Source organism: Eublepharis macularius, chromosome 18, assembly GCF_028583425.1.
Source record: "Eublepharis macularius isolate TG4126 chromosome 18, MPM_Emac_v1.0, whole genome shotgun sequence".
In the NCBI taxonomy this organism is placed as follows: Eukaryota; Metazoa; Chordata; class Lepidosauria; order Squamata; family Eublepharidae; genus Eublepharis; species Eublepharis macularius.
In genome coordinates this window covers 27,996,012-28,140,190 of record NC_072807.1, presented here as the reverse complement: position 1 = coordinate 28,140,190, position 144,179 = coordinate 27,996,012, and the positions used below count along the sequence as shown (strand labels likewise).

The 144,179-nt window shown below is 42.4% G+C and overlaps 5 protein-coding genes across 9 annotated transcripts; 4 read left to right on the top strand and 1 right to left on the bottom strand.

Moving 5' to 3' along the window:
* Nucleotides 1–21,167: 21,167 nt before the first annotated feature.
* SLC24A5 (solute carrier family 24 member 5) lies at nucleotides 21,168–29,045 on the top strand. The gene is made up of 8 exons (XM_055002508.1): nucleotides 21,168–21,249; nucleotides 23,089–23,172; nucleotides 23,278–23,381; nucleotides 24,353–24,453; nucleotides 25,773–26,050; nucleotides 26,499–26,705; nucleotides 27,850–27,951; nucleotides 28,723–29,045. The coding sequence occupies exons 1-8, from the start codon at nucleotides 21,183–21,185 to the stop codon at nucleotides 29,043–29,045; spliced, it is 1,266 nt and encodes a 421-aa protein (XP_054858483.1). The 5' UTR covers nucleotides 21,168–21,182.
* A 329-nt stretch (nucleotides 29,046–29,374) lies between these two features.
* On the bottom strand, nucleotides 29,375–54,287 carry MYEF2 (myelin expression factor 2). The gene is made up of 18 exons (XM_055002509.1): nucleotides 54,081–54,287; nucleotides 47,291–47,520; nucleotides 46,007–46,059; nucleotides 44,754–44,761; nucleotides 44,572–44,665; nucleotides 43,428–43,619; nucleotides 41,240–41,393; nucleotides 39,251–39,300; nucleotides 39,003–39,066; nucleotides 38,727–38,828; nucleotides 37,806–37,856; nucleotides 37,656–37,727; nucleotides 37,479–37,574; nucleotides 35,231–35,329; nucleotides 34,606–34,677; nucleotides 32,605–32,819; nucleotides 32,463–32,514; nucleotides 29,375–29,929 (listed from the first exon to the last, which is right to left on the bottom strand). Exons 1-18 carry the CDS (start codon nucleotides 54,263–54,265, stop codon nucleotides 29,766–29,768), a joined length of 1,953 nt encoding a protein of 650 aa, XP_054858484.1. The 5' UTR covers nucleotides 54,266–54,287; the 3' UTR covers nucleotides 29,375–29,765.
* Nucleotides 54,288–60,981: 6,694 nt separating this feature from the next.
* On the top strand, nucleotides 60,982–66,231 carry CTXN2 (cortexin 2). Of its 4 annotated transcripts, none has more exons than XM_055002155.1 (3): nucleotides 60,982–61,450; nucleotides 64,651–64,692; nucleotides 65,776–66,231. In XM_055002155.1, the coding sequence occupies exon 3, from the start codon at nucleotides 65,824–65,826 to the stop codon at nucleotides 66,067–66,069; it is 246 nt and encodes an 81-aa protein (XP_054858130.1). In that variant the 5' UTR covers nucleotides 60,982–61,450; nucleotides 64,651–64,692; nucleotides 65,776–65,823; the 3' UTR covers nucleotides 66,070–66,231. The 4 variants fall into 4 exon arrangements, with proteins under 4 accessions (XP_054858130.1, XP_054858132.1, XP_054858133.1 ...); XM_055002157.1 differs by lacking the exon at nucleotides 60,982–61,450 and adding an exon at nucleotides 61,473–61,642; XM_055002158.1 differs by lacking the exon at nucleotides 60,982–61,450 and adding an exon at nucleotides 61,698–61,837.
* Nucleotides 66,232–70,034: 3,803 nt separating this feature from the next.
* On the top strand, nucleotides 70,035–118,324 carry SLC12A1 (solute carrier family 12 member 1). Its single transcript, XM_055002397.1, has 27 exons — nucleotides 70,035–70,290; nucleotides 73,636–74,200; nucleotides 74,946–75,074; nucleotides 75,556–75,631; nucleotides 79,885–79,980; nucleotides 81,630–81,769; nucleotides 82,195–82,305; nucleotides 83,635–83,746; nucleotides 84,235–84,362; nucleotides 86,876–86,960; nucleotides 88,818–88,969; nucleotides 90,630–90,737; nucleotides 91,568–91,691; nucleotides 92,759–92,860; nucleotides 94,754–94,909; nucleotides 97,470–97,569; nucleotides 97,653–97,764; nucleotides 101,194–101,334; nucleotides 103,440–103,546; nucleotides 105,394–105,476; nucleotides 108,892–109,035; nucleotides 110,542–110,673; nucleotides 111,185–111,296; nucleotides 112,302–112,388; nucleotides 114,599–114,734; nucleotides 115,837–115,904; nucleotides 116,342–118,324. The coding sequence occupies exons 2-27, from the start codon at nucleotides 73,796–73,798 to the stop codon at nucleotides 116,475–116,477; spliced, it is 3,282 nt and encodes a 1,093-aa protein (XP_054858372.1). The 5' UTR covers nucleotides 70,035–70,290; nucleotides 73,636–73,795; the 3' UTR covers nucleotides 116,478–118,324.
* A 5,033-nt stretch (nucleotides 118,325–123,357) lies between these two features.
* DUT (deoxyuridine triphosphatase) lies at nucleotides 123,358–129,696 on the top strand. Of its 2 annotated transcripts, none has more exons than XM_055002782.1 (7): nucleotides 123,358–123,509; nucleotides 124,253–124,403; nucleotides 127,209–127,300; nucleotides 127,760–127,804; nucleotides 128,693–128,767; nucleotides 129,213–129,283; nucleotides 129,564–129,696. In XM_055002782.1, the coding sequence occupies exons 1-7, from the start codon at nucleotides 123,476–123,478 to the stop codon at nucleotides 129,618–129,620; spliced, it is 525 nt and encodes a 174-aa protein (XP_054858757.1). In that variant the 5' UTR covers nucleotides 123,358–123,475; the 3' UTR covers nucleotides 129,621–129,696. The 2 variants fall into 2 exon arrangements, with proteins under 2 accessions (XP_054858757.1, XP_054858756.1); XM_055002781.1 differs by having other exon boundaries at nucleotides 124,250–124,403.
* The last annotated feature ends 14,483 nt before the right edge of the window (nucleotides 129,697–144,179 follow it).

The following is a 144,179-nucleotide window of genomic DNA, read 5'->3' as shown; positions in this document are numbered from 1 at the left end:
TTGCCTGCCTCCATAACCCCTGTCTTCGTTGGAGGTCTCCCATCCAATTACTAACCATGGCTGACCCTGCTTAGCTTTAAGTGCCATTTATACACACACACAGTGTTAAAGTGAGTGAACCCAACTTACTATGTATGTTTGAAGTTCCACTTTTCATAAGCTAAGCACTAGGTATGAGAGGGGGTAGTATTTGTGTTAACTTGATCACTATATGAATGAAGTAGAAGGGTGGTCTTGCTATAGGAGAACCACCTGTTTTGCTAATTACATCCATTTTCTTTACTCCCCTCCAAAATGAAAAATGAAATCCTGCCCTCAAGTCATAGCTGACTTATGGCAAACTCTTGTGGGGTATTCATGGCAAGAGACTAACAGAGGTGGTTTCCGATTGCCTTGCAACCCTGGTCTTCGTTGGAGGTCTCCCATCCAATTACTAACCAAGGCTGACCCTACTTAGCTTCTGAGATCTGACAAGATCAGGCTCTCCTGGGCTAGAAGAAAATTCTTGAAATTGGATTGTAGGGGAGATTCTTACCCAGTCATTTTTAAAAAAACAAAGAAAATGCTCTTGAACTTACTGGAGAGGAAGAGTACTGTTAAAGAATTTTTTTTAATTAAGGAACCCCAACCCCCCACCCTCCCACCCCACACTGTTAATGGGCTATGTCATAAATCATGTGCATTCACTCACAGTCCCGGATATTTAACATTTAGGTTTAAAAACAGGGAACATAAATAGTATTGTTGGGGCAATATTTGTTGTTCCTTTTTAAAGGAAACATTTATCTAAAATACTTAAACAGGGCCATCTTACACAGAGTCACAGCCTTCTAAACCCAATGGATTTAGGATGTTTAGCATGGCACTGTAAATGTACAGATTGCTATACAATGAAAAAGTGATATATAAGCCTACCTTACACCAATTCAGACCTTTGGTCATCTATAGAAGCCCGCAATGTTAGCAGTCAGACCCCTCCCCCACAAAGAAAGGGCAGTTTATGGATATGGAATAAACTCCTTGCCCTAAGTCTCAGGGGCTGCCTGGCCCAAGGCAGAGCAGATGCCCACTGGCCTGGAGACTGTTACCAAGACGCGAGTTAGAGGAGGGTTGATTGGCTGTCGGCTCACAGGCTCCAGAGAGAAGCAGAGATAATGAGACTTCCTGAGAAAACTCCCTTCCTAATCCCACCAATGCCTTTCTCTACCTCCCCTCTCCCACTTACCTAATCAAAGCTATTCAGCACATCTGATAGCCTTCCCGTCCAATACTTACCAGGTCATCAAGCAATATTTTTAGCAACAGATCATCCCAGATAGTCATATCAAACCATCCCCAGGTTATTGTACTTCCTCTGAAAAGTCGTTAAGCTATTGTTTTTGGGAACAAGATGTCAACATTGCCCCAAGGATACATTTTGCCGTATAACTGGGCTCCCCAGCCATGTGCTCAGTGTGTGTGCACCTTGGTACATGTCCATGCACCCCCAATCCATTTGGTTTCTTCTCTCTGTGAAATGCCGGCCATTTTGCTGCTCCTCCGCAGACCTCCTCCTCTTTGAGTCTGGTAATTATTACCCTTCCCCCAAAACTGCTTTCCCCTTTCCTCACTGTTTTCTTAGTTAACCCTGTGTGTATGCTGTAAATGTTTTCTGTATGCCTGCCTCTTATTCCTCTGTTAATAAAGAAACCTTTTCAGTTGAACATCTGAGGGTTCTCTAAAGGAATAATCCCTGTAGACATAGGTGGAGAATACCAGTTACCTCCTCTTGCTGCCTCTTTAATGCTAATTCCCCCAATTAATTAAGGGGACCTCCTATTTGGGTAACAGCAAAACTAATTTGACCCAGAGACCATGCAAGAGATTGTTGGCATGACGGGTGAGGATTGTTTTACATTGCTACATCCACATCATTGAAAAATTATCGTTTCTGCTTTGCCACAGGCGATGAAATTAAGTATTTGTGGAAAGAGCTTTACAGGTCAATGTGGAATGAGCTTTACAGGTCAATGACGAATGGTGAGAAAAAGGAATAGTTTGGTTATGAGACAGGAGCACACAGCAAAGTACACCAAACCAAGCAAGAATTGTGCAGATGGAAAGGCGGGGGGAGAGAGATGATGGCCGATCTGAATAGGAGATGGATTGCTGTCATAAAGAGGAATTGCGATGAGAAAAGAATGAAACTCTGGGAGGCAGTAAAATTGGCTGGAGATATAAGAGAGCGGAAGACATTCATTCCACAGGAGCATCCTCCGTAGACAGATAAGATGAGAAGGAGGAGGAAAAACTACTCAAAAGCCACATTTTGTTTTAAAAAATGACACTTTCAAGCAGGCGTTCCCAAACTATCTGTGCAGGAAACAAATGTCGTTCTGGGAGATACCTTCCAGCTTCTTGTCATTTATGGTGCCTGATTCCTATTTGGCAAAAGGAAATTAAGAGAATAGGGGTACTTCAGCTCTGACGTGAAATGAAAGACCGCCAAGCCGAGACATCAAGTGTGTGACCTCCCCGCCCAGAAGCCAGGGCGCTCTGTCTATTAGTCTAAAAAAGGGCCACAGAGTATTCTAGGCAACTCCTGAACCGAGAGTTCCCAAGTAGCCTCAATGGAAACACCACAAAGAGAGCACTTGTGTCCTCTCAACACAACGTACAATTTATCATACCGCTTACAATTTCTGAATCTGTGCCCTGTACAGTTTCTTGGATCGCTTTCCTTATTCTGTTGACCTCAGGAAGCCCTGGGCTGTTTATTAAAATAATATGATTATAAATCCATCCACTGGGGTTTAAGATGGAAATCGAAACCTTGAGATAATTTGGCTAAAAGCTACAAGAGCACTCAGCCGGCTGTCAGAATTACAAGAGAACTCACACTCGACTAAAAAGCAGCTGCCGCCATAGAACAGATCTCACAAACACCGACGGCATTAGCTACGTGTGTTCGTAGTAATTTGACAGCCTAATTTCTTGGCTGCCCCAAGCCAGATAGAATTAAAAAGGGGCTATGCTAAAGAGAGGTCAGTACATGAGAGGAAACAGGATATGTATAATATGGGGAGATTTTTCCTAAGGAGGTAAAATATCTGTGTTACAGAGAGGTAGCAAAGGGTCTTCCCAAGGTAGGGACGTACAAGTGACGTCTTATTCAGAGTCCATTGGTGTCAATAGGGTTAGAAGGGTGTGATTCTGTATAAGATTGCTGTTTATGGGGAGGCAGTGTATGTTTGATACGTAGTTGCATAGATGGTTCTATCGAGGATGCAAGGAGATTAATAGCACCTCAATTGCCACAACCATAAAATTCCACTGCCATCAACACCATCTTCTTCACAATTTGTGCTGGTGATGAGGAGGGACAGCTGGCATCCCTCAAGTGTCCAGTAGCACCTTTAAGACTAACCAACTTTATTGTAGCATTAGCTTTCGAGAACCACAGCTCACTTCGACAGGTGCATCTGACGAAGAGAGCTGTGGTTCTCGAAAGCTTATGCTACAATAAAGTTGGTTAGTCTTTGTCATGATCTGGCTGTGCCAGGAAGGCCTAGCAAGGCCTCATAAGCCTGTTAGCAGTGGGAGTAGGCCTGCGTACAATTCCCAGGAGCCCCTGGGCCATTCTGGCGCCCTTTTGGCCAATCAGAACACAGGGGACTAGTACTATATAAGTCTGGGAGCAGAAAAGCCTGGGTTCTTTCTCCCAAGGAGCAGGCCAGAGGACGTTTCTGCTAGGGAGAGAGGCCTAGATAGGGACAGTGAGTTCAGTTGCACTAGGGCCTTTTGTTTATTTTGCTTTGACCCATCTATTGTTGCTAATGCACCTTGCTTGCTTGCTTGTTTGTTTGATTAACTGACCTCCTTGTTACTCTGCTGGGTCCTCACGCCTGTTTATTGGCCAAGCTACAAGGTCAGAAGGGTTGGGAGGGTATTCTGGGCCTTCCCAGGGGACCCTAAATCCCAGAGTGGTGGCAGCATAAGGTGTCTCACCCCACCTGAGGCATGACAGTCTTAAAGGTGCTACTGGACTCTACTATTTTGCAACTACAGACTAACATGGCTAACTCCTCCGCATCCATCCCTCAACTGGAACTCTCACTTGTCGATCCTTAGCAACCTTCCTCTGTTATTTTTAAAACCGCGTAAGAATTAGTATCTTTTTCAGGAGCTTCGCACCACAGCCCTGCTGGGATATTTTCCTCAACGTGCCAAGCCTGCTTTCTTTTCCCTCGCCAGTCTTTGCTACCCTCAAAACAGTTTGCTGGTAACCCTTCTCTCCACTAATCCACTTCCTCACGCACCATTTCCACTGTCACATTTTTCATTCCTGGATTTTATAGGCACTTCAAGTTTCCTCTTGATTCCCCTCACAAATCAAACTTTCAGAAATCAGAACTGGCACTTAGCTGGCTGCTACAAAGAGATTGCTAGGATCATGGAGTGAAGTTTGAAAACCTGTAGGCTTGTTATCTGTGTAATGTCTACACCTCTGACACCATAGAGGGGAGAAAAGGGCAAATGAAGGAAGCGACCCAGAATGCTAGAGGTATGCCAGGAGGAAAAATAGTCATCTATGAAGGAGCTAAAGAGAACACAAAGGTAAAGAAAAATCTGAGGAAGGAGAGAAAAGAGAAGAAACCAGACAGACAGGACACAGAGGAGAAACAAAGACTCTCTCTACACAATACTTTTGACACATGTTCTTCTCATATTGGGAGATGCACTGTTAGCCAGGAAGCATAGTTTTAAATGACAGAGCGATCTGGAGGGGATGGCTTCTCTCACAGCCCTCCACCGCCTCTGGTATCTCCCCTTCTGGAGCCTTTGAACTGCTGAGGCTTTGTTAATTCAAAGTTTTAAGCAGCGAGGGCAGCAGGGTAAAAGCTCCAGAAGGGGAGACAGTCTAGCACACCAGCGGCAGTGGAGGACTTTGAGAGAATCTGTCCCCTCTGGAGTGATCTCTGCCGGCTCTGTCTTTCAAAACTATGCTTTCCGGCTAACGTTGAGTCTCCCAACACTTGATGGACACACGCTCCAGCGTCTCATGTAGGTAGACTCCAAAACTGATAGGTCAAAAAGAACGTTGTCTCTGTTTAGTAAAATATTTATACCATGCTCAAAACAGCTTTGAATTCCAAATGAAAACCATATTAATTTAAACCCATTCAAATCCCATTAATCTTTCTCTCCATGACAACTCCGTAGCTTAGACCCCATTAAAAGCCCTAGCAAATGAAATGGTATTACAGCACCTCGGGTTGTCAAGAGCATGCCTGGAAACCCTGGAAGACTTTGGGGGATGGAGGATGGGGGGAAAGGACATAGTTGACATCACTTCTGGCTAAAACCCAGATGGAACATTATCGACGCTCTAGGATTTCACCCATCTCTGGTAAAACCATAGAAGTTGCCCTCCAGCGGCGTATCTGGATAATAAAGCTTCCCTAAAAGGACAGCATTAGAGCGTAGCTTGGGGGAACACGTCAGAAGAAAAGGCCATGTCTGAGGCGACGTCTGAGGCAATGATCCAGTGGTGCACTGAGGTAATTTTAGGCTCCAAAGTTAATGGTTTCATGGGCTCCCCCTTTAGATGGTAATGTAAACTTCACATGTGAAGCACAAAAAGGACATTTAACAAAGTTGATTGCTCATCTGAGTGCCAGAAGGGACCTGGGTGTTTTGTCAGGGAATTGTCTACAAAAAGCGGCCAAATGGTACCCCCACAGCACCTCCTAAAACCCTCTAAGGGTGCTCACCTCCCACCTCCACAGGGATTTCATGCCACAAGATGGTTACCCCCATTATTGTCTTGCGGGGTTTTTTGTCAGCCCTCTGAGCAGCTTTTACCCTCCTCAGCAAAACAAACACTACGGGAGGAAAGGGTTAAAGACCCTCTCTATCTTCATGCTGTTCTCCTGCATCATAAAGCAATCCTGGTGGCTGCATTTTCAACAGAAAGAAGATGTTTAAGATGAACACTGAAGAAACCTGAAAGCTGGTGGAGTCCCAAGGGAGCAGGCTGAACAGACTAGAATGTGCAAATTGCTGTTGGGATTTTCGCCACCAGACAGTACTCACTGCATTTAGCTAGACAGCAAAGGGAGAGGAGAGTTTCCACGCCTGGGAGGAGGTGTTTGGGGTGGCAACATACACACAAAGTTATCAGCACGCCGCCAAAGATGAAAATATAACTCGGACTCCTCCTCTCTTGGCACAGCAAGACCGAAGCCTTTCAGATCCCGTTTGAAAGATAGTCGCATCATTCAAGAATAAGGCAAAGAGTTATTGCTCAAAACACCCACAGCTTCACACTGGATAGCAACGACATCTATAAACCCTTTTTTAAAAAAAAAAAAAACAAGTCGCTCCTTTCTCTTCCATAAAAGTGGCAGTTCCCTGCATTTGATAGGTATTTTGTACGGGTTAAACTGCCACGAGTAAAAGAAACGAGAGGAAAATTTATTCTTCACGTTGCTGCAAGGTACGAACTCAGAAAACAGGAGGCAAGACTCTCTGAGCAGTCTTCCTGAGCAGAGTTAAACCTTTCCAAGGCCACTGGCTTAGGACCAAACTAAACGTTCCATTTAACTTGTGACTGCCACGGGTGGCTGCAACAAAACCGTGGTTGCAAATTCCCTGTGGGAACTCACTTCTGCAGCAATGCAGGGGGGGGTCTGATTTGCCCGGGTGGCCCATGCAGCTATTCAGTGCAATTTCAGGTCAGGAAAACAGCATGGTGAGGAAGACTGAAGCCCCTCCCACCCATCACTGCAGCCCCGATTCGAATTACGCTCCTGTGGCTTTGCAGAAGCAAATTCCCACAGGGAACCTGCAGCTCCTTTCCGACTGCAAGTTCTCGTAGCATTTTGGGATGCTGTCTCTATTAGCCTTGCGAAAACCTTCACGATATATAGCTCTGTAGAAAGCGAGCCACCTGGACGGAATCCAAGAGGAATTCTGAAGCCACACTGGCTGGTGAAAAACTGTTGGGAAACCCGGAGCACCGGTGTATACCAAATCAAAGGGCAGCTGCTCTTTTCGATGTTTAAAATCATGATACATTAGCAACAAATCTGGTTCTTGGCCAAGGCACAACCATGGTCTGTTGCCAATAACAACAAAAAAGGTTCCACCAGAGTCTTCCATCTGTCACTAAAATTAGCCACAGCTCCGGCTTTCTGCCATCGTCACTTCTGTGTCATAATTGTCTGGGTTGCAGCATCTACATCTCTCACTAGAAGAAGAAAATCATGCCGCCCACAACTGAGAGCGTGCCAACCCAAACAAACACATTAAAGCCTCAAATGCATGAAAGGGTTAACAAGGTGAGCAAATTAACTGAGGGGGGGACCCACAAAACAGGAGATTGGTCTTACGGTCATGGTTGCATTATGTGAACACAGCTATCTGGACAGCATCAGCTAGATCAAGGATCCACTGGTGAGAGCCAGTTTGGTGCAGTGGTTAAGAGTGGCTGGACTCTAATCTGGAGAACCAGGTTTGATTCCCCACTCCTCTGCTTGAAGCCAGCTGGGTGACCTTGGGTCAGTCACAGTTCTCGGAGCTCTCTCTCAGCCCTACGCACCTCACAGGGGGATTGTAGATAATAATAACACTTTGTAAACCGCTTTGAGTGGGCGTTAAGTTGTCCTGAAGGGCAGTATATAAATCAAATGTTGTTGTTGTTGTCAATCGCATTTTTATCAGGCCCCGTCTACAAGGGTCCTGACCTGGATAGCCCAGGCAAGCCCAATCTCATCAGATTTTGGAAGCTAAGCGGGGTCAGCCTCAGTTAGTAACTGGATGGGAGACCTCTAGTGATGAGCAATGGCAAAAACACATCTGTTAGTCTCTTGCCTCGAAAACCCCACCAAGGGTCATCATAAGTCAGTTATGACTTGACAGCCCTTTCTACCATCTTCAAGGAGCTCCGAGGTGTATTCATGGTTCCTCCCTCCATTTTGTCATTCCAAACCTTGTGAGTTAAATTGGGCCAGTCCCTTCTATTCAGCCTAATATTAGCCAGTGTCTGAGGGCCAAACTACAAGTGACACCTGACACTAGTTGGACACTTGTCAGCATCCCTCAAGTTTTGATGGGAAATGTAGGCGTCCTGGTCTTGCAGCTTGGCTCTCCAACAGCTGTCTAACGGACTTTTCAACTGTCGCTTGTCCAACATTCCGCCAGGCTGCCTACATTTCCCATCAAAACTTGAGGGAAGCTGACAAGTGTCCAACTAGTGTCAGGTGTTACTTGTAGCTTGGCCCTGAGTGAGGATTTGATCCCAGTTCTCCTAGGTCATAGCACAACACCACAACCACTACAACACTCTGTTACAAGGGATGGCCAATATCTTTAATGGATTGTGGGGGGAATGGCTTTATTCACTGAGAGTGCATTTTCTGCTGTGCTTGATCAACACACAAGGAAAGAGCAAAAGGTCACAAAGGAATGAAAGGGCGTGGCACACAGGCCTGCAAATTGTGCACACACACCCTGGCACTGGGTACTAAATCAAATAACAAAAAATGGAAGATTCTCAGTGAAATGGTTCTCTTTTGAAAGCTAGATCGGTAGTTGGAAATGCCATAATTCAAGGAGAAATTTGGGTGGAGAGAATTTCACAAGCGTCCCTTCCCCCTGGCGTTATGAGGTCATAGAATGAGGTGGCTGAAGGATGAAAGATCCCCTCAAGAGATAGACCAGTCCTTTCGCTTTCACAGAGTGGCCATGAAATGGCAATACAAAAACATGTCTAGGAAAGATACACACAGTCAGGTTGCCAACCTCCAGGGTCTTGCAACGAAGACTGTATAAATGTATTGATACAACAGTGAATAATGAATGGGTATTGAATATTGTATGAACTGCACAAATATTGGCAATTTATAATTACTGTATTGATTATATGAATGTTTACAATTGAAGTGGTTGTCGTTAGGTGGTCTTGAATTCCTTTGCTTGCTAACTTCCAGGTGGCAGCTGGAGATGTCCTGGAATGACAACTGTTCTCCAAGCCACAGAGACTCCAAGCCCCAGGAGAAAACTACTTTGGAGAGTGGACTGGATACCATTATACCCCGCTGAGGTCCCTCCTCTCCTAGGGTTGCCAGCTCTAGGCTGGGAAACTCCTGGAGATTTGGGAGTGAAGCTTTGGGAGGGCAGGATTTGGGGAGGGGAGTGGGGTTTAATGCCACAGAGTCCACCCTCCAAAGCTGCCATTTTCTCAAGGGGAACTGATCTCTTTAACCTGGAGAGCCATTCTAATTCTGGGAGATCTCCAGCCACTTCCTGGAAGATGGGAACCCTATCCTCTCCCCCAAATGCCTCCTTTTCCAGACTCCACCTCCAAAATCTCCTGGAATTTCTCAACTTGGAGTTTATAAGCCCTAACACGCAGACAGCGCTCTTATGAATGTCAAGGCGCTCAGGACACCTATAGCATTTAAGATGTGCAGTTGAGGGGTGAGAAACTGCAGTTCCTGAAACTCCCCTCCATACCAACGTTAGAGGTACAACCCCCTCCCCACGCCCATCATGCCACCCCCCCCCCCCTTTTCTGTTTGGTCACTTTCCGCATTGCATTTGGAGGAAGAAGGACAAGGCAGCTTCCAGGAAATCTACTGCCCTTCGGCTCCCCCTAGTGGCTGTGCCTCTGATTGACATTTCACAATATTAATCTTCAGGGACCTTTGGCACATCAAAAACACCCAGGCGCAAAACACTTGCGTCTTACTGTAACTTTGAATGTCTCCTGTCAGTCATTGCATTTCTCACCAAAGGGTGTGGAAAGGGCATTCTGCCTAAATAGGAGCACTGAAATGGGGGCATACTTTTCATGCTCTAGAATCTGTAGCCCTGTGCAATCTATAGATAGATAGATAGATAGATAGATAGATAGATAGATAGATAGATAGATAGATAGATAGATAGATAGATAGATAGATAGATAGATAGATAGATAGATAGGCCATTAAAGGTATTTGATTGATTGATTGATTGATTGATTGATTGATTGATTGATTGATTGATTGATTGATTGATTTGCTACTGAAAAATGTACTCCACTTGAAATCAAATTACGGAATTTGCTGCCAGCGGACGTAAGTTATGCCCCCCAGCATGAATAGTTTTAAAAGTGGATTAGACAGATTCATAGAGGATAGGTCCATCAACAGCTGCCAGCCATGCCCATCTAGAGGGAACCTCGACATCTAGAGGCAGCTAACCTCTGAATGCCTGCAACAAGAGACAACATCAGGGGAAGACCTCGGCCTCTATGCCCTATTCAGGGCAACCGGTTGATGACAGCGTCAAACAGGAGGCTGGATCAAATAGACCAGTAGAGTATCTCTTATGTTAACTGAAAAACAGACTCCATGGTGGATTCTGGGAAAGAACCCAGTGATGGTTCAGGATTCCAACCCACCCATCCCTCATGGCTTGAATTGAGTCAGGCACCCCTAAAGACTCCTCGAATGGAAGAGTCCAGGGCATACAAACTTGAGAATGTCTCACGTTCCTTTTCAATTTCAGAAATGCTCTGTCCCAGGTAAGAACTGCAGCATTCTTGCAGTAGTAGAGACTTTGCTGGGCTTGATTTTTTTTTTAAATGTTGCAAATGAACATTAGTTGTTCTTTCCTGCCCATATAATTCCCATGGGGGAAAAAAATCTGAAAACAGATGAATGAACCAGTCTTTTTACTAGCATGACTAACTCCACTGAGGGTTATACAGGAAATGAAATAATGCTAAGAGGTTTCACAAACGGGTTCTGGGCATGTAAAAACTGGAGTTAGTTTACAGCTGTATCCAAAAGGTCCCTTAAAACGGTGGCAAAGTTTTTATATTTTCTCTGCAAGAGAGGAAGGAAGTGGTCTTCACTTAATACAAGAATCTGTTTTGCCAGAATAACCCATCGCTCTTCATAACTGGGTCTCCCAGATCCAAGCCCAACGCATTAGATCTTCACCACTCTACCACTCTGGTATGTATATGGTTATTTGCTAATATGAAAAAAACATTCTGCACATCCTCAGAAACCCTAGTCTTTTGTTACTAGCTCATGCATTTTAGCAATCGCACCACCAAAAATGTATTCCAGGAGCAAGCCCTACAGTTTGCTACTGGCACAAGAAAACTGGCTTTCGTTTTAGGAAGAAAAAAAAAGGTCATGCAGCAACGACAGTAACAAAGAGGATGAGGGGAAGGTGTCTGTTCTGTTCGGGCCACTGATGTCACTACCTGTTTTCCTCCTGACAGCTTTCCACCTGTCCAAGAACACAGCCAGAGGGGACAGAATGTTTTAACTCCATGACTTGCTCTTAATAGAGTTTGGAGAGACTTGGATGAAAATGGTAATTCAGCTCTTTTTTTCCCCCTCCTCTTTTTTTTTTTGTTAAAGTCCTTTGTGAATTGATAAGGACCTGGCACCAACTGATAGCAATGATCTCATTTGCATAGAAATGGCCTCGCAGCTCCAGCAGACGGCAATAATTTCGCAGAACAGATTCCTGCTGAAAACGGAGACCCCGTTTTTCCTTGCCAGCAGAGAAGGAATAAAAGCTCCACCACAGTCTTAAGGCACCTGCCAGATACAGCAGGAAACCAAGTCCACTTTTTATATCCCTCCCCCACCCCCACCCCCTTGAAACGCATTTGTGAAACCAATCAGCCTTATTTCATTTCCCGCATGACCCTCCGTGGTAAAATGACTGGTAAAATGACTTTGTAAAAAGAATTGGCAAGATCAAGGCGAAGGATCCTCTTGTTTGCTTCTTCTGGAAATCACGTCAGAATATAATTGAGACACGCAGCGGGGATATGATCTTCTTAGCAGCCTCCACAACCATTATGGTGAGATTTAAGGGCTATTTGCCGAGCTAGGAGGCTTCAAACCTCTTTTCATGACATCCGTAAGTAAAGCAATTGTAGGGGGTTATTTGGAGCCATTGTTATTAGAGCCATGATTTGTCTTCAATATATTGTGTCTCCATTTCTTGAGCCAGCATGGTAGAATATGATCTGGGAGACCCAGATTCAAATCCCTACTCTGAATATGATCTGCGAGAGATCCAGGTTCAGATCTCTGCTCTGACTGCTCATGCCCCCGGCCTGCCACCCTGCTGCCCTGAGGGTGATAGTTCCATCCTTCGCTATCTGCAGTTTAGGGTCTTAGAGCCAAGCTACAAGTGACGCCTGACACAGGTTGGACACTTGTCAGCTTCCCTCAAGTTTTGATGAGAAATGTAGGCGTCCTGGTCTTACAGCTTGGGTCTCCATTTAACTGAAGTTTACAGAAACCCTCCCCCTCACACACACACACTCAGCGGAGGGGAAGGGGGGCGCCTGGTGAGAGTCTAATGCCTGCACTCCCCTCCTGACCGCATGTTCTCCCTCCCATAGACTGCCCCACTCTGTAAACTTTAATTAAATGGAGAGCCAAGCTGCAAGACCAGGAGGCCTACATTTCCCATCAAAACTTGAGGGAAGCTGACAAGTGTCCAACCTGTGTCAGGCATCACTTGTAGCTTGGCTCATAGTTCAGCCTCTTTTGTGAGTATTGATGCCAGTATTTATTGATTGTAAAATACATATAACTAAAAAGGCCTAGAGTGGCCTACACAAAGAGACCTTAAAAAAAACCTAACTCCTATTATTACTCATTACAGGTTTTTCCCCTATGATACTTCATTCTTTTCACATCAATCAGCTTGTGGTTTAATACATACATACACACATACATACACATACACGAACGCACACACACACACAGGGCTCATTTCAAGGGGGAACATGCAGGAACGCAGTTCCGGCAGTTCTCCAAAGAAGTCACATGTCAGGTGGCCCCGCCCACCTGACTTTCAGCCATTTTGGGCCCGTTTTGGCCGGGATCGGGGCTGAAACAGCCTGGATTGGATCGGTGCCAGGCAGAGGAACCCTCCCCTGTCCAGCACTGACCCGATCTGGGCCATTTCGGCCCCAAACCAGGCTCAAAAGAGCCCAAAATGGCCACGTTCGGTCATTTAGGGCCCCTTTTTGCCATTTTTGGCCCTGAATGGCCAGGATTGGGTCCAAAACAGCCAGGATAGGTGATGTCAGGGGGTGTGGCATATGCAAATCAGTCGTGCTAATGACACACTTCTGGTGATGGTGAGGGGTGTGGCATATGCTAATGAGTTATGCTAATGAGTTCCTCCAGCTCTTTTTCTACGAAATGACCCCTGTATATATATAAATCTTATCTCGTCTCCTTAACATCCCAACTCCACATTTTAACATAGACTGATCATTAATTTATTTTTCTTCTCCATTCACAGAGAGTCATCAAGGGCTTCCAATTTGCTATGTATCCAAACAGTACTTTTATATCGCTTTGTAACTATAAGTTTGGCAATCTCAATTAAAAACCCACATCTTTCCAATCCAGTCCCTCCACCATCAGAAAACAAACTACTTTAGCATTTCCCCACATAACATTAAAAAGAAAAATCATACTTTTTTTTTCCCCCGTACATATTTCCCAACACATACAAATCTGGTCTAGACTAAAAATTAATCTTTCAAATACACATTAACCAGATTGGATTTTTGAGTTTTACCATGCTTCTAAGTGTGTATTTTAAACTCTGTATTTAAACATTGTTGTGAGCTGCCCTGAGCCTGCGTGCGGGGAGGGTGGGATATAATTAAACTAAACTGCCACGGAAGCTTGCTGGGTGACCTTGACTTTGTTGCAACAGTCAAAGCCTAACACACACTCTCAGCCTAACCTACCTCACAGGGTTGTTGTGTTGATACAAAAAGAGAGGAGAATCAGGTAAATCACTTTGGGTTCCCTTGGGGGATTATGGCAGGATATAAATAAAGTATATATATTCGTTTTCTTCCACATTTTCATCCTGCTTTTCCACCATGAAGCTCAGGACAGCGGCATACACGGTTCGTCCCATCTTTGCTACAATCTCGGTGAGTTGCATGAGGCTGAGAGCACACCACTGACTGGCCCATAATCACCCCATGAACAGTTGATAAGTGCCAAGATTCAAACCTGGGCCTTTGGGATTGTCTAGTCTGATACTCTAACCCAGCAGCAGGCAACCTGCGGCATGCAAAGACCATTTCTCATCAAAGGGACCAAGGAAAGTCCCCGAGGGACTGGCAACACAGCTGGCACTCGAGATGATCTCAGTGCGTTGGGCCAGATAAACCCTTCCTCTCCCAACCACATTGGTTTGCCCGCCTGCCAGCCTCTTCACTGAGTAGTGTTGCAGAAAAGGGTTTGGGCACTTTCACAAAAAAAAAACCCTGCCTTTTCTAACCACTATCCCAGAGAGGTTTTCTTCAGTTTTCCTCCCTTTTCTATCCATTAGAGAACGATGCTCATATTGCAAGATGAAAGAGAGGCAGCAGGAAAGGGTGGCACCGAAATGTGGCAGGAGCACACAAGACAGAGCCTCTTAACTATCCAAGGCCTCTTTCCCCCTTTCAGCTCGTATAAGTTCTTGTACACTCATGGTACCAGCATTCCTCCGGATACTTGGTTCAGCGGGGTTCCATATGCCCCCCCCCCAAAGTAAGCTATAGCTTTGCATTTGAAGAATACATTACTCTTCTAAAGAAGGGACACTTCAGACCATTAAATCCAGACTCTGTTCTGCAACCAATGGAATCCCCTCCCTCCAGCTCCAGCCCGCATTTCCATGTACCTTCTCCCAATTGCATTGGCTGGGAGGGAGGGGGGGTGGCATTTCTGCATACATAATTGCTTTACAACACCACTACTGCCATTTCCCACCCCAACAGATTTCTGCCTTCACAAATGAAGGGGAACAAAGCTCCTTTCTTTAGAGAAGGGTCCCCGCAGGTTCAGCCTTCAGATTTTGGAGGTCTTGGGCAAGAGACCATCCATAAAGCATCCTTATCCAGACTGGCAGCATACCAAAGAATCCACCGAATGACTCAAGCAAGTAAGCCAAACCGCACAGCAAACGCTTCTCTTAGGTAACCGTAACAACAGCTTCCAAATAATAAAAGTACATTTTGAACACTTCAAATGTGTCTTTTTAGTAGACAGGCCCTATGCTCTGGTACCTGTTAAGTCACTGCCCTGTTTCAACTTTTGGGACTGAGCTAGTGCACCTACACGCACCAGTTTCCCTTCCTTCTTCTCCATATCCCAATATGCCTCATTGCTGAATGTGCTTCCAGACACACCTCCCCAAGCTAGCTTTGTTTACTAGCCACAGAGCCCACAACCCACCCCACCGGTAGAATATCGTCAACTATATTCAATTCTATTGGGCCCTCAAAACATGCGCGATTTGACAGTGATAAACATCCTCTGGATGTTTATTAGCCCACGGATTGTTTTCAAAAGCCAGGAAAAAATAGTTCTGCCTGAAAGCTAACACTAAGGAACATAATAATAATAATATTTGATTTATATACTGCCCTTCAGGACAACTTAACACCCACTCAGAGCGGTTTACAAAGTGTGTTATATTTATCCTCACGACAATCACCCTGTGAGGTGGGTGGGGCTGAGAGAGCTCTGAGAGAGCTGTGACTGACCTAAGATCACCCAGCTGGCTTCCAGTGGAGGAGTGGGGAATCAAACCTGGCTCTCCAGATTAGAGTCCCGTGCTCTTAACCACTACACCAAACTGGCTCTCAGATTAACGTTTGAATGTTCACTCCCTGACATTTGCAGCACTGAAACTGGATTTGCAAGTATAATTGAGCCCCGATCGCAAGCCAGGCAGAAAAGTCCAGCAGCCCCTTAAAGCCTAAAGTGACAGCTCACTAACAGGTGCATGAAGTGCACATCAATTAGAGACCACATAGTGTAGTGGCTAGGAGCTGAGAGACCCAGGTTCAACGCCACACTCTGACACAGCTTGCTGTGCAATATTGGGCCGGTCATTCTCCCTCAGCCTAACCCACCTCTCAGGGTTGTTGTAAGGGACAGGAAGAAAGAATGATGCACGCCACCATGAATCCCCTGGAAGAAGAGTAGAATACAAAGGTAATAAACAAATACATAGTGAAGAAAGCTGACAGGAAGAAAATTGATTTGTTTGAAATGTGGTGCTGGAGGACAGTTTTGTGGATACCATGGACAGCCAAACAGACAAATAAGTGGGTACTGGATCAAATCAAGCCAGAATTCTCCCTAGAAGCTGAAATGACAAAACTGAGGCTATCGTACTTTGGTCACATCATGAGAAGACAAAATTCTCTGGAAAAGTCAATAACGCTAGGAAAAGAGGAAGCCCTAAAACAAGATGGCTTGACTCAATAAAAGAAGCCATACCCTCCAGTTTGCAGGATCTGAGCAAGTCTGTTAATGATAGTATGTTTTGGAGCTCTTTCATTCATAGGGTCGCCGTAGGTTGGAGGCGACTTGACGGCACATAACACACACACGAACAAATAAATGTGTAAGCATCTCAATCCATCTGCCTAATTGATGTATACTTCATGCATGGGAGCTCTCATTTATGGCTGTTAATGCTGGGATAACATTTGTTAGTCTTTAAGGAGCCACTGAGTTCCTGTTTCGTTCTGCTGCTACAGCCACCCAGCAGGAATTGCTAACATAGTGGGGGGAGGGGGCAGCTTTCCTATCTGCCCAAACACAAGGCACAAAAGACACACTAATTGACAAGTTGGGCAACCAACAACCTCAGCAGTATTACAATGGGTTTATAGGTGTAACTCTGCTCAGGAACACACTGTTGGAGACATACACTCCATTCAGGAAGTAGCAGGGGAGGAGACAGACCCACCAAAGCAAGCAAAAAGGAGATTTCCTGTCACTCACCCCTAAGATGGCTGCCAGGTCCCGCCAAACACCTTTTTGATGCTTTTTCTAGGGGAGGAGTCGTAGCTTCAGGACAGAGCAACTGCTTGGTGTCCAAAAAACTCAAATTCAGTTCATGTAACCTTTTTCCTTCCCTCATAGTCAGCTGTGGAAGCCTGGCTGGTTCACTGCTAGCTTCCTCAGGCCCAGCTGGGCGCAATATGGAGGGATCAGTCCTGAGTGAAATCAAGGGAGTTTGGGCTCACCTGTGCTTGCCTCTTCAGCAGCCAGGGCACAAAGGCAAGGCAGGCCAGACCCAGCCGGAGGGCTGAGGCTTTGCTAAAAGTCAAGCTAGGCAGGCAGGGGAGCAGAGAGAGACTGGGGGCTGGCGGAGAGAACTTTTTCTGCCTCTTCCCGTAATGTTACAAGCCCACCAGCAGCCAGGGAAGTTGGTGGGCTGGAGATTCAGAGCCAACGAAACAAAAAGCGCTTATTTGCAATAAGTGTGATGTCATGGTTAGCGTGTCTGACCATGTATCTAGTTTTAAATTTTAATGCTTTTGACCAATGTCACATCAATTTTATTCAAACTTGTGTTTCTGTTCTGTTTATTGTTTGTGACTTGTAATGGCCTATGGCTGTATACAATAAACCTTCTATCTGGTTAGTGTGTCAGACTGGGGTCTGGGAGACCTAGGTGCCAATCCCCACTCTGACATGGAAGTTTACTGAGTGACCTCGGGCCAGTCAAATACACTCAACCCTAGCCTACCTCACAAGGTTGTTGTGAGGATAAACAGAAAAGGGGAGAGCAGTGTAAGCTGAGTTCCCATTGGGGTGGAAGGTGGGGTGTAAATGAAACCCATAACTGAGCCATTAGTTATAATACTCGCCTATTAGCAAGCTGCACCCACATTTATGAACTCTTACTTTATTATTGATTCAGTGGAACCAGAACTTTGCATTTCCCCCATGCCCTTTAGATCGCCAGTAATGTATTTCACAGACATACAAAGCTTGAGTCCTGAAACAGTCAAGTATGCTAGTATTTAATCCTCAATTATATGCATACTTCAGTGTTTAAAGAGGGATCTGAGCTAACCAGGCGGAAGGCAGCCCTGGAGGCTCATGTTGTCTGGTTTAACCACCGCTCCAGCCAAATGTTCTTCCTGAACAGCAAGAAAGCCCTCGGCTCCGCAAAGCCAAGCTCAGCCAGCAAAGAGGGTGGGAACTTTGCCAGACCAAGGTCCGCCTTCATGCTTGAGATTAAACAAACCCCCCAACAAATGGGCCAACTTCTCTATAGCTCACTTTCACAGGGAATATATTTTCCTGTTCCATCCCTCCCCCGACCCCATTAAAATTTAGATTGCAAACTTCTACTGTGTCTGTTTTCATTAAATGTCCCGGCTGTTGATCCGACTGTATTTTTGCTGTGTACGTCCTAGCTATTATGTTATATTCGCTTGCAGTGAGAAAGGCAGACCATATGCAACAACAATAATAGGGTTACAAATTATGGCCCAGAGACCTGATGCAGCCCCAACGCCTCTCCTGCTTCTTCCCAGCGAAGATCTTCACCTGACTTGCCCAACTTTCGCGGCTCCTCCGGGGGCCACTTTGGAGAGCTTCGGGGCACCTCCTCCTCTTCCTCCTCCTCTCCCTCTCTCCGTTTCCCAGGCCGGAGCCGAAAGAGGCCTGCCTGCCCGACTCACATGACCCTGCCAGGCCCCTAATCCCGTCTCCCTCCTCCCCCGGCGCCCAGTGCGCGACTCGGGAAGGATGCAAAGAGGCTACAGCCCGCAGAAGAGGCGCCGGGCCAGCCTTGCGCTCTTGCTGCTTCTGGCCGCGCTCGGGCTTCCTTTCCCAGGCGCCGCTGCCCAGCAGCTCAGGGAGGATCCAGGTAGGCGCGCTCCTTTGGCCCCCGAACCTCCTTTCCCCGATCCTCGCCTAACGCACGCTCGCAAGGGAGTAAGTCCTCGGAAATAGGCTTGGGGCTGCGATCCTGTCAAACCACCTTGGACAGCTTCTCGGGAGCCGCCGTCTTTACTCGCGTGTCGAGGATCGGGGCGCCCAGAATAAAGCAGCACTCCTGGTTGCGCGCGGGCGTAACGTGCCCAGCTGTCCACTCGCGTTGGGATGCGCGGCGCTGGTTTGCAGGCGCAAAATCCATGAGCGGCGCAAAAGGTTGGGGCGGATTTGGTGGAGGGCGCGCTCGCTCTCTGGGGATGCTTTCACACACGTTAAATAACGCGCTTTCGGCGCACTTTGGCATTCCTTCGCAAGTGGATTTTCCACATACGCTAGGTGTATGGACGCCTCCTAGTTCTGCCGGATGGGTCTCCTTGCCCTCAGCCCCAATTTAAAGGCTCTTCTTCAAGCAGAACTATCTCAGCCTTATCTATGATTTACGGTCTCCTAAAGCTGTGAAATTCAGATATGGGATGGGTTCAACCCTAGTCACTGCTTGACATGACTAGTTAGTGCAAATTTGACTTTTGCACATCCCTACAGATGCAAAGTGCCCTGATCTCAGAAGCTAAGCAGGGTCGGCCTTGGTTAGTCATTGGATGGGAGACCTCCAACAAAGACCAGGGCTGCAGAGGCAGGCAATGGCTCGTGCCATAAAACCCCCCCACCAGGGATTGCCGTAAGTCAGCTATGACTTGAGGGCACTTTCCTCCACCACAGATGCCAAGTATGGGACTCTTTATTCCAGACAATCTACAGGTGGGAATCCTAAACATGCTTAGTAGCAAGGAAGCCTCGTTGCATTTAAGGCTCTTACATACATGGCAATCAGGGGCACCCTGCAACATGACGAAATATGTGTACATGTGGTTTTTGACAAATATCGGGTTCATGAATGGATAGGCATCTCTTCATTGAACAGAACCTGCTGGAAAGTTTGCCTCAGGTGATCCCAGAGTTCAGTCCATGTTGTTAGATCTGTGAAATTATCACATTCAAGTCATCTCTTGATTTTGCACTCATCAGTGTGGCAAATGTGTCCAGCTGTTACCCTGCTTGTGGTTTCCTTGTGAGATTTTATTGAAAACCACGTATTAGAGGAGAGGAAATTTGTCCAAACTTTTTTCCAGCAAATAGCCCTGCATTGCCTTTGTACAGCGATGGATAGACTCCACACACTGGATAATTGCTAATGGATCGCTCTTTAGTACCTGTTGGTTGCTGGGAATCTTGTAAAAATAGCTGGTGGATCTTGGCCTTGTCCAGGAAGGCACATGTTCTTAATTAGGTATTACTCACCACAAGCTTTAACTGCTAAAAGAACCGAAATGTTGTTTTGTAAATGTCACACCTTTCAGTGGACAAGAGGGATTCTAATACATGCACAACCAAGACTGAAGTTAAGCCTATCTTACTCAGTTCTATTCAGTGGGCATTACTCCCAGGGAAGTGTTCTTAGGATCGCATTGTTAGACCGATACATGTTAGTCTTTAAGGCAGTACTGAACTATCGGTTGGGCTGCAACGGACCAACACAACCCCTCTCCCTCCATTTTGAAACAGTGATATGCTAAAAGTGAACTGTTTGGATTTTTTCCCTATTAAAATAGCTTTCAAGATGGCCAGCTTCCTCTCCTCCACATGACACATATGGGGATCGTCCATGCAGTGTGTGTTGGAGATTGCAAACCTATGCACATTTACACAACACTCCTAAGTAGATGTATGTGGGATTAGGCCATATAATACAGAATTAAGTATAGAAACAGACATCTTAAAACTTGGGTCTGAATTTGCAGAAATTTTTAGGCATTAATACGTGTCTTTTAATCAATCACTATTCTGTTCCATGTTCCCTTTTGCATTCTTCATTAGTCTTAACACCCCCCCTCCCATCCTCTCTCCTATGATGTTGTATTGATAATTGACCGCATAGAATCCTAGAGTTGGAAGAAGCATTTTGCGCTATTTAGATCAGTCCTCTGCTTAGGGCAACAAATCTAAAGCATTGAACTCATCAAAAGGAAAAAGGGGGGGGGAGGCGGCCAATGGAGTCAAGGTAAAGGGATATAGGTTTAAAATCTTTCCACAGCAAAGAATAAGAGATTCAAAAACCTCCCGTAGGGATAGCGTTTAGATATCAAAAGCCTAAACACCAAACCTAGACAGAAAAATCAACAGTCTTCACTTTTTTTACAAAACCGGCATTGCGTTACAACTTTTTATAGTCCACATTCAGCCAGATGAAAACAAAGATGAGCTGTTTCAAATACAACCTCTAACCTTTGCTTTTCAGAAAATAAAACCCAGTGTGTTCTCTCTCCCTCATCGGAATTCCCAGAGGGATTTTTTACACAGCAAGAGCGAGAAGACGGAGGCATCATTATCTATTTCATAATCATTCTTTATATGTTTCTGGCCGTGTCCATTGTGTGCGATGATTACTTCCTACCTTCCTTGGAGATTATCAGCGATTGTAAGTTTCTTTTTATTCCCCCCCCCCTCAGTTTTGTGTTTTTAAAAGAGGCCCAGTAATCTCTTCTGCAAAACTAAACAGCCGTTCCTGAGATCATTCTTCTTCTCACAATGCAACCTTAAAAGTCTTCAGCAACAACAACAAAAAAGTTACACATAATTTTGTAGCGTTTTTACAGGCAGACTATTGAAGGCAAGAAGGGTTAGAGCTGGCAAGAACACCAACGTATTACTTTCTTGTCTGTCAATGTTTTAACGCAGCGATTGCAAAGAGCCAAACAAACTGCACTCATCACTAAGTCAAAGTTATTGAAGATGTTCATCTGTTTTAAAGATAAGTGTTTGGGGGAAATTACTTAGGAAAGCCGCCTCCGTAATTTGCTTCCTCCACAGCTTTTCTTTCAGCTGAACTTCAAGACTTAGCCTACCTGCCCTATCTCCACTTGAAACCAATTCTCCACAATCTGTTTACTGCATTTCAATATAATGTATGCTAAGACATGGTCTGCCACTTTATAGTTATTATTACCACTATCTCTAATAGTAAATTGGCTGGCCCCACATTGCAGATAGTGAAAGCAGCACAACGGGGCCACCCACAGACAAGGTCTCTACATGAAACGCTTTGGCACATGTTTGTCAAGTATAGGGAGATGTAATGTTAGCTGGGAAGCGTAGTTTTAAAAGACAGGGCTGGCACAGATCGCTCCTCAGAGGGTTTGTTAATTTCATCTTCACCTCTCCTACGGCTCTATCAATTTCACCTCTCCAGTCTAAAACTGTGTGGGATTGCAACCAAAGGGCAGGGAGGAATGGAAATGGGCTGGAGCTGCCTTCCAGAGCCAGGCTTGGACCTGGAGAGGTTATAATGGGTTGAAGTTTCCCTTCTGGCACAGCTTCACACGGCTCCAGAATATAGCAAAGCCTTTGCCCTGCTACTGGCTCTGTCTTTTTAAACTACCCTTCCTGCCTAACATTGCATCTCCCGACACGTGTTCTTCACTTATCACGTCTCCTGTAATGAGACAAAAAAGTCTCTACCTACTCGGAGAACTCCCAGGTAAACAGAAGAATATGACTAACAAAAAATGCTGGCGGTGAACAGTTTGAGCCCGAAATATGCCCCAGAAGGGACCAATTATTCAGAGCATCTGAAAGGGGAAAAGGGAGGACAGTGAAGGAATAAGCCTTATCAAACCCCTGAGAACTTAAAGAGAACCCTGGCGGGGGAGGCTAAATGATGGGGTGGGATTCCTTACATGCATGTTTTAATCATGGGATGAATTCAACCATCCTCCATGGAGCCTTCCTCCACTTTAGCATTTATATAGCATTTTCAGTGTTCAAAGCATTTCTCATACATTCTGCTGCAGCTGTACTTAAAACAGCCCTGTAAGGTAGGCTGGTATTATTTCCCTCATATTGCAGATGTGGGAATTGAAGCTGATAAACTAACAGCACAACCCTAAACAATGGACTAAGGATAAAACTCTGGTTAGGCTAGCTCTCCTTAGGCCAGCTGGGGAGTTTTGTACGAGGTGATGTGGGAACCAAGGACCTCCTAATTCACAGCTCATTCTCTTAGAACTTAAACCAAGCTCTCAGAATTGTTGAGACCTAGAGTGGTTCCACACACATTGGATAATGCACTTCCAATCCTCTTTATAGATCATTTGGAACGGATTTTTTCATTTGCGGAACAAAAAATCCACCTCAAACGATTGATAAAGTGCATTGAAAGTGCGTTATCCAACGTGTGTGGAATCAGCCCTAGATTCCCCTACAGCCCCAATAACTGGTTTGTTTGTCTTGCTCCTAATCTTTTTGTCTGTCACCGTAGCTCTTGGCCTCTCTCAGGATGTTGCAGGAGCCACTTTCATGGCAGCCGGTAGCTCCGCACCCGAACTAGTCACGGCTTTCCTAGGTAAAGTGAAGCAATCTTATTAACAGGACACAGAATTCCTGCCACCGTCACCACCTTGGTGAAAAGCAAAACTTAAAATCCCGCAAAATGATGCTTTGCTTGCAGGGGTTTTCGTCACAAAAGGAGATATTGGGGTCAGCACCATCCTTGGTTCTGCAATCTACAACCTTCTTGGGATATGTGCAGCTTGCGGACTCTTGTCAAGTGTGGTATGTACCAACTCCTGTGACTCTTTTTTAAGCTGCTAGCAAAGCCAACTCAATACGAGACCAGTTCAGTTTAGCCATACTGGCACGTAAGCCATTTGAAAGTACCACAGATGCCGTGTATATGTATGTATGTGAACGAGAGAGTGCAAGAGAGCTGGATCTATGTTGCCGATGAATTAACAACTCAAATGTCAAAACAAAACAGAAGCCTTGGAAGTCTAACGACATATATTCCAGCATGAGTTTTCACAAGGCAGAGCTCACTTCTTCAGATGCAATAGGAGAAATCAGCTGAGTTTTCCAGGAAATTACAGAATGTGAGAGGGGAAGGGAGAAATTGAGTAGAGACAGGTTTAATATAATAAATGAGGTGGGGATCTGTGTGGATTTGAAGAAGTGAGCTCCGTCTCACAAAAGCTCATACTGGAATAAATGTCTTTAAGGTGTCACAGAGGACTTGTTTTGGTTTGCTATAGTAGACTAACATGCCTACCCCAGTGAAATCATGTGTCAACATAGTAGTAATAACAACATTCAATTTATTTATCGCCCTTCAGGACAACTTAATGCCCACTCAGAGCAGTGTCCAAAATGTGTTATTATTATCCTCACCACAATCACCCTGTGAGGTGGGTGGGACTGAGAGAGCTCTGCTCTGACTGACCCAAGGTCACCCAGCTGGCTTCAAGCGGAGGAGTGAGGAAGCAAACCCAGTTCCCCAGATTAGAGCCCTGCTACTCACTACACCAAGCATATGTTGCCACTGGCTTAGATCCCACACCAGTTATGATCCCACAAGCTGGTGCAGTTCCTCTCAAAACAATGCACAAACTGTCTTCCCCGCTATTGCTATACCTGTCATAAAGACTGACGAGTAGTATACAGAAATTGGTGACTAATACACTAGTATACAAATCCTTGGCAGGAGTGACGGTGGATCATAAAACCACCTCTTAAAATGTATTCTGCAGGTTTCAAGACTTTCTTGTTGGCCGTTATTTCGAGACTGTTTCGCGTACACAATTAGCGCAGGAGCCGTTCTGGGTATGATTATTGACAACAAAGTTTACTGGTAAGAGCCCTGTGATATTTATTAGGGTCCAAAAAGGTGGCGATTCTCTTTTTGGATTTAGCTGGGAGCAGCGTATGTATGAATAGTCCTCTGGAATGGAGGCAGTACGCTCCGTCAGAACCATCTTTAGCTTGAAAAAGACAAGAGGTTTCATACTAATGGCCAACCGCAAATTGCTTCCCCGGAGGCAGGAAAAACAGCAAGACCTATTTTAGATAACGCATTAGTAGAAAGAGATGTCTGTTTTTCACATGATGTGGGACTAAGTGATGTGATAACGATCACATGCAGCTCAGCTATGAAGCTAAGAATGCTTTTATTTATAATCACCACCTCTCCATAGGGGCAGCGTGTAAATGGCCATACTCCTATCTCCAAGTACGCTTTAGGCACCCATTTTGATAATGGGAAGCATGAGACAAAGAGAGATCAGATGCAAGGCAAAACAATGGCTGGATTAAACTGACTTTGGTTAGCACCGTTGTCTGAATGCAGGTCACTCTGCTAACTATAGTGGCTTAGGTTCCATCAATCGGCATCCGAAGTCATGGCATGGAAGTGACTTCTTAACCAGTTAACCATGGTTCTGCAGGGTGAATGAAAACAGGAGAGCCCCAGCGACGTCCTTGGCATGCTACCCGGCTTCCTTGATTTGGCCTGCAAGCCAAATCTGTTTCACAAATTAATCATAGTTAAAATAAACCAGGGTTTTTATGTTATGTCTGCATCTTATGTACCATATGTGCCTGAGAAGGGGAAATCCAAGATAAAAAATCCTGTCAATTGGACATATTTACAGGGGATGGAATATTTCAAACAAGTTCCCTTTCCCCAAATTCAACTTAATCCCCAAAGTAAAAAAAATAAAGACGAGTGTCAGAGTACTCTCACAAGTTCTTCCCATTTAAAAGGTGGTATGTGTGTGGCCAGACCATGACAGAGAGAGATTTGTACCCTGTCCTGTCTATGGAGTAAGACTTATTTGCCTGGCTTTCGTCATCACCAAAACACCCACAATGAACAAGAAGTGTTTTGCCAGAAGGAACCTTTAAGTATCCAAGTCATTTTGTGGCCAGTCAAAATCAGCTGGACTTGTGACCGTTCAGGCACAAAATCTTGGGAGATTTCTAGCAGGTGGATTTGTAGTCAATTTGTCAACTGATTTGTAAATTCAGTCTCTTAATTTAGCTTAAGAAAAAGCAGCTAGTTATAAATAATGTACATGATTACTTCTTTAGCAACTGAGGAATGCACAAAGTACAGAAACACTCCAAAGCTAGTTAATGAGATGGTCTAAAACTACATTCCCTTTGTTTTAGGTATGAATGTGCTTCACTTCTGCTAATATATGGAGTCTACATTTTGGTGCTCTGTTTTGACATTAAAATCAACCGGTATATCATGAAGCAGTTCAGTCCCTGCTGTAACTGCCTTGAAGTAACAGGGGACGAGGCTGAACATCAGCCACTGATCGGCTGGAAGGAGACCGGGCCCCTTATCCGTCGACACTCGAGAGCAGACAGCGGGATTTTTCAGGACGAGTCAGATTACTCCCACCTTTCAATGAGCTTGCACGGACTAGATACCATTTCTGAAGGTAATCCTGCAACCTTTACCAGTGGTTGTTTTAGAATCAGGGCCTGCTTTAATAGCCTAGTCTGCTTTAGAAATTCTAGTCACAAAGCGCTAATTTTTACTAGCCACGCTGCCTCTTTTAGCCTCTTTATGAACTAAAATCATCTTGAATAGTTTCTGAAGTACAAAGATGACCTGAAAGTTGGTGCTTGAAACATTTCAAGTTTTACAGTGCAATCTGCTTTCTAAGCCATTACAGCAGATGCCTCAATATAGGGCCTCAATATAGTTTGGCCCTTACGTTCTGCTAACGGTATCTGCAACTCACTAAAAATGCGATACAGCATCCTCCTCAGCACTCTTGCAAAACGTGAGGTTTTTTTAAAAAGATAAAACATCGAGGAAAAACTAGGCACTTCTTAAAGCCTGATTTAGGATCTCATAGCTTAACTGGTTCGCTCTTTTGACAGGCCCTCCAAGCGTCTTCACTGTGCCTGAAGCAGACCTGAAAAGGATTCTATGGGTCCTCTCTCTCCCTATTATTCTTCTGCTCTATCTGACAACACCTGACTGCAGAAGGCAATTTTGGAAGAACTGGTTCATGCTTACATTCCTCATGGCAGCACTGTGGATTGCCGCGTTCACATATGTTCTTGTGTGGATGGTAACAATAGTGGGTATGTATTCATCAAACCAGTGTAACCGTAACAGTGCCATCTGAATGCAATCCTCACTTTCACAATCATGGAATTAGCAATGGTGCTGTAAAACACAGAAGCCTTACCGATTACTCTGATGAAGGGAGCGCTGACTCTTGCAAGCTCATACCCTGGAAACCTAGTCAGTCTTCAAAGTGCTACCAGGCCCAAGTCTTGCTCTGATGAATCCTTGATGATCTCATTCAAGATTGTAGCCTTTCACTCTCAACCCAAACCTGGACTATTTTGTGACTTATCAAATAGCAGAGTGGTTCTTAACAGAAGTCAGATGCACTTGGCTTGCTAGCCGCAAGAGAGCAGGCAGAAGGGAGGGCACCCCCTGGGTTCTGTGGCAGGTACCATGCTTAACATTAAGTTATCCAACATTAAGTTGCACCTAGGTCGTTAAGTAAAGGGCCATGGGGTAAAGTGAACATTTTGTTTTGCACCATTGAAAACTTTGGGGAGGAGGAAAGAGAACGATCTTGATTGATTTGATCTGACAACAGTAGTTGAAAAATGTGGAACCCAAAGTTATTAGACTCTTTTCATCCATTTCTGGAAGTTCAAGTTGCCTTTCATCCTCTAAACATTTAATAGCAATTTGGCTGGCAAGCCCTATAGGCAGGATTATCAGCAGACTTCACAGCTCCTGCACTCCCAAGGGAATTCTGTATGCTTCCTTTCAAGAGCAGATGATTAAAAGGGGTTAGTGGTTCATGTGACTTCCCAAAGTACATGTGATGAAGATGCCAAAAAAAGCAGAAGGGATTACGCTCGTCGCAGCCACTCCAAAGAGGACTGCCGTTCTCAAGGAGGACAGGCTTCTAAGTGTATTGTCAGGGAGACTCAATGCAGACTTTCTGGGTGGGTGCTCACTGATAAAACATTTCACAAAGATAGAAAGATTTCACATAGTATTGCTGGGCAGATGCAAACGAGCAGCTACATCTTAATCTTCAATGCAAAAGCCACAGAGCTGCAATATTTTAATTTGTGCTCTGTTTCATACCCCACCCTTTCGACAAGATCAGGTTTCTAAATGAGATCGAAATCCACTCTGTTCTGCAAAAAAAAAATGTCAGTGCTTGCTAGTGACGAGTTCTTCTCACCACCCCTACAGGGGAAACTCTGAAGATTCCAGAAACCGTAATGGGGCTTACACTTCTAGCTGCGGGAACAAGCATGCCAGACACGGTTGCGAGTGTGCTGGTGGCCAGAAAAGGTAAGCAAGTTGTTGTTTCCACCATGCTGAAGCTTCTCTGCAGCCATGGCAAGAGAAGTTCCTCCACGTTTGCGCCTGAGTGCAAGGCAGTAAAGCCCGGCACAAAGTTAACATGACGATCAAGCGATTGGTCCCTTCCTTCCACTGCTGAATCAGTAAGGTTTAAGGAACAATTCAAGGAGCCAGTATAAATGCTACCCAGCAGTAGGGATGCAGCACAGGCGGAGGCGGCCATCTTTCTGCTCCGCTCATGAGTCTCCAGAGGCATCTGTGGGGCTACTGTAGAAAAACAGAAGTGGCAGCTAGATGGACCTCAGCCACATCCAGCAGGGTTTGTTTTTTTTTTAATGGCAACTCTTGTGGAATTCTAGACATGTTAAGCTTGGTTGTTTTGTCTTAACACCACAATCGGGCGACTTGAAATCTGATTTAAAACAAGGAGCTGGCAAGGTAGAGCTGGCACCCCTAGCTCTAGGTGAAATGCTGAGCCCATGCGAAGTATGCAACACATGCTTAGCTAGCACCGATGCCCAAAAGGAAACAGACCATCAGCGTATGCAAACGACACACGTGCAGCTACTGTGTCTGGACTGCAGTGCGATTTGAACCAGATGCCAGGCCTGCGCAAAGACACACGGGGGGAGGTTCTTCTGCCCTCACCAGCTTCGCGTTTAAGCTGAACCACAGATATAGTGTAGCCCTGCAGCAGATGTTTCCCCTTAAGCCTGGCACGCTTAAAAACCGTTGTATTTCCCCCCCCCCCCTTTGCAGGAAGAGGAGATATGGCCATGTCGAACATCGTAGGATCCAACGTATTCGATCTCTTGTGTTTAGGATTGCCTTGGTTTATCAAGACAGCCTTTGTAGACACATCAGGTCCAGTGGAAGTGAACAGCAGCGGCCTGACCTATACCGCCATCTCTCTTATCTGCTCCGTCGCTTTTATTTTTCTGGCTGTTCACCTGAATGGCTGGAAACTCAACAGAAAACTAGGGGCAGTCTGCCTAGTAATGTATTTAGGATTTGTGGTATTATCAATTCTATATGAACTTGGAATTATAGGAAATAATCCCCTCGGCCTCTGCGGTAACTGAGGGTTGTTTGCAGTTTTTACTAAAATCAAAGACAAAAAAAATAATAAAACATGAGGAACAGAAGGGATTAGCATCTTCATTTTGTTGAACAGAAATATGCTAGAATTCCCTGTAGCCCTCAAACTTATGTACAGAAATTCTACATTGTGACAAAGTTATGTTAAAATTCAAAACTATCAAGAATTGAGTGAGAACATGTTCTTTCACAGCTAAAAGTAGCAATGACTAATCATTTAAAACCAAAATTGGAAAGGGAGAAACATACTCTTTACGTAACAGCTGAAATATAGGGTACTGTGACACGAACAAGTCCCACTATACAGTCTTCGTTAACAGAGAAAAAAATGGCTTGTTTTATTAAAAACAGTAGAACCATTCATTTAAACTGAATGACTAGAGACACTTAGCATGATTTTGGAGAGGTATTAAGTCAACCACAGCTCCTAAAAATTCAAAGGAAGGAGGTGTGGAAGCTCATACTGCTGAAAGTCAGGAAAAGTTGTCTTCAAAAACCAAAATGTAGTTAAGAGTCAGTTAACAAGTTCACAGTATATTAAACACTATACTGTTAAAGGCTGGTGGGTTTTAAAAGTTCAGTTTCTCCAACTTAAATCAAGCATACAATGTTAGACTAAAATGACTTACTAAGGGGAGGAGGAGGAGGAGGAGAGAGAGAAGCTAAACAGACAAAAGGAATGTTCCTGAACATGTGGTTATAAATTATGCATTGCGATCCAAACGTACATCAATTTCTCTGCCACTGATTTTTATGCCGTTCATTATTCTACATGCTTTTTCTGCTGATTCCGGCGAATCATATCTGACTGTTCCGCAGCCTTTTGATTTTCCGTTCTCCATTTTTATTTCTGCAAACATTACATGACCTGAACAAAGTTAAAAAAACAAACAAAACAAAGGTCAGTGATGGAATTAGAACTGTCCCCTTCCGCCATGGACACACAAACCACTATGGATCGCTTTTATAGAGTCCATCATTCTACAATATACGTGAGTTCTATGCATTTGGGGGATTTTTTATTTTAATAGCTGCCATGAAAGCCACTTGGTAGCCCACGGTTCACCGTGACATGTTTCAATAAGCGTTACTATAACCACACTGAGCTCAAGGCCTACTGCAGTACATCCCGCCCCCCCCAACTCTTCCTACACTAGCTTCCAGCTGCCTACCTCTTTTCCTACCTCAGTTGCTGACAGCCTTGTTAGTCCACCAACCTGATTCATCCATCATCCCACTGCCTATTACCCCTTCCTGCCTGGCCTCTTTCATACTGTCTCCCCCAAACCATCTACCTTGCTTTCATAAGCCCTAAACAATAATTTCCTTCTAACAGTTTCAACAGTGGGTGTCCTCCCCCACCCCCCATCCAGACTGAAGTAACAGGATTGGATCATATATTTAGAAAATCCAACAACAGAAGCTTGGTATAAAAGCAAAGCAATGGATTCTTAAACTTCTGACTAATTCATGAATCCCCTGGATGGCCCTAAGTAGTGGGACTGACATACATAGTCCCCCTACATTTCACAGTTACACATTCAGACTATGTTTACTAGTGGGTAAAGCACTTAAAATCCATGTTAAGCGGATCCAATACAAGAGGTCTTCTTAGTGTGGTTTTAGTTATCCTAGGAGGACTCACTTCACACTAGAATAGAATAAGTTTATGCTACCTGTTTTTAAAAAAAAAAAACAATTCTGAGCTATATGGAAGTTCCTATAAAGAACATGCTTCAGTTGCCAAGAAAATAAAGACATGATAAAATGACAAAAGTGTAAGAATTTTTTTTTTGACAATTTAAGCTAACAGGAAAAGCTATTGCAAATAAGGTTTTAGTCAACAGAACTGGACAATTTTGTGAACTCCAAAATAAGATTTACAACAAAACACGCAGACTTCAAAGGTGCAGAGGTGAGGAAATTTCAAGACTCTAAAATACAGGAGTGTGGCCTGAAAAGACTTCCTCTCTAGCTCAAGTGCTCCACCAAGACCACATATTTGCACATATTCCCCCAAAATGGACAAAATAAAGATAACCTTTCACAGGATGAAGATAAAGGATTACATTCCTTTTCATAAAAGTAGGACTTAAGATGTTCAGGACACATGCCATTTCTTACGTAAAATCATTCAGTGCCGCAGAGTACACACACACACACACACACAAGATAATCTTAATGCTGCACTCACAGGAATGCCAAGAATTCCTGAAGAATTCTGGCACCCAGCGCTGTTATTGAGAATCTATCAGGCTGCCCACTGCTGTCTTTACTTTTTTGGCTAGTTGATTCCAAATAGCGTTCCAAGAAACCTTGGAATTCCCTAGAAGCTCCTCAATGGGAAAAAACCCCAAACTATTAACAGAGGACAAGCTTTCCTGTAAAAGTGCCCAAGACTGCAGGTTTTGCCTTGAATTGTGCGGCGACAGAAGAATGTCGCTTGTGTAGAGGCCAGGGGGCATGCTCAGTAACGCCTGGCTAGGGTCCTACTTTTGCGGTGCCATCCTATGCAGAGTTCCTCCAGTCAAAGCCCATTGACTCCAATGGATTTAGGATGGATTCTGCACAGGATTCACGTCCAGTCGCACCTTAAAGACGAAGGGAGGCCATGGGATTCCAAATCGCTGTGTATTTCGCAGGCTGTGTTTTGAAATTTTAATGAAGGGGATGTTGGGGAGAAAAATTTCTGTTTTATATACTTTGTTATATATCATTATTTCTGATGTACATAATAGTTATATAATTTCTTTTTTTCTTTTCTGTATCCCCCCCCCCATATTATCACTTTGCTTTTCAAAATAAAAATATATACAAGAAAAAGATGAAGGGAGGTATCTGACAGAGGGAGTTTTAAACCTCAAGAGCTTATACTCTGAAAATCTGAAGTCTAGTAGCACCTGACTAACAAGATTTGTGGTAGGGTAGGAGCTTTCGTGAGTCACAGCTCACTTCTTCAGATAACGAGCTGAAGAAGTGAGCTGTGACTCATGAAAACTCCTACCCTACCATAAATTTTGTTAGTCTTATAGGTGCTACTGGACTCTTGCTCTTTTCTTCTGCTACAGACAGACTAACATGGCTGATCATATTGATCTGAAAATCTAGTTGGTCTTTAAGGTGTTACTGGACCTGAATCTTGCTATTCTATTGCAGACCAACATAACAACCCAGCTGAAGTTACAGGACAGCCCTGTAGGTGATTAGGCACCCCTGACTATGTCCCCAAATCCTCTTGCAACGCAACTGGGCTCCACTGCAAATGTGCAAGAGCCAATCTGGAAAGGGGCCCACTTGGGTCAAAGACCTGCAAGCCACACATCCTATCCATCCTTGTTCTAAAAGGCTGGCTATATTTCCTCGCTGGAAGAGGCAACAACATTTGTAACCTAAATACTTACCACACTGGCTGAATTTTTCCTTAAGCTTCTGCCAGGTCAAGTCAAAAGGAAGCTGAAAATGAAGACAAGCATAGAGTAACATAAGGAGGAAAAGCAAAGCCAGAGACACTGCTGGGGATCAGTTCAATTCACAAATGCTTACATTTCTGACAAAGATCTGGTTGCCTTTGGAGCCAACTCGATCTCTTGCGCCGCTTCCCATCGGGCCAGGCACAAATCCTCGGTCCATGTCAATACTTCTGTCGAGGCCAGTTCCCATGGCGGGTCCCATTCGATCGAAAGTGGAGCTCATCCGATCCATTCCCATTCCCATTCCCATCCCTCCGGTCATACTATTCATACCACTTATTCCGCTACCTGCCAAGACCAAAAAAAGAAAGAAAATGAAAAAAAAACTTTTAGGAACAAAGTGAAATACATTAATAGTACATTCAAGCTATGAATTATCTGCTTTGTATGAAATTGAGCTCATGTTATGCAGGGGTGGTGGTGATGAGGAAGGCAACTGCGCTTCAGGAAGGGAAACAAGAGCTGTTTCTTACACACCCGGGAAAAGTTCCGATTCACTTCAAGTTTCACTAATTCAGATAGAGGAACATTCAGATTAGCACAGTGGTTAGGCTGCGAATCAGCACTCTGCTGGTTCAAATCCCATTACTGCCATGGGCAAAGCAGGTGGCCTTGGGTAAGCCGCTCCTCTTAGCCCCAGCTGTATTATGGGGGTAGTAATACTGATTTTGTTCACAGCTCTGAGTGGGGCACTAATCGGTCTAGAAGAGCAGCATATAAAGCCCAGTTACTATTATTATTATATTGGCAGTAATTTCAACTATGTTGATCATCTGCCATCAATTTCCATTGGGAAATGAGCTTTGAGGGGGGAAAAAGATTTCACAGTGAACTGGCATCTTAAATCACTGAGCTGTTTGTGCGTGTGTTTTTTTAAAAGGTGCATTCTTTAAGCTGGGGGCTATTTTAAAATGTTGCATGAGTTATGCAAGTATGTAGAATTTCCCCTCCTCAGAAAAAATAACAATGAAACAGACTGCAGGGCAACTGAAAGCATGTCCGTTCGCATGACCCATCCAACTGGTGGCAGCTACGGGTTTCAGTCAGCCCACACCGGTCTCCAGGTGTGTCAGCCCATACGCACTTCAGGGGCACGGATGCCACTGTCACAACCCAGAACTCTGCATGGATCAGCTTTCAGGTGCCACAGCTAACCCAAAATTGGGATGGTTTATCATGTCAGAAGTTCAACACGCGGTCACTTGCACAAACTGACTGCCTCAACCATAAGATGACCATCAGTTGAAGCAACTGAGCAAAATACTAAGCGATACACTGTGAAACACCAAATTCTACATCTCTTAAAAACTCAGACACCTTTGACGCGATGGCACGCTACCTGGACTAGTAAATTTTGAAGTGCAAAGACAAATCTCCCCTGCTCCCAAATTAGCATTTTTGCTTAGTGGTAAAGAAAGCTGTTTTTGAAGAGACTGACTCATCCACAGCCTGAGTTTTCTCAAAAAGTCAGAATGCATCCCAAGCACATGGAACAGTTGTGATCTAAACCCTGTATTCAAAGTTAACAAGGAATGAATGCTTAAAATCAAATTCTTCCATTAATTCTGGAAACATGTTTGTACTTACGGGCACAAAGGAGTTAGTGCTCTTAACACAGTATGGCGCATGCGTCTTGCAGTTATTTTTGTGGCTATGCATGCTGACTAAATGGATCTCCCCTTTACAAACAGAGGCTTGACTGCCATTCAAGTTAGTCAGCTAGAATTCTCTAAAATCCATGGTTTTTACTCCACATCATCTTGCAGCATTTGCTCTGATGTTTACAGGAATCACTTACTCCGGGGCAACTTATGTTTATTCTACAGAGACCACTCAATTCCTAGAAGTCTAGCCACTTTGAACACAGAACACCTGATGGGGTGCAATGAATGCTGTGTCGTTACAAGAATGTCACTATTGAAGGATCTTCAATTAGAACTGCAAAATCTGGGGAACAGTGAATCCGTTTGTTCTACTACTAAACAAGAAGTTTTTTCTGGGTCCTCTAAAATATATTACCCAAACAGACTTTCAACAGCTATAATTTGTATCTGGTTGAAACTGATTAACCTACTCATTCCAGTTCCTACTGGGCCCATATTAGAAGCTCCCATTCCTCCTGCAAAACCACCAACCACTGCACCACCTAAACAAGGACAGAAAAAAAAATCAAAGTTATACAACTCTTTTACTTAGAGCTAGGGAACTGTACCATACCACTTTCTTATCACAGAGGGCACTATTCAAGGGATGTGTTCATCTAAAAATAAATGAGCCGAACCAGGGCAGCTGCTGGCACAGGAGGAGGAATGAAGGGTATGTTCACAAGAGTGCTCTCACTAAAAAAAATTTCAAAGTAGGAATAAAGGAGATGGGCAACAGAGTAATAAGCTTGCACGTTCTTGCACAAGCATGTCCTTGAAAGTGAAAAGGCATCTGAGGAGTGCTAGGGATCAGTATGAATTTGATTCTTCCCTCCTTGTATCCAGTCTCCAAAAGGTGGTACAGGAAAAAGCCCCAAATCTCCCCCACATCTTGATCTCCAGAAAGACGACTTGGACCCAGACAACTACCGGGTAGAGGGACAGGAAAAGGGAAGGGATGAGTATGAAGTGATGTCATGCGCACTTGTGAAAATGGTATACATGGGGCATGTGTGATATTCTGTGGGAAGTAAAGGAACTCGCCAAGGGCCATACCCATTCTTCCAAATGAGTCTCCAAAGCCACGGTTCATTGCCATATCACTTCGGCCAAAATCTCGATCGATACTTCCTCCCATTCCACCGCGGAACATTTCTGCAGGTTGACACAGGCAGGCTTTCTATTACACCTCAAGTTGCATGTTCACATTTACAAAACTGACATTTTAGTAGAAAGGGTTAGGTTGGATCAGGTACAGCATGCAGTGAAATTCTTCAATTTAAAAGACACTGATTTCAAGCAGAGTTTCAAAAATGCATTTTGGCTAGGTGTATTACCTACTGTACATTGTTCAGTAAGCCATCTAAATGAGGTTTCATTAGCATCATGACATTTCCCACCCCACGACAATAATATGTAATTTAGGCTTCCGGGAACGCAAAGCTCTAAAATGGTCGTAGCAACTGACCTTGAAAAGGGAAGTGAATGTTCCCAACGGCACACACAATAGTCTCTCAAATGCACCTTCTAGGATCCCAGCAAAGAACTCTGGGGTTACTGAACCCAGGAGCAAAATTCCACAGCAGTCCCGTGACATTAAGAGTGGGCACCTGGGGACTCTCAACTTGTGCCTTGGGCATGCATGCACTCATCTCTGGGCGGGGGGTGAGGTGGGAGAGTAATGTGATTCTAGGCTGTAGCCAAATGCGAATAAATGTTTGCTGAATGAGGTTAGAATGTGAAAGCTGTTTTCTCTCTGCATCAAGGGGTCGGGCTGAGAGACAGACATGCCCCAAAGTTCTTACTAGAATCAGATTTCTCACAGAGGTCAGTGCAGGAGGGTTAACAACCTCCAGTTTTTATGCAACTGTTCACTTTAAGACTTTGTTCAAAGTTTCATTCAGAACATTTAAAATGTTTCAATAAGTTAAAGATTTTGGCCCATAGCCTACAAAAACACAAAAAAATGCTCAGCATATTTCAAATATCTTTTTAAAGACAGTATGGTTGTAAACTGGCAAAGTAAAGTGAGATTTCTGGCATTGCAAGCTGACAGATGGAATTCCCAACGGCAAGTTAACCAACAACACAATGGAACGTTCCAATACAGAAATAAATTTGGTGCATATGTCCAGGACATCATTCTGCATCTCAAGTTCAAATTTTCAAATGGGGGGAGGAGTAAAATAGACTGTAATCTGAAGCAAGGCTTGTCAGAACACCATGCTTTGCTAATTCAAACATACAAATGAAGTTTATTTTACTAAAAGTCTTTTCAAAGTTATGAGGCATCTAAGCTGCTTCCATATCATTTCTAGAATCAGAGCTTTAACGGAGCCCTTTTGGAGACTGCATTGTGATGGCATAGCAAGAAAAGAACTTTTAAATCCGCCAACCCTGCCAACCAGTAATTTATTAGATTAAACCCAAAAGTTCAGCGGGCAGCATAGGTCCAGTTACTGGCAGTTTCTACATCAACAGAAGTGTAAAACATGCATGCTTACGCAAGGTGATCAAAACATGCTTCAACAACAGACAGTGCATAATTCTCACAATTTCCCTCCCCCACTAGCAGCTACTACAAACTTCACAATCATGAAAAACACATTATTTGTCTGTCTTATCCAGACAAAAAATGGGAGTGGGGTTGTCAAAAGAGCCAAAAACTATTACTAAGCAAGCCCCTTAAGGTATCTTCCTCCACAAATCTCCAAAAAAGGGCAGTGCAATGCAAAGAGAACTATGGCTTCTGATACATTTTGACTACTATAGCATATTCTTGTATCTATTACCTACATGTTTTTTAAATAACATTGACAATAATATTTGATTTATACACCATCCTTCAGGATAACTTAACACCCACTCAGAGTGGTTTACAAAGTGTGTTATTATCATCCTCACAACAATCACCCTGTGAGGTGGGTGGAGCTGAGAAAGCTCTGAGAAGCTGTGACTGAGTGTGGGGAATCAAACCCGGTTCTCCAGATTAGAGTCCTGCCGTTCTTAACAACTACACCAAACTGGCTCTTTTGGTGTTGTCTGGAAAATATGTGATGAGCGCCCTTCTCAGCATATGGAAAGCAAGCTTTGATAAACACTACCATGGAAAACTACTGGCTTAAAACAGTTAAGATCAGAGACAGGTGAATATTCTGAATGGATTTCCCATATCCCTCCAAGGACATCTGTGTCTTATTTCCTCTTTAAGTAAGTATCCTCCCCGCTCTCGTCTGGAATCCAGAGTCAGGAGTAGGCCTGCAATGAAGCCACATTCAGAAAATGGGGAATTGCCCCGGCTTACCTCCCATGCCTGCTGCCATCCCTCCAATGCCTGTTGCCAGGCCACCACTCATTCCGCTACCGAGGTTTCCTCTGAAATCGTCCACAGTGCCCATGCCTAGAAAGATCAGATTCTTACAGTAACACTAGATTAATTTTTTTTATTTGTTAAATTTAAGAACAAACACTCACCACCTACCTCCCATGCGGTTGACTCCACCAAATCCTCCCACGTTTGCCATCGTTTTCATACCACCAAATCCACCGACACCTGAAGCATAAGCAAAAAGCTTTTCACTGTCTTCATATGTTTGTTACGGAAACAATGAAACTGGAGGGACAGACCTACCTCCACCCATTCGGTTCATTCCTCCAAAGCCAGGACCGTCCACTCCCATTCCTTAAAGAAACAAGAGGTACAGATACAGAGATCGCAACTGTAGGAGCCTTTTGAACATACATACAAACACATATTTATTACTGTGTTCTTCATGGCCTAAATTAAGGGCTCGTGATTCATCCTTAACACCTTTTTAAGAGTTTAATAGATGTTTCCAATCCACTGACTTTACCCGGTGGCCAAGGCGCTAGCCATTGTGGATGATGGGAGATGCAAGGCAGGTGTATCTGCAATACTCAGGGGACCACCCAAGTGAGCAGAAAAATAAGCCTCTGAAAATTAACCAAAACAATAAATGACAACCTGATGAGGACAAAAGGCACTCCAGAAGGGATGAACGGTCAGGAGCAGCTAAATCCCAGTTAACGGGGGAAAGGGAGAGTAAAAATAGCCTGTGCAATCCCCCCAAGAGCTTAGAGAATCTTGGAAAGGAAGACAGCAGGGAGGATTTTCAAATTATCTTTCCCTCTCCTTTAGTGAGTCTCCACAGGCCCATATCTAATAGTAAATTTTATGGTTCAAGTGCCAGTTATACAAAAAAAAAAGTACACTGGAACCCAATGACAGCCGAGACGGGAGCTCCTACACAGTTGTGGGAATTCCCCAGGTGGGCAGAAAAGCATGATTTTGTAAATATACCAAAAGAAAAGCCAAACAGACCAAGAAAAAAGGCCTCGCCTGCTCCAAGAGCACAGAATGTTGAGAGTCTAGATGACAAAGGGCAGAAGGTGAGATTTTAGGGAGGGGGGTGGGATTTCTGATTTGTTCGCCCCTCTTTTAATTCCATGCAGGCCTTCTGCTTGTACCTAAACCCACAGGAGCCCAGTAACCTTTTGCTTGTACAGGTTTGGGTAGGAAAACATCACTGACCTCCTGGAGCCACACTTCCCATTCCACCACCCATGCTCAGCTGGGTTGCACTTATAGGCTGCCCTCCAGGTCCAAGTCCCATCCCAATGCCTCCAAGGCCGCCTGGGGGGAAAAAGCAAAATAAGTCCCTTTCAGAGTTTCTGCTGGTTCCAGTGCAGCTCTGTGGCTGAAGATATTGAAAGGTAATGGAGTGGAAGAGATACCACAGATACAATGCATTGAAATTACATTAACAGAGAGCCAAAACAACAACAACAAAACCAAACCCATACTCACGGGGCAACTGCGGTGTTTTAGTGTCTGTTGCACGAAAATCATCATGAGGGATCGATTTATCATCCTAACAGGAAGACAAGAGCCCTTTAGACAGATGCCACAGTTTGTTTTAGCCGTAACATGCAAAGTAACAGAGAAGTTATAAACTGCAAAATGTTTTATGCTGTTTTTATAATCTGAGCATTTGTATTTTACTTTGTAAGTCTCTGCAAAAGCGGTATAGATATGTCTGAAATAAATAAACTCACCATTTTAACATGCATTGGTCTATCAAAAAGAAATTGTCCATTGAACATAGCTGAGTGCAGCGTTAAGGAGCTTTCTTTCTACTAACAATGGAAAGAATCTATTTAAGATACAAAGTTCTTTTAAAAAAACAGAAACAGAACACTATGCTAAGGCTGTTCCCATCCAACTGAAACTCGATTCATGCATCAGAGCAGTCGTCATCTTAGAAAAAGTGTTTCCTCCTCTGTCAAAGAGGAGGGAATGCCACCTTTAAGATGGCAACTGGTGCTGGTGGTTTATTTTAAATCCAAGTACGTACAAAATTAACAACTCAGCCAATGAAACAAGCACCACAGATCTGCTATAAATCATTCAAGTACTTTCCTAACAGAGTAATCCTAAGAAGAGTTACTCCAGTTCAATGGGCTTAGACTGGAGTAACTCTGCTTAGGATTTCACTGTTAATAACTGCCCCATCTCCTATGACAGGAAAACAGGGAGCACCTAGACTGACAAGTAAACATTTCCTCCTCTGAAGATCCAATTTGTTCCCCAAAACAGAAAATGTGTCATCTTTCATGAAAGTTATTTACAATCAAGTTTTATATGGATTTATCTTTACTAACAATGGTTTAAGAAGCTGTTGCTTTGTAAGATTAATTTTTTTAGGTAAATAATTAAGTGTGAAATTATTGAACAGCTACATCTGTGGACTGCATAATCACTTCGAATTTCCACAGAATCTAGCTGCATTTGCCAAATTTTTCCATTACGCTTCAGAGCAACAGCCCAAAAGCGATGGCCAAAACGTTTCTTTAACAAAATATTCCATAGGGAGGGCATGAACCCTCGGGGCGCTGCAGCTGATTTCAGAAGGCAGGTGCCCTTCAAGCCTGTGTGGGAATATATATGGGAGGTGGTGCTACAGGTAGAGTTCAGATGAGTTAACACTTTGTGTTAAGTATTTACTTCTTTTCCTTCCAAAACGCCAAGCTTCTCCAAGCCAAATCAATCATTGTTCTTAATTCATTTAAATATTTATAACCCACTTCTTCAACTCATGAAACATCTAACAAAGACAAATCAAACAATACATTGCCAATACCATGTTTTTAAAAAAGACCAAAACACACCATCAATAACAAATTCCAAAACCATGGCAGAATAACTGCCCCATACTTGACAATTAAAATAAAAAATGTATCAGATAAACTCCCTTCGGAACCCCACACCTCATACTCCAAAATCACAGCATCTTCTGCCTCAAAATCAGAAACTATCTCCTAAACCTTAAATTCAATCAAGTGCAACAGTACACCAAATTCCAGAGAGACACAAGAATAAAATCACTTACACAATTTCCAAAATCTTGCTTTTGCACACTCCTTTAAGCAGACCACTTCATAAGGTGGGGATAATGATAGAGAACAATGTGGCTCTTACCACAGCCTCTAGAAAGGACAGAATCACCAAAAGATTACTATAAGCCGACCTCAAGTCGTGTGTGAGCCTGTATCAGTAGAGGCAGTCTGTACATTTCTCCTCTCCCCACACTGCTTAAGAGGCATGTCAAACATGAATTGAGGACCATCCCATTCCAGAGCTGAACCACATCACAGCTGGACAAGTGTAAGTCAATTCACTTAATTAATTAAATAAGTCCCAAAACCCCACACTGTGCCCTTTATGAAATTCTGTAAACCACCTTCTTTGTTTCAATCTAGAAAAAGACTTCATGCCTCAAACCTTCTCTCAACTATCATTCACAAACAAGCTACAGCCAACCAATGCACTCTGCCTTTACAATGTAGTGTCAACTCTAGAGCTAAAACTGTGTCAACTAAGATAGCACTTGGCCCAGTAATTTGCATTATGAGTGGCTCTGTCATCAAGCAAACCCCCAGAAGTCAAGTATCTGTGTCTCATTCCTTCTGTTCAGGTTTTCTCAGAATCCACATGTGGCAAGCCACTCCTTTAATGAGGTTCTCTCAAAACTTCAGTCAGGATACATATTGCCTGAACAGCCTCAATCGGCTGCTCAAAAGTCACGGTTCCCATTCCTCGGCTCTTGCCATCTTTGTCCTCTTTAATGTCTGCACGCTTTACGGTTCCAGCAATACTGAACACCTCCTTCAGTTTCTTCCAGCCAACTTTGAAGTCAAGCTTTAAAAAAAAAAAACTTCCAAAAGTCAATATGACACATTTTTATATCACTGTTGTATGTATAGCACAAAGTTTTTAAAAACAAGTTATCAATTACAAATATTTTAAATATACATACAGATGAACAGTTCTGAAATATTACCCCTTCTGAAGATGCAACTTGCAAAGTTATCCTTTGCAGAGTTGCTCCAATTTAAGGCCACTGAAACCACTGGGTTTACACGGGCATAACAAGATAAGACTGGACTACAGCAGAGCACCCCCCCCCCAACTGCGGACACCTTTAGAATTGTAACACAAGGTGGTGTGAGCAGGGCTTTTTTTCTGGGAAAATAGGTGGTGGAACTCAGTGGGTTCCCCTCAGAGAAAATGGTCACATGGCTGGTGGCCCCACCCCCTGATCTCCAGACAGAGGGGAGTTTAGATTGCCCTCCGCGCCGCTGTCTGGAGATCAGGGGGCAGGGCCACCAGCCATGTGACCATTTTCAAGAGGTTCCGGAACTTCGTTCCCCCACGTTCCCCTTGAAAAAAAGCCCTGGGTGGGAGCAAGCAGAAAATGGCAGGCAAAAGTCAGGTTCAGCCAACCACGAAAAGTCAAGGAGTTGGATAATAGTAACACTTCAACAGTTCAAGCAGAAGCTCAGCTTAAGATGCTGCCTTTTTGAACAAACACTGTTTAGAAACATTTTCTCTCTTACACACAGCTTACCTTCAGTCACGCAGTGAACACCCTTGTGTTGTGGTGGCATTTGCTGCCGCCACAACACAGACCTACTGGGCAGAAGTCCCACCTGGCCCCATCTGCTTGGCTGGCACCAGGAAAGGTGACCATCCATGGTCACCACACTGGGGATGCCTACATTAAAGCATGTTCTTTCCAGTGTATTGAGTATGGAAATCGGGAGGCAACCATTTCTGCTGAAAAGGTGCTGCTTAGCTCACATGCTACTTATTTAAAGAAGAACCACCAGAAGGAAGCTGACAGATTAAATGCACAATTCAATATTCTCTAGGTATGAAAGAATACAGATTTGGGGAGTATACAATTTAAAATATTTATGGAGAGAGACTGGGAGAGACCACATATGCAAAAAGCTCTAAGGAGAGCTTTTTGATCCAGACATGGGTGTTCAAGATCAGTGCATTAACTGATTTTGGGCGTCTCTCCTTGGTTAGACTCGTAAAACCACCTAGTGATGTCTTGACTGCGTAAGTGGGCAATTTTCACTGATCCCCCTTCCAGATTTAAACTCCATCCAAGTTATTTTATCTCCCAGGAGCAGCATTTTGTGAAGATCGGGAGAGGAGAGGCAGGAAATTTCTGTGCCGCTGTTGGAAAATTTAGTCTGAGTCCAACCTTGTATTTCTACTGAGCTGCTGTAGCCTAGTGGTTAAGTGGTTGGGTTGCAAATCACCCCTTGTTGGTCTGAATCCCACTACTGCCATGACAGACAAATAAGTGGGAACCAGATCAAATCAAGCCTGAATTCTCCCTAGAAGCTAAAATGACAAAACTGAGGCTATCGTACTTTGGTCACATTATGAGAAGACCAGATTCTCTGGAAAAGTTAGTAATGCTAGGAAAAGTGGAAGGCAGTAGGAAAAGAGGAAGACCCAAAACGAGATGGCTTCTCAATAAAAGAAGCCATGACCTCCAGATTGCAGGATCTGAGCAAGTCTGTTAATGATAGGACATTTTGGAGGTCTCTCATTCATAAGATTGCCAAAGATCAAAGGCAACTTGATACCACATCACTCACTCACTCACACACACTTCCATGAGCTCAGTGGGTGGCCTTTGTTGTCACCCCTTTCAGCCCTGGCTCCCCAGCTGTATTGTGGGGATAATTAATCACACTGATATTGTTCCCTGCTCTGAGTGGGCACTAATCTGTCAAGAAGCGCAGTATATAAGCATACCGTTATTACTTCTCACAAATACAGATTTTTTAATTACTATCAGCATGTTCTTAACCAAGAATGCTACATCTGAACATAAAATGACAGGCACATCTAGTTCAACTTTATACTTACATTGGCAACAAAAATGGTGGCCCCAAGCCGGCCAGCTTGCAGGTTACTGATTATCTCGGGAGGAATGTTTGGATTGTTAAGGATAGAAGGTGGCAGATTCATCAGGCCAGGCGTTATATCGGGGCCATGTCCTCCCGAGAAAGGTCCACTTCCCCGCTGCAGTGCCCTACGAGCATGCTCACCATCTGGATCCTACAACATATTCAACGAGACCCAAAATAAGACCCTGCGACACAGCTTGTAAAATAGCAAAGCCAGAGGCAAAGGAAGGAACAGCACTTTTTAAATTTGACGTTCCACAAGACCCTGAGATTAGCCGTTAGCATCCGTATCAGTGGCAGCAGAAGAAATAAGCACGTCATTGTGCATGGAGACCTAGCTCCCTCACCTCTAGAGGTGGTCCTTTCAGATGAGGGTTGAGACAGTGCGCACTTCTTATGCTGCTACCTAGCCTATGGACAAGTAGAAATCTGTCAGCCTAACACGTTCTTCCAAAAAAAAAATGTTTTGAATTCAGGGATCTTGGATGTTATCTGTTAATATCGTAAGCAGAAGACAACGTTCTGGGACAGAAGGGTTCAAAGATGTACACAATGAGAACAGACACCCACCCACATTATAAGAAAGCATGGCAGTAAAAAGATATGAATCATACATCAAATCCCTCAAGAATGTAAATTGGTTCACACAAACTATGGAGCCCATTATGTAGGTCTGTAGATGTATTTTTAGTCCCACAGAAAATCTGTTGAGCACACAAGTATATGCTCACATGCGCATGCACACATGTGCGCACACACACACACACACAGACCCTGATCAAGTCTGTATCAAGACAACACTCTGGGGGTATAAGAAGTGTTGACTCTGCAAACATCTTGGATGTTTCCAAGGCAAATCCATCTTACAGAGGCTATAATTAGTGAATTAATAAGTGACTGTAAAGTAAGGACTGGATATAGCTATCATCTTCAGTAAGAATTAGTTCTTTCAATATTACTGCTTGTTTGGGGGATATAGCAGGATTTTTGCTGTGCGCTACACCGAAGTTTCTTGAAGGCATTTTACAACTCTATGAAGATTCTTCTATTTTAAAAGAAACTGAATATCCTGGAAGTACTTTGTTGTAAAACTACACGCATACCTCTTTTATGTTCAATGGTCTTCCATTAAGGTCATATTTATTCATAGTTTCCAGTGCCTTCTTTACAAATTCTTCATCTTTGAATTCAACCACCCTGGAAGAAAGAGGATTGGGAGTGAGGGTTTTTTTTTAAAGTTTAATTTATTTAAAAATATTTTAAGATAAGAATATAAGCAACTTACCCACAGCCCTGTATCCATGTGAAGATTGGACAACATGAAGAAAGGGGGAAAAATCAGTCAGTAAATGTAATTGTAGTAAATGCAATTGTAGTAAAATATTTTGAAGGTGTCAGACCACATGAATAAAGAACAGAAACTTTGGAGTGGAAAGACAGCAAACTTTGACTTAGCAGACAAGATGTAGTTTCTCTTGCTTTTTGTACTGCTAGTTTAGAGAAGGTTGCTATTCAATTTTATTGACTCTTTATGTTCCTAGAGCCAAAATAGAAGTAGAAGGTGAAAATGCTTACACAAATCCCCATCACTAACTGAAGGGGGGGGGATTAGCAAGCTGTTCAAGAGCACCACTGGACAATGATACAGAAGTACATTACTCAGTTTTTCCATAAATATGATTGCTTTACTGGCACCCTCTCCATATTACAACAAATGATTTTTGTTGGCTTCAATCAATGCATTACTCTTCAATTTTAAAAAGTAAAAAGACCAGCTTATATCTGATGGTATTTTTTTTTAAAAAAACAGACATCCCCATTGGCTGAACAAAAAAAATGTTATTTAAATAAAAAAGTATTTAAAGACGGGAGGGGAACCAACACCCAACAGGTTTTGTTGCTTACGTTCGAATCAAACCTGCATTTCTCATGTTCACACAGCAGGCTCAGACTTTACTATAGTTTGAACGTTTGACCTTTTTAAGAAGAAAGACACAAAGCAGCTTTAACATTCTTTGCACTAAAGCGACTCCCTCATTGCCGGCATCCACTTGTCTAACCACCAACTCCTTCCATTCAATTTTTGTTTTTTACCTAGACAAGTTCAATAATCCAGAAGCAGCCCCTGCAATCTTCAGGCTCATCAACTTGGTTTGATACTCAGCCTCCAATTAAAATGCTACACTCAATTTATCATTTCAGTAATTGGGTTTTTTTTCTCCAAATCCTTGACTTAAGACACATCTGAACACAACAGAAATCCTTAAAATGAGCTGCTAGTTTTAAATTGATTAGGTAAACGCCATTTATTTAAAGCACTAATTTAAAAAGCTTTTCCCTTTCATCCAGCTAGACTGATTTATATAAAGAGTGAAAAAATGGACAAACTGTATCTAATACAGAAACCTCAAGTCTGTAAGAACATCAAGGTAAAAAAAAAATGAAACTTACTTTCCAAATTACTGGTACAAGAATTATACAAAAATAAAACTGCTGAGGGACATTAAACCTCTGCAGATAGTTGCCCACGGCACTTACCCTTGATTTTCCTTCTGCATCCTTAAACAGCTCCACGTATGTAACCTCACCAACTACATAAGACATACAAAGGGAAAATACCAAGAGACAATGCATTTAAACACCAGTGTCTTGCTTTGCTGTGTCCCTGTGCACAACTCTACGAGGAAGCACCTATTATTCACCAACAATCAAAACCAGACCAACATACCTCCTGTCAAGGGCTATAAAATTTAGCTAATTTTCAGGATTATGCAACAGCCACATTCTCAAAAGCTAAAGGAAAAACAACTATAGTTAACCTAATTCATACTACAAATCATATATTTTGGCCAGTATGATATAGTTGGTGAACAAGTTCAGATATACAAATAGGTCCCTTCACCTATCAAATTAGGACATCAACAATAGCACTTTTCAGAGACATTTGTCATCCTGCTCTCAACAGCTGTTTTAAGGTGACTTTCTACCTGAATAGCTTCAAAATAGTAAAGAGGTTGCCTTCAAATAGAATAACCAATTTACAAAAGTCAAAAAAAATTTCACAGCAAGCCACACACTTTCTAAAGTTTCATTGCATAAACCCAATCAAATAGTCACGTCACCTTACAACAGATACACCTAGCACAGTTTACAGATTTGCTTTGAATAAAAAGCCTGGTCTCCAAATAGGCATGGAATGAATTTTAAAAGCAATCTTTTTTTTTTTAAAGAAAAAATTATTTCCAAGTTAAATACAAAACTAACTTTTGACATTTCGTGAATTGGGATTTCTCCCACCCCGGCACTGCCCATGGCAAAAAAAAAAGAAGAGAGAGAGCTTAGGGCATTCAAATAGTTCTGTCAAATCTACAACAGTAGTAACACACTTGATACAGAACTCGACAGACAGACCAATCGTGGCAGAAGGGACAATGCAAACAGAGATGTAAATTCCACAGCCAGATTCTACCAAGAAAAATTCAAAAGCATCTTTTGGAAGACATCCTTGGTCATTCATGCTTTTAAACACACTAAAGTATTGCTTATAGGCAGAACTAACAGCAAATAACACGGCTCCTTTATGAAGTTCATAAATATGCTCTCGGCTGTCTACTCTCCCACTAGAATGGAAGGAGGCTGCGGATACTTGATTCATTTACCCATCCTATCCTACAATGCAAATGTCTCCAATGAAAGGGGGGGGTGGAAGAGGGGAAAGAGGATGTGTCAAGCAGAAGTTGAGGAGGACAAACAAACCGGCTCTCAGGAGGTTTTTTTGGCTTTTGGCTTCCTGTGTGAAGCAGGCTACAAGGAGCAAGTTACCTTTCTCTCTCATAAGATCTTTAATAGACTGCCATTTCATGTCATATGGGATGTTGCTAATGAATACTCGGTTACGGTTAATCGTCTTCTTTTCACCGGTGCCTGCACTCTTCTCCTTTGTATAGGGGTGGAATCTATTCCTGTGTCCAAGAGATGGGATTGCTTTGGGCTTTGAAATATACTTTTCCTTCCCAGGTGGTCTCTCATCTTTTGTGGTTTCATCATTTTCCCTGAATTTTGGAAGAAAAATAAAGGGAGGGGGGAAGAGTCTTATTTTTGTGCTTTCAATTATACAATAAAGTGTTAGTTTATAGGAGAATTTAAGTTCCCCAGGGTAACACCATCCACAATTCACTCTCTTCTCCTGGAGCTTCAAGCCATTTTTTGGCTAGCAGTTCTGTCCACTTCCCAGGTACACAGAATGATACAGCGGGTGCAGGAACCCACAGCATTTAGCACAACATTAGCATTACATCTATACACAATGTAGTTGTTGAAAGAGCCGGGGGGGTATCACCTTTCTCCAGGGCCATCTTTAGAAGGGTGTTACAGAGCTTATGATGGCACTGATAGTGAGGAAGTAAAAAATAAATAATAAAATGTTTCCCCGGATGAAGATCATAATACCCAACATGTTAAGACCTTTGCTATGATAAATGAAAATGTGTTCTGCACCCACTACAGTGCCAGCTATTTCAATGTGTTCTACTTCTCAGAAGGCAGCAATGTCACAATACGGCACAAGGCTACAATATTTTTTTTTAAAAAAGGGTAGAGCAGCGCCACCATAAAAAGAGGCTGACTGAAGCAGAGCCCAAGAAGGGTACCCAAGCCACTTCTGGATTTGGCATCTGATAGTTCCCCAGCTCTTCTCACCTGTTCAGGTGGGAGGGATCTCCCCCATCACTCCCACAGAGATTAAGACCCCTGCCATAAACAGCAGGGCCCTTCATAGCTGTGCCCCCCCCCCAAGAAGGCTATTCCAGGAGAGGTGTGGCATGCTCCTCTCTCTACTGGTCTTCTAGAAGAAAAAGCATGCAAGGCCCATCTGTTTGAACATACATCTTGCAGTTCAGAAAGCAAACGCAGGATCAGATCAATGCCCTGTTCACTGCCTATAAATGATTTTAGCCCATGTGAGATTTTTGTAACTTTTTTTGCTGTTTTACAATTATGTTGTTTCATCAGCACTTTTGTTTTCACCGAAGAGCAGAGGAGGCAAGAGGTAAGCATCCTGAATGAGTAAACAAAGCTCTTATTTTCAAAACATGCTACGACTATTCTGACAGCTATCACTTTTCACTTTTTTATTCTCTCTCTATAACTTGTATCTAAACTTGTTATAAATTACGGAAAGTAATTACTCAGCCTACAGATTTACACACAAATCAGTCAGCAAGAAAGGACTGTATATCTAAGGATAAAATGGATTCACAGTTTACATGACATCTATTAGTTTTAAGTTCCTGTTATTCAATTACTGGAATGACTAACAAAAAAAAAACCAGGAATCCTGGAGCACACTGCAATTCCTACAGACGCTCATCTACTTAGTAAGAGAACTCCAGACTAGGCAACAGATGCTGCTATGTGCATAGCTGAGGTCATATACTAGAAAGCAGACCATGGCTACAGCAGTCACTGAATTTTCCCCATGATATCTGACAAAATTTCTAATAAAATTTTCTACCATATTTAATATTTAAATGAAATCACAGCATTGCTTAACTGAATAAAATATTAACAAAAATGTATACGTTAGACATCTTCATAGCATCCAACACTGAACATAACTTAACTTTACGTTTTAAAAACTGGTGGACAGATCTCAAAAAATAAAAAATGTGAACCAAGGAACAATCAGAAAAAAAATATTTCACTGGGATTCAACAGATTTGTTTAAATATTCTAAAATACCTGTAAAATATAACTAATAACTAAATTTAAAATGTAATGAAACTGGCATGGTAACACACGACAAATCTTCCTAAACCTCGTATCACAAATTTTATACCTTTACTCAAATAAGTCTCTTTATTCCTTAGTGCTTACTTTCAAGTAAATATTCAAAGGACTGCAGTCTAGTAAGCAAAGTCTAGCTTCAAAAATACACATTTTAAAGGCAGACGTTCAGAACCAGAACAGACTTTCGCTATCAAAGGAATGCCAAACAAGGCTACAAAGTTGATAACCTATCAAAATATTTACTAGTCTACCATTGTCAGTCAGTCATGGACTAAAGAAAACTTTTAGACCACAACTAATAGTTATTTTCCTCAAGGTAAAAATAAAGTCATTTACATGCACACATGAAGGAGCAGGTGGGTTGCAGTGAACAATGTTGGTTGCTTTTTTTAAGTGCAAATATGAACAGTGTAGAAATGGTAAGGAGGGTGGAAATCCTCATAGCCGTTCACACGAATAGCCACAGTACTTTTAGAATGCTGTATAGCAGAGGTGGGTAGTGGAAAGCCCCCACCAGGACCATCTAATGCTTGCCAGTTGTAGAGATTCTACATACTGGGCAGTGCTGTGTAGTGGTTGCAGCGCTCGCTGTCGATCTGAGAGGACCAGGTCCGAAGCTCCACTCTGCCACGGAAGTTTGCTAGGTGGTCTTCTCTCAGGCAAACCCACATTGCAGTGCCGTTGTTACAAGGATAAAATGAGGGATAGGAGAACCATTTTGCATTCTACTTGGTGTTGAAAAGCAGTATATAAATATCAACATGAAACCCATCAGGCTCACTGGGCCTTGGACTGACTGTACACAGTATGTATTAAAGTAACAGTGCAGATTCAGAGTTGTTTTGAGATGGATTATACCTATACCATTACAAGTATGCACAGATCTGGCCCAGCACTCTATCTCCAACAGGGGCCAGGCAGATGCTTTCAGGAAGCCCACATGCCAGGTATGAAGACAGCAATCTGGCCCTGCTCTCTGTCCCCACCCTTTGGCTCTCAGCAGCATACGCCCTCTGTACATGAAGGTTCCAGTAAGCTTTTTTGGCTGATGGCTTTCAATAGGACTATCTTCCATATATATGCATTTTTAAAGCCAGTCACCATCCCACTAGCTAAAAGAAGTGTAATCTTTATGCTATTGTGTACTCCATGAAATGGCATTTCTGTAAGAGCCAGAATCTCACTGGGTGATCCAAGTTCTCACCCGGCTTCACACTCCCTTTATAAACATCCACAGGAGACGATGCAGACTTTAGAAAAAGCATCACCATTTTATTTACAATCCAGCAATAAAGACTGGATGAGAGCAATTGTAGAATGGTGCTAAATGGTTGGATAAGGCATAGGGAGACCCAAGTTCAAATCCCAATTACCATCAAAGTCAATGAGTGACTGTGGGACGCTTGTGCAGTCTCTCAGCCTCACAGAAAAGCTGTACGGATAAAATTGGGAGGGAGAACCACATATATCACCCTGAACTCCTTTGAGGAAGGGCAGGATGGAAGTGCAATAAATAAACAAATGTCAAAATTATCCTTAAAGAGATTAGAGCCTTTTATGGGAGCATGTTTGAACTTTATTTTACTTACTTCACTTATACTCCACTTTTCTCCCCAATGGAGACTCAAAGTGGCTTTCGAGAGTCTCCCTTCCTACATTTTATCCTCGCAACCACCCTGTGATATAGCCTAGGATAAGTGTGTGGGACTGAGCTAAGCCACATAGCAGGCTTCCGCGGCAGAGTGGGAATTTGAACCGGGGTCTCCCAAATCAAATTCAACAAGACTCCTCCTGGCTTTCAGCAAACTATGCAGAACTTGAATTACTCAAGAGGGCTTTTTGCACAGGAAATTAGGCTGTACTGTAACAAAACAGTTCAGGAAAAGTTTGGGGTAAAGGTTTGGGGACTACAGAGTATACCCCTGTGCATAGTTCAAATTATCTGTCGCTGTAAATCGGTTCCTTCCTACTATGCAATTTTTGCTTCATTTAATGTGTCATGTTAATATTTGTTCTTTGATCTCCATTTTCATACTGCTGGTTGGTTCCAGATTTCTACAAGTCGAAGTCTATTGCACTGTCTACCGGATGTTCCAACCCGTTGACTGTATTGACTTATTCTATACAATATAAATAAAATACCACATTGGTTCTCTTTCATGGGAAATCACCAACATAAGGCTGAAACACACACATAGGTGGTTAATGTTAATATTAAAACAAGCGTGTTCCCCCACAGGATGAAAGCAATTAACAGACATAGTGACTTGGATCCACGTACAAAAGGATTTCCACACATGGCACACGACTTTTTCACCCATCCCACCTGAAAGACCAACATATTTTTATTTTAGAGTATCCTTTAACGAACTAGGGATCAGGCAGGCTCTAATCCACGAAAGCTTCAACTAAAAATGTATGAATAATCGTTAAAAACAATAATACATGATAAAAATGGAAATCTGTTGGGGGAGGTTGCTGTAACAAACTACTACAACAAGCACGTTGTACTACTCTATAAAACCGGGAGCCATCACAACATCTTGTGTTACCAAAGTCCCTAACCCTTGCTCTAAAATATATATATTCCCCTGTCTTCTTCCCAGTAGGGACCCAAAAAGACTTACACCGTTGTTCGTCCCTCCTCCTCCTCCATTTTCTCTTCACAACAACAGCTGTGTGAAGGAGATGAGGTCGAACGTGCATGACTGGCCCAAGATCACCCAGCAGGTTTCCAGGGCAGAGCAGGGATTCAAAACTGGGTCTCCCAGATCCCAATCCAACAACTAGACTACACTGGCTATCATTTAACTCTTTAAATATAGGCTCCATTACAAGCATCTTGTATTGGTCAGATTCCTAATTCTTCCTGAAAGTCTTACAGCACCTTTAGGCCTCACGGATTTTTATTCCAGCATCGGTTTTCATGGGCCAGTGATAGGGGGGAGCTCTAGTCCACCAAAGCTCGTCCTAGAATTAGCAGTAACAGTTCATAACAATGATCTGCATCAACAGTATAAATACCATCAACATCATTACCAGTGATAGCCATAAAACAGTTTAGGGTGAATTTCCGAGAGTCAAAGTCGCCATTGTGATATCTGATGAACGGCGTGTTGACTCTCAAAAGTTTATACCCTGAAAATCTTCAGGTAGGTAGCTGTATTGAACTGCAGTAGAACAGCAGGATTTGAGACCACTTGTTGGTCTCTAGAGTGCCAATGGACTCCAGTCCTGGAAATCTTGTTGCTTTTAAAGGTGCTACTAGACTTGAACAATAAGACGATTTAATCTTCACAAGCTGCCACAAGAAGACTTTTTTGTTTTTGCTGGCTACTATGATGATATTATTTCTGTTATCATTATTAATAAAACCTTGCCCATAACTACCAAAAAACTGATCTTCAAAAGCAAACACCCAGCCTCCTTTTTAACTATGCTGTGACAGACTAATAGACTGACGGATAATAACTGATTTAACATTTAAAAGGTTCCACAAAAAGACTTCTTTGATTTTGCTCTAACCACAAGGATGATGATATTACTACTTAGTTTCAGGTGGGCAGCTGTGATGGTCTGCAGCAGAAGAGCAAGATTCAGGTCCAACAGCACCTTATAGACCAACTAGATTTCCAAGGTATAATTACTGGAAATCTAATTATTACTACTAATAATAATAACCTTACTAATAATAACAATCACTAAAACATCGCTCATCTCCAACAGCAACCATTCAGCCTCCTTTTCAACTTTGGTGTGACAGACTAACATATAATAAGTGATTTAATCTTTAATGGGCGCCACAAGATTTCTTCGTTTTGCTATGACTACTATGATAACATCATTACTGTAATAACAATTAATAGTAATAACCTTACTCATAATAATGACTGCCAATACATTGCTTATCTCCAAAAATGACCACCCAGCCTCCTTGGTGGGACAGGCTAACAGGTAACAACAAACTTATTCTTTAATGAGTGCCACAGGAAGACTTCTTTGTTTTTGCTCTGGCTACTATGATAACATTATTATTGCTATTATTTTTAACAATAAAATAATTAAAACCACCTTGTTCATAACGATAGCCAAAACAAGGCTAATCTCCAAAAGCAGTCACCCTGCTGCCTTTTTTAACTTTGTTGTGACATACGAACAGATAGCTGATTTAATCTTTAACGGGTGCCACCAAGAAGACTTCTGTTATATAACAATAATAGTAACAGTAGTAGTGATAATAATCCCACCCATAATAATGAACACCAAACAGCCCTGATCTCCAAAAGTGGCCACACTCCAAACGGTCCACAAGAAGACTTCTTGTTCCTGCTCTACTATATAAATAATAACCCCACCCATAAGAATGAACACCCAAACATCCCTGGTCTCCAAAAGTGACCACTCGCCCTCCTTTTTAACCTTGCTGTGACAGCCTAAGAGGGCGAGGACGACCCCTCCCCATCAAGAATACCTGGTCCTGCCTCCAAGCAGCACACGCCCCTCTCTATGAAGAGAGCGAGGCCTGCAAAAAACACACACCCCCAGCTGCCCTCCCTTGCATAGACACCGTTAGTCTGCGGGGAGAGGCAGCGGGTCCTGCGGCCTGGCTCCTTCCGAGAAAGGCACTGCGTAGCTTGGCCCACGGGGGGCGAGGGAACCGATCCCCGGGCCCAGCTAACGGGTGCTTCTCTCCCCCTCCCCGGCCAGGCTCATCTCCGAGCGCGCGGCCTGCGCGGCCCCCCGAAGCCCGGCGCTCAGGTACCGGCCCTGCCCGACCACCCACACCCCCTTCTCGGCCAGGCCCCCTCGGCGCGCGCGCACACACATTTTGACGCCATTGGCGCTGCCGTCGCCGCTCTCCGGCATGGCCGCGGCTCCTCCGCCCGCCGCCTCCTCCTCTTGCTGCTGCTGCTCCCGCTCGTGGCCGTTGTCGGCGGCCGCCGCCGCCAGCGCCGCCTCCTCGGCCTCCCCTATCGGCGCCGCGGCCTCGAACTTGTCGTTCTCCGCCATTTCCTCTCGCCCGGTTTTGAAAAGGGCCCCCCCTGAGCGAGCGAGCGAGCGAGCGAGCGCCGCGGCCTCCGCTTCTCCGCGCCGGCTCCGGTCAGGCTCTCGCGAGAACGGGCGGCGGGGAAAATGGTCGCGGAGGAAACGGCTCGGTTGCCATGGCGACCGGTTGTCTCGAGGCCTTGGCTGGCTGGGGAGAGCCTGCCTAGGTTTGTCTCCCTCGTCTATACTTGCGAGATGGAGCGAGGCCAAAGGCCCCTCCAGGAACATTTAAGGCAGCCCATCAAATAAATATATAATTCTTGTAATGGATTATAAGGACTGCCACGCTGGAAGTGGCAGTTGTGAAAATAGAATTCTGTTGCCCAGGCACCAAGAACTTCTGTAGTCTGGCCCTGTTTTTAGTCCGGACTACGTTTATTAAGGAAGATTCTGATCCAGTAGCACAGTAAAGACCAACTAGATTTCCTGGAAGGGAGCTTTGACTCAAAAGTTCATACCCTGGAAATTGAATTGGTCTCTAAGGTACTTCTGAACCCCAATCTTCTTGTTCTACTGCAGACCAATGTGGCTACCCACCTGAAATTATTTATTTAACTAAAAATAACAAAATTTGAGTCCAGTTGCACCTTAGAGATCAACTAAATTTCCAGGATATGAGCTTTTGAGAGTCACAGCTCTCTTTATTAGATCTTACTCTCAAAAGCTCTTGCCCTGGAATTGGAAATCTAGTTGGTCTTTAAGGTGCTACTGGACCCAAATGTTGCTCTTTTACTACAGACCAACATGGCAACCTAGCCAAAAGTATTGATTAACTAAAAATAACTAAATTTGAATCCAGTTACACCTTGGAAATCAACTAGATTTCCAGGGTATGAACTTTCAAGAGTCAAAACTCCTTTCCTCAAATATCAAAACTTTGACTCTCAACAGCTTATTTCCTGGAAATCCAGTTGGTCTCTAAGGTGCAACTGGATTCCATTCTTGATTTTCTGCTGCAGACCAACACAGCTACCCATACAGATCCCATGTCAGCATGGGATCCCCCACTCCTACCCTCCACCCCCCCCTCACTTGGCCTGCAAGGGGGAGAGGCAGGGAAACAGGCTTCCCCAGCATGCTCCCGGTGGTGCAACGTTGCCCCAGGAGTGCACCCACAAAGTGCATGCACACACAAGTCATTAAAAAAGGTAAGTGCAGCCCCCCCCCAAAATCAGGAGGGTAAGAGGACCGGCAACCCTACCTACCCACCTGAAACTAAACCTAACAATTATGCTACTCTTCTTCAAAAGAACTTAAAGTGGCTATTTAGTGGCACTCGCCCCTTTTGTTTTCTCCTCACTAAAATTCTGTGTGGGAGATTAGGCTGAGAAATAGTGGACAGGAGCTCTTTGGGTTGCCCCTGAGCTATTGAATGACCTTCCCTGGGAGACTAGAAAAAAGTATGTAGTTGCTACTAAGAACAGAAACTGCATGGCCATCCTTCCACGTAGCCCGTTTGCATGTGAAGCAGTAGTCATGTAGTTTGACCAAGTTTCAGCCATGGCCGCAAAAACTGTATGGTGGATTTTACTGGTGTAGTTATAACTGGCTCATGACCCACAAGTGTTGCTTCACACATGACACAGAAACTAACAAAGATGTCAGAGAATCTTGTAACATCTTAAAGACTTCACCCTTTATTGTAGCACATACACTGTTATTTTGGCTGCAGCAGACTAACACAATACCCTCTTGAAATTTAAGTAGGGATAGAGTTTGACATTCAGCAACGCTAGCCTCCTTTCAACCTTGTGCCAGCACCCCACACCATGTGCAAATGGCAGTAATAAAACTGCACCATCAATTGGTGCAATGGGCAGCAACCCTCACTTGATGATGCACTACTATGGGGCTGATGTATGACAGATTTGTGGCACGATGCAGTTCACCTCGACACAGCTGACCCGGCCACCTGGATCCATGCTATGGTGACATCAAAACTTGACTATTGTAATGCACGATACATGGAGGCTAGGAGGAGGCTCCAATTGGTGCAAAATGCTGCAGCTTGACTGTTAGCAGGAGCAAGCAGGAGCATGAACATCACTCCCATCCTATAATCACTCAATTGGCTACCTATCGGCTATCATGCTCAATTCAAGGTATTGGTTATTACATACAAAGATCTTCAGGGTCTTGGCCCAGCATACCTACGAGACTGCGTCCCTCCCTATGTCCCTCCATGGCAGCTTCGCTCAGCCGAACAGGGTCTCTTGCAGGTGCCAGCCAGCACATGGGCAAAATCAACTGCAGCCCACACATGGGCTTTCTCTGTAGTGGCCCCTACCCTGTGAAACAGCCTGCCTGACGAGGTCAGGAAAGTCCCCACTCTCCTGGCTTTCCGCAAACAATGTAAAACCAAATTATTCAAAATGGCTTTTTACTCAGATAAGAGGGTGGTATTGTAGAGAGGGGGTCTCAGATGCTTCGCTAATAAGGGACCACAGACTTCACCACTGTGTTGCTTTACATATTATCTGTTGCTTTAAATATATACTATGTACCACCTGTGCTCCGTGTTGTCTAATGTCAGTCCTAGAATTATGTTGTTTCAGCAATTCTTCAACTTCATATTAGATCCTTGTTAATGCTATGTCTTTGTAAACTTGTATTTATTTATCCTATGACATTGCTTATAGAAATGTCCTTGCTAATGACTGTACTAATCTCACATTATGTAATCCATCTTGAGTCTCAGTGAGAAAGGCGGACTATAAATAAATAAATAAATAAATCAGAGTCAATTTGAGAATGTGTCCCCCTGCAAATGCACTATAGATATTGTCTAATTGGAGGAAATTATTTTTTGAAATAAGGTTTCACGATACACAGTCTTTGTAGATGAATTGTTTTCAGTGAATTGGAGCTCTTTTTTGTATTTTGTATTTTTTTCACAAACAACCAAGAACAGAAATGTACAGCATAAGATTATTTGCAATTTAGATGGTAATTGATTCAAATCTTATAATACTAGCCTACGTTACATAGCCATTGTGAGGATTTTTTTGGAACACTGAAACGCTATACGTTTTTATTAATTGTTGAATTTAGAGGAAATTACATATAACCCTAGCCCGAAAAAGGAAGAATCTTATTAGACCGCACCCAAGAGTTAAAGAACCAGGACCCATTCTTTTTCTAACCTCCTAATTTAAGCAAGATTTGCCTCCCTTCACAGAAAAACCATTGTGCTGTTTGTTGTTTTGGAGAACCCAAATATTTCACAAGAAACAAATTGCAACGGTGTCAACTTGCTCATTGGCAGAGACCTTCCAAAGCAACGCTTGGGCAGCCTAATAAATCTGGAGCTGAAATCCACCAACACACTTGCTGCTGAGCTGTGTACCTGCTGCTGTGCTGCAAATTGTTCCAGCCGTCTTTGCTGTCATTTCAGCATTTTTTTACAGTTTGTATTCTCTTCCAGCCAATTTCTCAAAGCATAAAAAGAAGTACAAGCTCAGTACTTCCATTGTGATTGGACACCGTCATCAGTCTTCCTTTCTTTTTAGGGAAATGAATGTTTTCATCTTGTTTGTTCCTCACTCTCTAGGTTCAATTCACTTAGGATGCAATCCTTTAGGGAATTAAAGGGCCGTTCGTATAGTCTAGAAAAAGTACGTTACAGTCTTCCTATATCTTCACTGCTTTAAGATGCAGGTGGAAGAATCATGCTTTAATGGTCTCCCTGCTCACAAAAAGCTAGCATGTCAGGGAGTCAGGCTCTAGCCTGGGCCGTTTCCAGACGTCTTACCTGCCTCCAGAACGTCGCGCCATGTTGCGGGGAAAACGCGAAATAACGCGTTTTCTCGCGCAAGTTTTGCGTGACATCGCGCGACGTTGCACAATACTCGCATGAGAAAACGCGATATTTCGCATTTTCCCTGCAACATGGCGTGACGTTTCGGAGGCAAGTAAGCCATCTGGAAACGGCCCTAGTCTTCTCCCTGAGATTACTAGGCTCCGGGGTAGTCCTTTATGTCCATGCCCACCCACGTAGATAAGGGATTTACGTTTTTTTCTTTGCAGCTATTGTTCTGGTTTGTTTTTTTAAAATGAGTTTTGCTTATTTTTGAGCCAGGTGATCTTCCACATGCAATCTAGCTCTGTTAAGTTGCATTTAGCCGGCAACCTGCTGTCAGCAGTGTGGCCAGATACTGTGAATGTTTACTTGGAAGGAAGTCCCAACAAGCATGCATAGCAGCCCATTCAACCACCGTGGCACTGTCTCTTTTGACTGGCAGTCGTCTAATAGAGCCAAGCTACAAGTGACGCCTGACACAGGTTGGACACTTGTCAGCTTCCCTCAAGTTTTGATGGGAAACGTAGGTGTCCTGGTTTTACAGCTTGGCTCTCCGTTACAGCTGCAAGACCAGGATGCCTACATTTCCCATCAAAACTTCAGGGAAGCTGACAAGTGTCCAACCTGTGTCAGGCGTCACTTGTAGCTTAGCTCCCATTACCATCTGCTGCACGTGTAGACCAAGTGTCTACTGTTGCCATATCTAGTGAAGGTGAAGAGGTGTGTGGCTGCTTTGTACTAATGGTCCCATGAGTAGATCCAGATTTTCCTTGGTTTGCTGTGAACTGCCTTCCAGTATGTGCTACAGTCTCCTTTCAAACCCCAAGTTTTTTCCCCAGATAACAGCACCAAGTTTCAGTGCCACTGCTGGGTAAAAAAACATTGGGTTTTTTTTTATCCCAATGTACATGGCTTTGCGCTTTCACAAATCTCATCCGCTAATCTGTCATCAAGTTACCCACTTTGGAGAGATCTTCTTGAAGCTCTTTGCAGCCTGATTGGTATTTTATTATCCATCAGCAAATGAGGCTCCTTCGCCATGGGGAAAACATGACAGCTTGAAAGTCACTCTCTTTAAGGAGACTTTGCGAGGCCCTGTCACTGCTCCTTCAGTGCTGCTCACATCATGTAGGCATTTTGCTGAACCTCTATAAAATTTGACCAAAAACAGGGATTTGCTGCTCATGAATCTGTGATGACATCAATACAGAAAAGATTTATTGTACAGCTCAACAGAAACAGGAGAATTCTTTCTGGAAAAGCTTTTGCAAGCTGCAAATAATGCCCCCCTTCAAAGGCTGGGTGGGGAGCAATAAGTAGAGTTCAAAAAAGCATCAATCCCTTTAGAGTTAGGACAAAACTCCCTCTGGTCACATAGCAGATTCATAGGCTAGCGTGCTAGCTGGATGATCCCTGATTGGCTAGGCTCATGCAACGAGTAACAAGACACTGCTTACAATTAGAAAATGGCAACAGGGAATAATCACGAAACTGTACATATGAAGGGGTTCAGTGAACATTGGGGGGGAGGCACAAATATCCCTCTTCTGCAAACATTCAGCAGAGATTAGTTAGCTAAGAGGGAACTGCAAGCAGGCAAATGTACATACCTATCCATATGGCACCCATCCAAGCTTTATCGTGATCTTTCCCAAAACTTTGGAGCAAACCAGGTTTGAGAAAGATGGAGAAAAAATGGAGAAACCCCAGGAGGTGCATGAATTCCTATAATAGTTAAATATTGGTGTTTTCTCTGGACTTTTTTTTTAGCAGTCACAGCAAGTGACTGATGCAGAATTAACAACCGCTAAATATGAATGATCGAGCTGTAATTTCACCCAACGCATCAGCAATGTCACGATCCCGGAAAATGGATTCCCCAAAGGGTGTTTTTAGCCCCCTGGAGACTACAGAGAATAAAATACAATTCAAAACAGAGCTGGTGTTTACTTGTGCCAACTTGCGGGGAGGGCGGGATATAAATACGATAAAATAAAATAAATAAAAAAATAAAATGAATACACGCATCGATTAATACTGCTTAGCGGCAAATTATAGTTCAATCCATAAAGTCAAATAAAATAAACAGGCGTTTGAACTCTTAAAGTTCAAACTTTGTTACCAACATCACAAGAAGTTTCAGCACAGGGTATGGGTTCTGGAAATGGACCTATTGTTCTCACAAAATTCTTGGCAAGGGCCGCAGGCATTTTTGCAAGGTAACACAAGTGGTGGAGTGCAACCCATATCCTGTTGAAGTTAATGGGAAAAACAGAGTTTTGTATTGCATTAGAAATTGACAATAAGCATTGTGCGGTACCGGGGAGGGGGGTGTCAGCCCAGCATAGCTCTCTGCTTAACTACACAAGACATCTTACATGTAGAATCAAGTTGAAGATATTACATTTGTTCTCCTGCTGTAGATACACATGCACCTGAATAGAAGACCACGCCGAAAAGTCACTCGAGTGTCCCCCTGTGTCTTGTGCAGAGAGACAAAAAGGGCGTGGGATGGGAAGCCACAAGCCCATCCGCTCGCTTGGTCGACACGACAAGGCGCATGTTTTGGCTCTGCACCGAACCCACCATTTGCACGCCTAACTCGGCACTGGCTGCCTGCAAACCTGCAGCCGCTTTGCACAGAAGTTGCGCGGTCCCGGACAGCACATGCAACATCTGCGCAAAACGTGCGCCCGAGCGAATGGGCTCGCTTGGCAGCCCGGCTTCGTTTGCTTGGCAGCCAACATGGAAGGTGCCACGCACCTCCCTCTCCCCGCGCTGTTTTCCTGGCAAGCGAAATAATAAGCCCCGTTTCCCTCCCACAATGAGCCAGGAAACCGTTTCCCCGGGGGGAAGCTTGTGCATTTGAGAACAACACGCTTTGCAGGCAGAAAGACGCCTCCAGATCCGGGCAGGGGTGGCTGCAGCTGGGCGGCAGGGTTTGCGAATGCCTCGCACGTAGGGTTTTGCGGGACGTGTCCACGCGGCTTCGGGGTTAACCTGAATGAATGTGGCGAGGAGGACGGCGCCTCGGGAGGCATTGCAAGCAAGCCTGGCTGTGACTCCCCCCCCCCCTTCTATGAAGACCACCGTGAGAAAACAACTCCCCCTCCCCAAGTAACGCATCCGATGCAGCAGATGAAACGCCCATAGCTGGATCTGGGGAGGAAAGGGGCGCTGGGCTGCAAAGCCAGTCCAGGGGAGGGTCTCGCCGATCGCCCGGGGACCACCCACCCAAGCCAAGCCAGCATCCTCGCCCCCAGACCGCGGCTGCTTGGGATCCCTCATCCGACAGATCGCCTGCGAGCCACAGGTCGTCAGCATGGGGAGAAAAGCTAAGGAGGAAAAGGGTCTGTATGCTTTGCCTGCCTAGGGGAGGGGGCGGTGTATGCATGTGGGAAGGGAGTTGGTTTGCTTTTCACGTATTCGGACACGGAAAGGGCGAGGCTGCTGGGACTGGAAGCAACAAGATGTTTTGACCTTGGGCTGCTGTGGATTTCGCTGTTGGGCTATTGGGGTGTAGCCTGCTTCAGGATGATCAGGTAAGGGAAACTGGGTGGGGGGATGGGAGAGAGGCAGCGGGGAGCCACCTGGGATTGGCAGACCTCGGAAGGGTGGGTTGGTTTTTCTAAATTTGCAACATTGGTCAATGAACATTTTGGCCATGTTTGACACCCAGGTTGTAACCTTGTTTATCCAGAAGCGGATGCCAGCGAGAGGCAGGGTTCCAGCCTTTGGTAAGCAGGGAGACAGACCCAAGAGGTTCTGGATACGGATTGGCTTGCTTTTAATACAGTACAGACTGCTGCAGTTAACGGGCTTGGCAAATATCCCCTGGGGTGTCAACAAGGAGCCCATCCAATGGCCGCACTTTCTTTGTGCTGATGGTCACAGAAAACAGGTATTGTTAGCGGGCGCAAGATCCGTAAGTGTGTGACACAAGATCTCTCATTGCGTAAGTATATGGTCTGGGTGTATCTCACCCCTGACAATAGAGAGTAGCTTTTGACAACACTGATCAGTGCAGTCCTAATGTAGAGTTACTCCAGTCTAAGCCCATTGATCTCAGTAGGCTGGAGTAAGTCTGCATAGGGTTGTGCTTTGAATTATATTGGCAAGGAGGAATGCAACCTACAGTTCTGGAAAATCAACAGAAAGAGGGAAAGAAGAGGCAGGCCCCAGCAGCATCCCTGTTGAAGTTTCTTCAAAGGCCAAATCTACAAAATGGCTGTTCACGCCCCAACCTGTATTGTATTACTTCTTGGCTCAGAATTCTATTAATGCTGAGGCCGGAGGTGAGGTGTGTGTGTGTGTGTGGGCGGGGTTATAACTCTTCTACATGAGAGAAGCAACAGTGCCTTTTAAAAAAAACCCAAACCTCTCTGAGCCATTAAAAAGCTCATTTGTTTGTAGCCATCTTTACTCTGGACAGCATTTTGGGTTGCAAGAATATTGCAGATAGGTAGCCTTGTTGGTATGCAGTAGAACAGCAGTGGCACCTTAGAGACCAACAAGGTTTTTAGTGAACTTTCGAGAGTTAATGCCCCCTTCTTCAGTTATCTGAAAAAGGGAGCTTTGATGCTCGAAAGAATATTGCATTATCCCAGCAAAATGGTCTGTCATGGTGCATCAGTGCATCAGTGTTGATGGTGCAGCGGTCATTGGAGAGCACCCATATCATCAACATTTAATTTAAGTTGCATACACATACCTCTTTTTTTTAAAATGGGGAACGCGACCAGATTATCTACTGCAGCAAAGCTATGTCACCCATTTGATTATGTGGGGAAGAGATTGATGTTGGATAAGGCTAGTATAAAAATAAGATCTGTAATAGCAATAATATTATTAATACTAGATGTAATAATATATAGCAGTGTCTATATGGTACTTTTTCTAAATGTTCAAAATACTTCACACTCATCACCTTAGACGTTCTTACAACATCCATGCAACGGAGGGAAGCAATATTACTTTTACATTTCCGACGGCAAGGTAGAAAGTGCTGGGCTTAGAAACAGCAGTTTCATTCTGGCCCCTTATTTTATGCTGAACTGAGATTTTGAACCAGAGATCTCCCAACAAACATTACACTCCTGCAGTTAATGTACTTTTCTTTCCTCTGGAAGGTCTGCAAAGAGATTTTTTTAAAAAAAAATCAGGCTTCATATGCAAAGGAACTGGAACAAGAGATCCAGTGACAGGTCCTGACTGTCACAGTGACACAGTCTCATTTCTAGTCCAGTCTTCCAAAGTTATGATGAAATATGGTTGTAGTCATGATGAAATGCTTTCCTTGTATTTTTATCTTCCATAAGTAGTCAGATGTTCAGAGAAGCCTCTGCAACATTTGTTTCCTCCAGAGGAATAGGCCACCGGAGAATCTTCAAGTATGGATAAAAGTACCTGTATGTTTTTTCCGGTTGAGGCAAACAGAATCTGACGGGGCCATTTTAGGTCAGGAAAATTGCATGGGAGTAGAGGCTTCAACCTTGCCATCCCCTCATGTGACAGTCCTAATTTGTATCAGGTCCCTGCAGGCATGATGGATACGGAATACCCAGTATATTGTCTACTTTGGTCCTAAGTTATTAGCTGAGAGAGATAATATTAGTCTCCCGGTAAAGATGACATTGGCCTTAGAGCACCCAAAATGTGCTTCTCTAGTTTTTTGACATCTTCACTGTGAGACCATAATGATGGCCACTAACTTAGATAATGTTTAATAGAGACAATTTCATAATGGATATGTCTACCAACTGTTTTTATCCATGATAGTTAGATGGAAGGTCCAAGTGCAGAGCAATATATCTGAATACCAGGTGTGGAGAACCAGCAGTAGGAGGGAAGTCAGTCTTAAAGCTGTCTTCAGATCACTTAGAGACACCTGAACAGGTCTTCTGTGCCCAGATGGGAGAGAGTGTTCTGAATTAATCAAACCAAATTTAGTTGGATCAAGTTGCTTTGTGGAGTACATGTATTTTGCAATGACAACCTGCAGGTGAGCTTGGCGACACATAGAGCATGTAGTGCTTGGGAACACCTTTCATTGGGAGAGGGGGCAACGATGTTGTGCTCTGTGTAAGAGCTTCCTGGAGACATCTGGGTTGAGATTCTGTGGAAAAACAGGATGCTGGGATACATGGAGCCCTCATCTGGCATAAAAATAAGATCTGCAGTAGTCCAAGCTCTGGAGTTCAGTAGTGATTAATTGGTCGTTCCTACAAAGGCTTCTTGTTTATGAGCAGGTGTGAAGATGGGGACAGCCCATGGCCAGAAGGAAAATAGATTTTAAGAAAATTATGGCAACAGACCTTCTATGCTACCACTTCAGGGAAGCACCATTAAGAATAAGTATCGGGTGGCCCAAAGGTTGTATGATCTTATATAATCTGTTTTCTTTACTACCATTTGTGTTTTTCTTCTATGGAATGTGAACGAATTCTGCTGGTGGCCTAGTTCTTTTGTGAAAGAGACCTGATCCAGTTCAACGTGCAGGTTTTTGTATCGCAGCTAAAATATCTGATGGATTCTTTTACCTTTCCTACAGATATTCAAACGCCTGGAAGTGTGCCTTACATGAAAGCATCAGGTAGCAATTATCTCACTTAAAATACATAAGCATTTCCTTTGCTATGATGATTTGACTGATCCTACATGCTTCACTGTTCATTTTTAAAGGAATATTTTAGGACTCACCCAATGATTCAACATAACAACAGTTCTTAGCATTTATATAGCGCTTTTAACCAGAAATTGCCCTGACTGTCAGACAGAAATGCTGTCATATAATATCTGGTTTTCCGTTTTATCATCATCATAATACACCAGAACCGATAGACCTCAAAATTAAGCAATTCTGAGCAGTCACCAATTTTAATTAATTGATCAAGCTGATTAATGAGATCCAAAGAGCCACTTCAGCCATGCCTAGTGCAATGCTAGACTTTTTAAAATTCAAATGACAGACCATAAAGGTGCCCTAATGGGTTAGGTCCATCTAGTCCAGCAACTACCAGTCACTGATACCACGTAACAAATTGCTTTTGACATTCCTGTCAGTTTCAAAAGCAGTTTGCAGTGAGATGAGGGGAGGCTGCTGTTCAAGAAACTCCAAGCCCCCTTGAGTGCTTAGAACTGGTTCCGTGGTTCTTTAGAATCTGATCTGGTATGTTGCAATGTGTTAAGGCTGAGTTGAGTGTTTCCCTGTTATGAGTTAGGTAGGCACTGAGCATGCCACACTATGTATAATACCATTTACTTGCACCTAGGACATTACTGGAAAGAGCTCTCAACCTAAGTAAGGCCCTGAATCAGGGGACACAAGGAATAGATTTATCTGGCTTAGTACAAGCTATCTCTTTACCTAAATGGCTTGGGGACACCCAAATTATGCAAATAGCAATGGGTAGTCAGTAGTAGTATTCCCATTAATGAATAGTGCAAGAATATGGTGAATTCAAATGACTAAGGTACACCTTTAGGATTCTGCAGGATTTGAGTCCATTAGAACCTTAGAGACCAACAAGATTTTCAGATACAAACAAGCTTTAAAGAGTCAAAGCGCTCTCCTTCAGATACAGGAGTCTTAATTACTTTGGCAATTGCTATTCTAGTGTTAGCACTGCATTTTTTTAAAAACCCAGCTGATACTGCCTACTCTTTCTGCACTCAGGCAAAGAAGCAAAAATCCTGAAGGCCCGTCATGATGTGAAGCCCAGAGATGAGCAGTAACTACTGCAACAACGTGTCAGTGAGCATGAGCGTCAACGAGGTGTCCACCTATCCCTTGACTCTGGAACAAAAAACCGGCTTTGCCTTTGTAGGGATCCTGTGTGTCTTCTTGGGACTTCTGATTATCAGATGCTTCAAAATTTTATTAGACCCTTACAGCAGCATGCCGTCTTCCACCTGGGAGGATGAGGTTGAAGGGCTGGATAAGGGGACGTTTGAATATGCTCTTGCATGAAAAACCCCGAAGAAGTAATCCTGCCTTAACTCTGATGTTTTTCATTTTGGAAAAAAAATCCTACTAAGGAGACGTTTGTAATAGATATGTATGTTTTAAAGATACGGCGATAGCATCTTTTTCTTTTTTTGTTAAATAAATCTTTGCTTTAGACTCATAAAAGCTTTTTCGTGCAGCATTTGCTTAGGATTTTTTTTTAATTTTACAAGTTCAAAAAAGAAATAACGGGGGGGAAAGCTTCAATCATTATGATGATTTATAAATTAGACATGAATGAAAGACCGGCGGTCACTTTGACTTGGATTATGTTAAGTCAAAGATGCCCTCCCTTCTCCAGACCAGTCAACACGAAAGCTGCACCAGTGACCAAGACCAAATGCCGAAGGTGCAGTGGGAAAGATAAACTGATTGCACAGATATGAAAAAAAAATACAATTCATCAAGGGAGCTGACACGTGATGTAGAAGGAACATTGACAAAATGATAATAAATCAATCAAAATACTAAAAAATATTTAGATGAAAGGGTATGTGAAAATGTTACACAAATAGAAAAATCCCAGTGACATTACCAAATTGCAGGCAGTAGAACCTGTATACTCTACAAGAAAACACATCGATGAAATTGTGTCCTAGGTTGTCTGAGAGTTCAGCAGCTGTAGGAAAAGCACTGGAGACAAAGGTATTTCAAGATCAGTTTTATCTTGGTATTTTTTTTTCAAATTCATTGATCCATATATTAAGTGATACTTCATGCCTTGGACATACAGTACTGTTTAGCTGGGGAGGAAAAAAGATTCCAGTCCCATTCAGGTTTGTTGAGGCAAAGGTGAAGCTGAAGTCAGTGGAATTATCAGGGACCAGCTGCAACAAAGCCGAGCTGGGCTCTGAGTCTCAAAGTTGAACAGACAAGTTCTGGGCCCACCTGCTCAGCAATGCCTGAGCAGGCTGACAATCTGATTAATGGGGGTAAAGGTGGTCAGAATGTCTCCACCTGTGCTGTTGTAAAGTCCTCCACAGCCGCTGTGCTGTTGACCCTCCATTGCCTGGAAAGGGAACAAATTCATTCAGATGTTTCTTGCCCTACACTGCCTCCACCTCCTTAACATCTGTCATGGAGAAAGGGGTCTTGTGGGGTCCTAGCATCCCCTCCTTGGAGCCCTCTTGCCCCACAAACACACCACTTTCCCTTCTGCCCCCTTCAGCCTTGGAGCAGGCAAGGGCCTTATAGTGGCTGCCTAAACTCTGGTTTAGGAGTTCAGCCAGGGGGGCCAAGACCAAGAGCACTTCACCCTTTCAAACAGTGCTCCTCTGTTGGGAAGGGGGTTCCCACCAGATGACTGGTGGTGGTTGAGCTAGAGAAATGAGAACCCCAGCAGAGTAAAACAAACAACAAAATGTTGTTTGTTGAATGTTTCAGCCATTGGTTATATTGATTTACACTATGTAATCCAACTTGAGTCTCAGTGAGAAAGGTGGGTTATAAATAACATAAAATAAAAATAAAACTAGGATGCCAGCCTCCAGGTGATAGCTGGAGATCTGGAATTACAACTGATCTCCAGCCCACAGAGATCAGTTTCCTGGAGAAAAAGGCTACTTTGGAGGGTGGATTCCAATAGCATTATACCCTTCTGATGTCCCTCCCCAAACTCCACCCACCCCAGGCTCCACCTCCAAAACCTCCAAGCATTTTCCAACCAGGAGCTGGAAACCCTAGGTATTCATAGAAAACTGCCTAAGGAGACAAACATAAACAGACTTCATCATAACCTTAGTCACTTCCAAGCAATGCCACTTACTTTCCTGCAGATGTTTGGGACTAGGGCAAAAAAAGGAAGGCAGAACAATCTCTTCTGATTTGCAGAAGCAGGGGTTAGCTTTGGGGATAAAGGCTGGGCCTGTCCTCAGAATCACCTTGTCATCGTGGAAGGTGCAAACCCACAGAAAACGCCTGAATCTCGGAATCCTATTCCAGCCAAAAAGACAGCTTTGAATGCGAGCTCCCCCGATGGACACAAGGCCATAGCTTCAAAAGGTGCCCTAGGGAATGCATTTAAAACTATTGGAATTTAGAGTGGGAAATCTATAAGCAACTGGGGGGGGGGGGCGGTCAGCAGGGAGTGACGGGGGAAACTCTTGGCTGAACCACGGAACCCCATAACCTCCTTCACCTCATGAGACAATATGAGGGGGGAGGGCTGATCACTAAGGGGTGGCTCAACCCCAGCTCCCAGCAGCTGTCTGCTAGCCAGATGGTGCCAAAACTGGGAGACTTCTCTCTACAGAAGACAGGAGACCTCTCTCTACAGAAGACATCTTACATGGAGATGTTCAAGTGACTTATTTTCTGCGTGGTCTTATATTCAAGTGTACTGTGTCTCCCTAGCAGTGCATGTGTATCCACAACGGGAGAACAAGTGTAAGATCTTTCACTTGAGCATCCCTGTGTAAGATGTCTTGTGTAGGGAAATTCTGAAGGAATCATGAAAAGATTAACAATCCTGCTGTGTCCAAGAAGGAGCTTCTTCCCATAGGTTCTGACTGCCCCACGCTGGACTACCAGAGAGGACTAAAAATTCTATGCCATTCATAATGTTTATAAACTTTTGCCATATAATCTTCATTTCCCCCTAAACTAAAAAGGACTGACATTCTCTAGTCTTTATCATAGGGTAAATGCTCTAATCACCAAATAATGTGTATGCTTTTTTCCGGTACTTTCTCTGTTCTCTCTGACAGAGGGCATCCAGATAATCAATATTAAGGTGTTTTTTAATACATTAAATTTCTTATCAGTTTAGAATATATAATGTACATGTCACAGAAGGGCACTTCTCAGCACTGAAGCTTCAAACCATAGAGGAACCCGCAGGCTGCTTTAACAAAATGCAACTGGAGGCAAGAAGAACACATGTCAGCACTGGAAGATCTTTCCCATTACCTGACTGTAGATTTTGCTATCTTACCGGAAAAGAAAGGAAAAAATGGCTTCTGGCCACACATTTCTTCGTCTCTTTTGCAGTTGATCTGCTTTATATTGTAGGAAGCCAGTAATGCTGTTACTAAAAATGAAACTTGCATGTGTTGTCATCAGCTTCAGTTTGCAAATACTGATGACAAGTGCTGTTAGTAGTCCTAATGAAAAGACATTAATCTGCTCTTGTTATTGTTTTGTAACTGCTGTCTTCTTCCAAATGTTGTTTTCTGTATAGATGCTGGAGCTACTGTTTTTAAAAAAATGCAATAAAACATAATTTGAGGCCCAGGATGACAAATTGTTCACAACATCTGTCTGTACTCCACACAGGTTTGTTTAATAAAAAAGTAAGATTAATATCCAAGCTACATCAAATGAACAATACAAATACTTCAGCACAAGAATACTTCAAAAGTGATCATAATTATGCCATGTTTTCCTTGGGATAAAGAAAAAACAGCAGAATTTATTCCGTTGCTGCCACCAATCTGCATTTAACCTTTTTGAATAGATATTTATCTAAGGCAAAGTATCTACAAAAGTTTATTGCCTTAATCACTACTAACTTCAACTGGATTAGGCCCAGTGTATAAGTAAAAGAATGACCTTGTAATGTTTCAGGCAGTAAAACATTCCCACATATTGGTATGCATAAGGACTTTTCAAAATAGTACACATTTATTTAAGTAGCACATGACTTTCTGGGAATATAGTCCACAACAGCCCTGCACATATTTGTTGAGGACAATTACAATTGCAGACATATTTTATAAATACAAGGGAACAGAGGTCAAGATCTTGAAGACTACCTCGTTTACTTTCCCTGGATCTGCTGACATTCAGCAAGAGGTAAGTGCCAAGTCTATCTCCTTCCGTCCAAGAATTAATAGGCTCATTACTAGCTAATATTTAATAGACTAAAATATTCCTTTGAACATATGGCTAGGGGTATCAGAGGTTCCACTTCAAACTTTGGGACGGGCTGATTCAACAGGTGTTTGATATAGAAGGCTCCAGCCATTTTTTACGGTGACAGAATGGAAACAGTCAACTATGCACATCAGAAAATATGAAGAAAACTGATGTTTGCACAAAACAAGAGTACAAGTGGCAGGTTAAACCTCTTGGACAGCATCCATTCATTTTTAAATGGAGATTTAATATATATTTAAGACGACCAACCATAGCTGACAGATCCCTGCAAATATATACTTCAATGTACCAGTGAGATCATTTGTAAAGGTAAGTTTTTGTTTTAAATTTCTTCCCTCACTAGAACTAGAATTGCAGAGAAATTTGAGGGAGGGGTGCAAGAACTCTCTGAGTGCTACATTCACAGACAGAAAGCTGGTATAAGAACTTTGCGACTGATGATGTGATTGTCAGGTTAAATTGCATGATTTACAGGTTAGAAAATTATAAAATCTAGATTAGAAGATTATATGTTGGCAAGGTTATCCAGAACTTTTGATATTATTGCAGTGGGACTTAAATAGAAGCTACATAATTGCCAAAAAGCTCAAAAGAGCTTTTGGGGGGGGGGAATACCAGTTGGAGTAGACATATGACATACTCAGTTACATAAACCATGGTCCGAACCTGTATCAATGCACATATTGGACACACATGCATCCATGCTGGGGTGTATGTTTAAAGAAAAGACACTTCAGAAGGGTGTTATTAACAGATGAACAGCAGAAGAGGAAGGGTTAAGCGCTCTCCTCTGCTCTGCCTGTTCTTTTTCCTCTCCTCACCTTTTTAAAAACGGGTTTAGGGATTCCAACATTCATATTTGCATAACACTGAAGACAAGTTCATCTTTTTTTCAAAATGCTGCATGTTAATTGAATAGGCCTTAATGTACATTCTTTTGAATATTATTAAAACTTGAATATAGGTTCATTTTAACTAGAGATGCATTAATATGCTATGTTTTGCTTCTTTTAGTTTTTGTTTGTATTTCTTGTAAAAGTCCTTCCTGTCTATTTTCTTTGCTGGTTTTTCCCTTTGTGTCACATCTTTTACATCATTTCTATGCAAAACTAGACATCAAATTTAATTCCAATACATTTCATTATTTTGGGATGGGAAAAGGTGATTGCAAATTTATTCACAGCAGTGAGACACCATAAATGAATACTCCAATTGTTGAACAAAAGCAGAGTGATCATAAAATTAAGCAACATTCCTCATTTCGAGAGAGTGAAGGAAGGGAAGGTAACTTACAATTTCACAAACTGCAGCTACCAGTCTTGCTAGAAAGGCATCCTAATTTTTTTCTATTTTTTGCCTATTGCTGTAACTCACAAGAACCAAAGAAGCCTCCAAGTAGCCTATAGCCCCTTCAATTAAAATTTCCCTTCACTAATTAATTGACTAAGCAGATTAAATCTGCAAAGTAAATTGATTATGGATTGTAACGCTAATGTCCTGCAATCATGCTGTCACTTGACGCAAGCAACTACCTCGAAGTCCATGACAGTACAGAGTGCCTTAAATATTGCAACACTCTCAGAAGTTCTGTACCTTTCTCATCTGGTCAATCAGTAGCAAATTTGCCACTATTTTTTGGGACCGGGGTATTACTCTTCTAATTTGGCAGGAAATACCTGCCTCTTGACTCACATGTTTATCTTTAATGGGACCCAATCTTGCATTTCACCTGCATTAAATTTTGACCATCTGCCGCTGTTTATTTCAACATGTCTATAAAACAAGAACTTACCATGTGAAGGGAATGCAAAACCATTCCTGGAATTTAATGTTTAACAGCTGTCTCTGTACCTTAGTCATTTGCTCATTTCTTCTAGCTATTACAATTGTTGTTTTCTATGGTTTTTATACCATGTATTTTAATTGTTTGCCACCTTGAGGACTCTAAAGTGGGTAGAAAGGCAGTATAAAAACATTTTCAATAAAATAAATACAACACAGTTACCTGTCCCTTGTGAAGATGCAAGGTCAGAGGAGCAAGATGCAGTGGGAAACTTCTGATATGGGACTGAGCGCTCTCACTAACCTTTAATTCTTTTTCTTTTTTTCTCACGGCATGCCAGCCATTCTCTTACTGCATACAATTTGGGAACCAGTAATTTAGGCGATACCCTGGGCAGGCCCTTTTGCGGAGGATGCAATTCATTTCTTTCCTCAGATCCTGTATTTCTGGCACATATAAAAATGTCTTGTCTTTACAGCAGCCCAGGATATGGTATAATTTAACTGTGCCAAGATAATGGATTGCAAAGATAATATACTGGAGAAATTTTGTTTGGAACAGACTGTTCCAGCCCTGCTAACAAAACCCACTACAGTTGATAGAAACGCTATTATTTACTACAGCTGAGTTTGATCAAGCGGTATAGGAAAGACATTCTCTTTGGGGGCCACAGATGCAATGATTAAGTTCATGTCATCATGGCAGTTCTACTGATATGAGCAGGGCTGCCTCCGGAGGGTGGTGAGGTCTGGCTTTTACAAGGATCCCAAGTCTAAAAACTGTTCTCTGTTCCAATATACTCGCTATTCTCATTTACTTATTCATACTCCGTACTTTTCTCTTCAAGCAGCTTACAATATCCAAAGCAGCTTACAACATCCTTCTCTACACTGCCATATTATTCGCACAGTAACAACCCTGTGAGGTATGTTAGGCCAACACAGAGTGACTGGCCCAAGGACACCCATTAAGCTTCCTAGCAATGGGGGTTTGAACCTGGGACTCCCAGATACTAAACTTATACTCTAACCACTACCCCACACTGCCTCTCATGTAGCATGGAGCACCCAGTTCAGAAGAAGCATAAAAGAATTCTTGGTTCCCTTGTTCAGACTTTTCCAGAGTCCCCATCTCCCAATTGCAGAGCCAGTACATGTAAACCAGTGAAGGTGGCATAACTATGCTCTCCAACATAGAATTCGGGAAAGAAGAGATGGAAGATAGGGCTCGTCTGTGGTATGATGGGGACAAGAAACGTCAATAATCCCTTTACAGGGTATGCCCCAGGTTCTCTTTCTCGTGTTTGCTGTTTAGTTTTATTATTTTACATTTATTGAGGTTGACAGGTATATTTGTTATTAGATCTCATCTTTGTATTTGTGGTTTTATATTTTGATGTCTTTTAACCATGCATAAGTCTTCTCTTCTCCACAGTCCTATGGGAAAGAAGCTCTAAGACATTCCGTCTAAGGGCAGGGAGGGACCTCAGTTTCCTGAGACTAAGAGCCAAGCTACAAGTGACGCCTGACACAGGTTGGACACTTGTCAGCTTCCCTGAAGTTTTGATGGGAAATGTAGGCGTCCTGGTTTTACAGCTTGGCTCTCCATTACAGCTGCAAGACCAGGATGCCTACATTTCCCATCAAAACTTCAGGGAAGCTGACAAGTGTCCAACCTGTGTCAGGCGTCACTTGTAGCTTGGCTCTAACTCACAGGGGCTGCTGCACTACTTCCTTGCATTTGTGGTTTAGCACAAAAGCTCTGAATCAGCTGCTGTAGATGCTCTTGCGCAGACAAGGCTAACTTTAGTTGCGAGACACCCAGTCTGGCAGTTAAAATATAGTAAGTTTTCTTCCTGTGTTTAATGACAGAGTTGTATGACACCACTTTGAGATGACTGCATAAGAGCATTCAAAGACGCCTCCGATTAATGAGACTGTGAACATTTGGGAGCATCAACAGTTGTCTTCTGAAGATTTGATGACAAAGGAGCAGGAAGATTTGTGAAAATAATACCCAACGCCCACAAACATGAATAATTCTTCAAATGTATTTTCGGATCCAAGTCCAAATAGGTTTCAGGTCAATGTCATTAATGAAAGCCACGACAATACAGTACCGCCACTAGGAGATCCCGACTCTCAGTGTTATGAAGAAACATCTTTTGCTGACGAGGCCAATAACAGACGACGCGTCAGCTACAGACATGGAAACCGAGAGGTGTATGACAATTGCTTTCAAAACGGGGATGCGGCTAAAACAGATGGAAGCTTTCATCCCTATGATACACATAGTAACACATATTATCTGAAAAGCTTTGGTCATAATACAATGGATGCCATACCTAAAATTGATTATTACCGAAACACAGGCAGCGTCAGCGGAGCCAAAATGAACAGGCCAAGCCTGATGGACATTCATGAACAGTTAGCAAAGGTACGTTGGGGGGGGGGAGACAATATCCTGTTGGCTATTCATTTATATCATAATATCATTTATAGTTCGCCATTCTCACTGAGACTCAAGGCAGATTACATAGTGTGAGATCAGTGCAATCAGTAGCAAGGACAAGGGTAGGCATTTCCATACAGTGTCAAGGACACTTCCATAAACAATGTCACAGGGTAGATGAATACAAGTTTACAAAGACATAGCATTAGCAAGGATCCAATACAGGGTTGAAGGATTGCTGAAACAGAACATAGGGAGGGAGGCGGTCCTGTAGGTATGTCGGGCCAAGGCCATGAAGAGCTTTGTATGTAATAACCAGTACCTTGAATTGAGCATGGTAGCTGATAGGTAGCCAATGGAGTGACTGCAGGATGGGAGCGATGTTTATGCTCCTGCTTGCACCTGCTAACAGTTGAGCTGCAGCATTTTGCACCAACTGGAGCCTCCTAGTTAACTTAGATGGAAGACCAATATATAGTGCATACTATATATTGTTACTTTTGTCAGCAGAGATATCGGCAGGCATTGCCCACACACTGCCCGTATGTACCTTCACACCTATATGTGCTAAAAATTTGTCTCTAATAACATTCTTAGGAAGTTGAATTCTGTGCCCAGTACCACATTTTACAACTTATCTGCATTCCCAGCAGATATATAGGCCTTCCTCTATGGTTGAAGTCAACAGTACAGAATGTATTATGGTACTTTCTAAAAATTCGTTGTTTAGAACATAGCTGTTACTTCAGTGGACAAATTCACCAAAGCAGATGGCACTACAAGAGGAGATGTGGAATCCAAAAATGAAGAAGAATCCAAAGGAGGCTTCGTGAAATTTGGCTGGGTGAAGGGTGTCCTGGTAAGCAGAACATATCTGGTAACATACTTACAATTAAATTCTGTGCTCTTCGTTTAAAAACTCTGTGCTGTGGGCATTTCTAGAAAAAGAACGTGCAGTTGCTTATGCTAGACATCACAATATGATTAGCATATCAATGTTTTCAAGATTTGTGATGCACATACATAGGGGTGGTTCAGGTTAGGACTGCTACTTTGTGTCAATGTTATATCTTGTTCTGTTTCAAATTTTAAACTTGTTTTATTTTTTGAAATTCCATTTTGGAAATGTAAGGCTAGTTCCCTCAATGTCACTGTTATTTTTAGATGTTATTCAGCACTGTTACAGTTACTATTATTTTATAGTGCTACGGACCATTGGTGGTGTAATAATTTTTATCTGATCTGATCATAAGCCAAGCAGTTTTACCCTTTAAATACTAACAGTGCTTGCAATCTGTAATAACACTGTAATGCAACTTTGTTCCTTGTTCAATGCTTAGGTGAGATGCATGTTGAATATCTGGGGCGTGATGCTTTTCATTCGCCTGTCCTGGATCGTAGGCCAAGCTGGAATAGGTATGGATTTTTAAAGTACATATTCCTTTTTAACTATATGCAGGAAAAACAAGAGAAACTTTACGCAAACAGTATTAATCTTTAAACTGAAGTGTGAATTGGCATGGAACATGCATTCATGCTTTCTAGAGCATTTTCCATTATAACCGAAGGCAAAGTTATCTTAACCAACACTGGAATTTTCCAGACTGTTAGGCAAATTACTTTTTCAAACAACCCCAATCTAGCACACACTCACGCCAGGTTTGTTGCCATTTAAATAAATGGTTTTTCAGCACATCTAACTGTGCTGGATACCAGCCTTTCTGCAAAACAAGATACTATAGACGTTTTTGGAAGAAAGCTTTATATTCTAAATACTGGCTAATATTGGAACAATAAAACTTGGCTGTTCTCTGAAGGTACAATGTTTTAAAACCATTAATTTGCACATACATTTCATGCTGTGTATTTGCGCTGAAAGGAAAACGGACACATATCAGTGGAATTACAAATAATTAAAGCATATGGTTCCCCCAACACCAACAACTAGTGGCATACACCCAAGGAAACTGATCTGCTCCAACTGATTTAGGTAAGAGTTATCCATTTATTCCGCTCCACCTTTCACTGAAACCCAAGTGCTCTTTGTATTGCATTTGTGGAATGTTCACTGCATCAATTTAGAGTCAAACTAAAAGTTTGGCCCTAGGAGCTCTCCTTTCTCCCCCCTCACCTTTTCAGGTGCCAAAACAGAAATGGGAGGCTGTTTTGACACCTGAAAAGGCATGCGGCCGGGGTAGTGGTGGTCCTGGATCCCTAGATTGTGGCCTCGCAGATATTTTAAAATAACTACTAATGTTTCTAAAATGGGGTCGGCAGCCATGGGATGGACCAAAAACTAGCATGAGGGACTGATGCGGAAGACACATCGATCTCTCTCCTGTCACTGAGAGCTGCTGTTTATGTTCAGAAAAAACCCACATGGTACAGCTTTTACAAAACTGTCATTTTTCAAATCATTGAGGGTACCTTTTAAATCATACTCCATAAGCCAATTGATATATGTTACTCCTTAGAATTAATATGATACCAGATGGCTTCATTTTTTGGCTTGAATTTGAAATGCAGTTTCTTCAGAGCTAGTGTGCTGTAGTGGTTAGCATGTCATACTAGGATTTGGGAGACCCAAATCTCCCTGCCACAGAAACGCTCTTGGTGACCTTGGGCCCATCTTACTTTCAGCTTAACCACTTCACAGGATGTTGTAAGGATAAAGTGGAGGAGAATGATGTGAGCCACCTTGGGTCCCCACTGGGGACAAAGGCAGGGTATAAATGAATTAACTAACTAAATATTAGTTCATGAGCCAATACTATGGCCTAAGTTATCAACCAATTCTACAGTCATTCAAGAGATTAATTCTGCACTTTCTTCCAGGTAACTAGTGGTCTAATCCTTACCATAATATGTGATCTGGGCTGAAATGAATTGACTTTCTGATTAAGTAACTCAAAACCCTAATTGATGTGAACTAGCTCATGGCAATGGCCTACGCATTGTCTCTTGCAGAAATCTGAAGAGAACAGTTAGTTTGGTTGCGTTGTAGGCTGGATTGTGAGCTTGTGGTAGAAGACAGTGCACAGGAGGAGTTTGGCATGTCCTGCTCCTCCAAAATTCCTCCAAAGCTGTGAGATCTGCATGCATCAAGATTAGGGTAATGAGTGCCTAGAAGAAATCTAACCTTTAAAGAACCTTTTCCCATAGAACTTGAGGTGTTATGCACAGGCTTCTCATGCAGTCTCCTATCCAGGCATTGCCAGGCCTCAGGTTTCCTTCATCATGTTTCTGCATTATATGCCTTCACACTGTACCCTGGGATGAGGTCGATACAAGAGGTCCCTGCCCTCACGCTTCAGTGCCACAGAACACAACCTGAGAAACAGGGAAGATGTGTATGCTTGCCAACAGATGGTGCAACAAAGGACAGGGTCTTGTGTCTTTTTCTCCCCATCTGGATTACAGACCAATATGGAGTGAAGTGGAGAGTGCCATCAAGTCATAGCTAACTTATGGCGACCCCGGTGGAGTTTTCATGGCAAGAGACTAACAGAGGTGGTTTGCCAATACCTGCCTCTGCAACTCTGGTCTTTGTTGGAGGATTCCTATCCAATTACTAACCAAGGCTGACCCTGCTTAGCTTCCGAGATCTGACAAGATCAGGCTTGCCTGGGCTATCCAGGTCAGGGCTAACATAGAGCTCACCATTTTCTGTATAGCTGCTGTGATCTGGAGGGACAACTACGAGGCCTTCTGTACATACCATACAGCCTGCGGTTCTGTCAAGCCAACAGAATGCATTTTAGTTCTGAATGTATACAAGAAAGCTACACTTGTATATTTTCTTGTATAGCTTAAACAGGCACAACTGCATTATCACTCAGTAAGTGAGACTAAGCCCAGGCTAGGTCTTTTCCCTCCTGCTTCCTGTCCCATCAGAAGAAGGCTGCAATCCTCAGAACACTACCCTGGGAGTAAGCCCTACTGAATAAACTGGGTCTTAAGTCTGAGTAGATCTTCCCTCTCTGTTGTTTATAACCATTTCTATACTAAGAACACCACACCTGTGTAACTGGCCAACCTTCTGAAAAACTTGTGGGCATCCTCTTAAATTCAAAGCTTCCTATTTTGTAAAGACAGGGTGAGAATCTAAACACAAGCATAATCCAGTATCTGCAATAACCTGCATTTCCTAAATTCCCCGTTCATCTCTCTAGCATCAGGTGCGTTTTGTTTGAGTGAGGATTTTTGTATTTGTTTCTGGATTATGTTGGGAAGAAATTCTATGCATTTAAACTTTAAAACTTTTTTGCTTTTGACAAGAGTTAATAGGCAAAAAACTTGCTAACGTAAGAGAGGAGATTTTTGCCCATCCATGCAGTGTTACATGTTTGCATTTGGCACTATGCCCGATAAAATGGTGCTCGCAGGTTTTATGATGCATACCAAATGAAGCCTTGCAGCTGGAAACACATATAAGTATATGCTTTGCCATGAAAACTCTGCATCTTAACATTGCCAAGACTTTGCTCTGGGGTTTCATGCAAAATTAGTTTCTTTTTTAAGGGCAGTTTAGTAACTTATTGCCATCATCAAGAAGCATTACTTTGTTCCAGGGTGTGAAAATAGCCATGGGCAAGAGTAATTCATTTTAATGTTATTTAATGTCCTTCCATCTGGGGTTTTAATCTAAACTTTAATCAGATCTTGGTGTTACTTTGTTACAAGAGTGGTTATAATGGCTTTGGTTTTCACATTTAAGTCTACAATTATCATTCGATAGTTATCAAAGTTCAGACAATACTCTTTCCGGTCTTTTTCTCACACGTGGTGGTGGGTGGAGCGAGATTGTGCCTTTGTGCACCCGCCAGCCCACTGGATGCACCTCCTTTCATGTCCTCAGATTCTTACATTTGGGTGAAATGTTTTAAATCCAATGTACATAGACCAAAATCACATGGTCAATTCCTGGGAGAGGGGCACCTTGCACACTTTGTTCCAACATTATGCTCAGATGTGAATATCGAGGTGTTTTGAAGGCAGGTGTGTCCAGTGGATGTAGGAAAGGAAAACATGATTTCACTTCCACACCAAGCATAGGCAGAAGGTAAAGGGAAATATTGTGCAGAACTGGATTGTCCTTCCTTCTTCAAAAAAATCTGTTTTACTTGAATGTGGGATAGGGCCAATTGGGAGAAATTTACTACCAATGGTATTATTTCATCAATCCTATCACGTCGCCATCCATGAACATGGCTCCCTACAGGTGACAAGAATGAAAGATAGATCTGCGCGGAGTTTGTAATCCAAAGATTGTATAGCAGCTCTCTGTTCAGCCAAAGTTGTACAGCAGCCCCAAGTTTAGCTAAATTTTTACAGTGGAGGAGAAAACAGGGAGAGGACCAGCAAGACTAACTGGTCATGGAGGAAACAAACGAGAAGGGCAAAAGGTGAATGTGACCAAATACTATTCTAACATAGTTACTGAATAGCCAGAAGCTGTTTAACCTTAAGGGGACCACCATTCCAAAAGCTTCTAGCCTACATTACACAGACAAAATGGGGAGAGGAGGGATTAATTTAGCAGTAGTCATTTTGCTAACAAAAGCTTGGTTAAGAATGAACCTGGGTTCTAGTTTAAAATATGATTTTAGAGGACATTTTGGAGAGTTATGGACTACAAGATATATTTTTGATCTTTTCATTGCCGACAGGTCTTGGAGTTATCATAATCCTCCTTGCCACCACAGTCACCTCTATTACTGGCTTATCAACTTCTGCAATAGCAACTAATGGTTTTGTTCGTGGAGGTAAAATCTTGAGGGTTTTTAAAATATATATATATATTCATAACATTCAGAATGAGTTTTCCAAGTATTATTAGACAAGCTGAGAACCCCTCACCCTAAAAAACAACAACGGCATAACAGGCAGTAAACCTGCAGGGAACTAAGAGGTGAGCCGTACAGTCAATACTATTAATAACCTGTAAGTGATCTATAACTTTCCTGCGAATCACAAAGTTCAGTTCAGTTCACGAAGTGAGGTGATCCTATCTGGGACTGACGGAGGATTTGAATCAACTTTTTTCTTGGAGATTCTTTTGTTCTTTTTCTCTTTAATTAAAAAGGACACTCTTATTCAGAGCATTGCAGGTTGCCTTTTCCTGGATGGACTGGACCGTTTAAGGGCTAATGAACATGACTGGATGCATTAACTTACTTTTCACTTTCTTAATCATTGCCTTTACGATACTTCACTTGCAGAGTTTTCTGAGGACATGGACAATTCATTCTGGATGCAGTGCGAACATCTAGTACCTTACTGGTTTTTTAACTTTATCCTGACAATTTAGTGCATTGCCCATATTAACAGATCCAGTCAGACCTTTTCTCTTTGACGAAAGATGGCAGCTTCTTATTAGCAGGATTTCAGCGCACAATAATCTGACAAAGGTATTTGGGTCAAACATCTGTTTTGGGATTTTTTCAGGTCTTGGAGTCGTAGTTATTTGCCTGAGTGTGGTAGTTACAACTTTAACAGGTATCTCCATGTCTGCCATATGTACAAATGGAGTGGTAAGAGGAGGTGAGTAAACTATTTGTTTAAATGAGAGAATGGTTTTTTTTATCTCCTTATCTGCTGAAAACAGCAGTCAAATTACATTAAAGAAAGGCAAATTTAGAGTAAATATCAATTTTTGTTGTGGGCTGGTTGTCCATTGTGAGAAACAGGAGACTATACTAGATGGTGTTTTGGTCTGATCTAGCAGAGTTTATGATCTTATCAGCACAATGTTGCTCTTGAATTTAGTATTTGTTTTTTAAGTATGTAAGACTGGTGGTTTTAATATATTATTGAATTACCAGTTTAATTTTTTTTGGTGGGATCCTGTGATTTCAGTGCAGTTGGGGAAGCTTTCAGGATACAGCAGATTATATACACAGCTGAAACATAAACATGCTTGTTGAAAAATAAATTCTACTCAGTTCAGTGGTTCTTACTTCCTAGACCCTATGTTTAGGATTACAACCATATATAATCTTCTGAAAGCATTACATTGATTAAATGAAATAATAATTATCTGAGGCTGAGAAAGCATCAGTGAGGATAAGAAGCTGCACTCTGGATCACTTGGGTTCAGGGGATTTTCATACATAGGGCCAGGCCATCTGCTTACACTTCAGTTGCTTGTGGCAGCAGTATTCCTCAGAGGACCAAATAAGGAGGTCCTTATTTCAGAAGTGTGCCCCAGGACCCTTTGCAGTATCATAGAAGATTCCAAGATCAACACTCCAATCCCATGCAAATGCGCACAATGTAACTCAAGCAGCTTCTGGAACTGCAAAGGAAGCCAGGGAATACATCTTGGAGTACCAGCTGCAGCTACCGGGGGAAGCAAAGGGTCTTGGGCCAACTCTGTTTGTATGATAAATGCTACCCTCTGCTGTACTGACAGGCGGTGCGTATTACCTCATCTCCAGAAGTTTAGGACCTGAATTTGGTGGCTCCATTGGACTAATCTTTGCCTTTGCCAATGCTGTGGCAGTAGCCATGTATGTCGTTGGATTTGCAGAAACAGTTGTGGAGCTCCTCAGGGTAAGTATGATTCCCTTACACGTGGCTTAAAAAAAGAAGAAACTTTGGTTAATAACTTTTTATCCATACCAATCACATGTTTTATAAATGCACTAAGGAGCAACTTTATTGGTGAATTAGAACTCTCTAAACGTAACATAAATTCTAATTTATAAGCTTTCTCTTCCCTTCTGCCAGGTTGAAGAAATGTTTCTTACAGTGCTGTAAGAATTTCAAAATTACTAATGGGAATTAAGGTTCTAATTAGCCTGCCAATAACCTTGGCGATTGAGGCCCAACCAGCATAAAAATGTGAAACTCAGGGCTCATTACCCATGGAATGTGAAGAATCCCTCTTTAACCATTCCCTTCTTTTATGTAGCTGCCAGAGCTATCTTGCACAAATGATATTCTTAATCATTTCTTTCTCACCATTTTTTTTCCAGAGCAGTAATGCCCTAATGGTAGATGAATCCAATGACATCAGGATAATAGGAGCCATAACTGTAGTGGTTCTTTTGAGCATCTCTGTGGCTGGTATGGAATGGGAAGCAAAGGTAAAACATAACTTTAAAAATAAGTGCTCAGAGATCATAAATACAAAAGAGGATGTTTTACAACCACCAGGAGTTAGTGTTGCTCAATACAACCGTGATACTCTTACTGTGGGTTGGGACCCAAAAGTGGGTTGCAACTCTCTTACTTGGAGGTTTATGAAGCGAGGAGGGAGGAGGGGGAGGAGGACCAAGGACAATTGACAGGGTGGGGAATGCTCTGGAAGGCTTGATGGTAAGTTTGGGTTTGCCTCTACACATAATCTGCCAAATGGCCATGAAATATAGCCTGTTGCTCAATAATGATATATATTGACAAAAACGTTAAAAAATGAACAATAAAGTTTAAATATTTTCAGTTTTAAGATTCGTGCGTTTTACATTGGCGGAGACCAAAAGTAAAGTGGTGTTTCTTTGCAAGTAGGTTTTGAAAAGCAGAGCAAATTTAGAAGGGATTCCTCCTTCCAAAAGTCAGATGACCACTGGTTATATCATTATTTCTTGGATTTGGGGACTGATTCTCATTTATTTTTCATTCAATATGCAAACCTGAGGACAAAATGTACAGGTGTTCCATTCAATATAAAAGGTTCATGCATTCATTGGGGGGGGGCTGGTTCTGCTTTAAAATTCATATGAACATGTCTCTGTTCAATAAAGGTAAAAGGGTAGGAAACATCCACACAGAGAGATCCACATTAGCTCTTCATGTGATGGCGTATGTCTGACCAAAGTCAGGAGGAAAAAGAGCCTGGAGAGCTTCGTGTTCTCTGCCTGCCCCTACAATAGCACTGGGGGGATGGATGGAACCTCCCTGAAGTATTAAAGAGCAATCCTTTTGGGCACCCTGCACAGTTCCCTGTAAGCAATACTTTATATCTGGAGCTTTGACAAAATTAGCAGAACCAATCTGACTTCCTCATCTTTTCACACCCGCTAAAAATACCTCTGGACAAATACGCTAATTTCAACATAAACATCGAGACTCACAGAAATCTGACTTATTCCCTGGGCCTGGTTATGTCTGACTTTGTGTTATTATCCGTTTGAATGCCATTCAACAAAAAAAGTCGAGTATGTAGAAGAACCCCTGATGTCCTGAACTCAAGAAAATGAGTCATGTGTAAATCCTGCTGAAATCAGTGAGATCCCTTAGCATTGACTAAGTAGTCTCACTGATGTTCTCTGGATTTAGGGCCAAAACTTTGAAAAACATCAACAGCTTGGAGCTGTAAAGTTTAAAAGTGCCCTATGATAAATAAATAAATAAATAAAGGACAAATATTTAAAGCAAATCCACTATTTTTAACAGCCTCTGTTTTATCTTTACAGGCCCAAGTTATTCTCCTTATTATCCTTCTAATTGCTATTGTGAACTTCTTCATTGGGACAGTCATTCCAAGCAACCATGAAAAAAAAACAAGAGGCTTTTTCAATTATCAAGGCAAGGAGTTTTCGTGTGTGTGTGTGTGTGTGTGTGTGTTTGGGGGGTTTTTTTTGCCCTGATTTATGCAAAATAAGAGATACTGCTGTAAATATGAGCAACTTATAATAGGGAGAGCACAGCATCATCCCACATAAAGCAAAATTGGGCATGATACCATCATTTCCAGCCTGCTAGGGTCCTGTTACAACCATAGAGGATATATATGGTGTATAAGCTAGCACTCAAGTAGCATCTACAGCAGATTGCCATATAAAACCTGCTGACTGCATACAGGATTTCCACGCCAGTGCCTAACTCCATCCGGTCAGGAGGATCTATACAGCCAGCTGCTCTAGATGCTCCATTAAGCATTCTGGGTCACGCTCCTCTACAGGAGTTCTCCAAGATGGAGACAGGAAGAGAGGCTGTGTTAGATTCAAAGCATCAATCACATCAGTTAAATGTGCCCTAAAAGTTCACAAAGATTCCTCTCCTTTCTTTTGCAGCCTCAATATTTGCTGAAAACTTTGGACCAGATTTCAGAAATGGGGAAGGGTTTTTTTCTGTGTTTGCCATTTTTTTCCCAGCAGCCACTGGCATTCTTGCGGGAGCCAATATCTCTGGAGACCTGGAGGTATGTCTTTCAAGTGACAGAATGCGTACGGTTACACCTTAACTTTGCCAGAATAGAAAGCAAGCATTTGTAATGTTCTTTCCTATGATAAACTGTAATTGTTTTATTATCATCAGTTATGCAGCACCTAGGAAGTGAAACGGATACTAACAAACGTGCCATTTGAAACAGGGGACTGGATACTAAGAACCACCATTGGAAGGAGAATACTAACTAGCACTGCTTTGCAAATACTTGCACCAATACTGTAACCTTACATTCTATACTAGCTCCTGTGCTCTTGCACAAGCTCTTGCACAATCAGATCTTCATCTCTGGGTTGGATTGCTGCATAGTGCTCTATCACATTCACGTGAGGATAGGTACCTGGCTAAGTTCCTCACTTGCTTAATCTGATGGAGCAGAACTGGCTGCAGAGACTTAACTTCAGCAAAAATTGTCTTATAGAAACAGACTATGAAATTTTAAAAGGCCACCGATAACTCTAGCAGCACAATATTAATGGACCCATTATCAGGGTACTGTACATGAAAATGAGCTACGTAATTCCTATCACTACAGCTTTGCTAATTCCTTAAAAAAAACTTATGGTGGAAGTGAAATTTACAATTGGAGGGGGAGAAGGAATTGCAAAATCTTCTCTAAAGTGGGCTGGATTAGACAGAAGAATCAATCCTGCAGTTTTCCCTTTGTCCTTTACACAGTTCTGGAAGGGCCACCACAGGCTCATTTGCATGGGGGGCAGATCTTGTTCATGCCCCCAGTTTTTCAAGATTATGGCTTACTATATATTGGAAGACTTTTCAAAAGTAGGAATGTGGCAGGCTGATCTTAGAGAGCTCAGCAATTCTTAAATTGGTACCATTACAAGTTTCTTATTATTACGATCCGAGATCAGAATTTAAGTCAAAATATACAATAATCTATAACGGGCACATAAATTACATTTCTAAGCATCAATTTTTAAATTAGTGGCTGTGACCACAACAAGAGCGAGAACATACGGAACAGCAACAATGTTTTTCAAATTTTCCACTGCAGCCCTGCGCATGAGACAGGCACCAATTTAGCGATGCCTGTCTGTTTACACAGCAACTCTTCCCTGTCCCTTCATCCTTTATGTTCAGCCTTTGGGTTGCATTACATCTCCATTGGCAAGCGTTTAATACCTGCTCTCCGGCAGCCATAATGGGACTAACAGTTGTGAACAAGCAAGCCAAAACAGTGGTCTGAAACAAGAATTGTTGAGACAGCTCCATAGTTCTCCACACATGCATTTTAAGACTCTTCGCAACTGTTAAGCAAGCTCAGAATTTGGTGCTGGGTGGAGAATTCAGCATGCTGGGGATGTGAGCTTTCTTTTTCAGCTAAGCAAGTTTCTAGCCTTCTGGACTGCAAAAAATATATTGCCTAATTCATACATTTCATAGGACTGGTCGTTTTAGCACATCAAAGCTTTATGCTACGATACATGTTGTATTGGCAATGACGATATGAAAGAGGCACCTTAAACACCAGTCATTGCCAGCATCAGTGGCTTTAACTGTTCATACGGGGAAGGCTCCTCTGCAGTGTACACAATGTGCTGTGGCCGTGGGATGAAATAGAAACGAGCCCCAAACAGGCTGTCTGTATCTTGTGTGAATAGGGGCTGCTGTACAAGCACAGGAGCTTGTACATCACAGAATTAAACATGAGTTTAAGGGCAAAACTAAGCCGAGTTTCTTCAGGGGGATGATTTGAAATTCTTTTCTAAAACTGGAAAAATTACAGTCTTGCACCAACCACTTTGGATAGTTTTTTTTTCCAGGCAGCCAAGAAACCCCATTTGCTGGCACAATTTAGAACATTTTGTTCCAAATGTGGTTCTTTTTATTTGTAACATTTGAACCTCTAGAGGATGACATTTCCAAGTTTTGTATTAAATGATGAAAGATGTAGACATGGTCACATGCTAACATGACTCCAAATGCTGCAAACCACATAAAGAAAAATACAGTGCTCATAACCTTTGCAGTAAAGTCATACAGTTAGTAACATTAATGGCCTTTGGGAGCAAAACTCCTGACGGAATTCTAAATGTCATCTTTAAACCACTATGCCCCTGTATTTTGACATTTTGTAAGAGCAGCGCCAATTGTTTCAGCAATGTTTACTAAATCATATCACACCCTTTATCTATGTCTAGTATGACTGTGAACGTTTTTTATGTTCTGCGTGGATTTTATGATTTCTATGAAATTCATAGTGTAGTAAACCATGTCTATAAAAATCACCCATGCAAAGCAACACACAAAAGCACCAGATTGTCTAGACATTTTCAAACTTCATACCACAAAGGACTAGAAAGTTCATTTTCAGAATACAATTTCAAAGAGTTTTCTGCACCACATCTGTACATTAATGTAAAAATGCAAAGAATGGAGAGCATGCCTATATAGAAATCGCATAAACTTCTTTGTGTTAAAAAAAAGTGATCTTTCACTGTAGCCTTTGCTCTTATAACATTCCAGGATCCACAAGATGCTATACCCAAAGGAACCATGTTGGCCATACTGATAACAACTGTTGCTTACATAGGTGTAGCAATCTGTGCAGGTGAGTAGGAAGGAGACATTTGCATTACAGTCAGGTGTCATAATTAATATAGTTAAGCATGTTTAAAGCTCTGTGCTCAAATTGGCTCTTAGCATCCTCATTATTTTTTGATCCTGCGGATTTGCTATGCAGTGAGACAGATGTGTATTAGCGACTGAAAACACAGACTGCAATAACAGTCCCCATTTGGCAGCGGCGTGCAACTGGAACGGCTGAGAATTTGCAGTCAGGTAATGGGATTCCTTTTATAGAAAAGGTTCACACACTCAAAAGTATTTCCACAGTGCTGAACAGGTGATCTCACTATATGGCTTGTTCCACCAGCATTTGGCATATGGAAAAATACTAGAGTCATTAGTACAAGGTAATTATTGTACAGCTGTATTGCAGGAGTCTTCCTGTTTCCCGTCAGGTTGCCTGTTTCTATTTATGTTCTTGCCATTGGGATGATATGCATGTTAGGCAATTTAACAAGGCAAGAGGAACCAGTTTTGCTCTTTAGACTCAGAGGCTTAATGAATTGTCATATTTGGAATTCAGGAAAGATTTTTCCCCCAAGTCAGACACTGTGGCTACCATCCAGGTCATGGCTGGCTGCATCCAAATCCAGATAGATGTTTGACAGTCCATAATCCTGGCTGGAGCAGACAGCTCATACCAGAGCTGGTTACGTTGACCAGACAAAGCTGGCTCCTCGTATTCGTAACCCGCCAATCCAGGGGCTTTCAACTGCCAGCCAATTGCAGGAGTCAATACATTGCACACACTTATCCCCTTCCGTGCACAAAGTGCAGACAGTTCAAGGTAGCTCAAAGCACTGTTTCCCAACTTGTGGGTCAGGAGTCAGGAATCAAAAGGGGGTTGCAAGGCCTCTGAAAATGGATTCCAGGCCAGCCATCCCTAATGGCAGTTCCTGCCTTTTGCACCCTTCTCTTTCTCTCCTCTCCTTCCTTCCTAGTTCTCAGATTCTTGCCTTGCCCTCCCTCTTTGCAACAATAATGGGGGGGGGGAACTGTCTGGCAACTAGTAACTTTATGATAGTAGCTGGAAGAAGAAAGGGAAGCTGGATAGTGAGTGGGAGCTGTTCAGCACTCGAAAAGTGAAAGCAGGAGAGAAAGTGGAGTCTGCAAGCATAGGCTTTGTCTCAGCACTGCTCTTTAGCATCCCAACCTCTTGCCCAGCACTCCATAGTGCCTCCTGTTCCTACTGTGAGAGACGTACTGTACTGAGCCACTTGCTACCCACCTCTTTGCAGACATCTGCCATCTTCCCACATCTCCTCAACCCCCAGCTCCTCCTCAGTCTCTTGGGCCAGCCATGGATGGGTCACCAAACGAAGTAAATTTGGACTTGTGGGTCACTGTACCAAAAGGGAACTGCTGGCTCAGAGGTCTCGGTCCAAGTCCCACAGTCCCCAACAGCTGCTTTCCACAACCAGTGGCATGAGGATGAGCCATCTAGAGTTTGTCTTAAAAACTCAATCAAGCTCTGCATCAGAACTTTCAGTTGTTTCTTAAGAGCTTTAGGTGATCCCCCTTGTCTCTTTCAGATATGAACTTCCCTGATGATTAAATGCATGTGTGTTAGTTGGGCCATTTGTACATTTCATCCATGTTCTAGACTGTTATATATACAGAAGGTTAAATGCAAAGCAAACAGCAGTTAAATGCAAAGTCCACAGCAGTAATGCTTTAATGAATGGTGGTATTATTTGAGATGAGAGAAGGCACCCTCCACCCCAAGATATTAGGAGTGGAAATACATTCAGAACATAACTAACCTGAGTACGTGATACAGTACGAATCTCTGACTCTTGTCACAAGGAAAAGAAATAATAATCTGCTGTTGTTTCCACAGCTGCTTGTGTCGTTCGTGATGCTACTGGGAATGTCAATGATACAGTTGTATCTGGAATGAATTGCAATGGATCATCTGCTTGTGCCTTAGGCTATGATTTCTCCAGCTGTAAAACTCAGACATGTGGTTACGGGCTGATGAATAATTTCCAGGTTCAAAAGAGCTCTAATTATGCAATTTGTGTAATCATATGTGTGTTGTACAAATGAGCAAGAAAGGCACTGTATATAATAATCTACGCTAATACACTCACCCACAAGCATGCAGTAGTGTGCATTGGTTGGAGATTTTTTTTCATTATCTTTACTAACTGGCCAGCTGAGGTATATAACTTGTATAGACAGACTTTGAAATAGTAACTAGGTCAGTCATCGTGCCATGACCTTATCCGAAAGGCCAAGAAGCAAGACTTTATTCAGTCTTTTTGAGGATGATAAATATGTCCTAGTGGAGAAAGTGTAGTGAGTGGATCAGAAAGTGTTCCTATCTCAGGGCTGCAGAATGAGGGGGAATGGGTAGGCAGCACAGACTACAATTTCAGGCAGCAGGGGGGCGGGGGGAAGAATACAGTTTTGATGCTCCTTTGCAGAAAAGAAAAAACCTCCCTACATGTAGAAAACTAACGCAGAAGGAAGCAGGCTGGGCTACAACTTTTCTCCCTAATGTGCTAGTTTTTACATGTAGGGGATTTTTTTATGCAGGAAAGAACCACTCACCTGAACTGGTACAGTCCACTTTATCACCTCAGGATCCATCTCATTATTATGCACAGACCAAGCCCCAAAGCATTGTCTTTAAAAAGAAAGGGGTTTTTTTAATGCTTTTCTTCCTGCTATGAGTTGTTAGGGTGCTGCACTAGATATGCACACATAGAGAGCCATTCTGAGAACACTCGGCCCCTATCTGCAGACATGAATAGGACTGCTCTTGTAGAGTCCACTCCTAAACAATAAACCGGTGCTTCTCCAGTCGCTTCAGTGGAGGAGGCTACATTGCCTATATAGCAAACCAGCGACCTCCACCCAAGTGAGTGGGAAGAGCGAAGCAGGCCCCCTCAAGAGTTCCACAGACATGCTGGAGAACAAACAAAGTGTTTGGTGCCCAAGCAACGGGATAGCTAAAATTAAATGCTGATTTATGCAGAATAGGAAAACATAACCAATCCACAAAGAGTCACATAAACTTGAATTTAAAAATCTATAAAAAGCAATACTTATTATTTACGCTGCTAGTAGCAAAATGGTCTGGCAAACGATAGCATTTCTATTTCATTTTTACGGAACGAACATGCCAAAAACCTAATCCAGATTAGTCTCTTGTTGGTAAATGCATCAAACACACCTGAAAAGTTCCTGAAAGAAACTTTCTAAAACGCCAACGACTGATGTATTTTTTAAAAAATTGAGATTATTGCATGTCTTTGGAAGGTACAATGATTGCTATCTTTTAAAAACGCAATTATCTTGCTTCTTGCGACATCTTGTTCTTATTGACAATACTTGCAAAGGAAATACAGAAATTATCCTTTTGACTTCAGTGGGATCAGGACAGGACTCAATTATAGAACAGTTTCCTCCACTAGCAGCATCTTATGTTCCTGACAACAAAAGGAGCTTGCTGTGCTGAATATAGACCTGTTCAGGTTTTTAATGGGTGAATAAAAAGATAAAAGGAAAAGAGGTGAAAATTGTTGTGCATATTATCATCAGTATTATTATGATTCATTGCAGCAATTGTGGGGGATTTGTGATTCTGCTCGTACCTAGGATTACCTGAACTTCATGGCTCCTTCTTGCTTTTTCTCCCCAAAAGGTTATGACCATGGTTTCTGGATTTGGTCCCTTAATCACAGCAGGAATATTTTCTGCTACGCTTTCATCAGCATTAGCCTCGCTGGTCAGTGCACCCAAGGTTTTCCAGGTATATCCAAAGGGACAAAATACCTTGTTTTGTATTTTCATGTAATTTGTTGAAGTGCATGTCAGCCACAGACAATATTCTCAGATTCCCCTCCCCGCTACTAGTCCAAATATACCTCCCAGTTCAGGACATGAGAATGCACTTGTCAGAAGAGCATGATAATGCCTTCTTTCTCTACCCACAACCCATGCTTCCTTCTCCCCCATGCTACTTATGGCTAGACGAGTCTGATGCACAGTGTAATAACAAGGGGCAATACTGATGGCAGGATGGGACTTAATGTGACATCATCTGCAGATCCATAATGGGACCCATGCCCCATCTATTCAAAGGGCAGGCAAGATCCTGGTGAATGATAAAGGCATCCTATTAACAAGTGCAAGCTTCCTCCGCCCCTCCACACACACACATGCTGTAATTGCTGGCTAATTCTCACAATACCAGAGCCCAGTAGTTTTGCTGCTTCCAATGGTTGCATCCCAAGTTACTCCCTAATCTCTGAAACAGGGAAGCTACAGAAGAGCAATGGATGATGGTTATTCTTTCCACCAGCATTCTTGGCTTGGAGGAATGAGAGATGTTGGAGCTCAGCGTAATCGTGTCATCCATCCTTCTCACATAGGGTCAAACCACACAAGACAAAATACACTTGAATTACACTCGAATTACAAAATACACTTGCATTACCTGTGTAATTTGAGTGTATTTTGTCTCGTGTGGTGAGACCCATAGTTTCCCTGTTACCAGTGCAAAGTTGGCTTTATTCACTAGACTGAAATAATGTGCTTGTAAACACTGTCTTTCTGAAATCAGTTCTGCCCTTTCAATAGGCTCTCTGCAAGGATAATGTCTACCAGGGCCTCCACTTTTTTGCCAAAGGATATGGGACAAACAATGAACCAATCAGAGGATATGTCCTTACTTTCTTTATTGCTATGGCCTTTATTTTAATTGGTGAGTATATTAACAGCTTTTTAAACTCTTTCCCTTCCCCAAAGCAAGCCATTCCTCAAGCTTCAGGAAAGACTGCCATTACTATTGTTCAGCAAGGCTCAGAAAGTATAAAAAGGAGGAATTTTTTTTTGCTGCCACTGATTACACATGCATCCATCTTCTTTTCAAGCTGTTAATCAAAGCCAGAAGAAGCAACCAAGATTAGACTGCTATGGCCATGTGTTAGCCTTGAACTGAGATTTAAGGCACAGTGCAGGCCTAGGTATTATTATGCCCACTGCCCACTTTCCAGAACACCACAAGGACATGCATGCAATGCAACACGCAAACCAAAAGCCGACACACAAGCATACACTTCCTGGATACAGTTTGAAAGTCCAGTAACTAAGATCATATCTACATGCTTAGCTACTGGAAGACATGCTACAGCAGAGCATCTTAATTCCACACACTACACTTGCGTGGGCTCACACACAGCTGAACAAATCCCAGGAGCCAGAGCACCTAAATTTCATAGTGGTGACTACTATTTTCATCAAGCATTTGTTTTAAGGGCCTCTCCATATTATTTAAGTTAGCTTTTTGTTGTGATGATGACAACTAAAATTAACTCGTATTTATTTGTTTATTTATATTTTAGAAGGAGAAACTGTGTAGATTATTATTAGATTTTGAGGAAGCAATAATGACATAGTATGGTCATGAAAACAAAACCCTGACTGCTGAAAATTAAGTTTGGCTCTTAAATTTTTGGCATGGCTTCTAAAGACTCAGGCTACCACAAATGATCCCTCAAACCATTCAGCTAAAGCTGATGGAGATGAAGGAACAGTATTGCTGTGCATTTATCGAAGCTTATTACCAGCTATTGGGGGTATGTGTCATTGTTCATAATGGCTGGAATCTGAATTCTAATTTCAGTCTTGAAACTGTCTTTCCCCCCCTTCTTATGCCATCTGAATTTATTATATCTTGGTTACTGCTGCTTAACGTTTTCTTATTTTTTCAGGTTTTGTGATTTTACTCTTTTGTAAGCTACTTAATTGTTTCTTTTTTTAACCCTGCAGCTGAGTTGAACACCATTGCTCCTATTATCTCCAATTTCTTCTTAGCTTCATATGCACTTATCAATTTCTCTTGTTTCCATGCATCATACGCAAAATCTCCAGGTTAGTTTTTCAGTTTCTCTAGTTTACATAAACTAATTTTTCAAACAATTTGAGCTGATGGGGGAAAGTGGTGTTATATTGTTAACACAAAAATTATGGCACCCACTATATTGCTGGCCATAATGCATACCGCAGTTGTGCTGCAAAAGTAACTTGCAGAATTCTTTGACATATGTAACTTGGCCTTTAGGGTCTAAAAACAGTCCAAGGCAATGTACAATTAATCATGGCTTTAAAAAAATCAATTTCACCCTCTCGACAAAGCCTGCATTACATAAAGTGGTGAAGACAAAATGTGCTGCAGCATGTTCGGGGCTAGGTAGTCCACTGTGGCAAGAGGTTTAGTGGGCAACTCGTCTAATTCAATAGGTACCTGGTGCTGACTGCGGCAGCAGGAGTGTGAAAAGGCTGCACGTAATATGGATTGGCCTATAGGAGGGCCTGTCAGAGACTAGATCGTCCTCCCTTTTTCACGTATGCTTCTTAAAGACTTTCCAAGCTTGAAAGCACTCAAAGTGAAATACAAAATATTTTAAAAACCACAACAGTGAAAATTACATCTCCACATCTTATCCACAGTTTAGTCCAAGGCCAAAGTGGGCCTGCATACATGGTTGGTGGGTTGCATTCGAGTTGATGAAGTAGTGGAGGACTGGCATGGACCTTTAAATTCTTTTCCTCTTTCCTTTTTGGTAAACTCTTCTTTTTTTAAACTAGGGCTGAGAAAAAAAATGTTTCGCTAATTATCTGTCTTTTAAATCAACTGCACTTATATAATTTATGTATATAACTAGAACTCAGCACTAGTGCCATTTTGAATTTTTGCAAAAAAGTATGAGATAATTTACAATTTAAAGATCAAAATTTGCATTTGTTAGAAGAAAAAGCATTGTTCGTGTTCCCTTATTACAGAAATGTGCCACAATAAAAATAAACTCAGAAAATAAGTATATCCTTACATGCAACCCACCCACTGACTGACCCCACTGATTAACCAACCAGAGCTTTAGGTGATTACTTTACAAATTGAAGCTTGCAACCTGATTTTTACCTGTGGTGGAGGCAATTTCCTCTTGCTGAAAACAAATGCTCATCACATGCATGGAGATATTTATTTCAACAGAGGAAAAACAGACCTCTTATTTTCTACGTGGAAGAAAGCAGAGTGGTAGCATAAATATATATATAAACTCAATCTGTATCATTTTCTTCCTGCTGCCTGAACAGAGGGGCAAATTTTTAAGAACAGACTTCCCCTAATTATCTGGGGAGCTAAACAATTGCAAATCAGATCCACACTGGCAGGGACCTCAGCACCAATTATTCAATACACTTTGTATGTGTATGGATTAGGATGCTGTGATTACTTAAAATTCCAGCCAAGGCAATTCTCATTTGTACTTTTCCTTTGGTTATTTTGGGCTGCCCAGACCGATTTGGTTGCAGGTGTTCATAACTGCACAGCTACAAGTTAAGAAAAATTTCGGAACAGCAGACCCCCCACCATTCCATTCTTGCTAGGATGACCCATGCTACTCTGCCAAGTTCCTCCTTATTTAGCGCTCTTTTTAGCTTCAGGGAATCCATTCTCCTGAGCATTTAGCAGAAACGAACAGCATACAAAACAGATAAGGCACTGGGAGATTCATGACTGCGGGGCAATGTGTCTCTACAATATAGTCTCCAAGTCTCTGGGAACCCATTACCTGTAAACAGTCAGAGAGAGACATGCTGGCAAATGCCCTGTCACAGGGCTTTCAGCTGCACTTGCAGTTGTAATGAGAACAGCATATTGTGCAAATTGGCTAAAATAAGTGTCTTCAAGTCTCACAGTGTAGCCTCAACTTCCTTGTTTTTTCTTATGACTGATTTATCCACTTTGGACTTCCATAGGTTGGAGACCTGCCTTTAGATATTACAATATGTGGGTCTCCCTTTTTGGAGCCATGCTGTGTTGTGGGGTCATGTTTGTCATCAACTGGTGGGCCGCCCTCATCACATACGCCATTGAACTCTTTCTTTATATTTATGTGACCTACAAGAAGCCAGGTAAGGCTAGGCGTAGACTCGCCAGTGCATAGAAATACATTGGTCCTCTGAGTGGTCATCTGTATGGGGTCTTTTCCTCCCCCAGACAAGTCATAAAAAGTCTGTGACACAAAGTGTGCAGATACGAGGGCAAATATATTCTCCCTGCTTAAAGGTATGTTGGTATGTATCCAACAAAACATTAGCAGAGTTTATCTCCAGTGCCTGGAGGTGATGCCAGGCTTGTTGCAAGTGGTACAGCTCCATCTCAGCATGTCCTATTTTGAAAATGCATTCTTTGATGGTGTTATTAAACTATAAGTACTATGTAAACATACGTTTAGATTAACATTGTGTTGCCAGCACTATTCCTTGCATCAATGGAAAGAGGGTCCGTTGAGCTTTTCTTGCACAACAGCATACTACAAGTTTTTTTAAAAATCCACTCTTCTACCAATGCCATGTTATAAACCAAAAGCCATCTAGGTATTTTTGTGCAGATTTTGTGGTATACAGTTCTCCAGGCGTGTGGAGTTAAGAAAGATGTGCTCTGGGGCATCAATCTGTGGGATTACTGATGCAGAAAGGAGATTCCCACCATTAGGAGAAACAAGGAGGAAACAGAATCAATTATATTATAAGCTTTGACCAATCTCGTGCATTTTTCATCATAGTAATATATATAAACCACCCCAAAGATACCATCTAAGACAATATACTGTCTGGTTTTTCTAGCCAGACTCAGAACTCAAATCATTCTATTAAAGACAATTTCCATGTAAGGATCAGTGTAGTTAAACACATATTTTTGAGTACATGGAAAGGAGAGGCTAAGAAGTCTATTTTTAATAACAAAAAGGGGTGCAGAGGCAGAAAACAGAATCTTTCCCTTTGCTCAATTCTTAGTTCCCAAACAGGCTACTGACTCCTGCTCTGAGAACTTTTCTTTCAGCTAAGCATACTTCCAGTACCAGAGACTTGACACAGACTGAGAGGAGTAAATGGTAGGCAGAGCACAGTTTTGCACTCCTTACCCTAATGTGCCACTTTTGCTGTCAAAAATGCCACCACCATTCACCAGTTCTTATCACACAGACCTGCCACTCTCATGACGACTAGTTTAGATACAAGCAGATGTGTCCAGACTACTTTGAATTCTTCCTGAATCTGTCCCCTCCCTAGGTTCTCCTCCTCTCCCCTTGGGATGTGTTTAATTCAGCACTGGAAATTTTTTAAAAAGCAGTTTTGCCTAAGAACATGTGGCAACATTATTCACTTCTCCCTCAGATACCTAATCCTTCCTGTCAGGTGGCTGCTGCCGCTTTCATCTGGCACACACTCTCTCCTGCCAGAAAAACCTCTGGGGAGATACCTCAGGAAGCAGCTTCTTAAAAACTGCTCCTCTCTAACTCCAAACATATATTTGCTAATGAGGCTTTGATGAGCAGTTCATCTCAGTTCCACACAGAGCACCTGCATCAGAACAAAAAAATGAGCTGTTCTCCCAGTCCTTTTTAATTTAGAAGTCCGTCAATATACCCTTTCCTTAATATGCTATAGAAACACACTTATCCAAATGAACCAAAGACAAAACAGCTTGCACCTGAATAATTACTGTATTTTAACAGTATATTTATTGGAAGCAGTCCTGAGCCCACTTGAGGGAAGGGTGGGGTATAAGTTGAATAAAATAAATAAATAATTTTCGACCTGGAATATGACATACAATGTTGATTTCTGTAGTCAGTACTCATTCTAATATTCTTTCAGATATGAGATAATTTCTGTGAGTCTCCAATTTTCTGTGAAAACAAGATGTATCTAGTTTTCAGCGTTCCACAAAGAAACGACAGCAAATGCACTGATGAAGGGACGAAGGGAGCTTTGACTCTCGAAAGCTTGCACCCTGGAAATCTAGTTGGTCTTTAAGTTGCTACTGAACCCAACTACAGCAAACAAAAAAGCCACTGCTGGGGGTGGAGTGGGGCCAGGACTCACATATGTCCTCTTCTCCACATGCATGGCTTGGAAAGTAGTAACTTCTGCTTTCATGGCAAATGATTGTTGTTACAGCTGAACTGCAAATTATAGTTTGTTCTCTTCCCTACAAATCAGGAGTTCTTGCTTTCATCATCGTACAAATCGGAGGAGGGAGAACAAATCATATCTTGCGGTGTTCATATAGCAACAAATGATAGTTTGCTGCAATAATTTTTTTATTTATTTCTGAGATGCATAACAAGCGGGAGAGGAATGGAGTGCCCCGTTCTGAGGATGATGGTTTGCTGTTACAGTCAACCAGGGCTTTGTGACTAAATTCAGGAGTCTAACTTGTGATTGTCAAATCTGAGTTTAGCAATAACCCACTGATGAAACAGGAATAGTGACCTACTCTTAGTTAGATCCATTATTAAGAGATTTTAAAAGCTGAATGTAATGAATCTGGCTAGCATTCCACTCTCCTCATGGCTACTGCTTACAGGACACAGGTGGGTGACTTGGGTAACAGAAGGTCAAACCTAAAAAAACGATTCTGTACGAGCACAGATTTAATATACGCTATGTTTCTCTGCTACAACAGAGGTAAATTGGGGCTCATCTGCACAAGCGCTCTACTATGTTAATGCTGTTGACAGAGCACTGGAATTAACTACAGTGGATGATCATGTGAAAAATTTCAGGTAATGGCTCCATGGAGATGCTAAAAGATTTGATGAGCATAAATGTATTATGATATTTATTCCACCCCTTTCCACCATTACAGGCCTCAGTGCATAGCATTAACTGGAGGGCCCATGACAAGACCGGCTTTGTTAGACATCACACATTCATTCACCAAGAACAACGGCCTCTGCATCTGCTGTGAAGTATACACGGTAAGCTCCATGAACTGAAGTCCGCATCACCACAAAATGGCTGCAACATGAAGGCATCTTGAAATTGCATCTGCTCCATGAAGAAACTGGTTTACGTGCAATGCCTTGCCATGTGGTTTGCCTCCACAGCACCACAAGCCATTTCTGATATACTGTGGTACTTTAAACAGCATGGAGGGAACCACGTGGTGCCAGCCAATCCACAAGCAGAAGTGCATGAATGACTTGCAGTGTTATCCTTGGCAGAGCCGCACCCTTCTAAATTCATTGAAGTCAACGGGTTTACAAGGGTATAGTTCTTTGGATTGCACTGTCACTACAGGAAGCACCTGCCAATGCAAAAATTTCAAGTGACCACTTCATAGTGACTGGGAGGGGGGGCTTAAGTGGTGGTAGCATTTCATACCTTGGAACACACCATGGAATAAAGCAGTGGTACTCATTGACAGCTTGCAGAGAGCCACATTTGCAGTTACCATCAACCAAAAGAACCACATTTACTTCCACCCTTGGCATGAGGCCTGCAGCTCAGGGAGCCTAGCGACTCACCTGTACTTCTGATGATGGCTGTTTCACGGTGGGAACCACCTGTCAACCACAAGCCCCACCAGGCAAGGACCTTGCCCACTTTCTTGAAACATGGAGTACGTATCAGATTGGGGAATGGTGCTCAGAAGAGTCATGAGTGTCATGTCAAAGATCCACAGGTGGCTTGTGGGCAACTGAACAAGCATCACTGGAAAAAAGGAACATCTACAGCATAAGTTTTGGAAGCCAGTGTTGGGCATATAAGAGTTCTGTTTTCAAGCATTCAAATAGCAGGACAGGACAGACAGGGCTCATGTCTAGATGAGACACCTTTTTACAAGAGATTGCTTCTTCCTCCCTATGAATCCACCCATCTAGCCAACAACCTTGCTGATGGTTTCCTTACACCAGTAGTCTTTACCCTTTCCAGATCTGGGATCCACCCAACTGCAGACATGACAGGAAGTCATATGATAAGAAGAGGGGGAGCCAGATGTATAACCACACTGGTTTCAAAACCAAGACCAAAACACCTGGGGACAGGAGGTGTACTGTAGTGAGGAACAAGCCAAGGGTCACAGTCATGGAGGAATCCACTCCATCAAGTGACTTACTTCACCATCCTGCTGTTTCTTTCAGCGTGTTTCCAATTACAGGCAACTTTACTCTCTGTGCAGAAGGTTCTTCTGCCAAAGGGCACTAAACTCTATAGAGGTCTTCTGCCAAAGGGCACTAAACTCTATAGTGCCCTACCAAAGGGCACACTATAGAAACTCATGACCAAACAGGAACAGTTTCATGACCCAACAGAAAATCTGGATTCATGAGTTAAAGACTGCTGCCATCCACCATCAAGTTAGGTCTGTGGTGGCAAAAAAAGAAGAGCTTTTTCCACAGGTTTGCCTAATTTGTGGAATCTGCTCCCAAAAGAGGGAAAGGGGGAAAATCTTTTTCCTGAGTTTTAGCAATGGTCAGAAAAGCTTCTGCTTTAATTTGTAATAATCTAGATATAGATGTTTTATGACAGGTTGTGAGAATTGTTCTTAAATTATTTTAATACTTGTTTCAAATTTGTTTAAATTGTTTTAATTATCTGAATTATTGTTTTAAACTATTTCATTGTTTCTCTGAATATGTACTTAATAGCCATCTTCGAATGCAAGATATGGGAGTACTAATCTCGTAAATGAATAAAACTAAAATAGTGCAGTATTAATACATTTTTAAAAATAAAATAGAATAGAATGCTGCACAGTGCAAGGCAGAAGCTAGATGATCTCTCTTGCCACAGCTGACCTACACAACTGAAGTTAACAGAAATTATACTGTGAATTCCAGTGGGGATATTATAGACAGCTCTATAAAAGTCTCGGGTCAGCAAGGTGTTGGTTTTTTTTGACTTATTGGTTTTCACATAGTGTTTGGTAGATTTTTATTTCTGCCAATATTTAATGCAACTTTTCTGTGCTAGAGTAAGCATTTTGGTTGTTTTCTCCCTTTTTAGAAAATTTAAGCTGAGCTTAGTTTTATTGGCTAATAAAACATGTGATACAATGAACTTCTGTGATCTGTGCGACTGGGAAAATAAGGTAGCGATAAAATAGTAATGTGCTGCCAATGGGATGCCTATTATGCTTGTAAAGACTGCTTACTTAAACCTATTTGGCTGTCTTTTTTTTTAACCCCAGCGTAAAATAGTACTGTATATGCTGTGCATTGAAAAATGTTTGCAGCTAAGAGACAGCACCTATCCAGAACTCACTGCATCTTAGGGACAATCTATATGGACAATAGTCCATTACTGGATTATTATCAACATTATTACTTTTATAGCACCATCAATATAGACTCACAGGGCTTTCTATCTAAAATCTGCCATAAAGGAGGAGACCAAGGGAGGAGAGGTAGCGGAGGGGGTAAGCAGGAGAAGAACAGACATTCATTTCAGCTACTTGTGCTCAAGCTTACTTTCCAGTAGATAAGGGATAATGTATTATATCAAAGGCTTCATGGAATATGTGGATTATGATGAAGGATTTAAGAAATGAAGGCTGATTCACAAGTGACAAAGCCTTATCCCCCCATAATTCTCCCTTCTTGAAATGGAAGGGAAAATTGGGGGGGGGGGTAAGTCTTTGTCACTTGTGAGCCTTATCCCCCCCCACACACACACAATTTTCACTTCTTGAAATGGAAAATTGTTTAACTACCATTCCTGCCTTTTCCTAGTTCTCTCCACAACTCTGGTGGCTGCTATTTATTGTTACACAAAATGTCAGGAACACTCACCATGGGGTTCATGTGTAATGTGTAGTTTGGCTATTATTTGTAGCTTTAAGAGGTGCTTTTCCACGGGCATATTTTTCTTAGAAGCTCCCCAAAAGCCACGCAATGCAGGGTAGTAATACACCATCTATTACAATATCCCCGCAACCAGGCACTATGCCCCCCCCCTTAAAAAAAGAAACCAAAGTGAGGTGGCTTCATTACATAAACGTAAAAAACAGGTTTGCAAATTGATCCTAAATTAAGCCCCACATTTCAGAGACTTCCATTTAACTAGATAATAAATAGGCTGTGCTGATGCTATTTTCCCATTTTTATCTGTAGGAGATGCAATTTCTAAAGACGTATGTTTAAACGTGTTTCTGTCAGTTGTGACTATAACCTAAGTGGTGTTAACAGGCATACCCTTCTAGAACAGAAAACGAGCAATGTTAGCAGCAGGTATCATTTCAAAAGGTTGAATCTCTATCAACTCCTTTGTGGAAATGTTTATTTTTCCCCCCCAATGTTCTTTCCATTCCCACCCAGTAGATTCAGCAACTCCTTCAAAATTCACATCACTGTATGATGCATAATAGAAAAGTCCCCTTCCTAATATATTATTGTGTCATGCAGGGCCCACGCAAGCTGTGTGTTAAGGAGATGAACAGTGGCATGGCAACAAAGCAGGCCTGGCTGACAAAGAACAAAAGAAAAGCCTTCTATGCTGCAGTGGCAGCTGACAGCTTTAGAGATGGAGTCAAAAGTCTCCTCCAAGTAAGCTCTTTATTTGCACAGCACATGCGAGAATATGGCTTCAAAGCAGCCTTGACTGCATGAAGATTTTCCGTTTATTCCTTAAGAGCCCTTGTTGTATATATGGACAAGATCTTGTAAATACCAGTGTAACCGGGGGCACCCCTCTCTGTATTAAAGGTTACTTCAGAAGCAATTCTTGTTCCAGGCTATGGAACCAGAAAACAAAACCAATCAATTCCACGTTAAATGAATGAAGCCCTGTGGTACACAGTTAGGGCTGCCAGACCCCTGGCCAGTGGGGGGGGCGCACCTTCAATGCGGGCCCCCCTGCAGTGCTGTGCGCCCCTGCACACAGCAGCAGCCAGGATCAGGGCTGTTTTGGCCTGGATCGGGGCCCCTGTGGAGCGCGGGAGCGTTCCTGCGCTCCGCAAGGGCCCACAACAGACCCAATCCACACCAAAACGGGCCCGATCCATGCCAAAACAGGCATGGATCGGGCCCGTTGTGGGCCCCTGCGGAGCGCAGGAATGCTCCCATGCTCCACAGGGGCCTTAAACGGGCCCGATCCATGCCAAAACAGACCCAATCCATGCCAAAATGGGTGCGGATCGGGCCCGTTTTGGTGCGGATTGGGCCCGTTGTGGGCCCCTGCAGAGCACAGGACCGCTCCCGCGCTCCACAGGGGCCCTGATCCAGGCCCAAACAGGCCTGATCCTGGAGGTTGCTGTGCATGGGGGCGTGCAGCACCGCAGGGGGGCACGCATGGAAGGTGCGCCCCCCGCTGGCCAGGTAGGGAGGGGCGGGGGTGGCAGGGTGGGGGCGGGGATCCCTCACCCCCATCGGGGGTCTGGCAGCCCTAGCTGAATTGCAACTGATAACAAAGTTTAAGACAATGCATCCACCTGGATTGAATCAAGACCTAGACTTCCTGTCTTATTACCAAAGCAGATTTCTCCAATTCCACTACCCCTAACCCTAACCCTATCCAATCATGCCTGCTATTGCCATTCACCAGCTTTTTGTCATTTACCCACTATTGTCATACAGCATCTGAAATCACTCCACTCGCCAAGATATAAGGACAGACAGACTCACATTCTAGCTGTATCTGAAGAAGTGAGCTATGACTCACAAAAGCTTGTACCCTACCACAAATTTTGTTAGTCTTATAAGTGCTACTGGACTCTTGCTCTTTTCTACTGATATTGCAGTCATAAAATTATAAATGTTCAGAAGTTTAGCATGGCCCTGAATCTGCTACTCCTATGCTGTTAAATCCAAAAGATTACTCACCAGTCAGAAGCAGGGTTGCCTATCTCAGGTTGAGAAATTCTTGGAGATTTGAGAAAAGAGCCTGAGCAGGGGAGATTATGGGGAGTGATGTGATGCCATTAAGTCCACCCTTCAAAGCTGCCATTTTCTCCAGGGGAACTGTAGTCTGGAGATCAGTTTTGGGAGAATTCCAGCCCCCACATGAAAGTTGGCAACAGAAGTGATCTTTGCTTGAAAGCTTATGCTTCATAATTGTCTGGCTTTTTAGTCACTACCCGTAGTAGCACCAAGGAAAAAATCCCTATGAATGGTGCATTAAATGTGCTCTGGCAGGTCAATGGTCTCTGAGGATGTTGAGAATCATACATCTCAAACTTATGTGTGTTTACTCAGAGGTAAGTCCTATTGTGTTCAGTGCAATTTACTTCCAAGTAAGTGTGCAAAAGATTTCAGCTTTAAACATGAGTGAAGGAATGAAAGGACCTCTCCTCTTTAAACTCTATAGGAATCTCTCATCGCTCTCATGTTAAAATGGTCACATGAACAGCATGGAAATGATGTTGATCTTAAATTATTCAGCTGTTTTAATGACCATGCATCAGAAAAAAATGCAAATGAACGCTAATTTAGCAAAGCTAAATTCCTGTCATTTAAAAACCATTTATAGCCAAGATGATTTAAAGCTAATCTTTGTATTTGCTGCTTGGGTACAAGCATGAAGGACGTTCACCAACTGCAGTTTAATCTTAAATCCCTCCAGAACATTACTCCAGTTATTTTTGCCATTATTCCTCATTTTGGATAAATCTTGCACATGCATCTTTTTACACACCATGTTTTAATATTGTTAGGCTTCTGGTTTGGGCAGGATGAAGCCCAATACATTAGTCCTTGGATTTAAAAAGGATTGGAGAGATGCCACAGCAGTACAAGTTGAAAACTACATGGGTATTATACAGTAAGTTGAAGTTGGAAGTCTATTGTTTTTAGTAGAACTGAAATCATCTGGAAGATCTAAATATTTTAGATAAACAAATAGAAAATGTTTACTAAAACCTGGATTTCAAGTTTCAAGTACTATATGAGGACAAGGGAATTGAGGCAGAATCATAGGTGGCCTCTACACAGTGATGAGAGTTTGTGGTTTCCCTGTTGCTGGTGTGGCTATAGATAAAACACACCAACAGGGCTTCCACATGGCAGCTTTCCCTGCAGTTTCCCTGCCCCAAGCCCCCAAGTGGCCCCCTGCCCCAGGGGGTTTCAATTTTTTTTAAATATCAGCATTAGACTATTATAATATTGGTATATGATTGCACATTCTATGAATTTCCACCTTTCATTTTAACAAGTAAGTCTCTAGCCCCTTCCCATGCAATATGCCCTTTCCTCTACATCTCCACAAGGGAAGGGGCTAGAGACTTATTCCCCCTACCTCAATTTTATTTATTCATATATTCAACTTATATACCACCTCTCTACCATGTCTAGTGCTCACGCCTGGTGCTCAGTGAAAGCTGGGAATTCAGAGAACCTGGTGCACCTATTGTTACAATGGTATAACAATATTCTAGTGCTGATATAAAACTATAAATAGCCCCACATTGCCCAGGGGAGGAAATGGCTGCCACAGAGACAGGGAAAATGGCTGCCATGTAGGCCAGAAAAATCTGAATTTACCTATTCACACAGCAGCCATCCAGGCTTTACTGTGATCTTTCCCAAAACAGACTTGAGAAAGATCAGAGAAAAGCCAAGGAAGTCCCTGGAGGCACATGAATACACTACGATGCCTTGGGGAAGCAAGCTAAAAAGCCACTTCCCCAAAGTATTGAACTTGGGACAGATAATCCATGTGGAAGACCCCATAGTCTCTCATTTTTGTATATGACGGACAGAACAATGGCCATAAAGGTTGGGGGGAAAACACCATGACATCTCTAGTGTTTTTATTGTCTACATTATAATGGCTTAACAGACGTGGCTCCCAGAATTGCAATTCTACAAGAAGCTTGAGTGCCAACAGATAATTCTTGGCAACCTCAGAAAATTCCAGTTTCTAGAGCCCTTTGAGGAAATCCATACCCACTAAACTGGTTTTAAACCCATTTAAACTTGCAGTCTTGCTATTCCTTTGAATATAGTATGTTCATAAAATAGCCATGTGATTGAGAACAAAAATGACAGGAACCTGATGAAAGACTGTCTCTGAGTAAAAGAAAAGCAAGTAGAAAGAGCTGCTTGACTCTTTTCCTTCCTGTTTTTTTTTAAAGCTTAAGATAAGTGTCCCCAAACTGCTTTTTTACCAGCTGAGGGAAAGACAGGGAGAAGACAAGGAATTCGCTCTCGCTCTCGCTCTCTCTTCCCCCTGTGGGCAAAAAACCAACTCAAGGAGAGTAACTTTTAGCTGAAAAAAGACCAGAGGGTCCTTTCTACTTCCCTTATGACACTCAGTCACAGGCTACCTTGAACTAAATTTTTAAAAAAATGAAAGAAATTAACCATGGAATTCTTCATACTATTATGGGGATAGGTTACAAAAGGTCGTAGATGGAAGCAGTAAAGTTGCAGATGTCTATTAAGATGGCAGGCTGCAACCAGACAGTCCAGGGATATGAATGAGAAAGGAAAGCATATTGGACAGGATGCAGAAGATGATCCAAGTGTTGTTCACAATTAAATTTCTGGTATGCGAACTCTTAATTGTACCCTGCAACTGTTTCTAAAAGATATCAGTATAAACATGAAAGTATTGCTACAGGCACTGTTGTGTGAGGAAGTGTTTTATTGTTTTGTTCTTGGTTTCAGTGATGCATTTGACTATGAATTTGGTGTGATTATTGTTCGAATAAGCCAAGGATTTGACATATCACAAGTTCTCCAGGTTCAAGGTAAGTCGTAAGTCACTGTGTTTCAGTTACTGCCAACACCAGAGAGGCTTTCTGTACACAAAACCATTTCCATCAGATTTCCAAAAACACCAGCCTTAGGAAGTGTTGTTCCATGCATTTAAGATATGACCATTAATATTGTAAATTATCTTCTCTGGAAGTTGGATGCGCTTACAATATCTATAATTAGTGAAACATTTTTCATAATAGGGAGCAAAGAAATTGAGGGTCGCTGCCAAATGGAAATCTAGACGTTGTAAATGTGGGTGGGAAGAGTCATTAACTAGACTGAAGGCTGTTAAAAGAACTATGCTGTTCCAGTGGATGACCAAAGAAAGTTTCAAGAGCTAACACTCCTATCCTAAAAATGCTAGATAGGATCCAAATACACAGGACATTTCTGTCCATAAAGAAGACATGTTCCTCATGTGCTCAGGAATTTGTTGCAATTGCAAAATGCTTTCCCATTCAGAGTCCCTCTACAGGAGACATCTTACACAAGGATGCTCAAGTGTAGGGAGATACAATGTTAGACAGGATGTGTAGTTTAAAAAGAAAGAGCCAGTGGAGATCCAGTGTGGCTTTCTCTTTTGATCCTTTGTACTGGGGACGTTTAGCAGTTCTCTACTGTTTAACCATCCTTTGGCTGATAAAATAAGCACCACATGATAAAATGTTAGCTCACACCTACATGTAAGAGTTATATATAATACATAGGACCATCATATACTTTCTGTACATGTGCTAGGCTTCTCCGTGTACGTGCACCCTACAGAGGGTAAAACAATCTGTGAGGCTTCTGTATAGGAATTTTGTAATGTTGAAACGGCCCTAATTCAGTCAGATTGGTCTTCATCCCAGTGCATTTCTATCTGAAGAGTCAGACTCTAAACAAGATTTAAAGAGCAATCATTATGAACACTTTTTGGGTGAATCTACAGGAATTAGTTTAAAATTGATACCAGGCTGTAATTTGAATGTAGAATTACACAACCCTCTGCTGCCACCTGCTGCCAGCTTCTTTTTCTCATTTCTAGCCACAAAATGGCAAGGGGAGACAGGAACACAGAAACAGCTAATGTAGCGAACCGCAAACAAAATGAACAGACAACTGAAATATTTTAAGATGGCTATTCCTATGCTTCCTAAATAAAATACGCTTTCTGACCAAATCACACTGGAATGATGGACATTCAAATCTATTCTTAGCCCAACAGCCCAATGGTTTTGCATGGTTGTAATGCACCCATATTAAGTGAGAGCCAGAAACGTATCAGGGAGAACTAAAGCAACATTTTAGCTTATATCACCTCTGAATCTCTATCACTTCTATTATTTAAAAGGAAGTAGTAAGGAAAATAACTGCTATTTTAAATCCCTTTGAGCAGGTTATCCTACAATGCAGTAATAGCAGGTATCAGCCATGCACGAGTACAATAAAATGCTTCACATTTTAAAAACAAGAAACAGAAAAACAGTTTTAAAGCAACAAGAAATTACTACTGTCTATTTAAAGGGGTAACATTCTGAACAGCTTTAGAGACTGCGTTAGTGGAGATGTATTAATTCTGGAAACGGGAAAAACGTATTGGTATGTTTACATGCTACTTTGGTATCTTGTTTTAAAAGGGCAATCTGTTCTTCAGTTTTGAACAAAAGTGATAGCGGATATCACTGTGCCAGAACCATGGTTGTTATATAAAGAATACAATAGCATTTCAGAATGACAATGCTTGTGAGACTTCTGTTTGCTTATCTCACACATATGTACCTACGCACACTTTACAAGCCAAGAATTATTAAGAACAGAAGAAAAACTTCGAGGGGTCAGACCAATGGTCAATCTAAAGTCTCTCTACACGATACTTCTTACACGAGGACACTCAAATGAAGAGAGGCGCAATATTAACCAGGAGGTGTAGTTTAAAAGCCAAAGGCTCTGTCAATTTCTCCTCTTCACAGGAGGGTAGTTTGAAAAGACAGAGCCAGATGCTTCTCAAAAAGTTTGTTAATTTCATCTAACGCTCCTCTGAGCATTAACAAATGCTCTAAGGAGCATTTCTGCCAGCTTTCTTTTTAAACTACCCTCCTATAGAGAGGGGAAATTGACAGAGCCTTCCATTCTGTCTTTTTAAACTACACGTCCCAGCTAACACTGCGTCTCCCTTCAAGTGACCGTCCTCAAGTAAGAAGTATCATGTAGAGAGACTCTAGTCCAGGATCCAGTTTCTCATGGTGGACCAGATGCCTCTGAAAGCACAGAGGCCATAGTATCCCTCATTGCTGTTCCTCTCATCAGCAACTAGCATTCAGAGATATACTGCCTTCAAACATGGAGGCCCCATTCAGCCATTGGTGGCTAATTGCTGAACCTATCCACCATGAAACTGTCTAATCCTCTTTTAAAGCCATCTATCATTACATGTTGTGATAACAAGTCACACGAGATTTCTGCTATACCATGGAAATTCTGTCATGCAAAGCACCTCAGCAGCCTATGGGAAAAGAAAGTTTACTGTAATCCAATTGGTTTACTACGTTAACAGAGACTCACCATCGTCAATTTAACAGCAATTCTAAACCTGCTGACTTGGATACTTGCAAAAAAAGAACTGGGCATTCTCTTTTGCTCTATCACATTTATAGAATCGTTTAGCTAAACTTCTTTGTCCAAGAGTATGCTTCAAAATGCAGTGAAAAGAAATTAACAAATGAAATATTTGTGCTCAACACCACAAACAAGTTTGCAGTTAAAATATGCACCCAGGCAGCAGGCAGTCCGCACAGGGAACTCCAAAATACTGCATTTTATTTCTAGTTATTAGTCTGATACAAGGCAATTGTGGGCAGTGAAAAGAAACAAAAAATACTACTTAACTAGGTTTAGATGGTTTCAGGTGGGCAGCCATGTTGGTCTCTAGTAGAAGAGGAAGATTTGGGTCCAGCAGCAGCTTAAAGACCAACTAGATTTCCAGGGTATGAACTTTTGAGGGTCAGAGCTCCCTTCGTAAGATACTCTCAAAAGCTCATACCCTGGAAATCTAGTTGGTCTTTAAGGTGTTACTGGGCCCAAATCTAGGTTTAGAGGGAAGCTCAATTTTCTATCAGAAAATACAACAATATTTAATTGTTACTATATTACCATTATGTAGTAATTCTATCTTCCACCTAAAAATATAATAAGTTTATTGCTTTTCCAGCCGAAGCCATAAGCCATACAAACACCAACAAAATATGAACTGTATACTTGACCATACCCAATTCACATAGACATAACTCGTCATCACTTTAACACCTAAAAATAAAAAGATGGCATGTGAAAAATCAAGATACATACATTGTAAGAATATCTGTGTGCTCACCTGCATTTTGCTTTGACATAATTCATGTTGCCATTGTTGCTTTCCATTCACAGAGGAACTGAAAAAGCTGGAACAGGAGAGGCTAGCCCTGGAAGCCACCATTAGAGAGAGTGAAATTGAAGAAGGAAACCACGGCGTCCGTGGATTTTTTAAAAGAGCCACCAAGTTCAATGTGACAAAGCGGGCACCCCAAAAGGGCAAGTTCTAAACCTGAAAAAAAAAGAAATAGTTAACTGGTCAGCAGAGCTGGAGCCCCCCTCCCCTCAACAATCCTCCCCTGAATGAAAATTTCACAGTTCTTTATAGGGGTAGTCACAACTCTGTATTTTATGCCTTTCTTGGAATGCAAAGCGATTTCTATTTTAAACAAGTAGAGGTATGTTACCAGAAATTAGCTACAAGAGAAAAGGGCTCCTTGGGTTTTTCTTCTATTCATAGTGAGGCTCCACATGGCCTGAATTGGCAGAAAACTTTCCTGTATCTTTTAAAACTTGGTCTTTCTCTAGCTCTCTTATAGTTATTAGGTAAGATTATTTTTTAAAACTCTGCCTGTATGGTGGAGCATGGTATGTCAGAAGCATCATTGTTCTTGTGTTTTTTGCAAACACGAAACTGCATATGAGAGATAATCAAGTTCCAATAGAATTTGCAACCACAACAGACAGGGCTAGGATGCCAATTATCTACTGAAAGAGCATTCTCAGAACACGGAATCATCAAAGTAGATAAATTAATAACAAAATAGTTTAAAATGTATATAGTATATAATGGAAACACTAATATGGAAATTAAGTAGTATTTGTTTATATGTACTATATATAGTATAGGTTTTAGATATGGGATAGACTTACGTGCACATGGTGAATATTTTGCTCTATAATGATTTTCTAAACAATTTTTCATCACTTGTCAAGCACTTAGCACCTTGATTTGGGTTGAGTCACTTAGAAAGAAATGGTATGCCAGGGGTGGATTCCTGCCTTTCAGGTTAAGTACTGTACCATCAGGTGAACATGAGAGGAGTACAGACATATTGCCAGTGTATACCATCTTATAGCCTTTTAATGGCCAAACATAATAAAAATTAAAGGCAAGTTACAAAAGAGAGTGGTTGGTTGCCACTCACTTTCCCTACACAGAGGAATTATTATATTCCATATTTCCTCCCACAGACCTTTCATTTTCTCTAGCACAAAGCCTGGCGTGGTTGGCATGGCACACCCCTTGCTCTTGAACCTGAAAATGCAGGATCAAAAATATACAACAAAGCGCCCACTGAAAATCCTTGTTAACACTCACATGCTTAACTGAAGTATGGTAATTTCACTGTAATATATAAGCCCGTTGCCACATGTCCTTACAGGGGCGGCCCACTCACCAAACGCTAGCAGCTTTCCCCTTTGGCGTCAAATCCAGACGTCTCGATTTTCAAAATGGTTGCAGGTTGTTCGGTTTTCATTTTTCAGTGTTTTTTCAGAACCAGAAAAGGCGCTGAAAAAACAGAAGCCAAACACCTTGCAACCATTTTGAAAAGAGACGTCCGGAGTCAACGGGGAAAGCTGCCAGCGTTCGGTGAGTGGCTTGTCCTTTTAAGGATGGATGTGTGGAAATGCCCTGAATCACACACAAGACTGGAATTGTGCTTTGGGACTCACTTTCCATGATTGTGCAGAAAGGCCCTGAATGTGTCTCTCTCATTTCAGCCAGTAGCATTAACACAATCTCTTCAATACATGTGGGGGAGTTCAATCAACGGCTGCTCGAAGTTAGCACTCAGTTTAAAAAGAAGCAGGGGAAAGGCACCATCGATGTCTGGTGGCTGTTCGATGATGGAGGTAAGCCACTCACAAGTAGTTTGTAAAGTCAAAGAAGAAAAATCTGTGCAGCCAATGGAGGAGTTGATAAAAAAAGAAGAAAAAATAAATATTTTCATTAAAAGTTTTATATAATTAAAAATAAAGCAAAAAACTATAATTACACATATACTAATAAAACAAACAAAAACAACGAATCAACATACAAAACCATACATAATACAGAAGAAAAAAAACCAAAACAATCTAAACTAAAAGGTTTCCAATTGTTTCCAAAACAAATATTCGTATCATGTCAGATCTACACTTTCTCTATGTAATAATTAACAGCACTCTTTTTTCTAATGTCAAAATCTCTTAATCCAGAAATCATCAAATCATTATCTAAATAGTCTATATTTTCTAAACATTTAACATAACAAAATGCTAGGGGAATTCATAATTAATGCTCAATAATAAAATTAGTCTTTTTATTACACAATGTTCTAATTTGGCTTTTCTTGCATATATTTGATTTAATTTGTTCAACCAGGGCTAATTCTTTTAATTCCCTATATCCTCACTCTTCGAAAAAAGTGGAAAGATTGTAAATTAAGGATCTTTACGGGTGGAAAAGTTACTCGCCTTGAAGAAGAGAAGATAATGTAAGTAGACTTTGCATCCTTCCCCCTCACCCCCACAGATTTCATAAATACTGCAGCTTGGTATTTGCTTCTAGTGCATTCAAAAGAAATTGATAGGGCTGATTATAGTATTAATTCTGACTAGCGGAAAGACTGTTGTACAGATTACTAAACTAATATACATGAAACACTCTGAATAGTCTAAAACACTATATAAATGCTCAGGATTCTTAATATTACCAAATCTTGCATGTTCAGTCTTTATACAGCTTTTATTCTAAGATCTTTTCACTGAGTTACAAACATTCCTCATCGGCTGTTTTAGCAAGTTTGGTGTAGTGGTTAGGAGCAAGAGGGCTCTAATCTGGAGAACCAGGTTTGATTCCCCACTTCTCCGCTTGAAGCCAGCTGGGTGACCTTGGTCAGTCACAGTTTCTTGAAGTTCTCTCAGCCCCACCTACCTCACTGGGTGATTGTCATGAGGTTAATAACAACACACTTTGTAAACCACTTTGAGTGGGTGTTAAGTTGTCCTGAAAGGCGGTATATAAATCGAATGTTATTATTATTGTTAGCAGCCCTAATGTGTGCTCAGAGCAATGTCTAAAAAGGAGCTGTGTAGCACTTTTCAATGCTAGGAAACGGTTCTCCGTGTAGAAAGTGACATGATCCTGAAAAAAATCAGGCAATCCCTGCTCATGTGAAGCTCCTCAGAGCTTCAGATTCTGGTGTATTCCCCTTGCAATTTCTCCAGTATTTAATTTTCAGCTAAACCAATTAGCTCACACCTTTCATGTCCACTGAATTCTATAAATGAGAAATGCTAATTAAAGCACTTCGGATACCTTTGAATACTTAATTACATGGTGAGTAATTTAACAAGACTTATAGTGCAGTCCTAAGTGGAGGTAAACCCTTCTCAGTCCACTGACTTCAATGTACTTAAAAGAAGGCACCGTCCGTTGCTTTTGTTGCATATTAACCTACTGATTCATGACTCTGCCATCCCCTTTCTTTGGTTTTCAGGATGGCTTCACTTTTAAATAAATTCAGAATAAAATTTGCTGACGTTAATATAATTGGCGACATCAATATGAAACCCAACAAAGAGAGGTAAGAGTTGCTTCAAAAATAACCTATAGTTTAAACTAGGAACTGATATGATTGAAAATACGATGAGATTTATTGTAATCATTTTCTGAAGGCACTTTCACACAAGGACATTCCATATCGAATCCCAAATGTAAAAGCAAGATGGGGTTGTTTCAAAGGGGACACTTTCAGATGAGCGCCTTAAACTGTATACACAGTGTATTTGGATCGGATTTTGAATTTCAAATGGTGCACCATTTTCTTGCATTGCCCATCTTTTGGGGGCGGGGGGAAGTTTCTCTCTCACTTTTGTGCTATATCAATCTACTGAAAAACTGCTTCAGTTTAAAAAAGTAGAAATGGGTGGGGAAAATAAAGCAGATTATTACAAAGCACTACAAACAGTTCAGGTAGCATCTCCCACAACTCAGAAACACAATCACACAACAAAACCTGGTTCCACAAAGAACAGATCAAACCTTCATTTAAAAAAAAGGACAAAAATGCTTGCCCTTTAAGATGTTTGAAATGCAAATATAACTCATTCCCCATCAGGACTGGCAAAGCCTGCTTGCCTGAAATGCAAAAAAACTCCATTCTTCATCAGATACCAAAATGGATAAAGAGCCCATCTAAAAATGATCTAAGAAAGCACAGCTGCAGCTTATAACTCAACCCCCCTCCCAAACCTGAGAGCTGAAAGTCTTAGGGTGTGCATAGACAATTACTTTGTCAAGAGAAGAACTACCTGAACAGCTAGGCTAGGCTGATCATACTTGAGTTGATAATCGGCCTACAAACATGAGGTAGAAGAGGATACCATCTACTTCATTGGGAATATCCTTCTTTAAAGAAAACATGAAAAACAAAAATTGGAGATGTTTAACCTAAAGCTCTGAAGACTCAACACTATCCAGAGAAAAACAGACTTGCTTGTTTTTTCCTTTTTAACTACATGAATATGTAGATGGACACTGCTTCTTTCGCACAAAACATAAAACCGTCATAATTGCAAATAATGATTTAAATCCAACTATTAAAAACAACTCCAAAACTCTCTTTGGCATGCAAAAGAGTGTCATCCACTCATCATGGGCACTTTCCAACAGTCATACAAAGATGTCTGAATATCTACTGCAGTAGAACTGCTAGGGTCAAGGCACAAATTTAAAATTCTATGAAAATCAGACAAACTGGTTCAGCCAAAATCTATGTTGTGACTAAGTAAGTAGAGTCAGGGTGATTGTGGAGACAGCACCATACACCCTTCTCAGCCCCCCACAGGGTCAATCCCAATAGATTCCAGGCCCAGTGGGGAGACTGAGGTACCTTATAAAGGTGTGCACAGTAGCCAGCTCTTCAGTGGGAGCTGGCCCTTTAAGAGTCAGGTGCCCTCTGACAGCTGTCAGACAATCAGCTGTTGGGACGTTCGACCCTGGGGACAGGGGAGTCATGAGGCAGAAATTGCTCAGGGGGCATTATTGATCCCTAACAGGCTCCCCTCTTTGACTTCAGACAAATTAGGCCCTGGCACATAATGGCTGGTAGCACAGCCAGTGGTGACTCTACAATGCCACCTCATCTCTCTGAAAAGATGTTTTTCATAGAATAGTCTATGGCTGCAACCCTACACACTATTAGATGAAAACGGCCATTGATTTCAACGCAATTAAATGTCATCTGACAATGCCAGTCTAAGCAGCATTACACCCACCCCCCACTTCCCCCAACCCCAGTATGGTACTGGGTGGGATCAAAGGAGGTGCAACTGTGACTTGAATTGGATGAAAGCTTAGCTTCTGCTTCTAACGGCTACTTTGAATTTCCATGGAATCCCAATTCTGCCTACTGTAAATTTTTACCTCCCCCACATTTTTACAGTTGCGATCAACTATTGGGTTGAATGTCAAGCCCAGAAACATGCCTTGCCTAGGGAAAAAGAACATTTTTGTTTACAGTTATAGTACTTTGAGATTACATTATTATAACCAAAAAAAATGCGAGATATAAATGGACTGCAGTGACACATGTAGACCTGCCTAGACAAGGTGTAGGCAGCAGAGCTGCATGGATGTAACAGAGCATAAAATCTAATGCATGAAGTTTAAAGATTTTGAATGTAATTCAGTTACAACTCCACAGCCAATAGATTTTGTCCTACCTGTGAAGAGATTATCTGTGAAATAATGAGTGAGCGTCTTGCTGTGAAACCTTTATAATTTCTGTTCCAGCTGGAAATTCTTTGAAGAGATGATTGAACCATACCGCCTTCATGAAAGCTGCAAAGATTTAACAACTGCTGAGAAATTAAAGAGAGAGGCTCCGTGGAAAATCACTGATGCGGAGCTAGAAGCATTCAAGGAGAAGGTAAAGCTTGTGCCATTACATTTGACACTGTGGGCTGGTGAGCTGAAGAGGAAAATAGTGCACATGTAACCTCGGAATAGTTTAGGCAAAACTGGTGGCAGGTTAGAAAGAAAAAAGAAAGCAAAGAGTTTGCGACACATTTGTTAAGAGATCCTATGTCCCTTTGACAGATCTGTTTATTGGTATTCCCTGGTAATTCAAAGTAGCCATTAGGTGCAGAAGCAAAGCTTTCATCCAATTCAAATCAACAGTGGCACCTCCTTTGACCTAGGTGATCTCCCACCTGATATCAGACTGGGGATGGGGGGAGGTTTGGCTGAAGTTTTCTATTTGGTAGGAAAATCCTATTTGTATATTCTCAATGGCATATTGCTCAGGCAGAGAAGAACAGATTAGCTGATACCCTTGAAACTGATTTTAATGCTGAATTCCAAAACAATGTCTCTGCTCAAGAACCAAAAAACAATTAAGCATCAAAACTAGACCCAGGTACATGAACATGTTAACCATATAAACCTCACTAGCAAATATACTATGCTATCTGTGAAAAAGACCTATTTGTGAGTAAACTGCGTTTTATTTTGTATTTTAATACATCTCTCATAAGTGGGCAATCTTTGCAAAAAGTGTTTGTGGAAGCTAGTAAACTGTTGATTTTCAGTACGATTGTCAATTGAGGAGAGCATCAAGATCAATTGTACACACTCAAAAATTAATCCAGCCCTTCACTGTCTCAAGACAGCGTTATTTACATAATTATTGTACTTCATAGTCATCAGTATGTCATTATGCAGCTAACTGAAAATAAATTTTGTTGCATATTAATTTGACAGCAACAACGGAAAACAGAATGCTTCATGTTTTCCCTAAGCTTCTTGTCCACAATCTGTTTCCCATAAACTTCAGAGGAGTCACATTAAAATGAACAGGCTTATCTGTAGACAAGGTTGGTAGTGCAGAAGGGCCTTATGTGAAACAGTATTTCACCAAGAGGCATACCAGCGTTGACATTTTCATGATCACTCAACTCATCTTCAAGCATGTTAACAAAAGCCATCCTTTATCAACTGTGTTCTGATTTTGTTGTTTTTAATTTAAACAGAGTTACCGCCAGGTCCGTTTGAATGAACTCCTACAGGAACACTCCAGGGCTGCTAATCTTGTTGTCCTGTAAGTTACACACTTTTAAATTTGCATAGTAGCAAAAATCTCCCTTGTGCTGGGAGAATATTAGACAAGAGCTCAAGGATGAACTATAACAGTTCATTGCAATGCATGTCTACACAGGGCCCTGAATGTGAAGCCTTTCAGCAGAAGGAAAGCAATGTACATCCTTGGTGGACAAGATTATGTTATTACTAAATTATTTTCTGTAAATATATTTCTTTATTTGAACAGGGAGAGAGTGAAAAATTTAAATACTTTAAAAATTATTTTGATTCTTTTGAGAACTTCAAATCGTATCCAGGGCTTGAAAAATCTCTGATTCCAGGATATTCAGGATATGCCCCCCATGAACCCATGCAACCATGAACTTTGAGGGGCATAGCAGCAGGGTCCTGAATATTTGCTAATACAAGGCTAATACATCCTCTTCCATCCAACAGGAGCCTACCGGTGGCAAGAAAAGGAATGGTATCTGATCTCCTCTATATGGCTTGGTTAGAAATTCTCTCAAAGAATCTCCCTCCAATTTTACTCATCAGAGGCAACCACAAAAACGTTCTAACATTTTACTCTTAGCACTCAGCACCTGAAGTGCAGCACACAGCAGCAACACCACACTACAAAACTGACACAGTGCAATAAGATCTCAGAATCTGACAAATACCCAAGACACTGAAAAATCATGTTGGTGTTACCTTTTAGCAGCACACCCTGTAATGCTATGTTTCTAAAATTCTAATATTGCACTGAGAGTACTAAACAATGAACAGACAATATCCATCCTATGCAGTGATGACAACTGTGGACTGAAATTTCAACCATGTTGTAATGTTTTGCAAGTAATTCAGTTTGTGTGAGTTGTGTGGACTGAAATTTCAACCATGCATATCCACAGGCCACAGATAAATGCATAGCTAAATGTTCTTAGACAGATTCATTTCAATAAATTAATAATCACCTGTTGGACTGTGACTATATTGATTTTTAAAACACATCTTAGCTGTCTAAACTATCCATAAATTTTATTGATAAAAATGAATACGAAGGTTCATTTTAAAGCAGTCAATAAAAGTTTCTAAAGCTTCCCATGTGCTAGACTAGGACCCAAGTCTTCAGAGAATACCTTAACCAGACTCACAGAAGCAGGCATGATAGCATCTAATAGCCTCTGACAGGTCTCTTCCCCACCAGCACCATGCACAGGACCTTGGCTTCTCAGCCAGCAACCACCCACCCACAGTTAAGACAGTACAGCATTGTAACCCATGGAAGTGAATCGCACATCATCACCTTGCCTTATTTAGGCCTCAGAATGTCCCAATGACTTTCATCCCAGCCAACTGCATCATTGTGTTGCTTGCCATCATCTGCTTGTTATTTTTCTGTAGTGGAGTACTTACTACACTCTCTTCCATTGCGGGGTCGCTATCTGCTAACCTGCATTAGAAGAGAAACGTGCCCAACAGAGTAATCCTAAGAAGAGTTACTCCAGTCTAAGCCCATTGATTTTAATGAGCTTAGACTGGAGTAGCTCTTCTTAGGATTGCACTGTAAAACACCATTGGCTTGTGCCAATATTGTGTGGCCAGTTGTGTCAGCATTACAACCAAACAGTGCCATCTGTTTTGTCCTTCCAAGTCTCCTGTGTTTTTGAAAGTAGCATAGCAGACAAAGGAATAAGTGCAGCTTTCCCCATCAGCACAGGTGCATATATTACAGGGACTGAGGCTAATGCTCTGAGAGTGAGCGTCCAGATCGGGACTGTGCTAGCCACTTCTCCAGTTCTCCCATACCATGCCCCAAAAGTCTACTTTTCCTTCTTGTACTGGCTTTACATTTTTTCTAGTTCAGGCTTCCTCCAGTGCAACAGCTTCACTACGCTTTTGGGTTCCATCAGTCCAGAGGATTTGGTCACAATCCTATTTGGATCTAACTGGTGTAACTCAAGAGTTAGGATCACATTACAACTCCCTGTAGATTAAAACAAATTGTTAAAATACTGGACAGCATTATACGTACAGCAATATTGCTGTCCAGTATTTTGACAATTTACGTACAGCAATCGTATTTTGACATTATACGTACAGCAATCTGTATGCCATTAAAGGTATTTGAATTGCATTGAATTGACGTAAAGCAATACAGAACACTTTCAAAGTGAAATTAATACTAAATTAAAATTTTCTAAGATTTCGTCTGAACACTGATTTCTCTAGGGCTATAATCTCAATAAATGTAATGGAAAATATTTTGGTAATTTGGTGATTTGTCACAGAGTCTATAAGTAAATTTGGTATTCGGGTTTTTTCCTTTGTTTTAATCTTTCCTGATTAAATAAGTATTTTAATTGCTGGGCTTGCCATTACTATGTTGAGCATTTAAATATGAAATAAACTGATGTGAATCAAAATCTATTTTCAGTATGATTGTCCTGTCCTTTCTTTTGCTTTTTCATTGTTTTACTACTGAAATTATGGCATTTCTTCTCAAGTTTGCTAATTAAATATATTTTGGCATGCAACAGCTGTATTTTATTACTGTAATGTCGCAATAGGGTATTTATTCTGTAGAAACTTTTTTGAAGCCAGAAAAAAATATCTGCCATTTGCAGAAACATCATATCCATGGCCTTGCTCTTACAGGAAAGAAGCAGCAGCTATCACTTCACTGGAAGTCACAAGGAGAGGGTAGAAAGAGAGCTGAATTCTTGCAGGAGCTAAACTAGCTTAGAACCTCTCGGGGTTTCAGCTAAGCAAACTGGTATGTCCAAAGAATTTTGGAAAGAGAACATTTTAGAAAGTTATGAGGCAGAAGATATGTCATGTATGATCCCTGACTCTCAGATCTCAGAGATGAAATCAAAGTTTCAAAAGACTTTGGTGAATGAAGGAAAAAATGTGAAACTTTCAGAAAGGAAACTTTAAAGAGAAAGATCTAAGCGAAAATGTAGAAAAGACAAAAGAAACCCCAACAAAGAAAGTGGCAAATTAAAAAGCTTTAATACTATTTAAAAGTTTGATGACGAAGTTAAAAACAAAGAAGCTTGAAAAGAAGCATGGGAACTAAGGCAAAGCCTTCGGTGGCAGTGAAACTCTAAGAGAATACTAAGGAAATCAAGGAGGCAGCAATATATATGTCACATAAAGGGGGCAAAATGGCAGGTGTTAAATATGGAATGGCTTTCAAGACTGATTCAGGCTGGCCCTTTTGCCTTCCCAACAGCACTGTGAGGGCAATGAGTCCTCACAGGCTTTCTTTCTGAGACAGCAGCAGTGATCTTAGTTTTCCTGTTGCTGATCAGGTCCAATGTCCACTCAGGGTTTAAACGCTAACAAGAATGTATTAAGTTACATGGAGTCACAAAGACAGTACAGAAAGCCAACACCCCTCTTCTACTTCCCCAGCTTTCTTGCAAGCCGATACTGATTTTGGCATAACGCTAGCTGTGGCAAAATTTCTGGCTGCTGTGGCTTCAAGGCAAGGGTGGAATTAGAGTGGTATTGGTGTGATTTATGTTGTCCAAGACCATATGTTCACCAGATTATTTGAAATAAAGAAATAAGGCCAACATCAGATAAACCATTCTAAGAACATCCAGCCCCGCCCAGAAGGCAGATGAAACACCCATTCATTTCTGAGATTTTACCAGACTTGCACAACATAGAACATACATAGAATTCTAACCAAAAAGCACTGGCTAGCATGTTGAAACCACGTGACACACCCCTCCTGGCTGGCCCCTCCCTTTGCTAAGAAAATGCCATTTGTGTATTCTCAAAAGTATACTGCTCAGGCAGAAAAGAATACACATGAAATTGATTTAAATGCTGGATTCTGCAATAGTGACTCTCCTCTAGAAACAAAAAAACAATTAAGACCCAGGTACAAGAAAATGTTAACCATATAAAACCTCATTAGCAAATATGCTATGCTAACCAGGGAAAGATCTATTTGTAAACAGCATTTAATTTTGTATTCTAATACATCACACATATGTAAGGCAGCAGCAGCCTTTGCAAAAAGTGCTAGTGGAAGCTAGTAAACTGTTGATTTTCAGCAGGATCATCAACTGAGGAGAGTGGTAAGATCAATGGTATGCACTCAAAAATTAATCCAGCCCTTCAGCATCTCAAGATAGGCTTATTTACATAATTATTGTACTTCGTAGCCATCAGTATGTCATTATGCAGCTAACTGAAAATAAATTTTGCGGCATTTTAATTTGACAGCAACAACAGAAAACAGAATGCTTCATGTTTTCCCTAAGCTTCTTGCCCACAATCTGCTACCCATACACTTTAGAGGAGTCACATTAAAATCAACAGGCATATCTAAAGACAAGGTTGGTAGGGCAGAAGGGCCTTACGTGAAACAATAGTTCAGCAAGAATGCCAGTTTTGCTATTTTCACAATGGCTCAACTCAGCCTCAAGCATGTAAGAAAAGCCACCCTTCACCAACTATGTACTGATTTTGCTGTTTGAAATGTAAACAGAGCTACCGTCAGGTCCGTTTGAACGAACTCCTACAGGAACACTCCTGGGCTGCTAATCTTGTTGTTGTGCTTTAAATTTACATAATAACAAAAACGATCTCCTGTGCTGGGAGATTATTAGGCAGGAGCTCAAGGATGAGCTCTTCACCGCAATACATGTGTCCACAGGGCCCTGATGTGAAGCCTTTTAGCGGAGGAAAAGCAATATACACCTTTGCTGGATGAGATTATGTTATTACTAAATTATTTTCTGTAAATATATTTCTTTATTTGAACAGGGAGAGAGCGAAAAGGGTACTTTAAAAATTATCTTTCCTCTTTGAATAACATCAAATCATACCCAGGGCTAGAAAAATTTCTGATGCTAGCATCCATGAACTGTGAGGGGCATATCATCAGTCTTGAAATATTTGCTAATACAAGGCTAATACATCCTCTTCCATCCAACAGGAGCCTACCGGTGGCAAGAAAAGGATCGGTATCTGATCTCCTCTATATGGCTTGGTTAGAAATTCTCTCAAAGAATCTGCCTCCAATTTTACTCATCAGAGGCAACCACAAAAACGTTCTAACATTTTACTCTTAGCACTCAGCACCTGAAACGCAGCAACACCACACTACAAAATTGCCACAGTGCAGTAAGATCTCAGAATCTGACAAACTCAAATACTGAAAAATAATTTCTGAAAAATAATTTCTAATAACAAACCCCACAAGTCCATTATTTTAAAAACCTAATTATCACAGTGCAACAATGAACATAAAACATGTATCCATCCTGTTCAGTTATGACAACTGCAGACTGAAATTTCAACTATTCTGTAATGTTTACAAGTAATTAAGTTTGTGTGTTTTCTTTCTGCTTGCCAGTGTGGGGTTTTAAATTTTTTTTTTACTGTAAGTAAAAACTCTGCAACCATCATAGTTGGGTGAATGTTTCCTAGTGAGTTTCCAGATGCAACGGGCTAAAAAGGATCTAGATTGAATGTGGCTGACCTTCTGGGTCAACAGAAAACAATTCTGCACCATCCTCTATATGACAGCCCTTCAAGGACTTGAAAATGGTTATCATTTCACCTCTCAGTCATCTCCTCCCCAGGCTAAACATACTGAGCTCCTTCAACCTTTCCTCATAGGACTTGGGTCTCCAGGGCCCTCACCATCTTCATTGGCCTCCTTTGGACACGTCTATATCCTTCTTGTATGTATCCTTCTTAAGTTATGGTGCCCAAAACTAAACACAATATTCTAGATGAGGTCTAACCAGAGCAGAGTAAAATGATATCAGTTTACATGATCTGGACACTATATGTCTGTTGATACAGCCCAAAATAGTATTTGCCTTTTTAGCAACCACATCACATTGCTGATTCATGTTCAGTGTATGGTCTACCAAGACCCCTAGATCCTTTTCACAATACTACTGCCAAGACAAGTCTTCCCCATCCTATAACTATGCATTTGATTTTTCCTAACTTAATGCAGAACTTTATATTTATCTCTGTTGAAATTCATTTGTTTTAGACCAGTATTCCAGGCTGTCAAGATCATTCTGTATCCTGTCTTCTATCACATTTGCTACGCCTCCCAATTTAGTATCATCTGCAAATTTAATGAGCATTCCTGCTGTTCCTTCATCCAAATCACTTATAAAAATGCTGAACAGAACAGATCCCAGGACCAATCCCTGAGGCACTCCACTTGTCACTGTTCTCCAAGAGGATGAGGAACTATTAACAAGCACTCTTTGGGTGTGATCTCTCAACCAGTTACAAATCTAACAGTAATAGGATTCAAACCACATTTTACCAACTTGTCAACAAGAATATTATGTGGAACTTTATCAAAAGCCGTAGTGAAATGGGAGATAAAACTACGTCTACAGCATTCCCTCAATCCAGCAACGTAGTAATTTGAGTCTGACATGACTTGTTCTTGGGACACCCATGCTGGCTCTTAGTAATTTATTTATTTATATTCAATTTATATTCTGCCCTCCCCACACCAGCAGGCTCAGGGCGATTACAACCAAGTTTAAAATCATTTTCACAGTATATATACAATTTAAAACATCTTAAATACACAGATTAAAATACACACACACACTCACACACATATACACACACACGTATGTATGTATGTATGTAAACACAGCGGCACATAGTCTGGACAACCACCTTTTTTCCATCGCCGGAATACTTTGGCAGGGAAATATGAGAGGTGGAGGTATCACTAGTAGGGAGGGCATATGTTGTACTCCCCTGGCTAGGGGACACTGCCTTGCATCAACCATATGGCTGGCAGAACAGCTCTGTGCTACAGACCTGGCGAAAAGCTAACAAGTCTCTCTGGGCCCTGGTCTCATTGGACAGAGTGTTCCAGAGTGAAAAGGCCCTGGCCATAGTCAATGCAAGGTGGGCATCCCTAGGGGCCAGGGATCTTTAGCAGATGTTTATCGCTTGAGCTAACTGGTCAAGGACTGACTGTTTGATGATTTGTTCTCAGCTGATTGTCTCAGCTGTAATATCTCTATTAACAAATGAAATATCCCTTATAAATCAAACTAAAGACTTTAAAAATTTACATTAACTCATCTTACATAAACAAAAAATTATAGCCAATATTATAATGCCTCCTGTACTGATGATTATAAGAATCAGCATTATCAGTTCCATGTCCAGGATTTTCCCCCCACCGTGGGAAGGTAAATTTAAAAGGGTCACATTATTCCACTCTGCCAGGGCCTCACTCCAGTTCCGGAGACCTTAATGGAAAATCCATTCCGCATTTTCTTTGCAACTTTTTTTGTGCGGTAATGTATTTCAAAGGAGCCCATGCAAGTAAATTGGCATTCCTGGCTCCTATTACCTCCAATGGGCCTTCAAGCCTCTCCCATTATTGCCAATGGGCAATCCCGTCATTCCTTTTGCGCACCATTTTAAAATGCCCGCTGAAGGAGCGTTTCAGCTTCCTCCAGTCTCAGGCCTGCAGTGAGGGCAACTGAGGAGAAGCGCTTTGGCGGAAACGGGTCACCTCCGCGGGGCCAAGAGGCGGGAGAAGAAGCCTTAGCCCGTCCCACCATGTGGCGCTTCCTCCAGCGGCTCCTCAGAAGCAGTAAGAAGCAGGGGGCGGGGGAGGGGAGGAAACGGCCGTTTATTCCGTTGCCCCGCCCCCTTTCTAGCGCGACGGCCGGCCTGGAAAAAGGGGGACCCCCCACCCTCGGGTGGACCAATCGCCGCTGTCCTAGCTTTCCCCCCCTTCCTTGGGAGCATGGACTTTCCCACAAAGGCGCCCCTCAATGGACCGAGAATATTCCTTTCGAGCGGGGCGGGGGAGGATGCTCCGTTGTATTCTTAGGGAGAAAGAAAAATCATAGACTGCCTTGTTTGTTTGAATGGTGGGAACGAGCGGAGCAGCCGACTAGAGTTAAGATTTCGCCAAGGGAACACTGCCACTTTCTTACCTCTCTCTCCCTCTTTGTGGAAGAATTGGTTTTCCCACACAGCCTGCTCTAAATGAGAATTCCGGGAGAGACTATTCCTTTCGCGGGGGGGATGTTAGGGGAAAAGATTTTTTTTTTAAAAAAAGAAAAGAAAATTGGGCTTTGAACCGCGGGGATACAGCAGAGCAATGAGCTTTTAAAATGTATTTTATTTTGGCAGTGGTTGCAAACGCAACGCCCCCTCTTCGCCCCCCTCCTGCTCCGTTCCGGTTCCTCCCCTTGGGTTAAAAGTGAGCGCGCGAAAAAGGCCGGAAAACCCCGCGCTTTTCCTCTTCCTCCTCATCGCTAACGGGGCGTCCTATTCGTTTGCTTTCTCCACACGCTTCGCTCGCCCTCATGCCCTGTTCCGAAGCAGCCCCGGCCTCGTCCCCCAGCAAGAGGCTCAAGACCTCCGGCCCCGAGGAGAAGGAGCCCCCCGGCCTGAGGCTCCGCTTCGCCAAGCTCTCGGAAAACGCCCTCGCCCCTTCCAGGGGCTCCTCCCGGGCCGCCGGCTACGACCTGTACAGGTGAGGCGGAAACCGCACAACACAAGCCAGGTGAAAAGCCAGGGGGTTGCCAACCTCCAGTTGGGGGCTGGAGTTCTCCAGGCCACAGAGACCAGTTCCCCTGCAGAAAATGGGTGCTTCGGAGGGTGCTCTGCCCCCAAACCCTGCCCTCCACATGTTTCACCCCAATGCCCAGGAAATTCCCAACCTGGAGCCGGCCACCCTGGCTTGGCCCCCCGACTCTCTCCACCCAAGCCAGGCAGCTTCCTCCTCACCCGGGTGGCACATGCAGGGGAAGGAAGGCCGGGGGTAGAACCGACTGCACTGGCGCTGCAGGTGGAGAGCTGGGTTTTGCAGCTCCTTTTCAAGCGGTGCAGGTAGAAAAGGAGCAGCGATAAAAGGTCTGCTCCAGGGTTGGGAAATCCTTTGAGAGTTTGGATCCTGGGGAGAGAAGGGACCCTCAGTGGGACATAACGCCCTACAGTCCACCCTCCAAAGCAGTCGTTTCCTCCAGGAGAACTGATCTCTGCAGTCGAGGTCAGCTCTCTTGCACGTGATCTCCAGATCCCACCTGGAGACTGGCAACCCTAGTCTATCCCATTCCTTTCTGTTTGCAAAGACTTCTTAATGTAGCACAAAGTTTCAAGCCATAAGCCTCCACCTGCAGGGTAAAGACCAATTCACACCACACACAACGTTTGTGACTGCTGCAAGGGCTTTGTATCAGAGGTGCAATGGGAGTTCTGTGCCTGTGGGAAGCCTGAAGAGCCCGAGTTGTGATTGTCTAAAAGCCCATGAGCTGTATAGACAAACTTTTTTAATAAATGGGTAGCAGCCATCCTGCATGAGAAGAAGGGGTTTGGGCTTCCCCCACTCTACAGTTTTCTGCATCCTGAAATGCCCCTACACCCCTCCCCCAAAGATGCTATTTTCTTTGTTTGGGAAACTTGGTGTGGCTATACATAACTTTTTTGGTACAGCCAATAACAGCTCCGCTGGCTGCTTTTAGAACAAAGAAGAAACAACAAATGGTGCAAGGAAAGAATTCTTGAATGATAAAAGGGTGCTACAGAGAAGACTGAAGCCCCTTCTCACATGTCAAAATCAGAATCACGCCACTGTGCATGTGGGAGGCACAGAACTCCTATTGCTTGTCCAGTACCAACTTCTTGTGGTGGCTGAGTGAATTGGCCCTGAATTTGTGCCCTCCCTTCTGACATGTGCTTGTGCCAAGCAGACCTCGGGCCTTGTCAGGTACCAGATCACTGGGGCTCAGAACCTGCCTGGAAGAGATGAGCTGGCTGTAGAGCAATAAGATCATGCTGAGAGATCATCTAACACAGAGGTCTTCACTGATTGCAGACACGGAACCCATTCAGCTGCAAGCTTGTGACAAGGAATCATTTGACATCAGAGCCAGGTGATAGGAAGAGGGGGAGCCAGGGTCACGACCTCGCTAGTTTCAAGGCTAGTATCATGGATGGTAGACCAAGAGAGCCAAAGATAGGAAACAAGCTAAACACCAGGGAGGCACACCATAATGAGAAGGAAGTTGGAAGTGTGGGGAAACTTTTCCACCACTGAGTGACCTCACTTCCCGTCCTGCTGCTTCTCTCAGGTGCATGCAGAGGCAGAAATAGTAACCCTGACTTTCTATGCATGTCTGCTAGCAGTGTATCCTTCTAAAAGGCAACAGAAAGATGGCTTGTATATAGAGATTCATGATCCAGCAGGGTGTGCAACCTACCTGAAGGTCCTGCCCCATCCATTCAAGTCCACTGCTATCTGGCAAATGGCATGGACGGTGTTGGATGCTGTGTCTCATCGTGACTGGATCCTGCTTCAGTTGCCATGGGTAAGATCACCTGAGGAAGGGAGGCAGCTGCCACTTACTCTTTAACCTTGTCTGGATCCAACTCCATCTGAGAATTTCTTCTCTCTGACTTCCAAGGAGGGGGACAGGTAGCAACCTGCCACAGAGCCAGCATCCAGTTTCTTCTGTAAACAGAGCTCTTATAGTTTAAATGTTTTATGGTGTGTTATTTGGGCACTGCAAAAATATATATAAATATCATACATAATTAAAAGCACAGTGTTTGAGGGACCTTGGCTGCAATCCTGTGATACTCGGGATTAATTCCTTGATACAGGCTTCTGAATAATCACTTGTAAGACTGCATTTTTCCATTCATAGGAAATTTGCCTCTCCCTCCCCCTTCCTAGCTGCCCATTGGAAACTAGTGCAGGATCAGGCTCAGCTTTGATTTCAAACATAAGAGTCTGTCCCGCCCTAATTATAATACTTAGCATTTGAGGGTTTGGAGTATTTCACATACCATTTTAACAACTAATCTAGGGTGGGAGAAGAGTACCCAGACATGTTTTATGCTCCATTACTGAAGCAAGTGTTCCATTTGTTGTGCACCATAGTCGTTAAAAATATTTGAATGCATATTTTAAAATGTCTTGAATTTTTCCAGGAAGACTCTAATAAGCTAAGTTAATGCTAATAAAGGATTTGCCTTGTTGCTAATCTTGTGTTCATTTCTTTTCCCCTTCTCTCATATATTACATTGTAGTACGGGGGAAAGACAATGGCTGTCAAGCTTAATTGCAGAATCGCCCTGTTCTCTCCCCACCCCCCTTCAGAAGCAGTATACTTCTGAAAGCCAGGTGCTGGAGACAAAGAGGCGAAGGCTGTCGCTTTCATTCAACATTATGAGCTTGCAGGCACATCTGGCTGGTCTCATCCAGCAAGACAGTCTTCAGGTTCTTTAAGCAGTAACATAATTTTGCTTGCTTTTTTTTTTTTTTTTTTTTTTTTAGTGCCTATGACTCTGAGATCCCTCCTTTGGGAAAGGCTGTAGTGAAAACAGATATTCAAATCTCTCTTCCCTCTGGATGCTACGGTAGAGTAGGTATGTTGGAGAAATTGTAAGCTTCTAGTCTTGCTAACTGGCTTGTGTCATGAAAACGGCACAATCCTACTATCCATATATACTGTTTGGTAAAGTCTGCTCCTGTCAGAATACATTTGCTCTAAATAAACCCATTCCTTAGCGTGTTGGGTCACAGTATAAGGGCACCATTATATTAGTCATTTTTTTAACTTGTGCTTAAAAGCTGGATGATTGAATGAATTGCTAAAGTGGTGTAGGCTTGATTTTGAACATCCTCTTACACTCTGCCTGTGTGTTGAAACAAATTGCTATTTCTTTGGCTATGAAGATCTAATAGTTGTAAACCAACCCTATCGATATAAATATGACAGTTTTTAAACTACGTCCGAAACCGTATCAGTGCTCTGTCACAAATATGTGCATTTTAGAACAATAACATTTGTAGCTTTTAAAAAAACCCTCCTTTTTTCCCTTTAGCTCCACGGTCTGGATTAGCTGCGAATCACTTCATCGACGTTGGTGGTAAGTAGTTTGTGCCATTTGTATGTAACAAAAATAGGCTGAAACGTAAAACAATTTTCCACATTGTGAAAACTCTAATTAAACATGTGCTTATTCTGAACTACCTGTAGTATTTTACTACTGGTCCAGTCTCACAGGCCATTGTACTTGCAAATCAAACTATACAAGTTTGGCTCAAGAGGAGCTGTCTTGGCATGCTCTCTCCCAAATCTCTGGGGATATACTAGCATGGCAGACTCTTTTTGGGCACAGCCATTAAGAAGCATCAGGAGACTTATACTAGTGGGTATACACTTCAATTACTGTGGGTCCAGCAAAATGAATATATGCAATCCCACAATTTTAGTGGAATTAGTGCGTGCCACACACAGTATTGTATTCGGCCGACCAAGCTTTCTTGGATACCAATGTAGTTATTGGTTCAAGTTATGATCTCATTTTTGTGTTCATCTGCTGGGACGCAAGCACAGACTATCACACTCTGAACTAGTCTGTGTTTTACCTTGAGAAGCAGAGGTGTTTTGCAGTGTTAACTTATGGGATTTATACCTTAAGGTATAGAACTGGACCACTAAAAACTTCCAGTCTGCAGTGATTACAAGCATTACAGTCCAATTGAAACTAGCTTGATACCTACTTCTGGGCATTGAGCAGGGGTCACTGGGGTGTGTGTGGGGGGAGGTAGATGTGGATTTCCTGCATTGTGTAGGGGGTTGGACTAGATGACCCTGGAGATCCCTTCCAACCCGATGATTCTACTTCACCCCAAAGCAGTTTCCCGTTCCATTGTTTCTAATGTGCAAGCAAAGGTGCAGTGCATTAGTAACAGATGAGAATATCTAATGAAAAACACTATTCTAAATTTGCTAATTATGCTGTTTGTTATAGCTGGCGTTATTGATGAGGATTACCGAGGAAATGTCGGTGTTGTACTATTCAACTTTGGAAAAGAAACTTTTAAAGGTAAGAACTAAATTTGGTGCTGTTAAGTCCACGTGAACTAAGTACCCTCTCTTTTCCTTTCTTCTCTTCCTCCATGGTTGTTTCGAACCATGATCTACCAATACATTAAATACCTGAAAAATGTATTTTCATCTCTATAAATACTGAAACATGAGATGCTGCTTTGAGCTTCTGGTTGTGACTTAATGCTTTTCAGTTTTCAAGGTTCTGTTATGAAAATGGAGTTGAGAAATCAGCATGGTTTATGTTTGACATGACTTTTTCCTGTAGCTTAAGGAATGTCTGCAGTGGAAAGTGAACGGCATAGCTGCTCTGTTTTGCTTTGTTTTTGGAGCTTCAGGTCCTCTCTTTCCTCATTGGCCCAAATGTTTAGAAGGATTAGGGAGTTTTGTTGAATTTGTAACTGTTTAGCCACATTTCTTAAACCCTTATTTTGGTTTTTAAGTTAAAAGAGGAGACAGGATTGCCCAGCTGATCTGTGAACGTATCTACTATCCTGAACTTGAAGAAGTCCAGGTAGGAAACTTGAATCATTTAAGTAGGGAGAAAATTTTATTACTTGGCTGAATTCAATATTTATAATGCTTATTTAATTTAACTTATGTTCTTATCGATAGACCGGATTCCTCATAACAAATCCAGGAAGGAATAAAGCACTGCTTCTTCCTGTGTTACACTTTAGGTTGAAGTTATTTATTTTATGGATTAGTCTTGGACACAAATAGGAAATATATTTCCTATTTGTAGGATCCGTGGTAGTAAATCCAGAAAAGCTTACTGTGACTTCGTTTTCCAGGTTTTGGATGACACAGAACGAGGCTCGGGAGGCTTTGGATCCACTGGCAAGAACTGAGGAAAGCTGTTACATGTAATTAAGGAACTGCTGTTTTTTATATAAAGCATTTTTAATAAATAAATCTTTGTGTTCAGGACTTGCTTTTTTGTAAAATGTTGTACAAGGGAGGGGAATTCCTTCTAACCATATTTTCTATAAATTATCACTGTCAAACTCAAGCTGGGATTAAGTCCACACAGAAGACCATTCTGGATAATCTTTGGTGGGGCGGTTGACTTACCAATTTATCCAGTCAAGTCTTACTGATCCAAAACTAACGATATGTAGTCCAGACGTCTTCCTTTTTAAGGCCCTCTCATCTTTCCATGTAGTTGCCTTTGTCATAGCATTCGGTCACTGTATTCTTCCCAGTAGCCTCAGGTGGGTAGCTGTGTGAGTCTGCAATAGAGGAGCAAGGTTTGATTCCAGTAGCACCTTACAGGCCAGTAAGAGTTTCCAGGGTGTATAAGCTTTTGAGTGTCGAGTTCCCTTCATTCGATATGAGTAGGAGTGGAAGTCCTGAGCCTTTTTTATCCCAGTCAGAAGGTGGGCGGGGTTGCAAAGAAGTAAGACAGCATGTGGAAGTACAATGTGAAATGTAATTAGCTAGATTATAGCATGGGAGGAAATGAAGAAAATTAGCATCTCTAGTAAGGCTCTAGAGCTCAACATCCATAAGCCCATAGAACAGGTACATTTCGCTCCTTTGCTATGATCCTGTGAAATGATACCGGAACCAACAGGAAAGCTGGTGGGAAGGGCACTTGCTACCAATTCAGCTTCAACCCGTCTTGGAGCAGGCTTCTGTACACATTCCCTCTTTCTTGTAATATAACAATGCCAGTTTACAAATGTGTGTTTTGTATTTACCCAGTCACCTTTTCCCTGTATTCTGGATATGCTCACTGACATTTTGTTTTTTATTATGAGAGTCTGAAATACTTAACAAGCCTTTTCGGTTTCTACAGCCATGAAGACTAACCCGCTTTATTGTAGCATAAGCTTTCGAGAGCCACAGCACAGCATCCGACGAAGAGAGCTGTGGCTCTCGAAAGCTTATGCTACAATAAAGTTGGTTAGTCTTAAAGGTGCTACTGGACTCTCTGCTATTTTGCTACTGCAGACTAACACGGCTAACTCCTCTGGACCTACAACCATGAATAATCCTATGAGGAGACACCTCCCCACACCGATCCCACAGTCTGTCTGAAGGGCACTTGGTGGGCCACAACAAGCCCCGGTTGGAAGTCATTTTTCCTGCAAGCTCCTCTTTCCAGATTCTCCATTACAACTTTGTTTTGGGGTTGTCGGGAATTATAATTTCCTTGGCATCCTATGCTGAATCACAGCATTGTCAGGAAGGCCACAGCTTCTATAAAAACCCAGCAGGAATTTATGCTGGGGCAGTTTGTAAAGAGTAATTTACAGGAGATGGCATCGGGTTAAAGAGCTGTCTCTGGCCATTTATGGCTTCCCACAGATATTCAGAGACGGGAAACAACTGGTCTCTGGGGCTGCCCCTGAGAATCACTTATGTTTTATTCAGAGTTCGAATTACAGAAAAAGACTCTTGAATCTACCAGAAAAATCTTATTTGAATATTGAACATAACACCAAAAAAGTACCAAAACCTACATGAAATGTGTAGTTATTCTACTGTTCCAGTATTTCCAAGTCAGCCACCTCCTGTACAAAGAGGAAACTGTTAGCTCAAATAAACTTTTAACTTGATGGCATTGGATAAATTTCTTCATCGGCAAAACAACACCCAAAGAGCTAATCTTTTAATATTTTCTTAAAGACCACCCAAGAGCCTAAAACTAGCTACGTAATCAGGCGAGAGTGAGCAATTGGGAAGGAATGGGGGAAAGTTTGAAAACTAGCCAGCCAAAGGCTCCTGCTTGCAGGGAAAATGGCTTTAAAAGGCTGTTAGAGCAAAATACATCTAAAAGTAATAGGTCTGCCAGCAGGGATATTGGTTGCAAGGAGACAAATACCTTGCTCTTAAGATCCAAAATGCTGGGTCTGGTTTTAAGGAATATTTATTACATCACTGGTTACCATATAGAGCTAGAAGACAAAGCTGTGTTCCAGAAATGAAGAAAGCAGCATACACACCTATAGTTCTACTCATGGTGCTAGCAAGCTGGAGGAAGCTGGAAACTACCTAGTCTAAATCATGGCTGCAAAAATGTTAATGGCAAACACCAGACTAAGCCTCAAAAAAAAAAAACCTGGACCATGACAAACCAGAAGACAAGAGGAATTTGTTTCCTTATTAGGAATTGAGACTTGACTGACAGTACAGAGAAGGAAACCCAAAACTACTGCAAGTAAGATGCTAGTTTAGGATACTGGATTCCTGCCAATGGTTATGGATAGTATTTAAGACCACCTGAGTACTCTAATCTCTCTCCCCCCACCCCCAAGATACTGCAGGCATGGAGTGTTAAATAGTGGTCTGTTTTGTAATATTTGGTCCAGTGCACGATTGAAGTTAAAAATACTATTAACACTTAACGGATATTTGTGCAACACTGACTTTGCATACCTCATCAATACATTAAGTGGCCTGGTTTGTGTGAGGATGTTAGAAGAGTCATGCTAGGTACCTGGGAGAAACTGCAGTGGGGGAGGTAAACTTGAGAAATTCTTCCTTTGATATTGATCTCCCTTTCCAAGATACCATAAAGCTGTTAAGGGGCTGCAGGTTCATCAGGCTAAGAGCAGCCAAGGATTGGGAAGTGTTCCTTTTTAAAATTACTGCATGTAGAAATCCCAGTCCTGCCTGCCCCTTTTTCTAACTTGGCGAGAGGTACGCAAAAACTCTTTGAGGCAATGATAAGTGATTGTTACCCTGTTACATAAAATTACGCCTTCCCCCAAACACATCAGCTATTCAGAAGTCAAAAACAAAGGAGCTGAGAAAGGTTTCTAAGGATGCCTGTTGTTAGGATGCAGAGGAGTTTGCCGTGTTAGTCTGTAGTAACAAAATCAAAAAGAGTCCAGTAGCACCTTTAAGACGAACCAATTTTATTGTAGCATAAGCTTTCGAGAACCACAGTTCTCTTCGTCAGATGCATGGTGGGCAGAAAGAAACTGGTCAAATATAGAGGAGGAGAGGGGAGGAGAGGAGGGATGTAAACAACTCCTTTGATATGGAGATGCAAACAGCTCCTTTTGATGTGGGGATCAGTTTGCTTGTGTAAAGGTTCAAAGGAGTTTGCCGTGTTAGTCTGTAGTAGCAAAATCAAAAAGAGTCCAGCAGCACCACCAAGACCATACAATTCCACTGCAGCACAAGCCTTCGATAACCACAGCCCTCCCCGCCAGATGCATCTGACAAAGAGAACTGTGGTCCCCGAAAGCCCACGCCAGGTGCCACTGGACTCTCCCCGACCCCACCAATGTAAAGGAAATCAGTTACCTGTGATAATGAGATAACCATTCATAGTCCCTATTCAGTCCCAGCTTGACAGAGTCAAATTACATATGAATTCCAGTTCAGCAGCCTCCCGTTGGATTTTGTTTTTGAAAGATTTCTGTTGAACTACAGCGACCTTTAAGTCTTTGATGGAATGTCCTGGTAGATTGAAGTGTTCTCCCACTGGTTTCTGGACGTTGCCATTTCTAATGTCAGATTTCTGTCCATTTATTCTTTTGCATAGAGGTTGGCTGGTTTGTCCAATGTACAGAGCAGAAGGACATTTTTGGCACATGAGGGCATATATCAGATTGGAGGATGAGCAGCTGTATGGATGGAATGAGATATGAGCACTCATAACCTATGATTCTGACTGAAGAAGGAAGGCTGAGCTCCTATGGAACAGTAGCATACCTGTGCAGAGCATTATGCGTCTGTGCAGAACAACTGTTTAAGGAAAGCATCTTCGCTAATGTGGTGCCTGCAGGCGAAGCGTTTCATTTCACGGTTGGTTGTTTTTTAACCTACCCTAAAAAGTCAGCAGTGAACTGAAGAAGAAAAGCTGCAGAAGCCATGCCAGGAAGGATTTTGGAGAGCTCAAGCTGAAATTTTCCCCCAAGGTGAATCAAAACACAGGGTGGAGAATCAAGCTGTCTTAACAGCTCTCATTTCTCAGTAGGTTCCAAAAGTTTTCGGCTGAAATAGTCTTAAGGAAAAAAAGTTAATTTATGTCGGCATTTTCAGTATTGTGAATCCTCATTTGAGAAAGCAAACTAACCTTTATAACAAGACTGAACAGTATACAGCGGTCCAAATCGAGGGGTTTTAATGCAAGGGGACAGCACTGGGGTAGTGCTTCTCTTGCATGGCACAGCAAAAAAAAAAAAACCAATGGGTGCATCTATAAATCATGCAATTTTTTGAAAGTTCCTAATTGGTAATTTTTTTTCTGATTCTGGGCTGTACAACTTGTGGCCCACCAAGCCAAATGCAGCCCACAAACTGATGTGTTAAGTGCTTATTTATTAGCATTCTTCATAAAACAAAGCAGGAGTCCAGTGGCACTTTTAGAGATCCAGGATGATGTAGTCGTTAGAGTCTGGGAGATACTGGTTGAATTCCCCACTATGCCATCGAATCTTGCCAGGTGACCTTGGGCCAGTCCCAAACACACAGCCTAGCTTGCCTCACTGAGCTGTTAGGATAAAATGCAGGAGAGGAGAATGATGTAAGCTGCTTTGAGTCCCTGTTGGAGAGAAAGGTGGGGTTTACCCGAAGTAAATAAAGTTAAGAAATTAAAAGAACAACAAAATTTATTCCAGCATAAGCATTTATGACATGCATCTGATGATGTAAGATCTGATTCAAGAAACTTATGCTGGAAAATTTTTTGTTAGTCTTTACTAGTTCTACTAGATTTCTGTTTTATTTTGCTGCTGGACTAACTTGGCTACCCCATCTGGAGTTATTCACCTCCTCAAAAATGGTCGTGGCAGCTTCACGCAAGAATAAAATAGGATTAAATATTTTTCTTTAAAAGCTACCAATTTTAAACAGTCATTTGAAATTAAATCCATATTAAAACTATAAGAATATGTAGGCATTAATCGAGATAACAGTTGTAAAATCATTAAAATAGCAGCAGCTGAGCTAAGACCTGCAATATAAAAACATATTTGTGATCAAAGACCAGCAGCCAGAATGGGAGACTTCTCAGACCCCTGATGGACTCAGCGGTATTCAGCTAGGGTGACTGCATTAGGATCTTGCACTTTGTAGACTGAAACTAGGCACTAAAATACCAGCCTTTGGTCAATGGAAGTACTATGAACTTCCGCCATCTGAAATTTTACGAGACATCATTGCCCACAAACTTGCAAGCATACTTTCACAACGAGGGCTAGAAACTTTTTTTTAAAGCACACCACTGAAATTCTCAGGAATTCTATGCCCAGCAATATTTTTGTGTGGTGTTGCAACATATGTACACCTTCATTATCACATGGGCTTTAAAAAGACTTCCTACCCATATATTTAATTCTTAGGCGTTCCCAATAAACTTTAGATAGGCAGTAAAAAAAAATAAATGTTGCAACATTTTTAAAAAGCTGAAACCACTGACGTTTGTCTTCCGTCAGAAAGCCCACAGCAGAAGAAGCGTTTTTTGAAAGTGCAGAAATAAAAACCAGACACCGCCTCAGTCTGACTCCCTCAAGTGCAGAATTACAGAACTGAAATGTGAGCCGAATACCTGGAAAACTCGCTGTAAATGGGCCATGCAGAAGAGATCTGGGCGTAGTTTGTGAAAATCATTTGAGTGGAGGACGGGAGTTTTAATTTAGCTCATTGCCCACTAGGTGGCACTTGAAGCATGTTTTCCCCTCCCACTGTACACATCTTCCTTCCCCACCCCCCACCCCCAAAATCTCTTTGCCTGTAATTAATAATTGCTGGTTCTCAATGGGATTAGGCTGGTGGAAAGTAACACGCAGCAATGGATGAGTGAAAGCTGGCAAACGCCTTACATGTTGAGAAGGGGAACAATGGCTATAATTGAAATAAGGTTTTGGATGGGTTAAGCCCGTTTGCACAATCACTCCTGGCATAGGAGAGCAGCCTGTGGCATCTTGCCTGTGTTGGGTTTCAACAAGAATGGAAAATTGCAATGAAGACATAACACTCCCCCACCCCACCCCACCCCCTCTCTCTCTCTCTCTCTCTCTCTCTCTCTCTCTCTCTCTCTCTCACACACACACACACACACACACACACACACACACACACACACACACTCAAACCTCATATTCAAACTCCTGTCTTTTGCCCTTTCTCCAATTTTCATATTTGTCATCAAAATGCTGTCAAGCATACTGGGTCCCTGAATTTTAATCTATTCTTGTGCATGACAGTTGTGCAAAACCTTCTGGATACAATACTTCAGTCCTAAGCAGAGCTGAACCCTCTTGAAGTCTCTGGGCTTAGGAAGGGAATAACACCACTTTGTATTATGCTCTAAACCTTGTGCATTCGTGTGAGTTATAGGTAGGTCTGTGGGATATTTATTAATTTTTTTAAATAAAGAATTCTCCACTTCCTGTATCGGCTGAGACCCTTCTACAGGCTCAGACAGGTACTCCGTTGTCCACTGTCATTGTGTTTTGGCTCCGGGACAGCGAAGCAGGTTTCTGTATTAAGTAAACTTCTATGACTCTGCCTGTTTCCTGTCCTGTCAAATCTTTCCTTGTAAGAACAACAGTGTCCTTTTTCTTTGGTGGGAGTTCGGTGTGCTGTTTTTGGCAGGCCTGGGGTTTTCAACTCGCATATATTTGTGACTTTAAGGGAAAGTTAAAGTGAACGTTCTGCCTCAGCATTGCTTGGCTTTGCCAAAAAAAAAAAGTGGTAATCTTATGGAATATTCAGCAATTATAATTCTTCCACTTGGTTACATGTTATGACAATAATGGCGGAGGTAAGCAGATAATGCGGCAGGTGAAGCCCAAAGCTTGGATATATTAGGATGGACCTGGTGAAATCAACTTATTCTGCAATCTTGCATGAGTTGAGAGGCATGCAAAATAGCCATAGGCTCATCGGAAGCTGAGTCGCCTGTCCTTTTCCGCCCCGGCACCTCTGTGCTGGTCATCACGCCAAGTACACTCTCAATAAGCCCGAGACCTCTCTACACCTCAGTTTAGGGCAGGGGTGGGCAAGTTTTTTGGGTCCAAGTGCCAAGAAGAATGAAACATCTCCTGGCAAAAATGTGGGTGTGCTGGGCCAGCATACAAAATTGTGGTGGGGGAAAGAGTTTGTACGTGGCCAGACATGCCTCAGAGCAAACTGAGTCCCAGCGGTGTTGCCTTGGATTTGGCTGGGGGCCGTGCGGGTCTGGGAGGTGATATCTGGCATCAGCCATGCCTGTTGCCTTCTACTGCTGACCCCAGTAGCGCTCCCAATTTTTTAAAAAACCCTTAGGTGGCATAGAGGCCAGCAAGGTACATTCCTAAGAAAGAACTCCATATTTTGTTTAAACATTTCTACCTGCTTTCCCCCCACCACCACAAGGGGTCTCTGACAAAAATAAATAAAACTGCATTAAACCTTAACAAAATACATACCTAATATGATCTAATCTGCTAGTCATGGCTTTTTTTCTGGGAAAAGAGGTGGTGGAACTCAATGGGTTGCCCTCGGAGAAAATGGTCACATGGCTGCCACCAGCCTCGGCGGCGCGGAGGGCAATCTAAACTCCCCTGTCTGGAGATCAGGGGGTGGGGCCACCAGCCATGTGACCATTTTCAAGAGGTTCCGGAACTCCATTCCCCCGCTTTCCCCCTGAAAAAAAGCCCTGTCCTCAGTAACAATCTGGGCCAATTGTGGGGAAAAAATTGAAGCTTCTGAAAAATCTTCAAAGATCCCCTTATCTCAGGAAGTTTAGACATCTGCAACTAAGGATCAGGACTTCCTTAATGGTGGCCCCAAGATTTTTATGATGACCTCTTTCCTGCTTAACAGATGGTCATGCAAGACTTACATGTTTTAAAAGGCATTTGGTGTCTAAGAACAGTTGGCAGATTTTGTAGATTCTGTGGTTCAGTGGTTATGGTTGTAAGCAAGGCTTTTTTTCTGGGAAAAGAGGTGGTGGAAGTCAGTGGATTGAACTTGGAGAAAATGGTCACGTGGCCGGTGGCCCCGCCCCCTGATCTCCAGACAGAGGGGAATTGAGATTACCCTCCGTGCTGCTTGGCGGCGCGGAGGGCAATCTAAACTTCCCTCTGTCTGGAGATCAGGGGGCGGGGCCACCGGCCATGTGACCATTTTCAAGAGGTGCCGGAACTCCGTTCCACCGCATTCTTGCTGAAAAAAAGCCCTGCTTGTAACCTGGAAGGTTTTAGCCTTTCTTGATTCACTATTGTATCTTTTCATTACTTACTGAGTTCTTCATCTTTCCAATGAGAGCCCCCTTGAGAATCCTGGAAAAGCGGGATGTAGTTAACAATGTGAGGCTGAATTGTTTGAAGTGAACCAAATGTTTCTCGTGATTGCTGTTGATTGTCTAATTTCAGCACAAAACAAAACAAACGAAGGAAACCGAACAATCATAAAAAGAAATCACTTGGGCTGGATTCTTTTAACATGAGCATTTTGTGGTTTACGTATCCCTAGCCAGTTTGAAAAAGAAACAAGAAAGGTTGTCTTCCAGCTGTCCAAGACAAAATAACCATGTGTCCTAGTTGGATTTCCTTTTCAGTTGCAGAGATTCAGCCAGTGACACCTTGGGCTGACACTGGACGAGGCACTGGGAGATCTAGGAATGGGATCTCCAACACACTGTTTTGAATTGTGAAGCAGCAGTTGTGTGGTGCCAGCGAAGAGGTTGTTTAACTTTTCCCCAAGTGCTAACACTCCCCCCCCCCGCCCCAGCGTCTGTTTTTTTTTCTCCCTATCAATGAGAATATTACTGGTTTCACCCAATAAATGGAGGCTTCCCATGGCTGCTATTTAGCATTTTTTTTAAAAGCATACTGGAGATCCATTCACAGAACTAATCCATGCTGAATCCTCCTGGTATCTGACCTAGTTTGGACCTCAGACACCACAGTCCCATCTTTGCTGGGACCATACTTCTGCAAAAGCAATTATTGCACTAGATCAGGGGTAGCCAAACTTGCTTAATGTAGGAGCCACATAGAATAAACGTCAGATGTTTGAGAGCCACAAGACATGATGCATTGAAGTGTCTTCATAGGAAGAGGTGGGTTTGGGGGAGTGTCCTGAAAGTGACATCACAGGAAGGGGTGGGGTTTTGGTAGAGTATGCTGGATCACATGACCATATCTGAAAACAGTGATTTCAGATTGACTCAGCCAAACATTTTGTTCATAACTGTCACACCAGCTGACAATTAAAAGTCCCCCCTTTTCCTGTTACAGTAATTAATGCTTTATACATATTTCATCAGTCTGGTGGCCAATCAAATGCCCAACCTTAAATTTAGAAAAGAAAAACAGATTCTCTCCTCCCCCCCTCATTATGCACATGTGCAGAGATCCTCAGGCTGTGAGGCAGGCCTGGATAAGGGAAGATGAAGAAACACGACATGGTGTGGATGCTTGCGAGTTTGAGAGTAGCACAATTCACCTGTCACTATCCCAATATTGTTTAGTGGTTAGCGCCTGTGAGCACCTTTGGACTTCCGACACAGTGCTGGGCGCAACCACAAAATGGCTGCTATGGAAAGAAGAGCCAATCTCCCACATACACAGAGAGGAAGTCCAAGTGCAGGGGACAAAAGAAGGATTTTTTAAAAATGTCCTTGGAAAGAGCAGCGCGAGAGAGAATAAAACCAACTCTGTAATGGCAGCTGCCACAGAAATGACATTTTTAAAATCCGCACTGCCAATCAGGTCTCCAGTGGCCAATCAGAAGCCCTGCAGGGCAGGAACCTCACCTGGTCCCACCCACTTTCTAAAACGACTTGGTTGGCACCAGGAAAGGTGTCAGAGGGTGCCATGGTGCCCATTGGCATCATGTTGGAGACCATTAAGTTAGAGTGTGAGACTACTACAGGGAAGCCCCAGGTGCATTGCTGGTTCACTGGGTGACCTTAGGCCAGTGCCCGTCTCGCAACCTAACCTGCTGCTGTAGGAACTGTAAGGAGTGAAGAACCATGTTTTGCCCATGCTGAGCTCCTCGGACAAAGGGAGGGATAAAAAATATTATGCATAGATAGCTGTGCAGTTTGAGATGCTTTCTGTAGCTTATACCATTAGAGTTGACAGAACAGCAACTCTCCCTGAAAAACCAAATGAAATTACCTTTATTGCCCACATGCTCACTGTTAATTAAGTCTGGGGGAAAAAAACAGGTTTCTATGCAATCTGGCAGGTCTGGAGGTGCAGCTCCTAATCACATTATTTTAAAAAGTGTTGCAACATTTCTGATCAATATCTTCAAGGCTCTAATCAAAAGCAGAGGCATTAGCCCCAAATGAAACATGTTGTATTAATGCGTGCTTGTGACTTGGAATGCCATTGTGCCAGACATGCACAGAGAGGCTGTTCCTGGCAGAACTGGGTGTGTTTATTTTTCCTTTAACCTCTTTTCTCTAACTTAACGGTTTGAATCACTGTGCTGCCAGAGGTCATTCCCATACTTTCTTCCATACTGCTGCTAAGCAACGCCCCCGGAGAGGGGACAGGACAAAGATGTATCACAGCCTGTTCTCCGTGTGCGAGTAAGCTTGACATGTGGGGCACACCCAGACAGCTTGGAGAAACATGCAGCAACTTCCAAAAAACCAGAGATCCCACATCACAACGTGCTAGGCTGTGATTAGGTTTTGAGGCTAGCCACAATTCAATGGAGATCCTGCTCACCCAGGCATGGGTGAGGTTTAGGGTTGCCAGCCTCCAGGTAGTGGCTAGAGATTTCCCGGAATTACAACTGGTCTCCAAGCCACAGAGATCAGTTCCCCTGGAGAAAATGGCTACTTTAGGGGTGGACTCTATGGAATTATGCCATGCCAAGGTCCTTTCCCTCCACAAACCCCTTTCTCCAGGTTTCTCCAGGTTTCACCCCCCAGATCTCCAGGAATTTCCCAACATGGAGCTGGCAACCCTAGTGAGGTTTGCAAATGGAAGGCTGCAGCAGAATGGCGATTTACCCTTCTGCAACCACAAGGCTTTGTTTAGAAGTCGTGTCTCCTCACCCTGCCCTGAGAAACTTTATGCCAAGCATCAGGTGAACAAGGTTGATTGGATATGAGGGTGTGCAACCTGTAATCTCTTTAGTGCATGCATGGGGAGGAGGGCTAAACTATTTATATTTGTCCTTTATATAGATTTTAAAAGTTTTTTTTTAAGTCAAAGTTTCCTTAATTGCAGATCTGGGCTTGGCAAAGCAGGCTCCTTGAAAAAGTAGTTACCAACCATGCTGCAATATATGGGAACCCAAGGGGATAACATGGTCTGAATTCCAGAGCCTGAAGTTAACAAGGCCATTAATTTAGGACTGATGTCCAAATCCAGCATGCTCACATAGGGTCAATTTACATATAACTCTTTAAAAATAAAACAACTCTTAAGATCTGTGAACAATCACAGCCCCTGAAGCTGTCTCAGTATATAAACTGACTCTGTGAACAGTTGGCATTGGGTGAGTGAGAGAATACTGGGGCGCTGCCTCTCTGCCGGTAGAGTTCTGATAGCAGATCTAGGCTCCTTATTAAATTAAGAGAAGGCTGATTCTGCACATGTTGGATAATGCACTTCCAATCCTCTTTATAGATAATTTGGAACAGATTTTTTTGTGTGCGGAACAAAAAATCTACTTCAAACGACTGATAAAGTGCATTGAAAGTGCATTATCCAACGTGTGCGGAATCAGCCGAAGATTCGTTCCAGGGTAACTATAGGAGACTGGTTGACGTTTTATGTCAGCCTTTCTATTATCTATGGAGAATGATAAAGTAGCATCGGCTTGGGTTAAGAAGCAGTTATTAAGAGTTGGATTTCAGAAGTACAAATTTGCGAGCTAGAAGGGTGTGTTCTCTCTCCTATTATGGATTGGAACCTCCGGTAATTCTCCCGGCATATTTAAGATCTTTGACTACTTCTAGATATTGCAGTATCAGCTGCTAGATTAAACACTGCTCCATTTCCTAAATTAAAAGGATGTAATTACGAGAATTCCTTTTTCAGAACACTGGTGCTTCTGTAATATGGGAACAATAGGTACCCTACTCCACTTAGTCCTTGAATGTCCTTTAATAATAATATTAATAACATTTGATTTATATACTGACCTTCAGGGCAACTTAACACCCACTCAGAGCGCTTTACAAAGAATGTCATTATTATCCCCTCTACAACAATCACCCTGTGAGGTGGGTGGGGTTGAGAGAGCTCCTAGAAGCTGTGACTGACCCAAGGTCACCCAGCTGGCTTCAAGTGGAGGAGTGGGGAATCAAACCCAGTCTCCAGATTAGAGTCCCGGCACCCTTAACCACTACACCAAACTGGCTCTCATTTACTGAGTGAAGATAGAGAGAGATAATTCCACTTCTAGAGAAGGATGAAATTATAAGTAACGATCAAAAGTTTTTCTTTTTTCTGCGTGATAATGACCCATATGACCTGACCCAGAGAGTTCAGGTGAACCCAATCTCGTCAGATCTCAGAAGCTAAGCAGGGTCAGCCTTGGCTAGTAATTGGATGGGAGATCTCCAACAAAGACCAGAGTTTGCAGAGGCAGGCAATGGCAAACCACCTCTGATAGTCTCTTGCCATGAAAACCCCACTAGGGGTCGCCATAAGTCAACTATGACTTGAGGGCACTCTTCACCACCAATGACCCATATATTAGTGTGTCTTCTTGTCTCCTAGTAATACAGCACAAAATAAAAACTAGAAAACTTTTATAATTAGGGTGGATTTATAGAGGGATTTTTTTTTTATCAGTGTGGTTAGGTTTAAGTCTATGGCCAATGAAGTCATACCATTAAAGGACGGAAAGAAATCTTCCTCTCTTCTAACTTCTGGCGTGCTGAGAATTATAGGAATGTTATCTAGGAATCTCTTCATTTGAATTGATTTAACAGCCAAGGGCTGACAAGGTAAGAGGCTTGGGTTGGTAATTATAAAGTTTATATAGCACACACAAGAGTTAAAAGCACTTTACATATATTATTTCTGTAATCTTGATAACAATCCTGCCTCTTTTAATTCTCCCCTAGTGTAAGGATACCTTGGGATGGCCCAGGCTAGCCCAATCTCATTAGATCTCGGAAACTAAGCAGGCTCAGCCCTGGTTACTACTTGGATGGGAGACCACCACAGAAGTCCAGGGTGCTATGTAAGGGCAGATAATGCCTTGAAAACCCTTCAGGGTCGCCATAAGTTGGCTGTGACTTGATGGCACTTTCCACCACCAGTGTTAGGGCAGGTGACTAAGGGAAGAGTAGCTTCTCTGTGACCACCGCCTTGTCAGTTTGTTGCCGGAGATGTGACCCAGGGAGTTCCCAGCTCATGTTCTTAGCCACTATATTGCACTAATAATCAGAGTAGCCTTCTTCCCAAGAAATCAACTCCAATAAAAGAAAACTGAACACGCCCTCCAACATTTCACAAGGATATACTTGTAAATCCTTATTCTGCTATCAAAGGCCAGTGGCCAAAGCTTTCCCCTTTCACCGCTTTACACGTTGCTAAAGATTTTGCTCTGACTGATTATTATTCTGCAACAGGATATCAGTTCCTCATGGAATGAAAAGCCAGGAGGGCTTGTAGATTAAAAATGAAAAGAAAGCATAAATGCCCAACGATGTCCTATCAGCAATTAAAAGTATACAGTAAAATGGCAGGGTGTGTTCTATACGGGCCTCACTATTCCAATGCCAACATCTGACTGCATGGGAATTAGAAACAGGATGACACACATACACACAGTCCTCGGAGATATAACTTCTAGAGACGGAAGAGAGAGAAGACTGCTGATGCTAGCAATTCACCACAACAACAGGGTATGAAAGGGTGTGAGCTTTCATAAGTTCTGAGTCCGAGACTCAGGAAAGCTCATACCCTACCACATATTTTGTTAGTCTTACAGGTGCTACTGAATTCTTGCTCTTTTCTACTGCTACAGACAGACTAACATGGCCACCCATCTTGAACATTGTCACTGAATGTGGAAGTCACAACCTCCCCTGACCCTTTCCATGGAAATGCCAGCCAACTGCAGGGATTGCCTTGGGCAGGGACACCCGCATTAATAAGCTTTGTGCCCTTTGGGGAGTAGTTGCCAACAGCAGAGATTCCATGGCCCCAACATTCATCGGAAGCCCCCTGCTCCTGACAAGCAATAGATGAGGCCTGAACGTGTTGACAATAAATTAAGAGGAGACATTCCGCTCAGGAGGAGGAGATGCTTACTGTCGGTTTTTCAAATCCTCGGAGAATTTTTACAGCTGAAGCTAAGCAATGTGCAGAAACTCTCTTACTCCATTGGAATGTGCTGTGCTAACGGGACAAGGCATATCTCTGGGGGATATCTCCCCCCGCCACATATACAATTCTTGAAGCTATGTTGCCACCTCTCAACCACCCAGTCCAATTTTCTCTGTTACTATAGGAGCCAATTGTTGATCCTGGATCTGC

Bases quoted from the DNA above. Each gene is read 5' to 3' on its own strand.
- SLC12A1 (XM_055002397.1), top strand. From the start codon at position 73,796: ATGAATAATTCTTCAAATGTATTTTCGGATCCAAGTCCAAATAGGTTT. The intron at 97,765-101,193 runs GTAAGCTCCATG...TGTGTCATGCAG, and splicing joins TCTGCTGTGAAGTATACACG to GGCCCACGCAAGCTGTGTGT. The intron at 105,477-108,891 runs GTAAGTCGTAAG...TTCCATTCACAG, and splicing joins ACAAGTTCTCCAGGTTCAAG to AGGAACTGAAAAAGCTGGAA.
- DUT (XM_055002781.1), top strand. From the start codon at position 123,476: ATGTGGCGCTTCCTCCAGCGGCTCCTCAGAAGCA. The intron at 127,805-128,692 runs GTAAGTAGTTTG...TGTTTGTTATAG, and splicing joins TCACTTCATCGACGTTGGTG to CTGGCGTTATTGATGAGGAT. The intron at 129,284-129,563 runs GTAGGAAACTTG...TTCGTTTTCCAG, and splicing joins CTGAACTTGAAGAAGTCCAG to GTTTTGGATGACACAGAACG.
- CTXN2 (XM_055002155.1), top strand. From the start codon at position 65,824: ATGAGCAGTAACTACTGCAACAACGTGTCAGTGAGCATGAGCGTCAAC.
- SLC24A5 (XM_055002508.1), top strand. From the start codon at position 21,183: ATGTTTCTGGCCGTGTCCATTGTGTGCGATGATTACTTCCTACCTTCC. The intron at 23,382-24,352 runs GTATGTACCAAC...TGTATTCTGCAG, and splicing joins GCGGACTCTTGTCAAGTGTG to GTTTCAAGACTTTCTTGTTG. The intron at 26,706-27,849 runs GTATGTATTCAT...CCACCCCTACAG, and splicing joins GTGGATGGTAACAATAGTGG to GGGAAACTCTGAAGATTCCA.
- MYEF2 (XM_055002509.1), bottom strand. From the start codon at position 54,265: ATGGCGGAGAACGACAAGTTCGAGGCCGCGGCGCCGATAGGGGAGGCC. The intron at 39,301-41,239 runs GTATCCTGACTG...CGCTGCACTCAG, and splicing joins TGAGGCTGTTCAGGCAATAT to CTATGTTCAATGGACAATTT. The intron at 32,515-32,604 runs GTAAGCATTTGT...CTTCATTTTCAG, and splicing joins ACCAGATCTTTGTCAGAAAT to CTTCCTTTTGACTTGACCTG.